Source organism: Dermochelys coriacea, chromosome 1 (assembly GCF_009764565.3).
Source record: "Dermochelys coriacea isolate rDerCor1 chromosome 1, rDerCor1.pri.v4, whole genome shotgun sequence".
NCBI lineage: Eukaryota > Metazoa > Chordata > Testudines > Dermochelyidae > Dermochelys > Dermochelys coriacea.
Window position 1 is genome coordinate 219,422,009 of NC_050068.2, and position 144,179 is coordinate 219,566,187.

Consider the following 144,179-nt stretch of genomic DNA (forward strand, 5'->3'; position numbering starts at 1 on the left):
CGTGGTCTCTGAGAAGGGGCAGGGCAAGGGTCTTTGGGTTTGTGCAATTAGACAGTTGGTAGCCCTACCAGGCAGGCATGTGGCAGCCCTGGCTGTGCCAGAAGAGCGCGCCCAGCAGTGCAGCTGGCAGCTCGCTGGGCACCAGCCAGTGCAGGTGCAGCACTGCCCAAATGTCAGGCTTGTGCATGAGGGAGGCCCATTGACTGTTCTGCCCTGAGGTCCAGAATTGCTGTCGGCGGGCCTGCACCTACAGAAAGGGTGTGATTTTTCAAGTGTTGTGACCCCAGCAGCTCTGAGTAAAGTTAAAGGGAGTTGCTGGCTGCTCAGCACTGTTAAAAATCAGGGCATTTATTTAGGTGCATAGTGAGGATTTTTGTAAAAGCACCTAAGGAATTTAGGAGCATAAATCCCCTTGAATTTCAATGAGGTCTGTGCTCCTAAGTCCCTGGGATGCTTTTTGAAAATTTCTCCAAACACATTGGTTTAACTTTAGTCAGACAGCTTCAAAAATTTTGGCCCTGGACTATCTTATGCTAAACCTTCTGTGATGGAGCCTTGTGAGAGGGAGGAGTTGTGTCAGCCATAAGTCTGATACAACAGCCTCCTGCCAATGACATCTAAGAGCCTGGCTTGCTGTATAGGCCATTTGTAAAACCCACACTGGCATTGGTGAAAACCTATTTGTATGAATAGTCCCACAGGAATCACTGAGTCATGTAAAGGCACCTCAGCATGAGTTATGGGCCCACAATGAGGCTCCATGTGCAAACAGTGTCACAAGTAATAAACATACTAGAGATGTATAGTGTGAATGAGTTAATGTTACTCTGAGAATCCTGAGCATTTCTTTCCTTCACTCTTGTATATTGACACTGAAAACCTTAACACAGAGTTTTACATTTAGTTGTTTGTGCTTAAAATTTAAATAATAATAATTTAAAAAAAACCCAAACCAGACACAACTAGAGAAGATCAACATGGAACCAAGATTTGAGGCTACAAGATTAGGGATCCAGTCCTACAAACGCTAACCTTATATGAGCGATTCCACTGAAGCCAACTGGACTACTCAAAAGGTAAGGGATACTCAAGTAAGAGTTTCAGAGTAGCAGCCGTGTTAGTCTGTATTCGCAAAAAGAACAGGAGTACTTGTGGCACCTTAGAGACTAACAAATTTATTTGAGCATAAGCTTTCGTGAGCTACAGCTCACTTCATCGGATGCTTATGCTCAAATAAATTTGTTAATCTCTAAGGTGCCACAAGTACTCCTTTTCTTTTTTCAAGTAAGAGTGTCTATGATCAGGTCCTATGAGAATTAGCTTCCTATTCTAAGTAGATTCCTTATTCTTATTGGTATTGCAGTAGCATCTAGGATCATGGATCATGGTATTGCAGTAGCGTCTAGGATCATGGCCCTACGGTAGTCATGGATCAGGGCCCCATGGTACTAAGTGATATAGAAACACATAACAAAAAGATGGCCCCTGCCTTTACAATCTAAGTAATCCTAAGGCCTTCATCTTTGCAAAGAGTGAGAAGTGAGTGTGCACTAGGTTCTTAAAGGTTTTCTGTTGCTACATTCACAACGTAGCATAAGACATATTTTGAACATAAGGCAGATGTGATGATGCACTGTAGTGTGATATAAGATGTCTGATTGTGGTCTAAATGTACCCTAGTCTTCTACAGTCTGGTACAACAAGACTTTTTCTTTGAGTCTTGCAGCAGCTGAACGGTCTTTTCTTTCACTTTATCTTCTTGTTCCTTTAAAATCCTAGGAAAGATGCAAAAAGAAAGTATGCTCAAAAAAAGGCAATAATACCTACAAGGAAAAAAACCCCCACAGCATCACAGTCAGACATGGCTAATTTGCACTGATGACTGGGAGATTAATTGAAAACAACAGAGTTTTGTGAGTTAATAAACGAGCACACTGCATAAAACAAAAATCAAGGCTGCTGTATTGCAAAATCTATTTTGTTCATTTACTTGGAAAACTGCAGTTAGCACTGATCATTTGCAACTTGTGAATATTTTTGTGAATCAAAGCAGCGAGTCCATTGCTGATATTTGGAGGGTTTGTATTATTTGTTGTTTGCAGCCACTTGTCAAAAAGTTCAACAAATCCCCAAAGTTTAACAAACTTCAGCAGGAATGATGATTCGCCTGAAGGTTCCTGCCAGGAAGTACAGTCTCCAATATCAGCCATTCATTATTAGTTTCCCTCCTGTTCAAAGTGTATTGGGGAAGCTTTACAAAAATGCCCATAGGATTTAGGAGCACAAGTCCCATTTAATTTCAGTCGGATTTCTGCTCCTGAATCCCTGAGGTACTTTTGAAAATATCCTCCTCAGTCTTTCAATCAGGTAGTAGAACTGAACTGGCATGGGGGGAGAAGCACACCCTGCACCCTGTTAAAGAGCATAGCAATGTCTATGGCTGTGTGCATTTCCTCAGCACTCCCATTGTCTGCCTTTGGGAGCCATCACTGTGTGTTGTGCCTCCACACACGTTCCTCCCCTTGGAAGCCTTTATTTTGCAACTGACTCTGCATAGACGGACCTTCTTGCCTATGCAGAGCCTCACTGACCTCAGTGGAGCTCCATGTGGGCACAGAGGTCTGTTCACTTGGAGCTTCTTGCAGGATCAGCACTATTGACTATAACTTAAAAGGCACAAGATAGTATTCAGACAGCAGAAGGTTGGTTCTTATCAGAGACAATTAGTTTAACAAATAGAATCCATTCAGTCCTCCGTGATAGGGATCCATTAAGTTCACTTACAAATCTTCTTGAACTGAATTTTCTTCTTATAGTGTCCTTTGCAGACTTCATTTCACCTAGTTTGATTTTTTCCCGTACAATAGTCCATGTTTTAAAAAAGCAAAAGATGTTTTCCTTACCTAGCTAAGCGAAGCACTGACTCTTGGGTATTATGACCGGAACAGGCACTGCATTCGTAGAAAATTAAATTGTAATCCTAGATCAGACAGAAAGACCATTTCAGTCAATTTTGCATAACGTGCCAGTCTAGCTTTACAAGGCACCGTGGAAACATTGGGATATACAAGGAAAAAAGGAATACAAATTGGTCATTTGGGTCTCTCTGATTATGGGAAAAATTGGGAACCTATGTTCTGGGGTAAACCTTAGACAATAAACAAAGATGTCACCAGAACAACAACACAACCAATATACATTTCTTGTCAGTCCATGGAGTCCTTTGCAGTTTACACAGTGGTTTTCTTTGAGCCCTTAGAGGTGTGTTTTTTCAGTGTTTAATTTTCTACATTTTGATGAATATCATGATTTTAATTTATTATACTGTGCATAGCGAGTCCGGATAAGAAAGGAAGATAGATTAGTAATATTGATTTAAATTTGTATTTTATTGATAGCTGAAAAGTATGTCTCTTATTGTCTCTTAAAAGTATGTGAAATTTCCAGCTTAATAGTTACACAAATACAAATTTGACATCAAATATAAGCTCAGAGCAACATCCTTTGTTCTTCTATATAAGAATGCAATTAGACCCGTAAAAGGAAATCTAGCCAGCATGTGGATGATGCACATGAGCCTGACTGTGAGTGGCCTTCCCTTGCTCTCCTATGGCACATCAGTATCTTGTCTGAGGAGAAATCACACATGGGATACTGGCATGAATCAGAACTGATTTCTCAGCAAATGCCATGTGGCAGAGTAATTCTGAATGTGAGATAATGACATAACATATAACATACGTGATCTCTCTCCTGCCATCCATCTCCACTTTCTGACAAATAGAGGCTAGGGACACCATTCCTTACCCATTCTGGCTAATAGCCATTATTAGACTTAACTTCCATGAATGTATCTAGTTCTCTTTTAAACCCTGTTATAGCCCTAGCCTTCAGAACCTCCTCAGGCAAGGAGTTCCACAGGTTGACTGTGTGCTGTGTGAAGAAGAACTTCCTTTTATCTGTTTTAAACCTGCTGCCCATTAACTTCATTTGATGCCCCCTAGTTCTTATATTATGGGAACAAGTAAATAACTTTTCCTTATTCACTTTCTCCACACCAATCATGATTTTATATATCGCTATCATATCCCCCCTTAGTCTCCTCTTATCCAAGCTGAAAAGTCCTAGCCTCTTTAATCAGTCCTCATATGAGACCTGTTCCAAACCCCTAATCATTTTAGTTGCCCTTTTCTGAACCTTTTCTAATGCCAGTATATCTTTTTTGAGATGAGGAGACCACATCTGTATGCAGTATTCAGGATGTGGGCATACCATGATTTTATATAAGGGCAATAAGATATTCTCCGTCTTCTTCTCTATCCCTTTTAAAATGATTCCTAACATCCTGTTTGCTTTTTTGACTGCTGCTGGACACTGTGTGGACGTCTTCAGAGAACTACCCACGATCACTCCAAGATCTCTTTCCTGATTAGTTGTAGCTAAATTAGCCCCCATCATATTGTATGTCTAGTTGGGGTTATTTTTTCCAATGTGCGTTACTTTACATTTATCCACATTACATTTCATTTGCCATTTTGTTGCCCAATCATTTAGTTTTGTGAGATCTTTTTGAAGTTCTTCATAGTCTGCTTTGGTCTTAACTATCTTGAGCAGTTTAGTATCATCTGTAAACTTTGCCACCTCACTGTTTACCCCTTTCTCCAGATCCTTTATGAATAAGTTGAATAGGATTGGTCCTAGGACTGACCCTTGGGGAACACCACTAGTTACCCCTCTCCATTCGGAAAACTTACCATTTATTCCTACCCTTTGTTCCATGTCTTTTAACCAGTTCTCAATCCATGAAAGGATCTTCCCTCTTATCCCATGACAACTTAATTTACATAAGAGCCTTTGGTGAGGGACCTTGTCAAAGGCTTTCTGGAAATCTAAGTACACTATGTCCACTGGACCCCCTTGTCCACATGTTTTTTGACCCCTTCAAAGAACTCTAATAGATTAGTAAGACATGATCTCCCTTTACAGAAACCATGTTGACTTTTGCCCAACAATTTATATTCTTCTATGTGCCTGACAATTTTATTCTTTACTATTGTTTCAACTAATTTGCCTGGTATTGGCGTTAGACTTACCGGTCTGTAATTGCTGGGATCACCTCTAAAGCCCTTTTTAAATATTGGCGTTACATTAGCTATCTTCCAGTGATTGGGTACAGAAGCTGATTTAAAGGACAGATTACATAGTTCCACAGTTTCACATTTGAGTTCTTTCAGAACTCTTGGGTGAATGCCATCTGGTCCCCGTGACTTGTTACTGTTAAGTTTAACAATTAATTCCAAAACCTCCTCTAATGACACTTCAATCTGTGACAATTCCTCAGATTTGTCACTTACAAAGGATGGCTCAGGTTTGGGAATCTCCCTAACATCCTCAGCGATGAAGACTGAAGCAAAGAATACATTTAGTTTCTCTGCAATGACTTTATCGTCTTTAAGTGCTCCTGTTTTATCTCGATCGTCCAGGGGCCCCACTGGTTGTTTAGCAGGCTTCCTGCTTCTGAGTTACACCTAACTGATGCTAATTATTCATCTTCATCACTTTGACAAACAGATCCTTCTCTTGATGATGCAGTCAGTCCTGCAGCAGAAGGAGCCATGCCTTTGAACTTTGAAGGGAAAATTCACTGACAGCATGTACAGTGGAAACCCTCCGTAGCAGAAGGTAAATTATGTCTAATTAATCATCTGAGATACATCCTACACTATCAAGGGAATTGGCTAATGAACGCATCATGCCACTCACAATTATTTTTGAAAAATCATGGACAAAGGAGGAGGCACCTAAAGAATGGGGAAAAAACAATCAACAAACAAGGACAGAAGAGGAATGATCTTGGTGGTTACTGTCCTGTAAGTCTAGTTGTGGAATAGCCTCCTGAACTAATGAAGGCAGCAAAGCTTTGTTTGTCTGAACTGTTTACTGATTAGGAGATCATGCTACAGTGAAACTCAGTGTGTGGAGATTTCTTTGTAAATCTACTAGAAGAGGCAAATGGACTTGTCTTTTCTCTATTTTGCTGATAGTAGCAGTGACACATATGGCAATTTCCCACAATGTGCTCGGGAGACCCTACTGAATTGAGTTCACATATCTTTGGGGTCCATTGTATTAAAGGAAAGGTTTATGTATTATTGTGGGCTGGGGTGGTCAAAGGACTATATTGAACAATGTGTCAGACACGAATAGATTTATGAGACAATACGTGTGAAATGGATTTCCTGGGAAATATCTAGGGGAAGGTGAATGCAAATCCCCACCTCCTTTGCCTCCGGTTATGCAAAACACACACACACAAAAACAAAAACCCAAGAACAAAAACAATCCCTGCCTTTTGAAGCAACATCCTGAGGAAAAGATCTTTGGCTGCTGATTACCTGTTCTTGGAGGCTAAAGATCAAAGGCCTAAGCTGTATAAAGGAAAGACTAACTGATTCATGGGTGAGCTTGTTTTGAGCCAAGGTTGTTATGAACTTGTAACCACAGGAAAAATTGTTCACTGGGGTTTGAAGGACTGACTCCTGCCAGAGCCCTTGTTGGAGTTGGGTGATCTCTGGTAAGCTTATTAATGTTCAGGTAAGTTCTTCTATTATTTTTAATATGTTTTTGTCATCAAGATAGGTGATGGCCGGGAGCTGGAAGCCTGACTAGAAAAGGTTCAGAGAAGGGCAACAGACATGATTAATGTTATTGCTTCCATATGAGGAGAGACTAAAAACATTAGGGCTATTCATCTTAGAAAAGGAATGATCAAAGGTGGATATAATAGAGGTCAATAAAATCATGAATGGTGTGGAAAACAGTTAATAGAGAAGTGTTATTTACCCTTTCCCACATTACTAAAACCCAGGGTCACCTCATGAAATTAATAGGCAGCAGCTTTAATGCAAACAAGAGGAATTACTTTTTCCACACAACAGACAGTCAACCTGTGGCACTCATTGCAACAGGATGTTGTGATGGCCAAAAGTATAACTGGGTTCAAAAAAGGATTAGAGAAGTTAATGGAGGTTAGGTCTATTCATGGCTATTAGCCAAGATGGTCAGGGATGTATCCCCATGCTTGGGATGACCCTAAACCTCTAATTCTGCTTCTGTCAGAGACAGGATACTAGGCTAGAAGCATCACTGGTCTGACACAGTATGACTGTTCTTATGTTTCAGAGTAGCAGCCGTGTTAGTCTGTATTCGCAAAAAGAAAAGGAGTACTTGTGGCACCTTAGAGACTAACAAATTTATTAGAGCATAAGCTTTCGTGAGCTACAGCTCACTTCATCGGATGCATTTCCGATGCGATTTCCTTTTCTTTTTGTTCTTATGTTCTTAATGTTTTCACTTTATGAATAAAAGTGCTTGCCTAGAAAGAGCTGTGTGGTGACTTGTAACTGGCCACAATTACAACTCTTCATAGCCTCTGAAGAGAAAGCAAAGTGCAGACGGTGGCCTTTTTAGGCAGTCTGGCTTGCTGGGCAGATCACAATGTAGGCAGGGAACTATGCAGTCTGGAAAAACCCCTTCCACAAGTGAGTGAGACTTATCTCTGGCCAAGAGAGGGAATGGCTGGAAGCTTGAGCATGGGAGCCCCTGGAGGAGGAATACAGGTGCAGTTGCCCTGATCTGTGACAGTAACTCTACTGCCTTCTTAGAGAGAGCATTTTGAACACTATCAGATTTATGTTAAACATGAGTACTTTTGCTTTGAGGTGATCGCTCCCATTCTGCAATGTCAAGTCTGCACACCAGACAGCGTTGATTAATATTGAGGTGCTTGTTCTTTCATGTTGCTGATTATGGAGCAGCTAACTCAAGGTCTAGCTACCCCCCCGCCTCCCCATCATTCCCACCACGGCCTTCCCTATCCTTGTTGGAAGTGCCTAGCTCACTTTATCTATTCCCTGAGGTATTGCACTGCATCCTACAATTCTTTCATGTGATGAGGATTTGATAGGACTTTCTTTGGTGTGCCAACATTGCAATGTTAGGCATCCTTAGGCATGCTAGAGGGGTTGCAGGAAGGCTGCCCTACAGCAGGAATCCCCAGGAAGACTTCTGGCTGATTTCTACACCACATTATCTAGCTAGTAAGGCTCCAGGCTGCTAATTACCAAAGTTTCATGAAGCAATGAGAGCTGCAATATGTGACCTACAGTACTTTAAATGTGATCCATCAACGTTCCTGAAAACCTACTGACAATGAGCCAGATCCTCTGTTGGTATAAATAGGCTTAGCTCCTTTGACGTTAATGAAGCCGTGCAGATTTACCCAGATGAGGATCTGACCCAATGCAGTCTGAGTGCCCTACAAGAAATTCATGTAAGTAAGCAACTCAAGTGGATTCGTTAATGGAGATGTCATATGTGGTTTCCTAGGAATTACATTGCCATTTAACAGTAATTAATATCCATTAAAATAAATTATTATAAACTCAACAAGCAAATTGCTATAATTTAATTAAATCTCTGCAGCTTTTCGGATGACAAATTGTTACTGATCACTTCTTACTTTTGCTCCATGAAGCAATGTATTCTAATGAGTATTCAATCATTTGAATGTTATCATTTTTTCATTTGACATTGTTCTATGTTACTTTTGTAAAACATTTTATTTCCTTACATGCCATGTTATAGCTAATGACCTGGTGGGCTGCAAGTTCTGCATCTCAGCGCGATTCATCTTTGCTTTACTAGTTGCCCATTTTTAAAAAGAGCTAAATGACAAATAGCCACCCATTCCCTCCATTTACCTTTCATATGTCACTTGCTTTTTGCATAAGGCACAGTAATAATACCTTGAAGTTTTTCCTAGAAAGTAACCTGCAGGGCCTGAAAGTATACCTGCATTTTGGATTCTTACACAAAAATCAAACAGATTTGCTAAATACAGAAACTTTTAGGTACTGAGTAAGGGGCTGAAAATATGGGAATTGAAGTCAATGGGAATTTTGTAACTCACTACAATGGGAGTAAGATCAGGCCCTAAATAAGAAAGCACCCTTCTTCATCTTATCAACACAAAATAAGAGCAATATAACAACACAAGACCTATATATGGCAATGTATTATTATCAGTTTGTGTATAGGTCAAAAGTAGCACATAGCCCTAACTCTTTAAATTATATTCACAGGGCCAAGTATTGCTCTGTTATATTGGTGCAGATACAGAATAATGCCATTGACTTCATTGCATTTTGGACAAACTAGTAAATCCATTACGAATAAGTAATGAATAATGGGAAAATGTATTTACAGACATATTTGTGGAATCAGATATCTGATTTGATTCAGTCATATTTCTGCCACTTTAAGTTCATTTTCTCATGAAGATTTGGACAACTGATTTCTATGTAGATAATTTTTGGAGGTGTTGTTATTCATATGAATTCATATTCACTACACATCTGAATGCAAAAATGGAATTCAAGAATATTTGAATAATGATATCTGTGTGTAAGCAAGTGCTCTTGTTATTTGCTAGTCCATCTAGGGTGACCAGATAGGAAGTGTGAAAAATCAGGACAGGGGATGGGGGGCAATAGGTGCTTCTATAAGAAAAAGCCCTGAATATCAGGACTGTTCCTATAAAATTGGACATCTGGTCATCCTAAATCCTCTGGTTCTCAAACTATGGCTCATGGATCATGGGTGGTTTGAAGAGCACTTGTGGGTACTCCACAGAGTGCTGCTGCTTCTTCTTGTTTCCAGCTACTAAATCACAGTAAAAGAAGCTAAGAAGACATAATTTTCTATCATGACTTTCCAGGGAAGTATCTGCTATAGGTGTCACAGGGATGTTATGGGACTGTAAATGGAGGAAGGTGTTCACAAGACAATCTATTAAGTAATTGTCTACACTATGGTGGGAGGGAAAGAGAATCCCTGAGGAGATATCCCGTCATTCACTATTCATCATTCATTATTCTCTTGTTTAAAAGTTCATCATCCAGTCATGGATCAGAAACACCACCATGTGAATTAGGTGACTAACCACACATTAATAATTATCAGTAGTTACAATTCACAGGAAAACCATAGGCTATAAGTTGTTCTGATAAATAATTTGACAAACAATTATAAATAATAAAAAATGCAGGACATTTTTCATTTTTCAGGTAGTTCATTAAGGAACAAAATTAATCAAATAATTGCTCACTAGAAATGGTTAACCAGGATCTACTAATAAGTATTAAGGTTTTTTTCCCCCTTCTAAAAGCAATTGCCCTCTTAAAAATAATAACTTATATTTCTGAGTTTCTAGATATAATCTAACACCCATTAAACACATTCATCTTTTAGCTTTATTATGGATTCCCTTCTCCATACTGTACCTTGGCCAGATGTTCTCCTAGTCCATAAGGGACTTCTCGTTCTTTTTCATTGTCGATTTTATTACCCAGTAAAAGCACAGGTATATTCTCTCCAGTTACCTCCTGCAGAGCAAAGAACACTACATCATACTGCACACAATATGTCAACATCATTAAAATATTTTAAAAAATGATTACCCATGAAGCAGAGCCGAGACCCACCAGGTGCCAACATAAAAATGAAAATACTGAAGACGAATCAAGCAAGTAAAATGTTATTTTATGAAGAACTATATCAGGCATCAGAACTGGACAAAAGGAATAAAGGAGACATTCCGTGCTAAAAAAGCATTACCATCCTTCACATCCCTTGAATAACAGAACAGCTCAGAAATCATTCAGACTTAAACAAATTTTAAAAAAAAGAAAAGAAAAAGAAAAGAAAATCTGTGCTACATTAAACCACAGGTATCTGGCCCTACTTTTCCAATTAAATAGGCATGAACACAACTGCATTTGGATCCAATCATACCAATCAAAGTACATAATGTAAATGGAGATAATATATTTGATCACATGTAATTCTGAAAAGTGGTAATATACATTACCAAGTAAAACACTATCTGAATGAGTATATTACCAAACGTACACCAAGGATTAAGTATGCACATTGCCTGAGTTAAAGGCAATGGATTTGGCTCTATGTCTTGAACTCAGTGCTAGTTAACATCCCTCAAAATTAGTCAGTCAAGATGAATCAAATATGTAAAATATTGGAATGGAAAAGAAGACCATGTTTCCTTATGAAAACTAAAATTCTCTTCCAAAGCTATTTTTTAATGTGCTGAATTGTTATATATGTTGAATTGTTCAGAAAACATGTTAAATAAGGGCCTGATCTTCCAAATACTTAATACTGGGTTTACTTCAATGGGGCTACTCACAGTTGTCAGGGCTATTGACAGTGGTAAGTATTTAAACAATTGGGGCCTAACAAGGCCAGATTAATGCAGGGCTTTAGGGGCTGCAGCCCAGGGCCTCAGGCTAAGGGGGGGCCATGCAAAAATAAATCCATAACTATACACAATTCAGTGGTCACCAACCCATTGATCACGATCTACTGGTTGATCCTGCAATCTGCCAGTCGATTGCAATCTCTGGGCCGCTAAAAGTCCAGCGGTGCAGCAGGGCTCAGGCAAGCTGCCTGCGTGCTGTGGACCCACGCTGCTCCCCGAAGTGGCCGGCTGCTGGCACATCTCTGTGGCCCCTGGTGGGGGGTGAGGAGGTTCCATGTGCTGCCCCCACCCCCGGCACCATCCCCGCAGCTCCCATTGGCCGGGAACCAGCCAATGGTAACTGCAGGGGTGGCGCTTGCTGGCACGGGCAGCGCATGGAGACACACTGTCCCCCTCCCTTCAGGAGCATGCAGAGACATGCCAGCAGCCAGCCACTTCTGGGAGCGGCGTGGGGCTATCGCAGGCAGGCAGCCTGCCTGAGCCCTGCTGCGCCACTGGCCGGGAGCCACCTGTGGTAAGCGCATCCCGGCTAGATCCTGCACCTCGTACCCTATGCTCCACCCATATCCCAGGTCAGAATCCCCTCCTGCACCAAACTCCCCCCCAGAGCCCACACCCCTCACTCTCTCCTCCACTCCAACACTCTGCCCCAGCCTGGAGCCTCCTCCTGCACCCAAAATCCCTCCCAGAAAGAAACTAATATAACAGCTGTTCTAAGGTAAGAAGTAGTCTATTTTGAATTAACTCAACTATATTCTACATGTTTTAAGACTGAAATGTAACCACAGAGTGGCTTTATGTTAATTAAAAGGCAAGTTTAGTATAGTGTTAATAGCCTCGATGACATAATTGTGATCATTTTGTTTGAAATCAAGAAAAAGACTTGTATACAGGAGCCCCACAAAATCTAAAAGCCCCGGGCCCACAGGAGAGTTAATTTGGCCCTGGGGCCTAACTCCAAAGTACAGAGGCCACCTAGTAGCCAGTACAGATAACAGTGTTTCATATGTTAGGATACTGTGCCTGTTGCCATAAGATTTGAATAGACAATAGCATTTTTAAGTCACAAAAAGCTCTCTGGGGCAGGGACTATGATTGGGTGTGGGCAGGGGGAGAAAAACAAGATATTCCTCAGAATTTTTTCCAGGAAGCTGAATCCTATAAAATAAACCAGTTTTACAGCACTTACTATGGATACCGTTGATTTACATGAGCAACCTATTTAAAATCTCCTAGCTTAAAGATGTAGCAGTTGCAAAACTATCTCTTATGAATTACATCACTGCACTGACGCATCTTTCAACTCCAATGACAACCAAGGAGAACCTCAGTTGAATGACCATTAATAAAATGTGTCCTGATACAGAAAGCAGAGGAGTGCATGCTCGGAATTCTTTTCCTCAGATTAAGCCAGGTACCAGGAAAGATAGACATACATCCAATCAATGGCCACTGATGAGATTTACTCCTTGAAATTTTAGAATGACTATTTTTTCCCTATAAAATGAAAGTAAGGCTTCCGCAAAGAGCTGGCTTGGCAACTCTGTGAACTAAAGTCCTATATATAACAGAGTAATTGCTACAGCACAAGAAGTGGTAGGACCTTACTTCCTCCTTTTTGACCTGCCCATAACCCCCATCTGGAGGTAGCACCTCAAGAAGTTATAGCATGTGGCCAGAATAGTTTAGATTGAAAGCTATGTCCTCTTACCTCAATGCTCACCAACCACTGTTTGACAGCTGTGAATGTGTCTTTTGCTGTTATATCATACATGACAATGACACCATCAGCTTTTCTGAAAAACTGCTTGGAAATACTGCGGTACCTGCAAACAAGAATCTGTTTATAGCCCTTTGCCTTAGAGCAGTAGCAATGTGACAATATGATTAAAGTATAGTAGTCAGAAGTTGTACACCAACTGTTGAGTCCTGCAGCATTGAAGATTTATACACTGGGATCTAGATAGAAATTTGTATTCTTATAAGCTCAGTTTGGGCCACAGATATATGGGCATGTGGAGCCAAATATCCTCTTAGATCAGGGCCCAGTTCTGCAATCCTTACTCACATGTGTAATTCCTACTCACTCAGGTAGTCCTATTGAAGTCAACGGGATTATATACATGAGCTGTAAGACCAATACATCTATATCTCCTTTCATCGATAGATCTTGCAGTAATTTACAAAGGTGGTTAAGCTTATTACACTCATTTACAAATGAGTAGTAACTGGAGGCAGAGAAAGGTTTAAGTGGCAAGTCAATGGCAGAGATGGAAAAAGAACTCACCATGTTGCCATACTAAGGTTTATTCACATGAGTAAGAGCTGGAGGACCAAAGCTTCATTTACTTAGCTAACATATGAATTTACAGTCAGGGGACACATTTCTGCTCTCTGACGAGCAGAGTGGATTTTCTTCCTACTTATTTTACACATGAAACCTCCATTGTTATCACTGACAATCCCACTTACTAGATGAGTGCAAAATTTGCAATAGAGTGCAGTGTAGATCTGAAGGTAAAATTGAGCTATTCCGTGAAATATGGCAAGGGAGCAAGTTCAGTGCTTTCTGGTTTTATCAGTCTCCTTTTTCTCTACCCCTAAATAGTTCATTCTTTTTCTCATTCAGTGGCAATCCCATGTATGGAACTCACAGTGTCAATGACTAAAAGATAAAGTAAACAAAAATATGCAGTAAGTGTTTTGAAAAATCCTGCTGCTGACCCTTTCGCTTGTCTTCCTGTTCTTGTACTACCGATGGTAGCACGTACACTCTGGCCCATGCCTCACATCCTCCTAACCTCACCTTGTGTGTCATTTCAGGAATTCCTCACTCCTGTATGTGAAAAATTATTCAGGCTTCAATTGAAAAACACCAAACTTTTCAAATTTCAGCAACTGAAAATTGCAATTGTTTTTTTCCAATCAAAATTAATGGTTTCTGGTTTTTTGGTCTTTCAATGAAAACATGAAACAGTTAAATGGAAAAAGGTACTTTGTATGTGAATATCTCCATTTTTGTTAATTTTCTGTTGAAAAAACCTTTCTGACAGAACATTTTCAACCAGCTCCGCTCCTTAATAGTAGCTTATGGGACTATTTCTTTAAGAGGCTCTACAACAGGCTGGCAGTGTTTGCCTGAAACACCCCACCCTGTTAGCCAATATTGATCCTGCTGGGAAAGGATCAAAGGCCTGCTCTCACTTTCACTGAACTAAATGATAACTCGCCCATTTCCCCCACTTCTGGGTAGCAGGATTGAGCCCAAGGCTGCTATTTTCTAAATGCACAGAGTAGGAGAGTAGAAAATTAAGACATTTTCTCACCGTTCCTGCCCAGCAGTGTCCCAGAGTTGCAGGGCTACCTGGCTGTTATCCACTGTCACTGTTTTCACACTGTAATCTATACCTATAAACATAGCACATGTTGTCTCAGGTTCATTCTGATAGTCTAATCAGGTTCATGGTAGTTTAAGGTAACAGTGTTATGTTCAAACAAGCCACAAATATTTCTAACCTGTGTTCATTGGTTCAGAAGGCATGCAATAAATTCTGGCCCTTAACAACAGGCTGATCATAAGAACAGGCAGAAGCTTTTATTTGCCATAGTTTTAAAGTAATAATATAAACATATTACGTGTTAACAAATACATTTAATTCACAAAAAGTCAGGATGAGTCAAATTTTCAAAACAGCCCAAGTGATTTAGGATCCTAAGTCCCATTGATAGTCAAGGTGACTTAGGCTGCTAAGCCATATAGGCACTTTTGAAAAATGTTGCCTTGTATGCTTAAATAAGTCCTCTCTAGCTTTGGTTTATACACTTTTTGGATATTTATAATGATACTTGCTCTAGCCATTAGGTTACACTGCCTCCTTCTGCAACACTCTACTGCAACATTCTTCTAACATTGGGTCCTGCTTGACTGAGGTCAGTGGGAGTGTTGCCATTGACTTTAATGGATGTAGCATCTGGTCCTATTGCCTTCAGTGAGTAATCAGAACATTCAGAGGGATTGTGGAGGATGTTTCCACCACCAGAATCTAGTTTAATGGAAGTGGGTTTGAGTTGCATCTGGGTTTGTCAAGGTTTTGAATGACCAGCTGTTCTGCACAGTCTGCTCTGTCAGTCTTATCAGCAGTTCTTATTTTTATAATAAGAAAAGGAGTACTTGTGGCACCTCAGAGACTAACAAATTTATTAGAGCATAAGCTTTCGTGAGCTACAGCTCACTTCATCGGATGCATCCGATGAAGTGAGCTGTAGCTCACGAAAGCTTATGCTCTAATAAATTTGTTAGTCTCTAAGGTGCCACAAGTACTCCTTTTCCGAATACAGACTAACACGGCTGCTACTCTGAAACCTATTTTTATAATGTTACTTTTGGCTTATCTGTATGTGCAGGCCAGCCAAATAACCCACATCCTGGTGTGACTCACACAGATAGTGAGTTATTGTTGCACTTTAGAGGTTACCTTTAAAAACCTGCCATCTAAGCTGCAGCCCCCAAAATTGGCGCCTTCCTTCTGGAAGCCCCAGGAAATTATGAATATAGTCTGAAGGTCTGACTTGTAAGTGCAACAGTTGCAAGCACAAGCTATGTTGGCACCAGTTAAGCACACAGCTTTGTAAATGTATCACTAACATCTTTCTCTTTTGCTCCATACAAAGCTTTTTTTCCTGGAAAAATAGGCAATCATGATTTCAGTGATGGTCACGAGGGCATTTGACGTTTGCCAAATCTTATTTATCTTTTGGGATGAAGTGTGATCTAGTGCCTCGGTTACTAGATGAGAAGCAAAGAGATCTGAGGAAAAATCCTGGCTCCACTGAAATCAATGGGAGTTTTGCCAATGACTTCAATGAGCCAAGTGTTCCACCACTGGGTTCTAATTTCAATTCTGCCACTAATCTGCTCTGTGACCTCAGGTAACACATCACTTCTCTGTCCCTTTGCTTCTCCTTTTTGGGACAAGGACTTTCTCTCACTATGCATTTGTACAGCACCTAGCACAACAGGGCCACAGTCTTGGTTGGAGCCTCTAGGTATTACTGTAATAATCATCATAATGTTTCTTAAACTTACCTACAGTAGCAGATGTGTCTGGGGAAAAATGGTCTTCGCAGAATCGCTTTAAAAATGAAGTCTTTCCCACATTTGAATTGCCCACAAAAACAATCTTGAATAAGCGATCAGGGGCAGAGTATATTCTCTCCTCCTTCAAACAAGCACAAAAGTTAGTTGACAATTTTAACTCTAACTCTGAACTCTGTTGCCTTTTCTGATTTGCAAAGACTTAAAGATGACCTGCAAAGGGGAAAAAAATTGAGTCTGTACCCTTCCTTCTTGGTGACTTATGAAATAACCTTAAGAGTTTTTTTGTCTGGTTGGTTGGGGTTTTTTAAAGAGTTTTGTTTGTTTTTTACCTTAATGATATTAGGAATGTCCAGTCTGGCCTCTCTTGGCTTTAGTGGGAGACTCTGTAGAGTTCTTAGCTGTGAACTGGGAGCCTCTTTGTCACATAACAGAAAGGGTGAAGTATTGAATTTTTATCAAAGTTGTATTTTTTCCCCAAGAATTTCTAGCATCTTTGAGCTCAATTTTTTGTGTCAATGTAATTTTCTTTTTAGTCCAAAACAGAAAAAATACAGCTGTCACGCTGATTTTATAATTCCATGGATTTAGCAGTTGTATCTGATTCCCAGCCAAATTTTGGGATGCAAGCCCCATGTGAGCTGAAACAAAAAGGTTTGCATTTACCCCTGCAAGTCCAAACCAACAAGCTCTGCACAGCTCTGTTCAGATCCACCCACACTACACTTTATGCATATCATAGACCGTGTGTTTTTACCTAGCGAACACAAGCAAATTTATAAGCTGTATTATGCTTTATATGGCCTGATTGTGCTCTCAGTTGCTACTGGTGTAGATCCAGGAGCTTCCTGATTTACACCAGTGTAAAATTGGTATAAGTGAGAGGAGAACCAGGCCCAGTTAATTCAGCTGTTAATCTTTGGTAGGGTGAAGGTGATAACCTCTTAGCTTCTCAAGTATGAGGGAATTTCCCATGTTTTGTAGATTAAATTGAGTGGGGTGCTGGAGAAGACTATTTCTGCTCTATTTTAGGTATATCATTATTCCAAAATCCCTTCCCTTGTATTTTCAGCTGCAGTGGTTTCGGGAAAAATGGAGCATCACCAGTGAGTTTGCAGTGGGGGCCAGAACCATCCTGCTGCTGTAGGACGGAGAGGCTGAAGGGGGAAGGCAAGGTGGGGAGCACAATACTAATTCTGTAGAAAAAGCAGCAGGGTGATTCCCCCTATAATGCAAAGTGAGCACTCCAACATATGCACAAGGATGCTGGGGGCTGGCCCAGATTTTCCAGCAGGCAGCCTGCCTGGTGTTCCCTTCAATGCAAGGTTGAAATCCAGCCCACCCACTATTCTGTACTGCTGTGAAGAAAATACTGAATTATCCTGGGAAAAATAGTTGTATTTGTACTAGAGAAAAAAAAACCTCCACTCTGTCCCTTAACTGTAAGAAATCCATTCACCGGGGTCAACATTTGGAGCAAATATCTATCTCGCTATCTATCTTCATGTATTAGAATAACAGCCATTGTTATAACTGTACTGAGATCTCTTATTGCATCACTACCTTATCCTTTTAAATTAAAAACTCAAACTGCATTGCACCTTTAGGCTTTCAGCAATAAGCACACAGAGGCTCGTTCACCTGCGCATCTACCAATGTGATATATGCCATCATGTGCCAGCAATGCCCCTCTGCCATGTACATTGGCCAAACTGGACAGTCTCTACGTAAAAGAATGAATGGACACAAATCAGACGTCAAGAATTATAACATTCAAAAACCAATTGGAGAACACTTCAATCTCTCTGGTCACTCGATCACAGACCTAAGAGTGGCTATACTTCAACAAAAAAGCTTCAAAAACAGACTCCAACGAGAGACTGCTGAATTGGAATTAATTTGCAAACTGGATACAATTAACTTAGGCTTGAATAGAGACTGGGAATGGATGAGTCATTACACAAAGTAAAACTATTTCCCCATGGTATTTCTCCCCCCCCACCCCACCCCCCACTGTTCCTCTGATATTCTTGTTAACTGCTGGAATTAGCCTACCTGCTTGTCACCATGGAAGGTTTTCCTCCTTTCCCCCCCCTGCTGTGGGTGATGGCTTATCTTAAGTGATCACTCTCCTTACAGTGTGTATGATAAACCCATTGTTTCATGTTCTCTGTGCGTGTGTATATAAATCTCTCCTCTGTTTTTTCCATCAAATGCATCCGATGAAGTGAGCTGTAGCTCACGAAAGCTTATGCTCTAATATATTTGTTAGTCTCTAAGGTGCCACAAGTACTCCTTTTCTTTTTGCGAATACAGACTAACACGGCTGCTACTCTGAAACTTCTATCTATATAAAGCACTTTCTCAAATCTGCTGAAAATCACCTATCCTATTTCCAACAGCCATCATCATGGTGTGTGTGTAATCTGGGTGCTGGGAAATAACATTAATACACACATACACACAGACAGTCGTCCACTCCAGCATGGACTGAAAGGCCCTAAACTGCAACTCTCTTAGCTCATAGCAATAGCTCAGTTAGCAGTTAGCCATCAGAAAAAAAATCTCATCCTCAGTGGCTACACACAAGTTGGCAGGTTAACAGCCTGAGGGCACCATTGGGTCTTGGCTCAACCCACAGATTGCCCAGACAGCCATTTGCCTATGACATGCATCCGGCCCACTCATGAGGGAAACCTACCTTTGTAATCAAACATATGGCTCCAATGCCACTTCTAAACTGAGCATAAAGATGAGCCTCTTCATCCCCTGCTGAATACTTATGACAGGACTAAGCCATCCAATAGCTATTGCTAGTGATTCCAGCCATGCAAGCTGCAAAGGAGATGCAGCTGCTAACGCCTCAATCTGTCTCAAGCTGATTTTTGTGAAACTCTTGGCTTCAGATGACTCCCTGCTGGATGCACCCGAAGTCTAACTTGAAGCCCTAAAAGGACTGACCAATCTGTCCTATGGGCAAAATGTCCTTCCCCATCCCAATGTGGGAATCAGCCACTGTTTGGAAACCTACGATCTGCAGAAACAAGTTACAAACTCTCCCCAGATTATTAAATCTTGAACTGGAAAGGTACTTTGCCATATTCTATTGGAATATCAATTTCTCTTAGTTTATAATATGGTCTAAGATTTTTATCTCAATGTCACGTGCTGTTAATGAACTTCTTACACACAGCGCACAACCAACATAACATATGTCAGTTTTTGGCAGATTTAATAGAAATGGGTGGGGCGGAAGGCACACACTCAATGGACCTGATTCCATCTTGTTGGAGCAGAACTGTACCTAACTGTGCCTGCCTGGCTTGCAGATTCTTAGCTGATTCACCAGAGAGAGTGCAGACAATGGATTTTGGATTGGGAGCATAGTTTTCATCTCTAACAGGGTCCCCACAAAAGATTGCCTCAGCACATCCTTGGGCACCCTAGCTACAATATCCCAGCCAGTGCCACCAGCTTTGAAGATGGAGGTTGCTGGCATATTGCACTGCTTCAGTGCCCTCTCTGAGAAACTTTCCATCTGTGCTCAGGACATGAAAACTTGGGAACAAAAAAGACTCATTCATTTCTAGAAGAGGACTGATTTACACAAGTTCTATCCCCCCACACCCTTCTGATAAGGGGCTCTCAGAGTTGATTTAGAATGTCAGATGATTAGGGAAGCTTACTACCAGTGACCTGGAGCTCCTTGAACTCAGTGCAGAAAGGGCTGGGACCACAGAATGTATCGACACAAGGGTGTTAAGACTTCAGGAAAGCAAACTCTAGGGACTTAAAAACATCTAGGTCTCGATGCTTCCCTCCCCAAGGCAGAGTGGAGAACAGAAGGGCTTCATTGTTGGGAACAGAGCGTGGGTGGCCTTATAGGAGGGCTATATGACTACATGGTGTAATTCTGCCCCCCATAACATAGCCGTCTCTAGACCTTGCATGGCATTTACACTGAAGATCCACTGTGTAGCATGATATGGGATGAGATTGACTGGAGAATGAGTGGGACCACCGCTCTTCAAGACATGTCCCCCAGGGGACTCCTTGCAACTTACGATGCAGTGGCAGGAGCCACTCCTCCTCTGCAGCTTTAACAGACTCCAGAGGGAGTCTCCATGCATGGGCAGCAGGCTGTAGGGGGGCCCTCACTGATGGAACAATGCCCCCAGCCCTGCCACCAGTGCTGGTGGGAAAAGCCAGAAGGGAAAGGGAGGCAGAGTCCTAGCATCCGATGAAGTGAGCTGTAGCTCACGAAAGCTTATGCTCTAATAAATTTGTTAGTCTCTAAGGTGCCACAAGCACTCCTTTTCTTTTTGTGAATACAGACTAACACGGCTGCTACTCTGAAAAGAGTCCTAGCAGTGGATAGCAAGAGATCAGAGTGGCTGGCCCACTGCAGTTTAAATGGCTTGATTGTGCTATCTCTTAGGCTATGGAGAGGTCTCCCCAGGGAAGAACTGCAAGTTCCATTGCTTGGGAAATTTAAAGCTAAACTAGAAAAACAAACTGAAATAGACTTCAGGGCCAGATTGTGGCTGCTCTGAGTGGGGGCACAAAGGGACAGGGGAAAGCACTAAGAGCATTTAACCTGCCCCCCTCACTTATGCCTCACAGGTTGGCATTGGTCACACTCGCGACCTCTAGGCTCCACTCAATACAGGGACTGCTCACTGCTAGCGCCCCACCTGGGGTGGTAATCACCTCAAAGGGAGCAGGAAGAAGTGTCCTGGGCCCCCACCCTCCAAACTTGTCAGTGGGCTTGTTTGACCATACAGGGAAAAACGTGTTCCAGCCTCTCATGAGATATAGCAGAAGGCATGCTCCCTGCCCTCAACTAGGCTTCCCAGGGAGCCTGCTGGATAAGGAGGCTCTGCATGACCTCCAGTACTGGGGTTGTAGGGCTATAATGGGACAGTTCTTTAGTGGAAGTGAGCTGGGTTAGATGACCCTGTTGGACTTTTCCCTCTCTGATTTTGGTGATATACTCTAGGGAGGCCTAAACTCCGGGAAACAAGGTTATACAAAATTTTCTGGGCAGTGTATAAAAAGCACCCATGGAGCCAAATTCATCCCTTGGGTGCACGTGAATAGCTGTCATTGATACCAGTGGATGTCAATGTACCCATGTGAGGACAAAATTTTGGCACAGATATTGATTATTGTTATTAATTTGTATTACAGTAGATCCTAGAACCCCTAGCTGAGGTTGGGGTCCCATTGGACTAGGAGCTGTACAAACACACACAGCATGAGGCAGTGCCTACCCCAAAGATCTTACACTCTAAATAGACAGGACCAACAAAGCTGTGGGAGGGAAAACAGAATCACAAAGAGGGAAAGTGACTTGCCCTAGAACAGTGGTTCTCAACCTGCAGCCCATGGGCCACTTACAGCCCAATCAGCACACAGCTGCAGCCCATCCTCAGAGCTATACAGGTAGTTGGATGCAGCCCACATAACACATTGTGGGCCACAATGGTAAATTGGTTGGGAATCACTGCCCTAGAATTAACCACTAGGTCAGTCACACAGCTGGGAATAGAACCCTGATCCCCTGAGTCCTACCCATGTGGCTGAGCTGCTACACTATGCTACTTCTTGAGTAAAATTACTGCCTTTCTCTTCTAAGATAAAAAGGACTTGAGAGAAATCCTGAGCAATCTCAATAGTTTAAGATCCTGGCATCAATTTGTTTAAGAAACCAGCTAATAGATTTTCCAATTGTTATTTAATGTCACCAATAAGCTAATTCTCTGATTTAAGTCTTTAATATACAACAGCATGATAATAATACACTTTCTGACAGCTAACTAGTGCTAGGACATCTTATTATTAATTAAGTAGCTAGTGAGCTCAGTAGCTTTCTTCTGAGAAAGGTCCACTTGATCATAAGTGAAGGAAAGATCCAGCTGTCCAGAGTAAGAAATATCCAGTAATTGAGGATACTTCTATTCTGAGAACACTACAAAGTATGTTGTGGCTATATCACATTAATGATCTAAGTAGTTTTGATCAGCTTTCCTTTTTTTAATGGAAAGGCATTTCTCTATCTAGAAAGAAGAAAAGGAGGACTTGTGGCACCTTAGAGACTAACACATTTATTTGAGCATAAGCTTTCATGAGCTACAGCTCACTTCATCGGATGTGTAGCTCACGAAAGCTTATGCTCAAATAAATGTGTTAGTCTCTAAGGTGCCATAAGTACTCCTTTTCTTTTTGCAAATACAGACTAACACGGCTGCTACTCTGAAACCTGTCTATCTAGAGTATACTTTGTAACAAAGTGCACCAATTATAACAGTTATTATGTAATCATGGCATCATTTTATGATCATTTTAAAGATGTGCATAGTACCTGTTTCTTTTAGAAGAGCAAACTATGTAATTAAGACTGATCATACTTATTTCTCCATACCTTAATCTTTTTAAATATATACTTCAGGAATCAAACAATGGATCACACTTAATAGCTATACTAAAATTAGCTTGTAAGCTACAAGGGAGTAAGAATGTGAGTAAGGTTTTTGACTGCAGAGTTGCCCTTTCCTGGATATTATTTTATAAAGTCTGGGCTGCGCACACAATTCAGTTTTCTGATATGAACATTAATGTGAGAGTAGAGCTAGAAGAAATTTTCTGAATTTTGATTTTTCAGTGAAAAAAAATTGTTTGCATTTTGTCCCAAAAAGCAGGGTAAATTTTTCTCAAAGTTTTGCAAAAAACCCCCCCAAAAAACAAAAAACCTCATCCCATTTTCCCATCAGCTATAAAAACTTGTTCCAAATTTAATCAAAATTTCAAATTTTGACCCCCCCAAAAGGACAAATTTTCCAGGTACATGGTCACAAAAAGCTTCCCTTTTTTTAATCCAGTTCTACCCTTTATTGGATCCTCTAGTCCCATTTCCCAGTATCATCATTAGGTCTGATTTCAGTGTTTCTAAACAGTCCCTTATATTTGGCTGTCTCATCTCCACTTTGAACATATCCAGTGAGATTTTTCCATAACCACCTTTAGTACCTTGATTTGATGCTGATCTGATTTTGATCTTATAAAGATTGTAAGAAATGGTCTCATGCAAGTATACAAAATGTATAATTTAATTCACACAATTGTTCAATTCCTCATTATCATAATTCTTGGGTATATTTTCAGCTGATGCCTGGCTTCCCTGTTTTGTACCTTCAAAACGAATTTTAGGCACAAATCTGCATTTAGGTACCTTATGCAATCAAGTAGCCAGAGGCCTAAGTAATCAGATTTGCATGAACAAATCAATTAAAAGGTGGCAAAATGTGCATCCAAATTGTATAGGTGGAACTTGTGTCTACAAAAGGGAAGCCAAATGATTTTGGCTTGTGAAAGTAATTTATTACATGATACCCTCCACCTCCATTTAAGGTAAGTTGTCCCCTTACATTTGATTGTGTTTCTTTCCCTACTGGCTGCTCTCTGAGAGACAATGGTGTGTGGTCTATCGATGTCACAATTTGCTTCTCATCCATTTCCTTTTCTGGGGAGACATTGTCATTTTCTTCTGTCCACTTGCTGTATTGCTTCTCAGCTGGCATCTCAAGAAGCTGGGGTAGGGGATCTTCTTCAATGGAAATTATTCTCTGCAGTTGTTTTGTTTGAGTCATGCCCCCATTAGTAGCATGGTCAGACTCTGAAGCAAGATACCCATTCAAACCAATAGAATTCCTCCTTCTTGTTAAGTTATTGAAAGCATCATCTTCTTCAGAGAATTGGCTAGATAAAGATCAGATATAAGTTGGTTACAAAACAACATTAGGCCTAATTCTTATCTCATTTACATTGGTGTAATTCCATCCAGTGGAGTTACTCCTGACTTAATGTAACACGATGCACAATCAGGTCCATTACATTATCTATTATGTAGATCAGAGTTAGACTGTACAATCAATTGACTATTGAAAAGTAAGTTAAACATTATGTGAGTGTGTGTATAAAATCAGCATAATATATATGTAACCCATACAGAAGGTAATATAACAAATATTAATATTTTGGCTGAAAATTCAGAGATGAACAATAGGGGATTTAGGCTCATCCTAAAATGGTGAGAGTGGAACGAACAAAACTTTCCATCTGTGACCTAATTCTGGCTACAGCAGTACGGGCCAGATCCTCTACTGGTATAAATTAGCATTGAGAAATCTATGGACCTATGCCCGTTTATACTTCTGCATGTCCGTATTCTTTCAGACTCTTGCTGTGGTCCCTATCCCAAGGTGACATTCTACTGCTCTTCTCAGGTTCTTTCTTTGCCCAAAAGAAGCTTGTTAATATGACATGGAGGCCTTAATCCTGTTCCCATTTATTTCATACTTATGATCACATAATTCAGATTTAAATTCTCCATGTTTTTATGTCTTCTATCTATCCCATGTTCTTATGCATCCCAGCTAGTCAGCTACTATCTGCAGTAAGAGGTGCTGTGGAAGTGCACTCCTCCAGCAAAAGTTCCTGAAGATATCATGCCACCTTAATGCTGATCCAAGTAACACCAGGTACTGGACTGGCTTCTGCTGTTCCCACAAGCTCCCCATGCCAAAGCAGCATGGTCAGTGTATTAGCCGTAGCTGAAGATCTGACCCTAGATTTCTAATTTTTTAAAAGATCACTGTAACTGGGTTGTCTAGGCAGCCTGTCAGGGAACGACTCCGCTACTGCAGGTCCCTGATGATTGTGTCACCCCTCTCAGATCTGGTGCCATGGTGCCTTAAATCCCGCACAACTAAGGCACACTGGAGTCTGACCACTTCCAGTGTGTTAGACAACAAAAAAAGGAAAACAGTGAACTAAAAATCAGGTGCATCTGAAGATTTGTTGGCAGGATGCTACTATTCTGCTCCAGGCTTGTCTTTGCATGTCCCTAGTCCCTTCTTGTCCATCTTCCTGGGCCCAGTCATCCCATCCACCAAATGGTTTATCCACTTAGCAAGCTGCCTTATACTCTTGGCTATAGCCAGACTTGCCTTGTCGAGCGCAGAAGCAGAGAGCTCTGTTCTCCTTCCTGGTCAACTCTCTACTGAGCTAGATGTCCTCCTTTTAACTCCCCTCTCCACACCTGACATTGGCCACAGGTGTAGGAGGGCGGGTTCAGCTGGATCACAGGTTCTCCTTAACCCCTTTGTTGCCAGCGTGTAGTCTATCTGCCTCATTAAGCCGCTTTTTGCCAGTGTGGGGCCTATCTGCTCCCATCACAGATATTCAGATGATATACTAATTGGCATCTCAGAGATCCATGCAAAATCAATATTACACTTACAATTCCAAGTTTTAGTGGTTTCAAGAACAATCATGGTGAAATGAGCATTCTACATCTTTTGTGCACTTTCCCGATAACTATCAAACATATGCCAAATAGCAAAATGAAGTCCTTACCTCTTAAGTGATGCCTTTCCCTCTACATATTTGCCAATGATAGATCCTGATCTTTGTTTCCAGTTGGCTTTTGAAGCATTTGTTTTACTTTTCTGCAGAAATTATATTATTTATCTTACTAGTGTACTCTTGCTATTCACTACAGTTAATAAAACAGTCTATTCATTGCTAGTGTTTAGATAATACAGTGATGGAAGTAACAGAAAGTAATTGATGGATTAGCAGAGAAGCAAATGTTTCAAAATCCTGAGTGATAAATAAAAAGAACATGGAAAATCCAGATTCTACAACAATTAATCTTCCTTATAAACCTAGTGGACCAGATCATAAATCAGTGTAAATCAGCTGAGTTCCGTTGAAATAAATGAAACCAACAGAGCTATGCTGATTTATACCAACGGACAATCTGACCCAGTATCACTCCTTCTTGTAGAGAAGGGAAACACAGACCACCTCTGCAAATGATTACACACCATAATTCTGAATTATCTTTAGTAGAGAAAAGGACGCCATGGTATCTTTCAGGTCCTGGGGAGTCTCCTAATATAGGAGACATAGTGTAGTCTCCTAATGAAGGATACAAAGTCAATGGGATTGATTTGTATCCATTGGCAGGAGGATAGGACTCTTAGAATGCAATTATCTTTGTTCAATACTCAGATACTGCACTGATGTATAAATGTTTAAAGAGATTACTCTTGATTGGAGAGATAAACACTTGCATTTTAATTGTTCCATTTGAAGATTATTTTATTCCCTCTTGATTGTCTCCTTAGCTTCTTATAAACTAGGTTCATTAGTATTCATTCCCTTCCCCTAAAATAGCTTGAGTTTTAGTAACCTAAATATTTGGCTTCCAGGGGCTTTTAGTTTTATTTAATAAATACTTTGTGTTGCCATAAATCTTGCTTTTAACTGGGAAGGTGGCGAGTGCGGGAGGGGAGAGGAATGACACAAGAATCTCTACCCCCCTACATAGGGGCTGCAAGTTATATGGGCCTGTGGTGCCTGTGCTCCAGGAATATTCAGGGCCCAGGTGCCCAGCTCCACCAATGTTTGGGGCTGGGTCTCTCCCTTGGCCCGACCTGCCGCCCCCACACGCCTCTCCCAGAGTATCCACCGGTCTTGCCTGCTGCCCCCGGACAATTTAAAAGAGCCCAGGGGCCACCAGCAGCACAGCGGAGCTAAAGTAGGCTTCCTGTCCAGCCTCACTCCATGCCACTCCCAGAAGCGGGCTGGCACATCCTGGCGGCCCCAGGGAGTATGGGTGGTCTCTGTGTGCTGCCCCCACCCAGAGTGCTGACTCTGCAGCTCCCATTGGTCAGGAAGTGTGGCCAATGGGAGCTCCGGGAGCAGTGCCTGCGGGCACCAGCACGCGGAGACTCCCACCCCCCTACCTAGGAGCCTTACCAGAGGGGTGTGCCAGTCATTTTTGGGAGCCACCTGAGGTAAACGCCGCACCCCTCACCCTCTCCTGCACCCCAACCATGCCCTGCCCCAGCCCAGAGCCTGCACCCAAACTCCCTCCCACAGCCCGACCCCTGTCCCACACCCAAACTCCCTCCCAGAGCCTGCACCCTGCAGCCCCTCCCACACCCAAACTCCCTCCCAGAGCCCGACACCCATCCCACACCCAAACTTCCTCCCAGAGCCTGCACCCCACAGCCGCTCCCGCACCCAAACTCCCTCCCAGAGCCCGACACCCATCCCACACCCAAACTTCCTCCCAGAGCCTGCACCCCACAGCCGCTCCCACACCCAAACTCCCTCCCAGAGCCTGCACCCTGCAGCCCCTCCCACACCCAAACTCCCTCCCAGAGACTGCACCCCCTCCCGCACCCAAACTCCCTCCCAGAACCTGCACCCTGCAGCCCCTCCCGCACCCAAACTCCCTCCCAGAACCTGCACCCTGCAGCCCCTCCCGCACCCAAACTCCCTCCCAGAACCTGCACCCTGCAGCCCCTCCCGCACCCAAACTCCCTCCCAGAGCCCGACACCCATCCCACACCCAAACTTCCTCCCAGAGCCTGCACCCCACAGCCGCTCCCACACCCAAACTCCCTCCCAGAGACTGCACCCCCTCCCACACCCAAACTCCCTCCCAGAGCCTGCACCCTGCAGCCCCTCCCACACCCAAACTCCCTCCCAGAGCCCGACACCCATCCCACACCCAAACTTCCTCCCAGAGCCTGCACCCCACAGCCGCTCCCACACCCAAACTCCCTCCCAGAGACTGCATCCCATCCCGCACCCAAACTTCCTCCCAGAGCCTGCACCCCACAGCCGCTCCCACACCCAAACTCCCTCCCAGAGACTGCACCCCCTCCCGCACCCAAACTCCATCCCAGAGCCTGCCCCCGCACCTCCTCCTACACCCCAACCCCCTGCCCCAGCCAAGAGCCTGCATCCAAACTCCCTCCTAGAACCTGCACCCCAATTCCCTCCCAGAGCCTTAGGCAGGTGTGTGTGTGGTGGGGGGTAGGAATTGGACCCATTCTGGGCACCACCAAAAATTAAAGAAACCTGTCGCCCCTGCCTCTACAACATTCTAGTCCCCATTTTTTAGACCATTCTGATCTCTGTTTGATAACTACAGAGTTATAAAATGGTATTTGTGTACCTGTAAAAACATGTCTCGTTCATCTCGGAGATGTTTGTTCCTTTCTCTGTAAGGAAAGGAAACAAGTAAAAGAACCAGCAAACTGCAGTAGAAATTTAGTATCAAATCCAGATCTTTGGGTCTTTACTTTAATATGTCTTTAATATATTTTTACTTTGGTATTTCTCCAAAGAATCATAGAAATGATAAATCAACTAGTCTGGTACCTGGCACTCAGGCAAGATTAAGATTATCTAGACCAGGGGTCAGCAACCTTTTAGAAGTGGTGTGCCAAGTGAGCGGCTCAGCCTGCTGTCGCTCAGCCCACTGCCGGTCTGGGGTGCTGGCCCTGTCCACATAGAGTAGGTGCCTACTTTCTCCCTGGTTCTAGCCCATTCTCTTCCTCTCTCTCTGCACTGAGCTGAGGGTGGGAGTGTGCTGAGAACAGGGCTGGGGGTGAAGGAGCAGGCTGGGGGTTGGGGTGCAGGGTCTGGCCAGGAGCTAGAATGAGGGAGGGGGCTTAGGGTTGGGGCAGAAGGTTTGGGTGTGGAGTGCTTACTTGCGCAGCTCCCATTTGGTGCGAGGGGTGCAGGTGGGAATGTGGGGGGAGGGCATGCAGGAGCTCCCATTTTGTGATCAGGGTGGGGGTGGGGATGTGGGGGTGCAAGAATCAGGGCATGGGGTGGGGGGGGCTGGGGATGTGTGGGAGGTGCAGGAGTCAGGGCAGGGGGCTGGGTATGTGTGGAGGGAGCCGGAGTCAGGGCTGGGGTTGTGTGGGGGAACAGGGCACAAGGCTGGGGTGTGTGTGAGGAGGGGTCAGGGCAGAGGGCCTGAGCAGCTCATGGCAGGGGGCTGGAGGGAATATGCCCTGATTTCACCCCCTTCCCCAAGGTCCCCCAGAGCAGAGAGCGCACTTTTCCCTCTCCCTCTCTGTAGCAAAGGCCATCAGCTGATTGGCCACAGGGAGGGAGAGGAGGAGGGGCAGGAACCCAGCATGGGGGGAGGGGGAACTTTGCCTGCCCTGCAAGGAGAGAGCGGTGGACGGGGGACAGAGAAGAGCGGGCTGCGCAGGATTTTTAATGGCATGCTGCTGTCTGCCAGGATCCCTGGCAGACAGCAGCGTGCCATTAAAAATTGGCTCGCGTGCCATATGTTGCTGACCCCTGATCTAGACCATCCTTGTTTATCTAACCTGTTCTTAAAAAACCTCTAATGCTGGAGATTCCACAACCCCCACTCTCCTGAATTCTTTTTTCCCTTAGACTTGCTTCCCACTAGATCTTACCTACCAATTCTCTGCATCTGATAAAATCTGCCTTCTTGAAGTACATTGTCTTTATTCTGCTGTTTTCCATCTTTGACTTTAACTCATCTATATTATCACAGGGCCAGATCCCCAGCTGGTGTAATTCTTCAGTGGTGACTACACTAAATTTAGACCATCTGGCTCTCAATCTATAAATGTCAAAGCAAAAGCTTCTAACACATGGAAACAAACCATGAACAATATTTCTTCATTTACTCTGAATCAAGGGATTTCAAACTTTTCCATAGTTAAGATCATATCTTAATAGCGAGATTGTTTGGTGCACACCCTCCCAACCATAGCTGCATAGACCTGTCACAACCATGTAACATCCCTGTTACAACTACTGTGATTGCTGATGTCGAAGAGCAGCTTTAAGAAAATACCAAATGCGTTTAGCTTCTCTTCATGCGATTTAGCTGCTGGAAATAATGGAGGAGAGATGCTCCATGTGACAAGCCAGCTCTCTGCAGATCTAAGCTACACCCACTCTGGATGGTACTCTGTCACTTTCTCATGGCGGCTGGGTGACATAAAGAGGTTAATGGGTCTACTATTGCATGGGCTCATAGGAAGACCCAGGTCAGCTAGACAAAGCTCTAGCAGGCTCATCAACCTCTCTCTGTGAACCAGCCACCAATGGAGGGGGACAGAATGCCATACATTGTGTGGCAAATTGCCGGTACGATTATGATGGGTCCCATGCTTCCTCTTCTGGGGGGTGGGGGGAGGGTTCAGGGCACAGTTTCCTGCCCCTGAACTAGAGTATCTACTGTCCCACTAGTAACCCAGAGAAGGGTAGTGGAGAGGGAGGGACCCAGGCTCACCCTCTACTCTGGGTCCAGCCCAGAGGTCCTAGGGCTAGTGGTAAGCCACTTGAACTCATGCTTCCTTCCCCTATGCTACTTCCCTTTCCTGCTCTTCAGCTTGTGGGGCTTCCTGCCCTCTCTCTCTGCACAAGCCAGATGTCTCTTTACTTAGGGTCTTTGTCTTCTAGCCAGCCACAGCACATCTCTAAACTCTCCTCTACTTCAACTCTTTCAAACTACTCTCTACTCCAAATCCTTTCCCTGGCTGATTGAAGCAGGGGGGTTTTATCAGGTGACTAGCTTCAGGTGCTCTAATTGGCTTCAGGTGCTTTTAATTAATCTATAGCAACCTTTCTTCCCTCTACAGGGAATAAGGCTTCTCCTCATCCTGGGGCTTACATATCTCTCCTATATCACTCTCCTGCTGCCTTCTGGCCATGCTGTATCACAATTGGCAAATGCACTGCAAACCAACAGCGGGTCTCAGGCTACAATTTGGGAGACTCTGATGTAATTGTACATGAGTCCATCTGAAATATTTTTAAATGCACACTAGGTGAAAGACTACTGCTCAAACACACATATAATTAGCTCATATACATTGAATAATCTAGTAACAAAAGTGAGGCAATAATATTTGTTAGATACTATTTCACATTACAAAGGACATTAAACAGTGCCCAGAACTAGCTTCAAATGCTGTCGTTATACTAATGTAAAACCGTTAGGCAGAAAATCAGCCATATATATATATATATTTAAACTAACAGTCTCTATTCTGAATGAACTACGCTTGGTGCAGCAATGAAAGGCAAAAGGAGCTTTACACCGCTTTTGAATCTCCTGTATCCAAGGCCTGCCCCAGTACATAAATCAAAGCAGCCTCACAGCTGTTTTGACTTGCACTGGCTGAAACAGCCTCCTAGACATTATTCCACAACACAGAATAGCCACAGTGAAGCATGTCCTGAGAAAACCCCCGTCTTTCCCCAACAGGCCCCCTATGGTGGGGGGTAGGGAGCTCTGAAGGGACAGATGATGTAAGGATATTCCACTCTCTCTAGCCCCTGACAGGTTTCAGAGTAGCAGCCACGTTAGTCTATATTCGCAAAAAGAAAAGGAGTACTTGTGGCACCTTAGAGACTAACAAATTTATTTGAGCATAAGCTTTCGTGAGCTATTTGTTAGTCTCTAAGGTGCCACAAGTACTCCTTTTCTTTCTAGGCCTCTGAGGAATTTCCATATGCTGGGGTTAGTCCCAAAATGGCATTTCTGCTAGGGTTGGGGTCATAGTTTACGAGCTTTAAAATAAAAACATAGTTTTATAATGATAATGCAAGAAATCCTGCAAATGATTGTGTGTGTTACCTTAAGAAATCCAGCTGCTTAAGGAGTCCTGACTTCTCTCGCTGTAATGTTTCTGTCACCCTGTATACCTCCCTACAACAGAGGGAAACAAAGAAATCTATCTGTCATGGACATTTTAACATAGTAGTTATAGGCTGCTTCCTACAACCCTTAGAGAACGCCACTTGATGCTCCGCTAAACCATCAATGATGTCAAGGGAGCTCAGCCACAGTAAGGACTGCATGATCAGGTTATACTTTTTTTTTGGGGGAGGGGGGTAGGTTGGATTCTACCAGTAGTAATTGGCAACCAAGGAGTTAGAAGATTTGCCTTTTTAAGATTTTCATCCAGTCAATTTACTACACTGTGATGCTGGAGCTTGTGTCTTTCAGATAAAACTTAAAATTAAGGACCTAATCACTTGTGATCATTAAAGATCCCATGAAACTTTTCACAAGGCTAGAGGAGTTAACCTTCCTTTGCTGGCTAAGTTTCAGTACAGGTAATGACATTTGGCTAACCCAGTTTTCCCTTATTGGATATATTATTCCTCTCCCCTTTTCCTAACCTAAACTGTTGTGCAGCATTAAACACAGGGAGTCAGATCCTCGGATGATGTAAATTAGTATAATCCCACCGATTTCAATGGGGCTGCATGGATTTACTCCAGTTGAGGATTTGGTCCATGTTGTTTTCTGCATTTTAATGGTGTGTGAAGTGCTATCTGTGTGTGGTCTGAAGGGTGGATCAGCTTTTAACAGCTCAGTTGTGCCTTATAGTCTCTGGCCTGCCCTGGGGGCAGTGCTGAGCCACACCATTGCAGGGAGAGCTGAACATAATCCACTGCTAATTTCATAAAGTACTTTGGAATAAAAAGTGCTTTACAAATGTAAAATTATCATCATCATTCAGCAGTTTGACCACAAGAATGGAGAGCAGCTGAGATACCACCAGACCCATTTCCTGCTGGTTTCCTCACTTCCTTTGGAATCAGCCTGCAACTGATTGCAACACTGCCTTTTCTCTGTAGCTCATAAGTGAGGCCCCCTCAAAGAGGAAATGGTCTGGGGGGGAGGGGGAAGGGGAGAAATACTGCCACTGTTCATTTCAAAACTGTAAATGAAACATACAAATGTAAAAATGAGGCAGCATTCAAAACTCAGAGCTAGATCCTCAGCTGACGAAAATCAGCTGAGGATCTGGCCCTTGTGTTTGAAATGGGCTCAGCTCTGGGTGGCTATAGTCAAAGGAATACTCCTCATATGTTCAAGATAGATTAAATTAGCAATAGCTATGTAGAGTTTGGTCCAATGGCCTTCTGAAGAGAGGAAACATTATTTAGTCCAAGATGATGCCCCACCCTGAGAGGTGCTGAGTTCCCACAATTCCCTGCACTGAGTTACATTATCTGCAGCTGAAATGATTGGATTTCTGGGAGAAATAGTCATGAAACTTTTGCTAATTCTGAATCCAATTCAGGTTAGCAATGTGCACACTTTCTCAGATTGTTTTTCATGAATATTAGTGGGAGGTAAGACTCATTAGGAATAAATGCTCATGGAAAGAAAATTTGAGGCCTGTAGCAGGCCTTCATTTAGGGCCAGATTTTCAAGTGCTTAGAACCTGCAGCTGGGACCAGACTTTCAAAAAAGTATTCAGCACCCAGCTGCTCCTACTGTGACATTTAGGGTGTTTTTAGGTACCCAGATGGGAGCTAAACTCTTGAAAATCTGGCCCTAGTGGTAAAAATCTGAACCCTTCTGAAAATTCCAGCATTAAGGTATAATTACTCCACTGCAGAGGGACAACACAAGACTTGTGTTTCACTTCAGTCCAATTTCCATCCTCTAAATATTAGACCTGGCTGGAAAATATTTTTCCCTGTAGAAAATTTTTGAGTTTTATGCAAAAAATTGAAATCCAAAATATTTCAGCTGAAAACAGAAATTCTGAAATGCTGCCACAATATCTCCTGAGAACTGTAGTTCGAATGCCTCATGCTTTCATTTTCCTCTATAGACTGAGCTCATTGGTTGGACTAAATTTTGCCTGTTGCACCATGGTCTCCTCTCTTGATTAGGGAAGGCGGTGCATCATGGCAGTCCTATAGTCATGATGAATCATGGGAAATGTAGTATGACCAAAAATCCAACCGATAGAGGAGAATGGGAACTTGAGGCAGCCAAACTACAATTCCCATGGGGAACCAAGAGGCATTTCTCAATCAAATTTCAGCAGAAATATTTTGGTTTTCAGCTAAAAAAATACTTTTTGGCTTGCAGGTGTTCTGGTTTGTTTTAATGAAAAATTGAAATTTTCTTCAGAAAGCAGACACTTTTCATGAAAATTCTGCTTAATTGAAAAAGCCATTTTTTGGTTGAAAAATAGTTTCATCGGAAATTTTTTCACTGGCTCTACTAAATATTCCTTTAAATGGACTTAAGTGTTGCACAGGCCTTGTTCTGCTCCTCTGGAGTCAAGAAAATCAAGAAACAAATGACAGTTTTGCCCACCTCTTCTTGTGCAGCTGGCACAGCTCAAGATCTGGTCCACTATGTTGTGGTGTGCAATAATATTAATGTTGTCCATTTTAGTACATAGCACTAAGAATTTGCTTCTTTAAGGCAAAATAATAATATTTAAACAAAACATGGTACAAAAAGTGGGAATGATTCTCTACCACCTTGAACCTTCTGTAGTCACTATATGTAGCTTGTGAAAAGAGTGAGTGCAAAACAGGTGTAAAACTTGTCCACTTTTGTGAGTTTAAAGTTGTGTTTGGGTAGTGCTTTTACAGTTCTCAATCACTGTTGGATGTCTGGCACTCAAAGCATACTCATAAAAGCTAAACTGAATTGGTCTGGGCATCTCATACATATGATCAACTTAAGAATAGGCAAAGCCATAATTTATGGTTAGCTAAAATCAAGCTCTTTCTTATGATAGCTAATACAAACGATATCAAAACACACTGAAGTCAAACTTAACAGCATGTCAGGTTGACCCCCAGCAACAGCGCAAGGTGGCAGCAGATTTGTCATGTTGCATTAACCACTTTGAAGCAAGGTACATTAACACCTTATGTGAAAAATGTAAACAGGGTAAAGCAGGGATACAACAGCCTGCAATGATTCTTGCATTGGTCTGACCTTGCATATTACTCCATCAGCATCACATGCATTTTGGACAGATATTAAAGTCCCTCCAGAAGATGCTGTGCATGTGGAGAATCAAGCTTGCTGTCACTTCAAGCAAGCATACTGGTGCCACAGGCAGCTGTCACTTACATTTCTTTTTCTTCATGTAGTTTTGAAGCCTCCTCCTGGAGCATCTGTAATTGTTGCTGGGCGACTATTAACTCCTGAGACGTTCGCTCCAGTTCCTTTAGCAGCTCTTGGTTTGTTAGCTTCAGCTTGGTGTTCTCCACTTTGGTCTCCTGTTTGTCGTTGTGGAGTTCCTTACACTGCCCCTCCAGCTAGGGGTAGTGGGAGGGGGAAGAAAAGGAAAAGAGAAAATACCTCTAACTCACAGAGCTATCTTAGCTTGGCATTAAGAAGATTTTAAAATTTAAAACTGAAATGAACCCATTTAAAATTATACTCATTCTCCAAAGTGGAGGCAAGAAAAGAATGCACAGAATTTGATAAGAAGGTAACAGTAGCCCTTAGTGTGTATAAAAGAGTAGCACGTGGTTCAACCTGCTACTGCCTGGATGAAACAGCAATGATAAAGTAGGTTCAGAGAGCCAGGGTAGCAACTTTGTTTGGATCATGGTTTTTTGAATGCAGCATGTAGTTATTTTATGTTGGGAGATGGGACCTGTTACTTAATACATATAATAACTATTTAGCAATCTTGAGGGCTAGATTATCAGCTGTACTCAGTAAACTCTGGCTGCAGCTGATGGGGTTGGGGAGGGTTTAAAGAGGGTGGTTGCGGGACTAGTTCTATGCTGACCTGGGCCCTGCCTTAGTTTTTAGAACCACCTCAGAGGTGCTCTAAACCTGTTACTGCTTTTCTTCACCCCCTACAATGGGGCTTGAGGGGTTAGAATTACATCTGACTACACCAGCTCTTCACCAATGGGGACTCCCACACACCAGGAGAATTCCTATCTGGGTAGATCTGGTCAGTTTACCGCCCTTTGTGCTGGTCCAGTGGTGCAAAAGGGCCGTAGTGTGGGAGAGCATCTAACTGTGGTAGCAGGGGAGGAGAAAGATGTGGGGGAAAAGGGCCTATGAACTAAAATCATAGACATCAAATACCATCCAGAAATACATAAATGCTCTTCTTGTGTTTTGTGTTTTTAGCAAACAAGTTTTTTAAAGGATGTCAAGTACGTTGCGAGCTTTAAAGTAACACTAAATCAATCTTTGAGACAGACACACAGAGAATGAAAGGATTGGGACACAAATTCTGTATGTCTCTGAATTTTTGTGCTCTTGGAAGGCAGAGACCAACAGCTCCTGGGACACAGTGGGCAGCTTTACCGAGAGAGCTTTGCCAATTAGAGCTAAATGAATAATTGATTTTTCAATTCAGTGACTAAACCAAAAAAATCCAGAAAAATGTGTTTCTATAGAATGAAACAATTTGACTTTCTGGATTCCCCCCCCCCCCCAGCTGAAATTGTTTGCTGAATTTGACTCAAATTTAAGAATAGTTTTAGTTGACCTAAAACTGTATTTTTCAGCAAATAGACTATTTGTCCAGAAAATTTTGCCCAGTTCCTCTACCAACTTGTACCTCAGCCTTGAACACTTCTATTGTTCCAATCCTGGGTCCCTGCTGAGTGTAAACAACTAGGCCAGGGTTTCTTCAGATGGCTCACAAACAATTCACCAGGAGTATCTATTACCGGACCATTGAAAGGTGAGCTACATTGTTTAGTTTTGATCACATAAGTTACAAGGCATTGTTTTCTTTCCCTGCATGAATAAGGGAAACTTTTATAACTAAGAGAAAGCTTGAAGCTTTTGATACATTGGTACAGTAAATATTGACATATTTTATAAATGCTTGTATACATATGTTAAAAGTCTAAATACTAAGATGGGTGAACTTGAGTGCCTGGTGTTAAATGAGGATATTGATATAATAGGCATTACAGAAATTTGGTGGAATGCTGATAATCGGTGGGACATGGTAATACCAGGGTACTATATATATATAATAAAAAAGAAAAGGAGTACTTGTGGCACCTTAGAGACTAAAATTTATTAGAGCATAAGCTTTCGTGAGCTACAGCTCACTTGGTCGGATGCATTCGACGAAGTGAGCTGTAGCTCACGAAAGCTTATGCTCTAATAAATTTGTTAGTCTCTAAGGTGCCACAAGTACTCCTTTTCTTTTTGCGAATACAGACTAACACGGCTGCTACTCTGAAACCTATATATATAAGAATGACAGAGTAAGTTGCACTGGTCGAGAAGTGGCACTATATGTGAAAGAAAGAATCTAGTCAAATATAGTAAAAAACTTAAATGAACCAAACTGTACCATAGACTCTCTATGGATAGAAGTTCCATGCTTAGATAAAAAGAGTATAGCAGTAGGAATAAAATACTGACCACCTGACCAGGATGGTGACTGTGAAATGCTCAGGGAGATTAGAGTGGCTACTAAAACAGAAAACCCAGTAATAATGGGGGATTTCAACTACCCACATATTGAATGGGTACATGTTACTTCAGGACAGTATGCAGAGATAAATTTCTAGACGCTATTAATGACTGCTTCTTGGAGCAGCTAACTTGGAACCCCCAAGGGGAGAGGCAAGTCTTGATTTAGTCCTAAGTGGTGCAAAAGATCTGGTCTAAAAGGTGAATATTGCTGAACTTCTTAGTAATAGCAGCTATAATATCATTAAATTTAACATTCTTGTTGGGGAGAAATGTCAGAGAAACCCATCACAGGAGCATCTAACTTCAAAAAGGGGAACTACACAAAGTGATGAAACTAGTTAAATGGACGTTAAAAGGAATAGTCACAAGAGTGAAATGCCGGCAGCCTGCATGGAAACTATTTTTAAACATCATAATACAGGATCAAGCTAAATATATGAACTGCTCCCTGGACCCCCCAAAAAGTAAGAAGACCAAAAAAAATGCCCCCATGGCTAAACAACAGAGTAAAAGAGTAGGTTAGAGATAAAAAGACATCCTTTAAATAGTAGATGTCAAATTCTACTGAGGAAAATAGAAAGGAGCATAAACTCTGGCAAAGTCAAGTGTAAAAGTATAATTAGGCAGGCCAAAAAAGAATTTGAAGAGCCACTAGCAAAAGACACAAAAACTAAAGAGCAAAAATTTTTGAAGTACATCAGAAGAAGGAAACAATCAGCAGGCCACTGGACAACTGAAGTGTTAAAGAAGCACTGAAGGAAGACAAGCCTATGACAGAAAAGCTAAATGAATTCTTTGGATCGGTCTTCACCACAGAGTATGTGAAGGAGATTCTCACACCATTTTTTTAGGTGACAAATCTGAGGAACTGTCCCAGATTGAGGTGTTAATAGAAGATGTTTTGGAATAAATTGAGAAATTAAACAGTACTAAGTCACCATGACCAGATGGTATTCAACCAAGAGTTCTGAAGGAACTCAAATATGAAACTGCAGAACTACTAATTGTAGTCTGTAACGTATCACTTAAATTAGCCTGTGCACCAGATGACTGGAGGATAGCTTATATAGCGTCGATTTTTTACAAAAGGCTCCAGATGCTATCCTGGCAACTACAGGCCGGTAAGACTAACTTCAGTACCAGTTGAATCTACAGTAAGGAACAGAATGACCACACACAGAGATGAACACGATATGTTGGGGAAGAGCCAGCACAGCTTCTGTATAGGAAAATATGCCCCACCAATCTGTTAGAATTCTCAGGGGGGTCAACAAATATGTGGACAAAAGTGATCTGTTTGATGCAGTGTACTTAGACTTTCAGAAAGCCTTTGACAAGGTCCCGCACCAAAGGCTCTTAAGCAAAGTAAGCAGTCATAGGATAAAAGGGAAGGTCCTCTCATGGATCAGTAACTGGTTAAAAGATAGGAAACAAAGGGTAGGAATAAATGACAGTTTCACAATGGAAAGAGATAAATAGTGGGGTACCCCTAGGATCTTTACTGGGATTAGTGCTGTTCAACATATTCATAAAGGATCTGGAAAGGGGGGTAAATAGTGAGGTGGCAAAGTTTGCAGACAATACTAAATTATTCAAAATAGCTAAGTCTAAAGCTGACTGTGAAGAGTTGCAAGGGGATTTCTCTAAACTGAATGGGCAACAAAATGGCAGATGATATTCAATGTTAATAAGTGCAAAATATTGCACATTGGAAAAAAATAATCCCAAATATACATATCAAACAATGAGTTCTAAATTAGCCGTTACCACTCAAGAAAGAGATCTTGGAGTCATTGTGGATAGCTCTCTGAAAACATCTGCTCATTATGCAGTGCCAGTGAGAAATAGCTAATAGAATGTTAGGAACCATGAGTAAAGAGGTATATAATAAAACAGAAAATATCATAATGCCACTACATAAATACAAGGTAAATCCACAGTTTGAATACTGCTTGCAGTTCTTGTCACCCCACCTCAAAAAGGATGTATTAAAATTGGAAAAGGCAACAAAAGTGATTAGGGGTATGGAACGGCTTCCATATGAGGAGAGATTAAAAAGACTTGGACTCTTGAGTTTAGAAAAGAGATGACTAAGGGGGTTATGACAGAGGTTTATAAAATAATGAATAGTGTGGAGAAAGTGAATAGAGAAGTGTTATTTATCCCTTCATATAACACAGGAACCAAGGATCACCCAATGAATCATACAAACATAGGACAGGAAGGGACCTCAAAAGGTCATCTAGTCCAGCCCCTGCATTGAGGCAGGACTAAGTATTATCTAGACCAGGGTGGGCAAACTATGGCCCATGGGCTGGATCCAGCCCATCAGGGCTTTGGATTCGGCCCACAGAATTGCCACCCCTGTGGCGCCGTGGGCAATGTGCCACTCCCAAAAGTGGCTGGAACCATGTCCCTGTGCCCTGGGGGAGGGGTGGGCTGAGGGCTTTGTGCGCTGCCCTCGCCTGCAGGCACCTCACCTCATTGGCGGGGAACGGGGAACCGGAGCCAATGGGAGCTTCGGGGGAGGTACCCACAGGCGAGGGCAGTGCACAGTGCACAGTGCACAATTAATTCCAATTCCGCAGATTCTCGTTGGAGTCTGTTTTTGAAAAGAGACTGCGGAATTGGAATTGGAATTAATTTGCAAACTGGATACAATTAACTTAGGCTTGAATAGAGACTGGGAATGGATGAGTCATTACACAAAGTAAAACTATTTCCCCATGTTATTTCTCCCCCCCCACCCCACCGTTCCTCAGATGTTCTTGTTAACTGCTGGAAATAACCTACCTTGCTTGTCACCATGAAAGGTTTTCCTCCCTCCCCCCTGCTGCTGGTGATGGCTCATCTTAAGTGATCACTCTCCTTACAGTGTGTATGATAAAACCCATTGTTTCATGTTCTCTGTGTGTGTATATAAATCTCCCCTCTGTATTTTCCACCAAATGCATCTGATGAAGTGAGCTGTAGCTCACGAAAGCTTATGCTCAAATAAATTTGTTAGTCTCTAAGGTGCCACAAGTACTCCTTTTCTTTTTGCGAATACAGACTAACACAGCTGCTACTCTGAAATCTGACTCAGTATAGTCAGTCTTATGTTCTCTCAGGGAGAAGAGCCATTTTGGCAGAGTTAGCAGATACCATGACAAGGGAATTTTAGAAATGCTCATACCCTTTCTTTCCTGGCACAGGTCCATTTCCACCTAGAAAAATTAGGCTTGTGTAAAAGGTATTGTCTGGGTGAAGAGCTAAATTTAATTGCCCCTCTTCATAGTCACACCAAGTAATTGCACATGCAGTCCTATTTGTGGATGGTGCAGACAGATCCTTGCCTCAATTAATTTCTTTTGTACCAGAGCTCTGGTGAGAAGTTAAAGGAACACCATTCCCTTTCTGTGGTGCATAGTGCCCTGTCCCATTCAAAATGCATAAAGAGCCTGGATTTTCAGGAGTACTGAGCACTCACAACTCCCACTGAAGTCAATGGCAACTTAGTTACTGTGTAAAATCAGGACCAAATACATTTCATTTGCTGGTCTATCTTTTTCTGTTAGGGATACATAACAGTGGTATCTCTGCACTATCATCTTTGTGGTCAGTAGTAAAGTAATTGCATTTGCCTCTGAGCTTGCAGTCCTGGTTGCGGAGTGTCTAGTTAGATGCTTGTCGGATTGCATTATTGGCTCTCTGCCAGGTGCTCAGGTATTACAAGGATGGGGACCAGGCAGGTATATAAATAGAATAGTTAGAGTTTTGGCATATGGTTTTGGGAAGCCTGGCCCACAGCAATGTCCTGTCCCACGTAAAATGTACCATTTCCTGTGCACATGCACAAGAATGCAAGTTTCAGATTTGCTTTCCATGAGATTCTTGCAAGTATAGCAAGACTGTGTGACTGTTCGCATCCCTGCACAGAGGACAAGCACCACTTCAGTGAGGGGTGGCTTTACCAAGGGTACATAGATTCAATTGCACCCACAGAAATGATGAAACCCAGGGGCCAAACCCAAGTGGTGCTATGACCCCAGGTCACAATGCCTGGAGTGGGGAGCCGGGCCCAGCCCTGCAAGACAGGATCCACTGTTGTGGAGTGAAAGTGGAGTAGGCAGCAGGTGGGGAGAAAGCTCACTCTCTATCCCTTCTTCCTCCCCACCTCAGCATTCCTGCCACACTGGGCCAGGATTAGGAATGCAGTGCCAGGGCAAACAGTACTGATGAGAGTGATCGGTGCTCTGCTTGATTACAGTAGAGTGCACCCTCTGAACTGGTAGGTTGCATCTGTCCCTGGCTGAAATCCCATTTAAGTGATGAAAGTGGGACTGGGATGAATTTCACCCAAAGAGCAAACAGGAAAGGGACAGGAGCACAGCCCAAGCAAACTCACTGTCACATTTGCGTGAATACTCACAGACAATGCTTTGCCATATTCACCCAGCTCTGCTTGTGAATTGAATCACAATCGAAATTGGCTCTAGTCTCAGCAGAGGAAAGGCTACACGCAGTGGTTCTCAACCTATTTACCATTATGGGCTGCATATGCAGCTCTCTATGTGTTATGTGGGTTGCATCTACACAATTTATATACTACCTGTATGACCCTGAGGATCTTACACAAGCTGCAGCTGTGTGCTGATTGGGCCTCAAGTTGCCCACGGACTGTGAGTTGAGAACCACTGGGCTGTGGCATTAATCACTGTGCCTCCCACCAAACAACACAACACAATAGAAGGATGTGTATTAACTTGATGTGTAGATTTGGTTTTGATAAAGAATGACATTACTGGATTACAGGCAAAAATGTAGTCAGGGAAAATCAAGATTGCAAAAAAGTGAGATTCCAACAGCAATGATAACTCACATTGCTAACATTAATTTGGCTGCACTAAGCATCTTGCATACTTTTTTACATTTTATCATATAACCATGGTGATATGACAACTAGGAAGCAGGAATAGATAATACTGAATGCCAGTGTTACAGGCAGCACAGGTAGCTCAAAACTTTCTTTTATAAGACCCTGTTTTCAGTTGCTTATAACTTTGCCAAACTTAAATATGGAACAAAGATCAGTTAAGATTACTATTGGAACTTTAACTTTTGCATTGCCTAAAATTTTGTGATTTTAATTATACAATCATAACATTGGACTAAAGTAAGGGCTTGGTTTTGTTTGGGGTTGGGTTTATTTGTTTGTTTGTTTGGGTGTTTTTAATATAAATTCATGTTTGAAGCAAATAAAGAGAGGGAGAACATTTTTCCTGTAGTTAACAGTTTGAGTATTTGAATGTTCAAAATTGAGCTTTAACATTCACAACCCATTGAAATGAATGTAATAGAGCTTATTGTTTATCAGTTATATTGATTGTGCTGTATTTTTGGAATGAGAAAAGACAGAGGCCCTGGAATACTCTAAGCCGGGGTGCTGGAACTGGCCGGGCCATAGGGCCATGGCCCTCCCATTTTTTACTGGCCACAAGGGTGAGTGATGAAGGGGAGGGGGCAGAGAGGGGTGAGCAGGGTAGGGCCTTGTGGGGAAGAGGTGGTGCAGGAGGAAGGTCTTGGGGGAAGAGGCATTGTGAAGGCGGGATCTTAGGAGAATGGGGGGCCTCAGGGAGAAGGGGCAGCATGAGGGAGGGGCCTCTGGGGAATGGGCAGCATGAGGGCGGGGGCTAGGATAAAGGAGTGGGGTGGGGATGGGGCGTATGGGGAAGAGGCGGTGCGGGGGCAGTGTCTTGAGGGGAAGGAGTGGCATGGGGGAAGGGCCTCAGTTTGGGGTCCGGTAGCCCCCCACACTTTTAGGAAGCTTCAGCTGCTCCTGACTCTAAATATATAAGAGCTACCATACTGGTCTGACCATGGTCCACTTTACCCAGTATCCTGTCTCAAAAAGTGGCCTGTACTGGAGCTTCAGGGAGAGCATACAGAACTGGCCAATTATGGAGGCAAACACCTGTCAGGGTTGGTCTAGGTTTACTTGTTCCTGCCTCGGTGCAAGGGGCTGGTCCACATGAGCTCTTGAGGCCCCTTTCAGCCCTATGTTTTTATGATTGTGTGTTTTAATGAGACAATTTTTTCATGCAAATTGTCTCCATACCAAAAACTTGAGAATAGCAAAAGCTTCAACAGAGCTCAAGCACAGAGAATCTTGGTACCAAAAGGTGAATATGTGAAGAAGTTATGACCATCTGAAAACAAAAGTTTACAATGGTAATTGGTTTGGAAACTTAATTATGGCAGGTGCTATGGAACACCCATTATAATACTGTAGTAACACAGGTACTAATCTTGGACATGATTACTAGCGGGCATGGCACAACTGTGAGTATAGAGTGATGCAGTTCAAATTTTGCATGGTAGTAAATGGATCAATTGGACATGATCAGACTGAGAAGTGAGTATGTCACAGAAATGTGTAGCTTTATGCTAACACAGAAACACAAATTATTTACATGATCCCAGGGGTATCTGCTAAGTGTTTGCCAGACATTGGACTAGAAACTTCTAATTAGGCAAGTTTTCCATTTGGTGGAAGGACTTTTTGGGTCAGAGTCTCAGCTGTTGTAAATCAGACTAGGTCCAATGAAGTCAGGGTTCACTGGAGCTGAGAATCTGGTCCACCATAAATCCTGCTGTTACCCCAGCTAAGACTTAACTGAAAGGTATCCTCAAGCCAAAATGAGACCTAGCTTCATCAAATGTTGGAACCCTACCCCACAAACAGTTCTCCTGTAATTGCCTCCCAAACACACACAGTGGCTGACATTTCCCTCCTTCTGAACTCAGAATCCTCTTCATTTCCTTCTCCTTCCCTAACCACAACCTCCTCTTCTTCCATATCCAGCCCAAACTTACCCTCCTGTATACCTAACCAGATCCACACATGCCTTCCCCTTCCCGGCCTAGACCTCCACCTGACCATGCGTCCAACCTCCTCACAGGGAAGAAACTCAGCTACCCTTTATCCCAAGCACAGATCCTAGCTACCTTCTTCTCCCAGTGCAAGACTTCTGCTGGGCCATGGTACAGTACCATGCTGCCGCCCGTATGAACACACATTAGCCAGGCAGGTCCAGCTGTCTCTGTGCTGAGCCCCGCTGCCTACTCTTTGAAATGCCAGCCTGCTATGGATTTGGGGATATTACAGATAACACCCCTGTAATATGAAGGATGGGAGCATGCTGACAATTCAAGAAGGTGGCAGCTGGCAGAAGGGACTGAGCCAAAGAATCTATTGGCTTCCAGTGGCTCACTGTCCCTGAAGCATGATCTTGGACCTACATTTGCAAGGAGATAGGCCCCTCTGTATTTGCAGAGCCGCACTCTGTTGGCCTCTGGGTTCCCTGTCAGCACAAGTTTGGATCAGCATTTAATCCACCCTTGTCCACAGATAGAAGCTCTGCCAGATGATCCCTAAGGGAGCTTCCATCTGGCTGAGTCAGTAGGAGCAGCCCTGAGCATTTCTTGGCTGGCAGTTTCTCTTCACATATTTTACAATCCCTCACACTACAGGGAAAAAAAAAAAAAAAGGTAAGAACAACTTTGCCTAATTAATGCAGTTTGGAAAAAGGAATTTGTATTATTCTCAAGAACTTCTTTCATAATCCAGCAAGGATGTTGTAATTAAATGAAGTTACCATCATTCATTTAAAGAATAAATGTAATTGGCAAAAAAAGTGCATTTCAATTTAAGAGGAAGAGAGAAGGAATTGACTAAGGCACAAATTAGACACTGAGGGCTTGATTCGAATTACACCGATGCTGGTGTAAATCAGGAGTAACTCCACAAAATCATGGAGGTTATTCCATTATAAAAACAGGTGTAAGAAAGAAGGAGAGTTGGGCCCCAAATGCTGGACATGAGGAAAGAGATAAATGTGAACATTAAACTCTGCACTGAATTATGCTGTTGGGTGGAAAAATCAGAGTGGCCTACCCAACTGGAGAGCAGTCACAGATTATAATTTACGCTGGCGAAGGGCACCACTCAGCTGTTAAAATGACAAAAGTTTCAAGTGCAATTTATTATCTGACGCAATATACCTTTCAGTGACAATCAAAATAAAAGAAGAAAATCCAGTCTATCCAGGGCTTGCTACTTTTCAACAGCATGCCCATAAAAATAAAAGGGGCGTTTGGATTTTATAGTAGTGAATAAATCCTATCCTTCCACAGCCTGGTTCTTGGACTGGTATGTGTGTGTATACAACTGTCATTTCAGGTTCCTGAGTTAGTTGTTGTTCGGCACAGGAGCTAGCAAACAGAGCTCTAAACAGGGGAGTTTGAGTGGGAGTTGGCAAGGGGAGTTTGTATTGTGGTGCTTGTTTGGGGTTTGCTTTTGCTGGGGGGGGGGTGGTCTTTTTGGTGTGGCTTGTGTTTCCCAGATTAACAGGATTTAGGTGGGAAGGCGATGACAGATACGGAGGCAGCTGTGGGAGTGACTCCTGTAGTGGAAGACACATTGAGGATGACTGGATGTGGAAGTTGTGGTATGTACATAATCCTGGAGGGGGGAACCGGTAAGAGTTTTTTCTGCATGAAATGCCATCTGATAGAGCTGATGGAGGAAAAGATCCGAGGTTTGGAGATGCAGGTGGAAAGTCTCGTTGAGTTTAGGAAGGGGTTTGAGCAGATTATGGAGCAAAGATGTGAGGTATCTGAAGGGAATAGCTCAGACTCACAGATGGAAGCAGGGCTGGGGAATTTTGAGGGGAGATTGGGTGAGGAAAGTGGTCAGTGGAAGCATGTGACTAAAAGAACCAGGCAGAGGAAAAGACGGGCTAGTGAAGGAGAAATAGAGCTTAGGAATAGGTTTGCAGAGTTGGAAAATGAAGAAGGGGCTCAGCAGGTACTTGTTGAAGGTGGAAGGGTAAGGAAGAAGAGAAGAGAGGCTAGTCCTATAGGAAAAGGGGAAGAGTCAAGGGAGACTACACCAAATATGAGCCCCAGGAGGATACAGGATGGGTTGAAGAGAATTGTAAGGGAAAATAGGAATGGAAAGAACTTGCATCCAGAGGGAACAGGGGAGAGACTGGAGAATAGCACCGTCACCAGGAAAAGGCAGGTCTATGTGATAGGGGACTCTTTATTGAGAAGAATAGACAGGCCTGTAACTAGAGCTGATCCAGAGAATAGAAGGGTGTGCTGTCTTCCGGGTGCTAAGATACGGGATGTAGACCTGAGGTTGAAAAGGATCCTAAAGGGAGCGGGAAAGAATCCCCTAGTTATCCTTCATGTGGGAACAAATGATACGGCTAGATTCTCGCTGGAAAGTATTAGGGGAGACTATGCTAGGCTGCGGATGACGCTTAAGGAAATTGAGGCTCAGGTGATCTTTAGTGGGATCCTTCCTGTTCCTAGAGAAGGGCAACAAAGGTGTGACAAGATTATGACTGTCAACAGATGGTTTAGGCAGTGGGGCTATAAGGAGGGCTTTGGGATGTATGGCCACTGGGAGGCATTCACGGACAGAGGACAGTTCTCTCGGGATGGACTTCATCTGAGTAGGGAAGGAAATAGACTTCTAGGATCAAGGCTGGCACAACTGATAAAGAGAGCTTTAAACTAGGAATTAGGGGGAGATGGTTGGGAGATGTCCAGGAAATCTCCATGCCAGATTTTAGCATTGAGAGGGAAGAAGACAAAGTAAGAAAGGATACGGCCGTGGGTAGGAGAATGTATATAAGGAGCGAGGGCAGTGTGGATACTAGTCTAATAGGTTATACTGGCTGTAGAATGACTGTGCCTAATAGGGTACAAAATGTGAGCGAGGCCAAACAGCAAAAATTAAGATATTTGTACACCAATGCGAGGAGCCTAGGTAACAAAATGGAGGAACTAGAGCTACTGGTGCAGGAAGTGAAACCAGATATTATAGGGATAACAGAAACATGGTGGAATAGTAGTCATGACTGGACTACAGGTATTGAAGGGTATGTGCTGTTTAGGAAAGACAGAAACAAAGGTAAAAGTGGTAGAGTAGCATTGTATATCAATGATGAGGTAGAATGTAAAGAAATAAGAAGCGATGCAATGGATAAGACAGAGTCCGTCTGGGCAAAAATTACATTGGGGAAGAAAACTAGTAAAGCCTCTCCTAGGATAGTGCTTGGGGTGTGCTATAGACCTCCGGGATCTAATCTGGATATGGATAGAGCCCTTTTTAATGTCTTTAATAAAGTAAATACTAATGGAAACTGCGTGATCATGGGAGACTTTAACTTCCCAGATATAGATTGGAGGACCAGTGCTAGTAATAATAATAGGGCTCAGATTTTCCTAGATGCGATAGCTGATGGATTCCTTCATCAAGTAGTTGCTGAAACGACTAGAGGGGATGCCATTTTAGATTTAATTTTGGTGAGTAGCGAGGACCTCATAGGAGAAATGGTTGTAGGGGACAATCTTGGTTCAAGTGATCATGAGCTAATTCAGTTCAAACTAAATGGAAGGATTAACAAAAATAAATCTGCAACTAGAGTTTTTGATTTCAAAAGGGCTGACTTTCAAAAATTAAGGAAATTAGTTAGGGAAGTGGATTGGACTGAAGAATTTATGGATCTAAAGGTAGACGAGGCCTGGGATTACTTTAAATCAAAGCTGCAGAAGCTATCGGAAGCCTGTATCCCAAGAAAGGGGAAAAATTTTATAGGAAGGAGTTGTAGACCAAGCTGGATGAGCAAGCATTTTAGAGAGGTGATTAAGAAGAAGCAGAAAGCATACAGGGAGTGGAAGATGGGAGGGATCAGCAAGGAAAGCTACCTAATTGAGGTCAGAACATGTAGGGATAAAGTGAGACAGGCTAAAAGTCGAGCAGAGTTGGACCTTGCAAAGGGAATTAAAACCAATAGTAAAAGGTTCTATAGCCATATAAATAAGAAGAAAACTAAGAAAGAAGAAGTGGGGCCGCTAAACACTGAGGATGGAGTGGAGGTTAAAGATAATCTAGGCATGGCCCAATATCTAAACAAATACTTTGCCTCAGTCTTTAATAAGGCTAAAGAGGATCTTGGGGATAATGGTAGCATGACAAATGGGAATGAGGATATGGAGGTAGATATTACCATATCTGAGGTAGAAGCGAAACTGAAACAGCTTAATGGGACTAAATCGGGGGGCCCAGATAATCTTCATCCAAGAATATTAAAGGAATTGGCACCTGAAATTGCAAGCCCATTAGCAAGAATTTTTAATGAATCTGTAAACTCAGGAGTAGTACCGAATGATTGGAGAATTGGTAATATAGTCCCTATTTTTAAGAAAGGAAAAAAAAGTGATCCGGGTAACTACAGGCCAGTTAGTTTGACATCTGTAGTATGCAAGGTCCTGGAAAAAATTTTGAAGGAGAAATTAGTTAAGGACATTGAAGTCAATGGTAAATGGGACAAAATACAACATGGTTTTACAAAAGGTAGATCGTGCCAAACCAACCTAATCTCCTTTTTTGAAAAGGTAACAGATTTTTTTGATAAAGGAAATGCAGTGGATCTAATTTACCTAGATTTCAGTAAGGCATTTGATACCGTGCCACATGGGGAATTATTAGTTAAGTTGGAGAAGATGGGGATCAATATGAACATCAAAAGGTGGATAAGGAATTGGTTAAAGGGGAAACTGCAACGGGTCCTACTGAAAGGCGAACTGTCAGGTTGGAGGGAGGTTACCAGTGGAGTTCCTCAGGGATCGGTTTGGGGACCAATCTTATTTAATCTTTTTATTACTGACCTTGGCACAAAAAGTGGGAGTGTGCTAATAAAGTTTGCAGATGATACAAAGCTGGGAGGTATTGCCAATTCGGAGAAGGATCGGGATATTACACAGGAGGATCTGGATGACCTTGTAAACTGGAGTAATACTAATAGGATGAAATTTAATAGTGAGAAGTGTAAGGTTATGCATTTAGGGATTAATAACAAGAATTTTATTTATAAATTGGGGACGCATCAATTAGAAGTAATGGAAGAGGAGAAGGACCTTGGAGTATTGGTTGATCATAGGATGACTATGAGCTGCCAATGTGATATGGCTGTGAAAAAATTTAATGCGGTTTTGGGATGCATCAGGAGAGGCATTTCCAGTAGGGATAAAGAGGTTTTAGTACCGTTACACAAGGCACTGGTGAGACCTCACCTAGAATACTGTGTGCAGTTCTGGTCTCCCATGTTTAAAAAGGATGAATTCAAACTGGAGCAGGTACAGAGAAGGGCTACTAGGATGATCCGAGGAATGGAAAACTTGTCTTATGAAAGGAGACTTAAGGAGCTGGGCTTGTTTAGCCTAACTAAAAGAAGGTTGAGGGGAGATATGATTGCTCTCTATAAATATATCAGAGGGATAAATATAGGAGAGGGAGAGGAATTATTTAAGCTCAGCACCAATGTGGACACAAGAACAAATGGGTATAAACTGGCCACCAGGAAGTTTAGACTTGAAATCAGACGAAGGTTTTTAACCATCAGAGGAGTGAAGTTTTGGAATAGCCTTCCAAGGGAAGCAGGGGGGGCAAAAGATCTATCTGGTTTTAAGATTCTACTTGATAAATTTTTTGGGATTTTTGTAAGTAATTGATCTTTAAATATTCAGGGTAAATAGGCCAAATCCCCTGAGATGGGATATTAGATGGATGGGATCTGAGTTACCCAGGAAAGAATTTTCTGTAGTATCTGGCTGGTGAATCTTGCCCATATGATCAGGGTTTAGCTGATTGCCATATTTGGGGTCGGGAAGGAATTTTCCTCCAGGGCAGATTGGAGAGGCTCTGGAGGTTTTTCGCCTTCCTCTGTAGCATGGGGCATGGTTGACTTGAGGGAGGCTTCTCTGCTCCTTGAAGTCTTTAAACCATGATTTAAGGACTTCAATAGCTCAGACATGGGTAAGGTTTTTCATAGGAGTGGGTGGGTGAGATTCTGTGGCCTGCGCTGTGCAGGAGGTCGGACTAGATGATCAGAATGGTCCCTTCTGACCTTAGTATCTATGAATCTATAAGATCATGAGATCCTTACTCAGACAAAACTTCCACTGAAGTCACTGCAAATTTTGTCTCAATAAGCAAGGATTAAAATCCAAGTATAAAGATTTCAAGTTTGCTCCGGCTCTTACACCAAACAGTTTAGAAGAAAAATATATAGAAGAAGACACAGCCAAAGGCTTTCAATGAACAACCTTTGTGTAACTCATTGATAATAGATGTCTAAATCTACTTGGAAAGCAACAGATAGCGAAGATTAAAATAAAACCATTATAAAATGATGAGTAATAATATCTTACATATATAGATATATAGTCAGTTGCATACTGAAAGAACCCGAAATGCTTTATAAGCCTACAGAGAGAGAGAGGGAGAAAGACAGAGAAACAGTTCATTTAATCCACTGCTGAAATACAATTACCTCTTAAGTGGAACGTGGCAGATATTTAGCATGCAGCACTGCACAACAGGCTGCAACAGGCAATGGAGAAAAATACTACAATTTGGATCAATAGGGTATGTTTACATTGCAAAGAAAACCCTATGGCACAAGTCTCAAAGCCCAGGTCAATTGACTCGGGTCCAACAGGCTGCGGAGCTAAAAATAGCAGTGTAGACATTCCAGGTCAGGAACTGAGCCTAGTTTTGGATCCTGGGCTCCATCCTGAGTTGGAATATCTACACTCCTGTTTATAATGCTGCAGCCCAAGCCCCATGAGAGTCAATTGACCCAGGCTCTGAGACTTGGTGTTGTGGGTTTTTCTTTGCAGTGGAGACTTATCCAAAGGCAATTACCATCAGTTGGCTGTTTGGTGACATATGAAATAAAATGATTGTCTTAGTTCAGTTCCCTAGGGGGCAGGTCTCCACACCACACATAAAAATGTGCTATCACAACTAGCAAACTAAAAACCCAGTTATCTCTCTGGTACCCAGGTGCAAATCCCATTGACTTCAGTGGGAGTTGGATCAACTCCTTAGAGAAGAATCCAAACATTGCATAACCAGTGGAGACTGAACTTCTCTTGCTCCTCACTAGAATGGACCTTCAGGTCAGCACTGCCAGAGAGAGACGGTTATATTTACTCTGTAATTAAATAGAGGAGATTTATCTTCAGAGCTGTCAGTCTCAGGTCTTTCATCAGCAGTGAAGTCACTTTTTAAATTGTATTAAATCCGCCCCCCTGGATATATTTTGCAGAGATTTATGGCAATTTTACAGAATGAAAGTACCGTGCTTCCCCAGACTGTGGAACAAATTACAGCAGGCACCTGATATGGAAACATGACAGGCTGACGAGAACTGTGAGCATCATTGCATTCTCACATACATGCCTGTAAATCGGGGCTCTCCAGTGGAGATACACTGCCATAAAACTGACATGACTGAAAAGAATCAGGTCCAGTGGGTTTAGAATAGACTATTTAAAATTTATGGCACTGATTCTCCAGTACAACCCAGAAGGAATCTGGAGTGGAGGTGTGCACTAATAGCTTTAAGATACCATAGCAGTCTCCAGATCCCATGCTATCCAGGCACTAGGGTAGTCCCTGGTATAAATTAAAGTGGCAAGAATCTGTTACATCTGCATAGAACCCACCTAACACAGTGGAAAATCAGGCCTATTGTTTTTATGATGCCTTGTGAGAGAAATCACTGACTTTAGAAAGGAAAGGACAATGGGTAAAATTTTCAAAAGCATGCACATAAGTGATCTAGGAGCCTAAATCCTATTTTCAAAAGTGATTTAGGGGCCTACCTCCATCAGACTTAGGCTGCTAAGGGACAGATTTTAAAAAGTATTTAGACAGCTAGGTGGCATTTTTGAAAATTCTATTAAGTGCCTATCTGCCTAGGTCACTTTTGAAATTGAGAGATGGATGCTTTTGAAAGTTTTACCCTGTATGTTTATATAACATAGCACATATTAATATTGTATTATCTCTTTATAAGGAGATGTATGTGCTGTTCAATAAAAAATCAGTAAAGGGATTATATAAATTATGACATGATACAGTGGTTGGAAGTTGAAGATAGACAAACTCAGATTGGAAATAAGGTGTACATTTCTAACAGTGAGCATAATTAACCATTGGAATAATTTACCAAGGTCACGGTGGATTCTCCATCACTGACAATTTTTACATCAAGATCGGATGTCTTTCTAAAATATACGCTCTAGGAATTACTTTGGGGAAGTTCTATGACCTGTGTTATACAGGAAGTCAGATTAGTTTTTCACAATGATGCCTTGGAATCTATGAACCTCTATGAATTTAAAAAGGACTTCAGTGTGGAACTGCAGCTTTCATGGTGACCAATCACTTCAAATGGCTTTTATTTAAAAAAAAATTCTCTGAGTTGAAATATTGCTAAATATGTGAAAGAAAGAAGAGAAACTATGAAGGAAAATCACAGGGGCAAATCAGAGTTATCTACAGTTCTTTCTCTGTATAATGCTGTTAAGTACCCTTTTCTGTTTTTGAACCAGTTGTTCCAGCTCTTGTTCTTTTGAAACGAGTTTATGTTCCAGCGCTTGACTGCGGGACTGAAACCTCTCTGTGTCCTGCAAAATCAAAAGACATGAACATTAAGCAAAAAGGCAAGGTCTTCATCATCAGGGCAGTATGGTCCAGAGGACAGGGCATAGGACTAGAAGTCAGATCTGGAAATAAGGGGTAGATTTTTGACAGTGAGTGTTACTAACAAATGGAACAGGTTACCTAAGGATGTGGTGAATTCTCCATCACTTAGGAGGCTAGATCTTCCGCTGGGGTAAATTGGCATAGCTCCATTGACCTCAATGACTGAAGTTAGTGCATCTATGCTGAGTTACACTAGCTCAGTTTCTCACCCACATAAGAGGTAAAATTTTCAAAAGTGCCTAAGGGACTTATGTTAAACCCCATTTTCAAAAGTGATTTAGGCACATCTGAACCTATGTCTGTGAGACTTAGAAATCTGTCTCACTTTTGAAAATGGTTCTGAAACTGCTAAATTGCTTCCATGTGTTTGAAAATTTTACCTTGGATGTCTTTCTAAAGGATTTCCTGTAGTTCAGCCACAAGTTACTGGGCTCAATACAGGTATTACTGGGTGAAATTCTATGGCCTTTCTTATGAGGTTATCATAAATGGTGCCTTCTAGCTTTAAAATCTACCACTTGCAATTGTGTGAATCAGGAGCAACTCCACAGAAGTTAGCAGAAGTGGTATAAAATTGATATAAGTGAGAAGAGAGTTGGCCCTGGTATTTACAGACCTCCCAGATATTCTAGAACAGCATTTGAATAAATGAGAACTACTCCTTCTCTCATTTGGAATTACTCCTTGGCACAGATTCTCAAATGGTGTAAACAGTGGCGGATATGGGGTTTGTGGGGCCCTGGGCCAAAGCAATTGGGGGCCTCTCCCTACCCCTTCCACCTGCAATCCTCTCCCCCAACCCTGCAGTAGTGCCGGGAAGGGGTGCGGGGGGAATGGGGCAGCCTACAGGCTGAAAGGGTGGGGAGGGGCCCCCACTTGCTTTGGCCCAGGGCCCAACAAACACCATATCTGCCACTGCCTGCACTCCAGCACTCCTGTGGGGAGCAGGGTTGGAGCACGGGGATTTCCCCTGTTCCCCGTGAGGAGCGCTGGGTGGGTGGGGAAGTGGGGCAAGCCCCCATGCCCTGACCCTGCTCCTTGGCAACAGTACCAGGTGGGTTGGCGGAGTAGGTCTGGGCATGGGGGTGCCCATTTTTTGGGGGCCTCCCAATTGGCCAGGGCCCCTGGGCACAAGCCCCGTTGGACCAGTGGCTAATCCACCACTGGGTGTAAATTATCAGAGCTCCATCAATCTAGCCTTGACAATTCACACTGGCTGAGAATCTGCTCCTTTAGTTCTTCAGGAAAATAGATCTAAAGATCAAACCTCCCTCAAAGGGGTGGGTGCAGAAACACTGAAATGTTCCCCCACTATTCCTCTCACTCCTAACAATATATTTAATGAGGCAATTTAATGTACATTAACTGGCTTCTTATTCCAAAAAATATATATCCAAATGAATAAGACATAATAACCATTCCTCTAACACAGTCCTTAATCGGCAGGGTACCAAGTATCTTAAATAGCAACAGCTTGTACTTATTTGCCTTCTTAACAATTTCTTTTTATGTATTTTTCAAATGCTATGCTTTTCCAGAAACAGGCAATCATTTTCTTTTTCGTATGACATCTGTACACCTCTGCATTCTCTGGAGCCTTTGTGAACTTTTGCTTTAGGGAAAGATTTTTAAACTCCAAACACCAACAAATAAATTAGTCACACCAAGAAATAACACTTCTTGAGTGTCTGACAAGCATTAGTGTGGCTGCTGACTAACTTTTAAAGAGCTAAATTGAGGTTTACCTGGCAACCTACAAAGGCCTGTGATAGGGGTTAATAATGGAATTGATTATGCTACCTTAATGATAAAGTTAATTACCAGTTACTGCTATAGTTTCTTATAGGTAAGAATATTTATGTCTTATTTTTGGATTTACAGTATAATTTAAATAGTGCACGCTTTTTATTAGAGCATACAAACCAATCTCTTCCATATCAACCTTCATTATGAAAGATAATGCATTTTACAACTTTCAAGTGCTCTTCAACTCTATACAAGGAGATCATTTGACCCTGCATTGAAATTCACCTAGCTCTGGAATCGAACACAGCTGCTGTGTGAGGGTCTAATCCAATGCCCAATGAAGTCAATGGAAAGATTCCCACTGTCTGTAGTGGAACCTAACTGTGCAAAATACACACTACACAACAGTTTAGGGCAGGAAGTAAAGAAAAATGTATCCAGTTGAAACTACAGGGTAACTCTTTAGACAATGTGTGACATACATGGTGTTGTGCTGTATTTCTGAATACTGTGTTTGCCAGATTATTGGGATGTTTATTGTATTGGTTTAATCCAACAGGGATCTGTATGGAAAAAACAAGCAGGACGTGAAACAATGGCGCAAGATAAAATACTAGGGAGTTAGGAGACAATGCTGGATAGGAAAAGCCTGGACACCAGAACATCAGAAGGACTATGGCAATTTAAAAAGAGACTCTCTCTGCAAAGGTGGGAGTGGGGTGTTGTTTAATAGTTGTTGAGGAGCTCTTCATGGAGGAACCAGGCTGTGACAGCAGCACCCACTGGGGTGTCTGAAGAAACTACACCTGCACAGGTTATCATCAGGGATGGTCAGCCTCTAGGTACAATAGATGTGTGTGTAGACTTTTTGTTGCTTTAAAATCCTTTTTGTCTTATGCTTTGTTCCTATTGGGGTAAATACTTTGGTTTGAGACGGCTGTCTGGTCACTCTATTCACCTCTGGCCACAGAGTCCCAAACAGAAGGTTGGCAGGTACTGAACCCAGTGGGACTTGCTGGGTGAGCACAGTAGATACACAGGGCACAGTAGGGCCCAGTCTAAGAGTACGAGAATGGTGGAATTCCACCCCAGGATAGGTAAAGTCATGAGACCTGTCACTTGAAGAGGTTCACTCAGAAAGACCAGGAAGGGGACAGGGGTACTCTGTAAGAAGGAATTTGGCCAGAACATTGAGACTAGTGCTGCTGTGAAAAGTTTCAGGGGATCTTTTATGATCACAAGGAGTCAGGACCTTGATTTTAAAACCCATGTAAAAGATGGCACCTTCACCAGCAAAGTGGGCTATTGGTTCGGTAGTTATTCTGAAGGAATAATACGACCTCCTGAATATCACCAACACCACTTAGTATAGTTTGTGGGTACACCTTGGTCTCCCATCCAAGTAGTCACCCAGCCTGAGCCTGCAATCTGATGAGATCACAGGATGAGGTAGTAAGTGAAATTATGCTTTATCTTATATTTCTCCATAGATTGTCATTTTGGGGGCTTTCTTTTGCTCTCATACTGGCTGAAATCAACGGAGTTATACTGGTGTAAAAACTAGTGTGAGAGCAGAATTAGGCCTTCCATAACTATAATAAAGAGACACAGTCACCTTCAAGAGAAACTGCTCTTTCTCATTTTTGATTTGCTGCTCCATTTCCTCATAGAGATGTTGAATTTCTTCATCATAAGCAGCAATTTTCCTAATAAGAGATAAAAGCACACTGAGTGGGTCTTTGTAGCATTATTTCAAGTAAAAAGCTCACAATTTACCAGCTTAGCATCACATTTCTGTTTTAGCACAAGACTCAAGGGAATGATCCTAAGAGCAGAAAATAGTATTTACATACAGCAGGGTCACAGATAAAAGCCAAATTGTTTCCTATGGGGGAGAGCCGTAACTGCACTAAAGCTAATTAGGCTGTTTATTTGATGTTTTAAAATTGTCAGCGCAATATATGATGGCTGTTTATCAGGCACTCTTAATGACTGTGGAACCTAAAGCCTAAGGAAGGGAGAGCCTAGACATGACACTAATAACAACAATGAAAATACTAGAAACAGAGTTTCTCAATTAGAGCTGGTCAAATAGGAATGAAAGTGATTTGTGAGTATTTTCAAGTTGTAGCTTTACTTTACTGTTATTTATAAAACTTATTCATGAGTATTCCTACGACTGATGATTTATTTGTGAAACCATTAATGCATCCCAAAAGTTTCAGCACAAAGAATGACTTGTCTGAAAATTCATATGTTACTGTGTCTTTGTGTCTTTCTCTAGTTTGACACTTGTTACACACTTTTTTGAAGTTTTAGTCACCCAGTCAGGTAGCAGATTAAGAGCATTTTGCACAAGTGCACACAATTACACAAAGAACAAGGGATTGAATAATCAAGCCAACTTTTTTTTGAAACAAAACTCCTTAGGGCTGATTCTCCACTGTCTTGCACTTTGCATGGTCATTTACATCTATGCAAAATGAGCTCAAGCTGTGTGTGAAATGCAGCCTCCCCATGGAGGCTGCTAATCCCCATCCTCCCTCATGATGCAAGTAGATAGTGAAGGAAAATAAAAGGACATTTTATGCTTCCTTACTCCTCTTCATAGGTGCACAGTCAGGTTTACATTTTGGCCCAAAATATCTAAGACACTCTATTCTAAGAAACAATAATCCATAGAGCAAATTCAGAGCTCCCTTGAGTGGGTGGAATTCCATAAAACCATACAAGACTTGATAATCATTTAACAACATAGCACATGAATGCCAAGATCACATCTGTAAACCTTATATTTGCCCAATAATATGTCACACTGAGCAGGGTTAGGCTGGTTATATAATGAAAGACTCTATTGCGATGTATATAAAGAACACAATAGTCAATGTTGCCATGAGAACCATAAATGAATTTTCTTGCTTGTGCGGGTTAAAAGGAGCAACCTGAATGTTGAATTCATACACTATTGTTTTTGGCACTGGATTTTCTCTAACTTGTGTTTGCAAGGGCAGAACAGGGCTATAATCTGAACATGACATTTGAGAGACATTTTAATATCATGTTTGTTTGTTGTTCGCTTTAGCATACTACCAGGGGGATGACATCTGCAGGCTAAACACACTCGAAGTTTTAATTATTGGTATAGTCTCCATTCTTAAAGCTGGTCAAATAAAATAATAATAATAACTAATAAGATAATTTATCATTATTATTTAAAATATAACATAATCATGAATAATTTATCCTACAAGTAGTGGGAAAAATTCATAAGATAAATTATTTGCTAGATATTTGTCAACCATCTGCAGAGTTGGTAGAATAATGGAAAGAAATTATTACCAAGTGATTTATTTCGTAAAAAAAAAAAGCCAACATGTATTTTCAAACAAACAACAACAAAAACTCCTATACATCCGATGAAGTGAGCTGTAGCTCACGAAAGTTTATGCTCAAATAAATTTGTTAGTCTCTAAGGTGCCACCAGTCCTCCTTTTCTTTTTGTGGATACAAACTAACAAGGCTGCTACTCTGAAACCTATTCACCCTGAATAATTTGACCAGCTTTAACTGTTATATAATTCCAACACTATGCTGTAGTGCTGATTTCTCTTTACAATAATCCTGTGGATAAATGTTTTTGTTTTGTTTTTTTGTTATAAAACATTAACCAAACTAGACCATAACTCTGGTTAGGATAGCTAAGGTGACATTGTGACACTGTACCTCAGGGGAACACCCTACACCCCCATGTTCATCTTTATAAAATGATTGTGTGGTAGTCAATGCAAAGTTTGTCAGGTTGGGTGTCTTTGAAAGGCTCATAATGCACTGAGCATGGTTTTTAGAGTGATGTCATAGTAATTCTTACAGTAATGTTATAATAAGGTTACAGGTTATAATTTCATGTATATAGTTATAAGGCTGAAAATGTATCCTCATGCCTTAAAGCAAGCCCATGCAAAAAATCTCCAAGAACAGAGAGGCAGTTCACACCTCATCAGGGAATGGATGGGACAAACCCAGCCCAGCTTCACAGGAACAATGGATGCTGCCTTAGGCAGCAACAAAAGAATCCGTTAGACCTTGGAGGGAGTCGCTCCCCTTCCTTTGGGCAATTTGGGACTGCGATGAGGTAATGCTCACCTGACTCTGAAGGTGGGGGGGGGGAATCCAAGAGGAAAGAAAGGACATGATAAAAGGGAGAGAGATTTTGCCATGCTCTCTCTCTTTTCCACCTACATCTACAGACTCCACCAGTACCAAGCAACTGAAACTCTGATCTAAGGGGAGAGCCTGACTGAAAAGTAACCAGCCAGCCTGTGGTGAGAAGCATCTAAGTTTTTAAGGACATCAAAAGTGTTAAGATCAGCTTGAAATGCATTTTGCTTTTATTTCATTTGACCAAATCTGACATGTTATGCTTTAACTTATAATCACTTAAAATCTATCTTTATCGCTAATAAATCTGTTTGTTTATTCTACCTGAAGCAGTGTGTTTGGTTTGAAGTGTGTCAGAGGCACCCTTGGGATAACAAGCCTGGTACATATCAATTTCTTTGTTAAACTGACAAACTTATATTAGCTTGCAGCATCCAGCGGGCATAACTGGACACTGCAAGACGGAGGTTCCTAAGGTTGTTTCTGGGATCGGAGATATTGGCTAGTGTCATTTGGTTGCATGTAGCTGAGAACAGCTTATATGCCAGAGGCTGTGTGAGCCCAGGAGTGGGGGTTCTCACAGCAGAGCAGGGTAAGGCTGGCTCCCAGAGTCAAGGATTGGAGAGGCCTAGCAGATCACTAGTCCGGATAACACCGGAGGGGAACGTCCAGACACGTTCTTGTTATTATGTTCCGGTAGCAAGGTTAATGCATACATGGGATGGTTTCACTTCTGCCTATTATTTTAGATGCAGTATTTGAATTTTGTCCATCATTATTCACACAGACACTTGGTCAGAACACCCGTTACTTCAAATGAAAATTGGTTAGTGTGTCGGGTACTCTATGGGCTGATCCTACAAGGTACCAAATGTCCTCAACCTTCTTTGAAGTCAGGCTCTGCTACTGACTTGCTTTTGTAACCTTGGGAAAAATCACTTCACTTCTCTGGGTGGCATTCATAAGATGACTATGTCCAACATTTAGGAACCATTGGCATTCACAGAATCCCCCCTCATCTAATCTGGTAGGTGCCTACATTTCCAAATGTAAAGTCCCCCAAGGTGCTTAAATTTCAGCAGTTGGGCACATGCACAGTCCTAAGTAGAGGGGTGTGCCTATATCCTAACACCACCTCCCTATAGGGTGTTCTGGGGAAGGTCTGTCTTAATGTCTCCTGTTGAAGTGGTGGCGCTGTGTATAAATAATTAGATATTCCTCGGGCCAGAGAAAGAGTGACTCTCTTGCTCAGTGAGTAGGGCACTCTCATGGGAAGCGAGAGAACCAAAATTGGAGATCCCAGCTTCACGTCAGGCAAATGGGGGAACTGAACCTGGGTCTCCCACACTGAACCCTAACCACTGGGTTAAAGGTTATAATTGGGGGGAAGGAGGGACTACATTTTCTTTTGCCTCCTCCTCAGTTTTTCCTTTAACAACTGCTGACTTGACTTAGACAGTTAACTCCTCGAGAGGGTTCAAGCTGTGAATCCCAAGTGGAGGGAGGTGCCTCCCTTTGGGCTGAAGTTAGATGCAGGAAAGCTGGAACAATTTGTATAGTGGGCGTGCTGAGAGCCATTGAACAAAACTATAAATCCTGTATATGATGGAAACCACTTCAAGACAGGGGGTGCTGTAGCACTCCCAGCATTCTGAGTTCCAGCACCTAGGATTAGATGCCTAACTCCTTTTGTGGGGGTGAGATCTAGGTCAATTCCCTGTACTCAGCATTTCTGTTGGCTAGCATAGGCATTAGGCAGCTCAGCATGCTAGCTTTTCTGAACCTCTCTTTTAGTTGCCTATTGCTCTGGGCATCTAACTCGGGGTTGTGAATTCCATTAAGCAGCAGAGCACCTAAATCTCTTCTGTGAATCCTACCCTGAATGCTCATGTTTCTCCTCCAGCCCTTTGTCTGTCTGTCTTGTCTGTCTAGACTGCAAGCTCTTTGGAAAAGCGAATGGTCCAAACACTATGTGTTTGCATGCATTCACAAGCACAACGGGGGAAGGAGGGGCAGACTCAGCTGAGGTGCTATTGCCCAATCTAGGTGCTACTGTAATACAAATAAATAATATAAAATGTTGATATTTGTGTTAAAGCACAGTACCAACTTTGTGCGCAACTCTATGGAGGCTGTGAAAGCCTGGACTTCAGTCAAGCTTATAAACCCTGAAGGAACTCCTGAAGAGATTATAAAAGGCACCAAAAATTCCACAGAGATTATGAACTCTTCAAGGACCTATGTGGCATTCCATAACACAAATATATTATGTCTTTTCAAACCAGCAAGATATAAGTACATCAATAGCTAAAGGGATAACCCCCCCCCCAAAATCACTGTATTGTCCAAAACATTACTGTATGATTTAAAAATAATTACCACCAAGTATTCGGAAGCCAGAAATTCTAAATTAAGATAACATTTAAGAAAAAACATTGGAAAGTAAGTGAATTAACAAACACTGGGAATATAGAACATCAAATACTGTGTAAAATGCCAAAAGCATAAGTTTTGGATTTGACCGGCTTGTTTCATGTGTTAGGCTATTACTACAGGTGGCTATCCCATTTGTTTGGCTACCAGCCCAGCTATCTCTTTGAATCGAGAAGACATACATACAATATTTGGTTTAATATATTCTTGTGGGGTAAATAATTTCTAGTATTGTATAAATCCAAAAAAAAAAAAAAGAAAGAAAAATTACATAAAGAGCAGGAGGTCAGACTAGATGATTTAAATGGTCTCCTTTGATCTTAAAAAATTTTGAAATGCACATCACACATTCATTAGGGAGAAACCCCAATAGAAGAAACATTTTGTGTTACAATGTTATCAATCTGATTTATTTTCTTTACGGTAATTCAGTTTTATGTAGGCTTACATGTATTATTTTGGTTGTTGTTTTACTGAGCTAAAACTCTGGAGCAGCCAGGAAAAGCAAGACATCTGTTTTCAGACTGTGATGGTATTTAGTTTGGAAAGACTAACAGGACTTGCTCTGTGTGTGCTCATCTGAAAATTCAGTCCAAAACAGTTTACTTTCTCTTCAGAAACCTTTCATGGAGTTGTCTGATTAAGTGATAACACTAATAGAATGTGAGTTTGTGCTCCAGTAATGATCTAGAAGTGGTGACAGAAAAATATTGAGGCAAACCATTATCATTTATGTAAAACCAACAGCTATCAAATACAGAAAGGTTCAATTTAGATGAAACTATAGACATTTAGCAGAGAAAAATCTCTCATTCTGGTTATATTATGGCTAGTGTAACCTACAGCAAGAAAATTTTGGCATGATTGCTTGAAAAACAGACATGATAAATCTGTATGTTTCTATGGTTCATTTCTTCAGAGAATAACAATACTAAAATCTGGAACTATGTCAATATTAGCCAATTAGATCACATATGCAAATCTCTTCTTCTTAATTTGCTCCTCAGAGACCAGTAATAGTGTTTTTCACCAGGACCACAAACTTTGTTTACTCTTTAAAGGGTTAGAGGTGGTTTTTTTGTTTGTTTGTTGTTGTTTTTTTTAAAACATGCTCTGTATAAGAAATTCATGATTAGATCAGATTTACTTTTGGGCCAAAAAGAAAAGGAGTACTTGTGGCACCTTAGAGAATAACAAATTTATTAGAGCATAAGCTTTCGTGAGCTACAGCTCACTTCATCGGATGCTGTAGCTCACAAAAGCTTATGCTCTAATAAATTTGTTAGTCTCTAAGGTGCCACAAGTACTCCTTTTCTTTTTGCGAATGCAGACTGAACTCAGCATTGCTGAGCATTGCTGAACTCTGACACTTGGGAGTACCTCTATTGATCATTTTCCAGAATAAAACTTTAACCATGTTTAATGAACTCGAGTGCCAAGAAGTGCTGAGCTGCTATAAATGTATTACAGACTTCTGTATCAGACAAGAAAATGCAAACTATATCTTAGATAAAGTTAAAAGATATTGAGTGATGAGGACTGGATATTTTAGGAACTGGTACTAGGATATGCAGCCTTTCACCACAAGGTTATTCATTTGAATATGGTCCAGATGGGTAGTGAATTAATATTGTTACCATCTGATAGATGTTGTTGCCCTTGGGCAGTTTGGGGGGCCTTGCTGGGTTGTTTCTATTATGAGGGGAAATTGATAATGAGTCAAGTCTTTCTTGGGTGAAATCCCGCTTACTTACAAAGATGTACAGAAAAGTCTTGTTTCCCCTAAACATAATAGAAACAAACAGGAGGTAGTTTCTTTGTTTCAAAGTCCAAGGCTGCATTCCAGCCAGTCTTATGCACCAAAAGAAGCTCTTTCTTTTGGCTTCCAGGGCTACAGTCACCCAGTACTTCTCTTTCTTTTTCCTGGCTTTCTGGTCACTTCCCCTTTCTGACACACACAGATACACCAATCAATGCCCTAGCCCTTGCATTTGCAATCAGTCTCAGGGAAACCTCTCTTATTCTCCCTGAGCTAGTTCTTGCCTGGACCTTCCCAAATGTCCCAGTGCCTTGGGTGGCTTCTATTACTTCAGCTATTTTATTCCATAAAGGAGCTTAATTGCTTCTTCCATTTAGCCTGAATGAAAGTGGATAGCATGCTTGACAACAAGATCTGTGATTGTCCATTGATCAAAATACATCCTTGCTAGTAGCCACCTACACCGGGCAGCACAATATTCAGTGGCAGCTGCAATCTGAATTAGGGTTTAGATTGAGTGATTGAGTGTTTCTTAACTACTTACAGCTAGAAGACCCAGTCCATTTCCTAGTGGTCAGGAGTCAACATCACACTAGAAAGCCACCACCCCATGATATTAACCCTGCTATCAGCCTCTTCAGAGACAAGGGTCCAGGTTTTCAGAATTGGTCGGCTCCCATTAAGCCACTGAGCTTAAGTTACCAGCTTTTCAAAAGTGCATGGCAACAAATTCATTGTTCTCAGTATTCAGAGTAGCAGCCATGTTAGTCTGTATTCGCAAAAAGAAAAGGAGTACTTGTGGCACCTTAGAGACTAACAAATTTATTAGAGCATAAGTTTTCGTGAGCTACAGCTCACTTTCAAGTTGTAAGTCAAGTACTTTCAAAGCTGTAGCTCACGAAAGCTTATGCTCTAATAAATTTGTTAGTCTCTAAGGTGCCACAAGTACTCCTTTTCTTTTTGCGAATACAGACTAACACGGCTGCTACTCTGAAACTTTTGGGCCAATAAATATTAACATGCATCTCAACACAAGCCATATGGATGAATGCAATTCTCAGTGAAATCAATGAGGTTGCACAGGTGCACAAGTAGAATTTGTGCCAATATGGGCTTATTACACTAAATGAACATAAAAATCACATAGAAAAAACTACATTAAAAAAGATAAATTGGAAAAGTGAGGGAATGCTAAAGCTAACATTGCCTGTGCATCCTTAACTGCCCGTTGGTACATATACAGTATGATACAGTCTTTAACTACATGCCCACACGGTACTTTTTCTTCAGGATCCCTGCCCCATTCCGTGTATAGATGGGATGGTGCTTAGCAAATGAGGCAGGTGTTCAAAAGTTATATTTATCCTTATTATCCAGAGTGTGGCCTCATGCCTTATACTCTGCATACCATCCAGCACCAGCACTGAATGAAGCAGGTCCCCCAGATTAAAAAGCATATGATTGTGTAATTAAAAAGACTGTATCATAATGTATTCACACCCAGAGTAGGGGAAAGAAGCTGTTAGAGTAAAAGTTTTATGGGGTACTTGGACATTTCCTGAATTTTGTGTGCTTCATTTTGCAACCTTAAGGTTATTTTAGTATAGTTTTTTTATGGAATTTCCTGGGAGTTGATTTTTAAGAGAAAATAAAACAAAGAATTTCCATCATATGCAACTATTTGCTAGATAGCAGCAGAATGATCTTTTCTGTCCTATACAATATATGCATTTTTAGATATCACATGAAATGAAGCAGGGCTCTTTTGGAGCTCTGTGTCCTTCTTACACACCATCACAGATGATAATCCGCAGCAGGGACTTGACCAGAATTGTTCTAAGGAGGGGGCCCACAGCTCTCCCTCCCCTGCCTCCATCAAGCTCCGCACTCTCCCACTGCACCGAAACCTGGATACTCCCCTACTACTACCCACCCCACACTCTTCCCCCCACACAGCCCTGCACCAAGCTTCAAACTCTGCTCCCTCTACCTAGCTCTTAGCTCTCCCTACCCAACACCCAGCCCCAAGCTCTTTCCCAGAGAGGTGGTCAGGCTGAAGAGCATCATCCCCACCATGGGTCAGGCAGTTCTGGGAGTCCTAGACCTCATCCTTCCTCCTGTGTCTCCACTTCCCCGAAAACACCAAAAGCTGGATCCAGTCCTCTCACCCTCCTGCAGACTAGGGAGCTCCTGGTGCCCATGCTCTGCTTCTCCTGGAGTGTCTGGCACCATGGCCGCTGGAAGGACTGCAAAGATGGGGGTTTAAGGAGATGCATGGGGTCATAGTGCCACTCAAATTTGGACCTTACCAAATTTGGACCTGTTGCCCCTCCATCGTGAGGGCGTGTGTGTGACTGGGCCAAATTTTAGTGTGTTGCATTGTGACCCAGCACATGGGGTTGTAACACCATGCAAATTTCACATGGCCTCCTCTCCATCCTGATGTGGGAGTGGCTGAGCCAAATTTGAGTAAGTGGCATTGTGACCTGGTGTGTGAAGTTGGAGTGCCATTTAAATTTGGTGTGACCTCCCCTCTATCATGATAGAGGGGCATCTGGGCCAAATTTCCAGCTCTCATCAGTGGCCAAGGGGCAGGGAGTGGGCCTGGATCCCCTGCCTGCACACCTTGTGGTACCCTTGATCCAGATACACCTTTATATAAAAAATGATATTCCACTCAACTTACTTACATAGTCACAATTCCAAAACACTGTTAAAAGATTACCTACTCAATGAAAATTTCCATTCAGGTTACATACCATGCAGGCATAGTTTCAATGGAATGTACATAGCAATTCATTGACACCAGGGTGCAAGCTTACAATATGCTCTTTAAGCCATCATCTCTTGACCAAAGGGCAACTGATTTTCATCAAAATACACAAAGACACTCCTGGAAATGGGGAATATGTGCCTGACAAATTTCAGGTTCACACCATGGGATGGAGTGTTTAACCCCCGCCCCCACACACACTCCCCTGGAAAAGGTTAATGCAGAGTGAGAAGAGGGGCTAATTAGCCCAACAAGTCATAGCTCAGGGGAATCAGGTGGCCAGGCAATCCCCTGATTGAGTGAGGGAACCCAGCTGAGGAAGAAGGAGCTGGGCTGGGATTGTAAAGACAGGAAATTGGAAGCAGAAGGGGGCTGCTGGGAAAGGATGCAGTTACTCTTTGGAAGACGGAAGGAGTGTTTGGAGGCTATAAGGACAGGAAGCCCATAGTTACTCCCTGGGAGAGGGCAGTAAGGAGGGTGGGAAACCCAGAGAGGATGGAGTGCCAGATGGTAGGAGAAGGCTCAGGGAAAGCCAGTAAGGTCCAGGGGGGAACCTTGACTGGCTAGAGGGTCCCTGAGCCAGAACCTGAAGTGGATGGTGGTCCTCGGTTCCCCTGCCAGCCACTGAGGGAGTGGCACCCTGGAGCAGTGAAGGAGAAGACTGTCTGAGACTGCTGGTACGGAGAGACACTTTGAAAGACTTTGGTATCCTGGAAGGGGGAAGCACATACAATGACCTGGCTGGAGGGCTAAGTCATGAAGAGGCAGCAGCAGCATGTGGAGCGAGAGAGGAGCCTCTGACCCAGAGAGAGAGGCAGAGAGATGGTGCACAACTGTGGGAAGAGGCATTGACCTGGCTAGCTATTCCCCAGTGTGACCAGGAGAAGGTGCCATCCTAGCGGTGAGTGGAACATCCCGTCACACACCACATTCCACTAAGGTGCTAGAGCTGCCATTTTTAAGAAAAGTGTCTCTTATTTCACTCTCTTTGGTCTCAAAAATGACTACATCATTTCTGCTCAAACTTTCCAGGAAAACACACTTCTAGGCTGGGAATAAATTTGTTAAATTTCAGCCTGAAAGGTAAAAGCTTGCCAAAGTTATAAGCATCTGAAAATTACATTTTATAATGAAAACTTATGTGGAGCTTTAACTATAAGCATCACTATGTGCTCCACTTGTTTTATGTATGACATTACTCTTCCAGAATTTTAACTGAGTATAAAGGTTGGTCTGTGTTTTCATCATACAGGGCCAGATTCACTGGAACTTTGTGATTGCTTTGTGCTGCTCCATCATCATAAAGCAGCTGTAAATCCAATTTAACCAGCAAGCTGAACTGGGTTTACAGCTGTTTTACATGGTGTGCTGCAAAGCAGCCAGAGTGTACTGGTGAATCTGATACATTATGCTTTTGTAATCATACTTTTTTATGATGGTTGTCTGGGAATGGTCACCATAATTGTAGCTGTAGTTTGTTAAAACCAGAATGAAATAATAGACATTTGCGAAAGGATTTCAGACAAGACAATTAGTGAATAGGAAAGGAAGAGTTAAATTCAGCCAATTAGTTCTGCTACGAATAATTTGACCAGCTCTAGTGATGACTGGCTAATGTTTGCTTTAAAATACTTCTGATCAGTAGATAATCTTCAATTCCCCAGCAAGCTGACTGGTTGATGAAACCCCTGTTGGATTTTGATGGCAAGTAGCACGTAATACATCTGAAGCACTACAGAAAGAACACAACAAACAGATGTACAAACTTTTTCAGGGCACACTCCAATTCATTCTTTTCATTATCGGCTTCTTGGAGCTGGGAGAAAACTCTGACCAGGAACTCTTCAAAACTGGAAAGTAAATGAGGTTCATCTTTTCTCAGCTGCGACCAAAGTTGTCTTATGTTGCTCTCGCTGAGGGATGAAAAGAAAAGAGAATAAAGCATTTGTTAGGAGATACGATTTTTCAGGCTGGAGTAAATGTTTGCAGCAGCCTAGTAACACAAAGAAAATTTCAGCAGCTCATTCTTAGTTATTAGGTCTTCTCTAAATACATGCGTCATTCTGAGCATTACTGAAATCCCTAGACTGTGATATAAAATCTCTTAGACTGTTTCCACAAGGAGGGGTCAGAGCTTCCTTTTATAATGGATACCACAGAAACTATATCTAATTAGTGGTTGCAAGAGATTTATCATTAGGTTAGAGAAGAGATACATGTTTTATTACTGCTGATGCAGGCCCTGATCCAGCTCTGATTGCAGTCAGCGGAGAGACTCCCACTGCTTCCAATGGGAGTTGGACAGAGGGCAAACTCACTTAAAGCCTTTTTCATTGAAAGTCAATGAGACGTAAGCTCTGAAGTGTCAACTTGAGCTCCTAAGTCACTTACGCTCTTGAAAATTTTATCCGTGGTCTTCCACTTCACCAATTATGTTTGATCAGCTTACTTCCAGGGTGGGACTATTTCAAAATTGAAGCATTTCATTTTCAGAAATCTCCCATTTCAAAACCAAAACATGTTTTATTTAAAAACATTTGCCAAAAATGAAACATTGAATCATTGCAAAACACAAAAGAATAGAAGGCACTTTCAGATTTGCCAAAATTCCTGAATCTCGTATTCCATTTTTCTGACCTGCTCTATTTTGCATGCACATTAAAGGCTCCATCCTGGACAGTGCAGGGATGGAGTGTTGCTTGTATAAATTCAAGGTAAAAAGTGGTGAGTATGACAGGAAAAGCAGGGGAATCTGATCCTGCAGTAATGAAAGCTCTGCTGCACAGCTGCCAACCTACTCCTGCCTATTACAGGGAGTAGGATTTAGAGAGGATAGTTAAGAATGTCTGTAGTACGAAGAGGATCACTTAAGGCCACATCCTGTAAGACTTGCCCATTCTCCACCCACACCCTCTCTTTTCTCCTGTGCTCACTCAAATCAGACCATGAGCATGCAGAGTGCATTTGTTGCTCTTCACTGTAATGTAATTAATTACGCTTAGTGCTCAACCATACATGTGCACTTGCATAGCCTCCATTCCCACTTGAACTAGAATATAAGCTTGTTTACCACTTCTGCACACTATGAGAGGACATGTAGGATCAAGGCTCTTGAGGAGCAGAGACAACCACATTGTAAATTAATATTCTGAACTCTACCTTAGAATCAAGTATCTAGGGACTGAGTGAAAGCCCACTGAACTCAACAGAAAGACTCCCATTACCAACTTTAGTGGACTTTGGCCCACACACCATGCTGCCCACTGATCACAACGAGGGAGGCTCTTGCATGTCCAGCATATTTTTGCAGTCAATTTTCTGCATGTCATTCCATTAGCTTATAAATATATCTTGTAGATGACCTTGTTTCAATTGTATACAGCATAGAACTGGGCAGTATGAAACACAAAACACTTCACAATTATTCTAACTCTTAAAAATGAAAGTAAGGCACAGCCTAGCTGTGTAAGCTTGGATAGGAAACTTCTCTTTCAGTGAATAAACAAGTCAAAGCTAAGGTCTGTTTTCTTGCCCTCTGCATAATTTCTTTACATCTTGTTTTCCCCACAAATAGGAGCTTTCAGAAATCACTAAACTCACAGTTTGTGTGTGAAATGCCCCACAGGAAAATGTAAGACCTGATGGCTATTCTAACAATCAGCATGTTCCTGAATTATCCTTACTGAACAGTATGTATCTAGTATTTACTGGATAATGCCTGGTAAGCTTCAGTGGAGGAAAGACAAACAGACTAATTCAAAATCATTTGGAGAGATCAGAATTAAAATTGTTAAATGTAAAAAGAAAAAATATCTCAGCATTCTGACAACTTCATATTTTAGAGCAGTAATTTTATTTAATTGACAAATGTCACACAAACAGACTGAAAGCTCCTGGGGGGGCAGTCATCTTCTTTTTGTTCTATGTTTGTACAGCACCTTGCACAATGAGGTCCTAGTCCATCACTGGAGCTCGTAGATGCTACCGCAATGTAAATGATTAATGATTATTATTAATAACTATACCGGTCTGAAAGAGAACTCATGATTTTTGTTATTCTTAATTGATACAAAGGCAATTTAAGCAGTCTTTGCCAAGGGATTGCTCTCCAAGGATTCTTTATTTGCAAATTATGTCATTTTTGGATACACAGATAGCATATCAATATTACGTACTTTCAGAACATGTGCCACATCAGTGCTTCATTTGTGTTGCTCCCACATGGCACAAATGCATGTGACTATGAGAGTTTAACTGTGTTATCCTCATGGGGCACAACTGCATGGCTCTCAGGGGTTTTTTCTGACCTGCTCTATTTTGCATGCAGGGTTTTTTTAATTTCATCACTTGCAGCAGCCAAGGAATGAATATGAGATCAGTACATAACAAGGGGCCCTAATTCTGGATCTCTCATTGCAGTTAGTCATATGCATCTCCACTGAAGTCAAGGTTGACACACCAGTGCACAGTGGGTGTAAATGAGAGGAGAATCAGGCCCAGGGTTTTCTAACAAATATAGAGCTAAATCATAAAAGATAATGAATTGTACATTGTCGATACTGCAGCTGGTATGACTTACTCTTCTAAGATCTTGTTAGTTCCAAGCCGGTCCATCAGATCTGAGAACTGCCTGTCCTCGTCGTCCTCCTGATCAGCTTTAGCATAGTTTTCTTCCCACTTAGACTGATAGACATTTTCATTGTCAGACTCACACATTTCATTCACAGAGGCCATCTGCCCAGACAAAAACTGACCTAAAATTTAAAGATTATATCATTTTAAAAATCCGTTTATAGAGTAACTAGAAGTCATTAAAAGAAACAGTGACATTTATTAACAGGTTCTCCCAAGCTGTCTCTACACTCAGAGCTGGGGGTGTGATTTCTAGCTCATGTAGACGTACTCATGCTAGTGGTCATTGAATTAGAGCACTAACAATAATAGTGTAGCTGGGGCAGCATGAGTAGTGGCACGGTGCTGCATGGGCTAGCAGCACCAAGTATGTACCCACCAGGTTTGGGCAGGTTTGTTCTCTGTATGGCTAGCCCATGCCACCTCTTATCACTGCTACATTACTACTTTTAATGCCAGCTCAATGAGAGTAGCCAGGGCTTAATTTGTGCCAGGACTTGCCAGAGCTAAGCCTCATTTCTGCTTGGCAGTTCATAGCCCCAGCACCTCTGGGCTTGCTGTGTCAGTTATGAAAGTAAAAAAATTGTTAGAGCCTCAGCACCTCTTTCATGACAAATCAAGCACTGGAGCTAGCACAACTATGTCTAAATGAGCTGGCCATCACACTCTCAGCTCCAATTGCAGACATTCCCCAAAATTGAACTTCACAATAAACAGAGTTTGGGTGGGAAGGAAAACGTTAGTTTTCTCATTTTGAAGAGGGAATGTGGCCTATCAACTAGAGCAAGCGATCTGGAGTCAGGGCTTCTGGGTTTTACTCCTGGGTTTGCCCTTAACTCACCATTTAACCCTCAATAAGCCACACAGGCCAAAAATTTCAAATGTACATGCCTAGATTAATACCAGTCAGCTCTGTGTTCTTGGGAAACCAGGGTGCAATATCCAGCCTGTCTGACTCATGAAAGACACCCCTTCCCCAATGCCAGCCTCTGTTTAAACCAAAACCCATCAGAGAAAAAAACTTGCAGAGAGCAGTGAAGGGCGTTGGGAGACACACCTAGACCCCTCCAGACAAGGGTGACAAGATTAAGACATCTCCATTAGCATACAGAATGAAGAACAGAGACAACTCCCCTAGATGAGGCATGAAAGATGGGACAGGGATTAGCATAAAGAATGAGGAACAGAGAACCACACTAAACTCTGGACCAGAAAAGCAGGGAATCCCTGCTCCAGATGGGAATGAACCTACGCTTGCACACACCCAGCTCAGCAATTATCAGACCAATTCTAGTAATAAATCCTTGACTGATATCCAAAATACTGAAGCAGCCTAGTTGCATTGTGAGCTCCCTGGAAGAAAACATCACCCAGAGCCAAGAGTGATCAGATCCTATTGTCTAGCCTAAAGAAAACCCTTGAGTCATCAGTTTACCTATAAAAACATCTAGTGTTCTCTCTTGAACCATTGTATTTTATCTACAAAAATCCTTACTCACCCTCCAGTCAGTGTTCTGATGCTTAGATCCAAGCAATGCATCAGTTCCACTGGGACTCCATCTTCTCCTGACTGATCATGCTGGGGGCTCTGCCTGTCTCCTGCCCTCAGGACCCTGAGCTACCACCATCACCTGGGAACCCCGACCAGTTCAACCTTCCTGGAGTGGATGAGATCCCCCTCTGTCTCTCGCTCTTTATTTTCCTTTCTACCTCAGGTATTAACCTTTAATAATGTATGTTATGTTGGTTTAGCCCTCCTTGTGTAGTTATCACTATTATTCAATAAATAACTTTTATGGTTAAGCTCGTTGCTTCTCTCTCTCTCTCTCTCTCTCTCTCTCTCTGAACTCTACTCTTTTGTGTTTTTAGCTTCTCCCATTTACTCTGCAGCAGCGCTTCTTTTACCTAAGCTAAAGATCCCTGTAGTGCCCAAAAATACTGTGGGGTTTGTTCATCAAGTGGGTTACTACCAGTACAAGTGTAACGTGAAAGAGGGATAGGGATGTGTTAAACCTGTGGCACATAAGGGGCGAGCAGCTGAAAGTGATGCTCAGCCCAGCCTATTGAGACCAGGGACGTATAAGGGTACCAGCTTGAAAGTGCTGCTTAACCCAGCCCATTGAGTACAGGGACACATGAGGAGATCAGCTGGATGGTGCTGATTGACCCAGTCCACTCAGACTTGTTCTGTTAGTACGTGTGTGTGTGTGTGTGTGTGTGCATATGTTCATCTAATTATAGGGCTGGAGGAACCCAGCCCTGGGGAATCTAGGTCCTGCAGTGTAGCTCCATTGGGAAGGGGACTTGCAGAAGGGAAAAGTAGAGTTCCATATGAACACACAAGTGACATAAGCAGTACATTAATAGAATTACAGAGCCCCCCTCCCCCAGAAGAGCATACCCCAAAGTAACAGGCACATCTGGTAACTAGATTCAGGCACTCAAACTCATAAATAAGTGTGCATAATTGGAGCATCATGATGGCCAAACGATTATCAAAATATTCACAGTGGATCAGATTGTTAGCTGTAAGTTGATACTGGTTTATGCCAGCTAAGAATCTGGCCCAGTGCATGTGTTTACAAACAGCAGGCCACATTCTGGCCTTGGATTCAGGACCATTGGAGTAAATGGGAGCCATGTACATCTGAGAAGAAAATTTGACCCTGAAACTGTTTGCAAAATACATAGTATCTACAGTATTTTCATCACAGAACTGGATAGCTTCCCTTGTCTCTCCCTCCAGTCTATCCAAACCACTGCCCTGAAGATCTTTCTCCTCTCTGGCTGCTCTATCGATAGCTCCTCATTCTTCAAATCTCTTTCAGCAGCTTCCTCTTCCATTTGACATCAAGTTAAAGCTTCTCATCTTCATCTTCACAGCCCTTCAGAACTCTGCCCCTTCACTCTCTCTCACTCCAACTGGCCCTTTGACTCCCTGCACTCTTCCCAAACCTCCCTCCTTCCAGCCCTTTTTTGTGTATTTCTCCTACTCTTGGCTTCCTGTCTTTTTCCATGCCAGTCCTGAATGCTTGGAACCCTATCCTCCTTCTCACAAATCAGTCACCCTCCCTCTTGTCTTCAATGGTATTTTTCCATTGATTTTGGTGGGAGCCTGAGCAAGCCTCTGGCCTGTCCTGTAAACACACTCCTTCCCCAAAGTATTTCAGTACTCATCTCCTAAAAGTAGAGTTGGTTGAAAAATTGGGATGTTTTCAGCTGAAAATTTTGATTTTTTTACCCCTGGAAATACAAAAACCAAAATATTTTGATTCAGAAATGTTGCCGTTCTATCTCATGGGACTTTGTAATACATCATTCCAAAGTCATGCTCCCATTATCAGCTACAGGCCAGGCTCCCATTATCGGCTACAGGCCAGGCTCCCTGTGCTATGATGATATCAGGATATACCTTCTTCGAGGGTGAGGCAGTGGTTGGCCATGATGCAACATTAGAGATGCAGTCCAGCCAGGGAGCCCAAGCCACGGAGGAGAATGGGAACATGAGGCATCCAAACTACAGCTCCTTGAAGCACTGTGGCAATCTTCCCTAATCAAAATATTTTGGGTTTTGGCCATTCATTTTTGGGGGGTGGGGGGTGAAAAATCAAAATTGTCCATGGAAAGCAGACCCTTCTTGTGAAAAATGTTGTTTAGTGGAAAACCTAATTTTCCCTTGAAAAACAGTTTAGATGGAAACATTTTGACCAGACCTACTGACAAGGCATCCCCTAGAACTCCTTTTTGGTGCCATGAAACCTCTCTGAAGCAACTAATCAAGAGCCTGACAAAAATTAATTGCATAATGGAGGTCTTCTAATAAAGGTGGAACAGAACTGTGCTCATGTATGTCAGAGGAGCCTTTTGTGCAGGGTTGACTGGATGCATCAGAACTACACTGCAGGTTCCTTAGGGAACCATGTCTCCTTACATGTCTGTGAAGTACTGAACATGGATGGAGGTATACACAGATTTACATTCCAAAACTCACTTAATCCTGTTGTGAACTCCTCTGGCGTAAGTGAACCGTTGCCATCCGCATCCAGAGTATCAAAAACTTTCTCCAGCTCCTCCAGGCTAAGAGGTAGCTCACCATGCAGTCTCTGAAATGACAAACCATGCCTCCATTACACTATTTATTATAAAAAGAAAAGGAGTACTTGTGGCACCTTAGAGACTAACAAATTTATTAGAGCATAAGCTTTCGTGAGCTGTAGTTCACGAAGGCTTATGCTCTAATAAATTTGTTAGTCTCTAAGGTGCCACAAGTACTCCTTTTCTTTTTGCGAATACAGACTAACACGGCTGCTACTCTGAAAACTATTTATTATAAAAGTGTTTAGTGGAAGAGAAAAATCTGAAGAGCAAGACAAGAACAACAGTAATTTAGAATGAGAGAACTCTTAAGTTTCCTACAAAACGGAAATTCCTCTCGCCCCTCCCCCCAAAAAAATCCATTTTGAAAAGTTTGAAATGAAACTTTTCAGATTTTTCTAAATAAAACATTTTGGTGTTGACAATTCTATTAATTTTTATGTTATTATTTTATTTTTTAATTTAATTTACCTCTCTATTTTATTATTTTAAATTTTATTTTTATTTTATTATTGAAATTTATTTAAATATATATTTTATATTTGTACATTATTTGCTAGGGCAATTTAATTTTTATTATAATAACATAAAACTATTTTATATTATATTTTCTTTTTCATAGTGTCTCCTCTTTTATTTGGAAACTGAGCAAATCTGATATGGAATCAGTGAGACAAAAATGGATCAGAACAATATGAAAGTTATTTAAAAATTAGAGTGACATAATGGGATATAAATTAATCTGCAGTATATGTAGTACTGCAAGATATCACAGACATAGAGTTGTGTTCAGGGATGAATAGATTATGGGATTCAAAAAAGAAGTTGTAGTTAAAGAACTAACAAGAGCAAGGCTCCCCTCATCTGCATGGGCGTGGTGGTTACCTAGCTTTAAAGGATAAACAGGGCAAGACCTGCTCTGTATATTTGGATGGGATATTGAGAAGATTCCCATTGACTTCAGCGGAGCAACATGTGGGCTGAGGACAAGCCAGTGCCTTAAAAGTCCCACTGCCATACCCAGAGTCTCTTTCCAGGCAGTTTTATTTCCCAGACGTAAGTTTAAAAACCACAACCCATGAAAACAATTCCTCAGCACACCCAGGGCTACAGCTCCCAGGGGATTTTCCCTTTGCCTCTCTCAGTCTTTCCTGCTTCAGGGCCAACTGAAAGATTCTCCTATGTTCTTTTAACTGAGCACCAGCTCTCTGGGCTTTCTCCCTGGAGATCCTTTTCGCCCAGATCCATGTGCTGCCCCTGCCTCCTAACTGGCCAAGCTGGGAGCACTTGTTCTACCACAGGGGAACTGGACCTGCCTCATTTAAAGGGGACAGCCACATCTGAGATAACACTAATGGAGAAACTGTAACTTCACAATTTGCTGGACTCTGTATTTTTTTAATTCTCAACTTTTAACCTCAGGTACAATATAAAGTAAAAGGGAGAGACTTGATCCCACCTCAATTTTACACCAGTGAAACTGCATTGATTTCAGTGACATTACTCTAGATTTACATAATGGTTTAGTGAGAGGAGAATCAGGCCCGGTGTTTTCAAAAAGGATGATTCTGTAATTTCATCTTTAATCTGCTTAGCTAGAAACAAAAATAAGCATAATGCAATGCCATTTCAAGTGGTTTCATGTCACTGAGTCCTAGTGCCCTTTATATCTATTTTTAAATGAATGGGAGATTTACTCATATATAAAGCTCATCATGCATGCATGCTAAACAGCTCCTGAAAGAGCTGTTTCATGTTGTGAAATCAAAGACAAAATTACGTTCTTCTCTTTGCAACTCAAACAAGTTCTCTAACACCCTTTTCAGAAGCTCACAGCAAATAGAATTACATTTCCTCTGTAAAAAGAAAAGGAGTACTTGTGGCACCTTAGAGACGAACAAATTTATTTGAGCATAAGCTTTCGTGAGCTACACTCACTTCATCGGATGCATCCGATGAAGTGAGCTGTAGCTCACGAAAGCTTATGCTCTAATAAATTTGTTAGTCTCTAAGGTGCCACAAGTACTCCTTTTCTTTTTGCGAATACAGACTAACACGGCTGCTACTCTGAAACATTTCCTCTGTAAGTGTAGAACTCAGACCTGAATGGGAATAAATATCTTTTACCCTCTTTGTAGCAACAGACATTAAAGTTCAAAAATATGTGAGGGTTCTCTTGTATTAAAAATTAAATCCTATTTTCTTTTTACCATTTTAATCCATATACATAAATAAAACAAAATGGTGATCCAGGAAGATGCCTAATGGTCCAAACATTCAAACATTTACTACCAGGAATAACACACTTACTACTGTGATTTCAATTACTTCAGTGGGACTACACAATGTAGTAAGCACTGCAACCAACAGTAAATGTTTATTCTAACATTTTTTTTAAACACGTAACTTGAAAAAATCCACAAACACACACAACAGAAAACTTGCAACTGGCAATAATCTGAGCATTGATTTGTTTGGTTTTTCAGAATGGGTAATTCTCAATGTGTTGGCCACTTTTGACTATTACACTAAACAGCTTTGTATGTGAAGGTATTAAATCCTCCAAAAATTGTATTTAAGACATTTCCACCGTCACTACTTTGTTACTGCTCCTAAATTCTATTTAATCCATTAGCACTGAAGTAAAAAATTAATGAATACACCCAAGGAATGCTCTGCATGTAAAACATGACTAGCTCAGAGTGGGTTGTTGTTGTTTTCCACAACATACATGATAGAATATCCCTCTGCACATTTTCACAGCATGGGCCTGATCCTGTTCTCCGTGGCATCAATGGCATTTTGCCATTGAATTCAATGGGATCAGAATTAGGCCTCTTAACTTTTAAAATTATTTCCACAAAACATTGATTTAATAAGCACAATGTGAACATATCAAAATAACATAGAGTACTCTTTTGTTTGTATAAGTGTATTTAGAAATATGTTCCGACTGAGTTTTTGTACCATTTTATTGGTTGGGGAAAGAGGATGAATGGCTTGGAATGGCATTTGTTGACAAAATCTGTAAGAGAAAATAGATGAACTAAACACATTTCTGATTCTGCTGTAAATCAGGAGTAACCCCAGTGAAGTCAGTGGAGTTACTCCAGTTAAAGTGAAAAGGAAAATCAATTGCTTTGTGTTTTATAAATTTTACATTTGCTTTGAGCTTCCTTTTTACGTGTTGGTTTGTATATTGTAAAACTATTGTATTGCATCATTTCACCAATTTTGCTTTACCTGCATGTCACGCCGAGTGATGAAGCCTTTGCCCTCCACATCACAGATCTGAAAGAACTCATGTGCTTTCCCCAACATGGCTAGTTGTTGCCGAGGGTCCTGTTCTGTCCTGCTCCACTCTGTATCTCCTAGTGGCCCAGGACTGGCACATTCCCCTTTTATTCTGTCCGGTGTCACAGGTCTGGTCACAGAAGTATTTTGGGACGCTGCCATCCCATTTACTCCCAACCTCTGGTCCAAAACCTGTATGCTGAAGGTAAGAAAGAGAGCACATCAGAGCCTCTCAATGATGCTTTCCATCATCTCTTAGCAACGACCTCTTTAATTAGCCACTGAAGCCTAGGAGAAGAAAAAAGCTTTTTGAAAATGCCTACCATGATCTATTCCATTAATAGACCGCACTAGAGCACACGGAAAATGGTGAACGAGGAAGGGAAAAAGATCTATGACTGAAAGGAATCTCAACACAAAATCAGCCCGTTTAATGAGCAATATAGACAACTAATTAATGTGAACAACAAGAAAATACAAAGTATGGGCAAATTAAAAAAAAAGAAAAGAACAATTTATAGTCATTACAAGTACTCACTTGGCATTCTTTCTGCTTAATTATCTACTGCCAAGACTCATAGTTTGTGTGTAGTCCCTTAAGCTTTTGGAATATGGCATATTCTTATGCAAAGTAATGAAGACTGATGGAAATCGACGAACCAGTTTTTTTAAAGGAAATAAATGGAGCTGAGAGAGAACAAGAAAATGGACATATGGAATTTTGAAATGTCTGTTTAGGCTGCCCCTTACAGCATGTGTTTTTGAATATTCACTGGAACCATAAGAACAATTATACAGTCAATTTTCTTGACATGTTTTGAGTTGATATTTTGAATAGTACCCAAGCCCTTTTCCCAGCAGTGTTTGGAAAAGTATATTTTATGCTACCCATAAGAAAATATTCTTAATCAAAAGTTTGGAGACATATTCTTTTTATCTTAATTTATTCTGAGTGGTCTGATATAAACAATATTGGATTTTCTTTTTCTTTTTCTATCTAAACCAATTTAAATTATGCTACACAGAGCATCAGTGCAAAGAGAAGGGGATTTGCAAAAGACAAGATTTTTTTAAAAAACTTTATGTCTATGAGCTCAGACATAGTTTGATTTCCTTCATGTGAAGTTTCTTTCCATATTTTGGTCTGTTAAAGAGAATAGGTCTGATCACACACTGGTATAAATCAGCAGTAACTTCACTGAATTCAATGCAATTACTCCAATGTAAAACTAGCGTGAATGAGAGGGGCATCAGTCCCCTTCTTCTATTACAGTGAAGTATAACAGTGGGCTGTACTTGGGATTGAAAGTGAAATCCAAGAAAAACTGGTTTCAGAGTAGCAGCCGTGTTAGTGTGTATTCGCAAAAAAATTTTTTTCCACCAAATGCATCCGATGAAGTGAGCTGTAGCTCACGAAAGCTTATGCTCTAATAAATTTGTTAGTCTCTAAGGTGCCACAAGTACTCCTTTCCAAGAAAAACTGCAGCTTCTCCATTCCACAGTGCCTGACTCCTAAGGCTATGTCTACACTGGCAATTGAGTGACAAAACTTTTGTCTTTCAGAGGTGTTAAATTCCCCCCCCTCCCCAAAAGACAAAAGTTTGGCTAATGACAAGCGCCATTGTGAACAGCGCTTTGTTGGCAGCAAACACCGCTCGTTGGGGGTGGAAGTTTTTTGTCGGCAGGAGAGCCGACAAACGGCGGCTGCACAGTGCGATTTTTAGTGGCACCGCTGTAGCAACACAGCCATGTCAGTAAAAGCTGTGTAATGTAGATATAGCCTTAGTGGAACAGGTCAAAGAGAGCATGTAACATATATGCTTGTTAGCCTGCACTGGCTGCCCATTTAGTTCCAGTTTTGGAATATTTGTCCTGATCACTAAGGGCCAGATTTACCAAGGTATTTAGGCACCTAAAATTGCAGATAGGATCCTAATGGGATTTTCAAATGTGTCTAAGCAGATTGAGTGCCTAACTCACACTGATTTCAATCTGGCCTAGGACTTAAGTGCCTAACCTATTCAGGTGTGTTTTAAAAAATTTAGGCACTTGAGTACCCTTGAAAAATCTAGTTTCTAAGGCCCTTAATGGCCTACGCTGGCACAATCTTGGAAACAACTTCTCTGTTACCTGCTCGGGCAGCTTCAATCCCTCCAGGACATTAAAGCTGATAGAACCCTGCCTCAAACTCTCAGCAGCCAAAATCAATGTTTTCTTCACACAAGGCTCCAGGCTATGACCACCCTACCAAGAGAGACAGAATGAGTCTGAGTTATACCACATTCAGGACACTTCCCAAAACTAAACTTTTTCCTGAGACAGTCCCCAAGGGACAGAATGGAAGAAGACCCAGCAAGGTTCTTCTGCAAGACAGTAACTGGTGGCTAAAACAGGGTCTGAGAGGAAGAGTTTCGTCTCACTTTGGAGAGAACTTGTTCAGTGTTCAAGCATAAAAAGAGAGAAAGCTGAGACAGTGTAACATCCAGACTGTGTCGTCTCTCCACAGGGAAGGTCCTCTCCCATCAAGCACTTCCTGGGAGCAGAGCTGTCTAATTTTCTAGATGTAATCACATGATAATGTCCCCTATTGGGAAACTATTTATCATAACAGAGCTCACTTTGAGTTCTAAGAATGTAACAAAGCCTAGATAATACAGTAATAGGAGCTTTACAAATGCAGAGATCAATTCCTGAGAATGCATATAGCCCAGGGGTGGGCAAACTTTTTGGCCCGAAATCCCCATCTGGGTGGGGAAACTGCATGCAGGGCTATGAATGTAGGGCTGGGGCAGGGGGTTGGGGTGCAGGAGGGAGTGCGAGGTGTGGGAGGGGGTGCGGTGTGCAAGAAGGGGCTCAGGGCAAGGGGTTGGGGTGCAGGAGGGGTGCAGTGTGCAGGAAGGGGCTCAGGGCAAGGGGTTGGGGTGCAGGAGGAGTGTAGGGTGTGGCAGGAAGCTCAAGGCAGGGGGTTGGGGTGCGGGGTGCAGGCTCCAGGCCACTGCTGCTTACCTCGAGCAGCTCCAGGGTGGCAGCAGCACGCAGTGGGGCTAAGGCAGGCTCCCTGCCTGCCCTGGCCCTATGCTGCTCCCAGAAGGGGCCAGCATGTCCAACAGTGGCTCCTGGGTGTGGGGTGGGGCAGGCGGCTCTGCCATGTGCTGCCCTTGCCTGTGGGTACCACCCCCAAAGCTCCCATTGACCACGGTTCCCTGTTCCCGGCCAATGGGAGCTGTTGCGGGGCGATGCCTGCAGGCGAGAGCAGTACATGGAGCCCTCTGCCCCCGCCTTTCCCCAGAGGCTGTAGGGATGTGGTGCCAGCCGCTTCTGGGAGTGGCGTGGGCCAAGGGCAGGCAGGGAGTCTGCCTTAGCCCCGCTGCACCACGGGACTGGCAATCCCGTGGGCTGGATTGAAAGCTTGAAGGGCCGGATCCAGCCCATGGGCCATAGTTTGCCCTCCCCTGACATAGCCTGTAAAAATGAGGTGGTATTCCTGTCAATAGTTTGTGAGCCTTCTAGCGGTGCTAACTGTCTTCTATGTTTCAGAAGTACATTAGAACCTCAGAGTTAAAACACCAGAGTTACGAACTGACCAGACAACTACTCACCTTGTTTGGAACCTGAAGTACGCAATCAGGCAGCAGAAAAAAGCAAATATAGTACTGTGTTAAACATAAACTACTAAAAAAAAAATAAAGGGAAAGTTTTAAAAAAAGATTTGACAAGGTAAGGAAACTTTCTGTGCTTGTTTCATTTTTAAAAGCAGCATCCTTCTGAATACTAAAGTTTCAAAGATGTATTAAATCAATGTTCAGTTGTAAACTTTTGAAAGAACAACCATAACACTTTGTTCAGAGTTACAAACATTTCCGTGTTACAAGCAACCTCCATCCCTGAGGTGTTCTTAATTCTGAGGTTCTACTGTAACCAGAACCCTGCCAAAGCAGCACTGTGTGTAAGTTACTAAGTCACACCTATTGTATTTGGTTAGTAAACATGTTTATTTGGACTCCATTGTACCCGTGTGTTGTTTCTTTAAAAAGCAGAAGACACAACAACACAACACATAAAGGTAAAAGCTGCAGAAGACAGGGATCTTGCACCAGTAAGGCCTTTGGTCTTTTTGTTCTATGTTCATACAGTGCCTAGCACAATGGGGCTCTAGCCCATGACTGGGCATTATGGTATTACTGGTACTACACTAATACTGGCACTACGTTGCCATTTTTGGCATTATGGTAATACAAATAATAAATAATAATAATACCGAGAGGCAAGATTACACAAAGGACCACTGATAAATGAGCAGAGGGAGTGGGGAGGGGAGTAGAGAAAACCAAGGCTCATAGGATATATTGTAGAAGTCCATGGAGGGGTTTTTTTTAACTTGATCCTGAAATGGACTGGTAGAATTGTTGGAAGAGTGATGCGGTTCTGTTTCCTTCTGTGAGAAGGAGGGCAGCAGAATTTTGCACATGCTGAAGTCTGAAGACCTAGGATTTGGAGAGGTGATAGTGAAGGGAGCTGCAATAGCCAAGAAATGAAAATGTAATAGTATATCATGTATAGAATCTGGCCCTGATTGGCCTCTCACACTGATTTTACACTGCTGAAACTCCATGGGCTTTAATAGAGCTATTCTGGATTTATGCCAGTGTAAGAGAGATCAAATTTAGTTCCGCTGGGTTCAAATTCTGCTCTCGGTAACCTTGATGTAGATTGGATGTAACTCCACAAAAGTAAGTAGAGCTACACCTGTGTAAAACTGGTCTAAATGAGATCCCAGTCAGGCCCATGGGATATAGATCTAATCAAACTGTCCTTTACTATGAACCGTAATGATTTCTCAGAGCCACAATTGCAGAAATAGTCCAAGCTGAGCAACACAGCAAAAAGCTTCAATTCCTGTGGTTTTTATAATGTTCTTTCGACTCATTCTAAAAGGAGAGTACTTTAATAAAGCTTAATAGTCAACGGTATGTGAAGCAATAGAAATATGGGAACAGGTAAAGCATTGATGCAACAAAAAGATGCCATTCATTCTTTAATAATAATATTTACCTTTTGGCACAGAAGAACTGATGATTTAAAAACACTCCACCTTACTTTCAAAATATGCCTGCACCATAAAACAAAATGATTTGCATCACTGGAGCCCCACCTTCCACAACTATCATGTACACTAGCTATGTAGCAAGCGAAAGTCACGTGGCTTCTCCAAGCCAGCCAGCAGAAAATGAAATTAAAAGCTGCATTAAATCCCTTGATATATAGAGCTGCCTTCACATCTGGTCCTGTTCATCTGAATTCCTATAGTCTGCTGATACATTGCAAACACCGATAATAGCCAAGATGAAAAATTGTAGTTTGCTGCATGTTATTGGATGGATAATTTAATTAGTCCAAAGTCACTTCTAAATAATAAAAATGGGTCCATCCAAGCATCCATCCGTTAAAGAAAACTAATTGTCTGCTTACAAATTCAGGTTGTCTCCCTCCCTGACTTTAATAGTTCAGCACAGACCTGATTTTCTACTCCAATCCTGCAGCAAATGTTGAGCTACACATAAATGGGTATAACATGAACTGGTGTAAATATCATCTGCTGGCTTAGCTCCATTGAATGCAGTGGAAGTGGATCTACACTGACTGAGGTTTCTCACAAGCTGCTTAATCCTGAGACATTTGGGGACTAGTTTTCAAAAGTGCTGAACACCCAGAGCTGAAATCCATAGTGTTTAAGGCCAGAAGGGGCCATTGGGATCATTTAGTTTGACCTCGTGCATAATGCAGGCCCAAGAATTTCACAGTATTCCTAAATCTAAGCATTCAAAAATCACGAGACTGCCTCAAAAATCATGGGATTTTTAAAAATAATAAATGCAGAGTTCTTTTTACTTATTTGCCTTCTGGTTTCTGAGTCTTTATGGTTCACACGGGTCACATTTTAAAGTTTTTTCTCTAAAACCAGAAGGGCTAAACCCCACTTTTTTTTTTAAATGAAAGCTGAGTTTCTCATGTAATCTCTTCATTACAGCAGGTGGTGCTCTAATAAAACCTTCCCAATATCGCAAGACTTGTGATAAAATTGTAAGAGCTGGCAATGCTGTCTTCATTCACGTAACAAGCTGATAACTCCTGTTTGAGTTTGAGTGTATCTTTTAGAACAATATCCAATCTTAATTTAGTTTTCACTGATCTAACTGCAATTCATGGGAGTTGTGGGTGCACAGTATCTCTGAACAAATAAGGCCAGGAACTCTAAAGCTGTGATGCTCAGACCTCAGCGGTTCAGGAGCCAAATTAGTGATCATTACCCAAAAAAAGCCACACTAGTATGAATTCATTGTTTCATTTACTACAGTACTATATATTCATATTTAAACAGTAAGACAGGAGAAATATTTAGTGTGTATATATATATATATATATTATTCTCACAGCAAAATGACTGACCAAGAATTATTATTTTATCAGTTACAATTAGCTAATAACACAGTAAAAACATCCAAATTGGTTAATAACTTAGATTGGTTAATAATTAAATCACACAGTGTTTTAATGCCATGTGCTCCAAAGAACCTCATGAGACACATTAAAGAGCCACTTGTGTGAGCCTCAGTCTGTATCACTGATCTAAAGGATTCACTTAGAAAATAAACAACCTGAATAGCAAAAAAACAGATTTTTTCTTTATTTCCCTTTCTCAATACTATGCCTCTATTACAGAGATTAAGCAACATATCCCCCTTATATCGTAACATATAAAGTGTTGAATATGCCAGATCAGCAGACGAGGAGACCAATATCTTCCATTTATGCACGGGATATGTATGGCATGGGCAGCATCAGTGATAGTTTCTGATACTGCTCATCAATATGCTTCATCCCTGACATGGAGGGTAACCATCTCTAGGGCTGTCAAGGTTCCTTCCCCATTCTGAATTCTAGGGTACAGATGTGGGGACCCGCATGAAAGACCCCCTAAGCTTATTTCTACCAGCTTAGGTTAAAACTTCCCCAAGGCACAAAGTTTTTGCCCTTGGATTAGGTAAAACGCTGCCACCACCAAGTGTTTTAGACAAAGAACAGGGAAAGGACCACTTGGAGTTCCTATTTCCCCAAAATATTCCCCCCAACCCCCTTTCCTGGGGAGGCTTTAGAATAAACAAGATGAGCACAAACCCCTTGGATTTTTAAGACCCAAAAAACCCAATCAGATTCTTAAAAATCAGAACTTTATTAGAAGAAAAAAAAAAGATAAGAGAACTCTGTAAAATCAGACTGGAAGATAACCTTACAGGCAGTCAGATTCAAAGCATAAAGAATCCCTCTAGGCAAAACCATAAGTTACAAAAAGACACAAAACAGGAATACACATTCCCTCCAGCACAGTGAATTTACAAGCCAAAACAAAGAAAATCTAACTCATTTTCTAGCTAGATTACTTACTAACTTTACAGGAGTTGAAGGGCTTGCATCCTTGATCTGTTCCCAGAGACAAAGATATCACACAGACAGACAAAAACCTTTCTCCCGCCCCTCCAGATTTGAAAGTGTCTTGTCCCCTCATTGGTCATTTTGGGTCGGGTGCCAGCAAGGTTACCTTAGCTTCTTAACCCTTTACAGGTGAAAGGATTTTGCCTCTGGCCAGGAGGGATTTTATAGCACTGTATACAGAAAGGTGGTTACCCTTCCCTTTATATTTATGACAAGGACTATGTGTGCATTGAAATCACAGGGTGTGATTGAATCTTAAGTATATGTATCCGAGATAGCCAGGATGCTGTAGCACAGAAGTTGTGGCAATGCATACTTCAGCGCCCATGAGTAAATACCCAGGACTCTGGATGGTTTGTACAGGAGTATAGGAATGAAAGGGTAGTTCAGTCTCCATGGCCCTTTTAATGCATGGCTTTTCCATTGAGAGAGCTAACAAGTGTGCTAGCCAGGGTGGTAGTTTATGGTTTGTGATTATATGCCCACGGAGAGCACAACCAAGAACCATCCAACTCATTTCAAACATGCCACCAAAGAGCCATCAGATGGAAATGACTGTCAGCCACTACTTGCAACTAGGTTTGTATTTATAAATGCTGGTGCACTAACAGTGGTGACATTATCAGGTACAGCATTATTCCTTTCATTAACATCTTTTCAAAACAGAAAATGTTCTTTCAAAGACATAAAGCCAGTGATCACAAGGAATACCATGCAAATAGGGCCAGAAGATCAAGACAACAGCAGAGCCAACTTCCAAGCAAAGTGAAGCCAACATCCAGCTATATTAATTTAATTTCAGAATGTGTTTATGTTTCACTGTGCTAAACTGTGAAGGTGAATGTGAATCCTCAGAATGTGGTGTCACATTAGTGAAAGATATAACATTCAGTTTATCCCTTGACTGGAATAGACTAGATCACATTGATCAGTACGGTATGTTACTGAAACTTTGCTTTAGTAATAGATTATCTCTGATTTAAACAGTTATTAGCAAAGATTTAGATAAAGTAGAAGACTTTAAAAAACAACTTTTAAATCATTTCCATACTGATTTCAGAATGATTTGACACACTGGGTGATCTTCAGCTGATGAAAATTGGCATAGCTCCATTGACTAGACCTGGATGAATGAAATGCCAATTATTTTTCAAGAAAAATTTTGAACACTTGTTTTTTTCCCAAAGGTTTCCACAGATTTTTTGAAATTTTTAACGAAATCCAGGAACCAACAAATTTTAGGTGTTTGAAAATTAAAAAATTATGTTTCAGTTTTTTGAAATTCAAAATGGTTTTGGTTTTTATTTTTTCATTGAAAAAACTGAAAAAATTCCACCGAAAGGAAAATTTTCACAAAAATTGATTTTTCATTTTGGTCAAAATCCATTTTAATAATAAAAATTTTCAATGAAATATATCCGCCTGCCCTATCATAGACTTCAGTAGAGCTATGCCAATTTACTACATCTGTGGCGCTGATCCGTGGACATTAATTGTTTCAGTCTGTGACCTGTTACAAGTATTTCTCAGGTGATTTGGTACTTCAACTGTAGGTACTGAGATATTTCACTCTTCAGTTTTCTTATGTTTGGAGTAGCTGCAATTAAGAGCCTGATTCACCACACTTTTGCTCGTGGAAGTGATCTTTCTCATGCAAGTCACCCCACTGAAATAAGTAGAACAGATTATACGAGAAAGGACTACATGGGTGAAGATTAGGCCTCTAAGGGTATGTCTACAATGAAATGTAAGCCCAGGGTTAGTAGAACTTGAGATATCAGACCCTGGGTTTGTTAACCTAGGGCTTGAATGTCTACACTTATGTATAAGCCCATGTTAAGAATTTTTGAAACCTGTGTCCCAACTGGGGCTCCAGTATCTGTACTGCATTATACAGACCCAGGTCCAAACCCTCCATAACCCAGACTTCCTAGCGCCCTCCCAAAATGTGACTGCTCTAGCCCTTTGTTTGTGGCGCACTGTGGGAAAACTTGACTGTCCACCAAACTTGACTGTCCAGAGGACAAAGAAAGTCCACCCATGGGGCTGTGGAATACTTTTGGCAGACTCCCAGAGCGTAACTGTGGTAGGACTGTGTCTATACTGCAAAGCAATAGGGCTTGTAACCTTGGGTCCCTAGCTTGACTCAGGCTTGGACCCTCTAACCCTGTGAAGACCCTGGGACCCTGAGTCCAAGCCCTGGGTTAGAGCAACTCTTGTCTAGACAGAAGAGGGGTTAGGATTGAGCCTGAGTTTTAACCCTGGGTTTACACTGCAGTGTATACATACCCTGGGATACGTTTACAATGCTGCCGGGAATGCACTTCCCAGCACAGAAAGACAGACAGACACTGCTAGCTTTGCTCAAGCTACTGTGCTAAAAATATCAATGCAGCTGGGGGTAGCACAAGCTGTAGCACAGGTACTGGCCTGAGTACGTACCTGTGGTCTAGATGGGTTTGTACTCAGGTGGTCAGTCTGAGCCGCCACCCTTGCTACCCACCTGCTATGCTGCTACTTTTAAGGACTAGCTTAAATACAGCTAGTGTGTGTGTGCGTGTGTGTGTGTGCTTAAACTGGGAAGCATGCGCCCAGCTGAGTGTAGATTAGGGTTGCCAACCCTCCAGGATCGTCCTTGAGTCTCCAGAAATTAAAGATTAATTAAAGATTATGTCATGTGATGAAACCTCAAGGAATAGGACCAACCAAAATTGGCAACCCTAGGGTAGATTATATCCTCCATTTCTTATAGTTGTTTTCTTTTTAGACAATACACCATGTATCTTTACTGTTATCTTCATGCAGGAATATGAGGTATAAAAAAACCCTCAACACAGTTTGTTCTGTGTGGCTTGGCTATTCCGAACAAGCATGGGAAATGTATACACACAGATCCACTTATCTGTATTTGATTAGCAGGTTGTGTATGCTTCTGGTTCCTGGTCATACCTGCAGAAACATATCCTGGTAACACAAGGAACTAGTAATGTATCGCTATGGATTCTGAATGGGTGGTTAATTCATCATTATTTCTAGTGGAAATATAATTCTAAATTCCCTCTCCATGAGATTACTGGTCAAAGGTCATAAAAACTAGTTCTGAAGGAGGGGCTGCAAAATGCCCTCCGCTATTCCCCTCTATGCTCCACAGGTTCCATAGCAGGCTGACCTGTGAATGAAGAGAATGGGACAAGGCCCAGTTCACCTCACTGCTACTTCTGGGGACCAGAATTTAATACATCTTCCTACCCTGGGAAAGGAGGAGGGGGATTATTTACATGCTCTAGGGAAGAGGCACATTTGCTCTGGCCTGAGCATGTGTTAAAGTGTATTGGTTTATATGCCTGGAGCTTATCCATTCTCACACTGGATTAGATAGAGTTGCAATCATGACTAGCTGCAAAGGGGAACACTTGCTGACGCTTCTGCAGTGTGCGACACTGGGGTAAGATCCACTACAGCAATGCAGCCTCACACCAGATTTACCCAGTGTGGTGGCTTGATGGAATAACCTGGGCCTATATAATGAAATAAAATACATGCCCACTCTGTAATGATGACTGCATATTTACTCCCCGTGCCTGGAAAGACTCTGAACAAGTCACTGATGTGCAGGAAAACATTAATTTCAGCCTAACCACAGTGTGGGCTCTCTTGCTAAATGATTTCAGTGTTTGCAAAACTGAAAGACAGTATAAAATGAGTTAAGAAACCAAAATATAAGTTTTTTTTTAAAAAAGTACTGGTAGGGAAAGACTGAAATATAAGGATACAATATAGATATTGCTCTGCTGAATGTCCCTTTTTAAATGCAGTTCCATAAAGTAGTTTGATTTTCCTATAACATTAGTTTTATACCTGTATAATTCCATTGACTTCACTGCAGTTAGTCCTTATTTGCATGAGCATAAGCAACAGTAGAATCAGGCTCAATATTAATATATTTTACAACAGAACTTTTTGCCATTCTCTGTTTCCTTTAAATACATGGGGAAGAATCCTTTCCCTCACCCCCATCAAAGTCCTATTGACTTCAGTGGGGCCAGGATTTCAGTCTGACATAGTCATGGCCGTGACAAGGTGGAAAATACCTTAAGTCTTTTGGTTCATCTCCCTCCACTTAGTGCAGGATCACTTAAGATGGCTCATCTTAAGTGATCACTCCTTACAGTGTGTATGATAAAACCCATTGTTTCATGTTCTCAGTGTGTGTATATAAATCTCCCCACTGTATTTTCCACTAAATGCATCTGATGAAGTGAGCTGTAGCTCACAAAAGCTTATGCTCAAATAAATTTGTTAGTCTCTAAGGTGCCACAAGTACTCCTTTTCTTTTTCCGAATACAGACTAACACAGCTGCTACTCTGAAACCTGTCATAGAACTGACAAGTAAATATCACTCCACCTTTTGGTCAGACAAATCAAGACAACTACTTAAATTAACTCTTATCAGAGCTTTTGCCATATTCTCTTTTACATTCTATTAGGTCTATTATCATAATTAAGATCTAACTTATTTTTACCAGAGCTTTATAAAAAAAAAAAAAAGAGAGAGAGAGAGAGAATAAAGTGAATTTAGTCCTAAAGATGCTACCAGACTGACAGCCCGGGAGACTAACTGCTTCTGTTTGTCAAAGGAACAAGTATAGCATGTGCAACAGCAGGATTAACATGTCCTCTTTCCTAATATGATTCATCCCTGAGCTGAAGAGATGTCCTCTCGGACTGAAAAGGGAGTTTGTTTACAACAAACCATTAAAGCCTTATATCCAGATTTTCACAAGAGCTCAGTACCCATTTAGGTACCAAGCTTAATTGGCCAGCTGTTTAAATGTGTTCAGCTCCTACTGAGAACAATAAGAAAAGGAGTACTTGTGGCACCTTAGAGACTAACAAATTTATTAGAGCATAAGCTTTCGTGAGCTACAGCTTTGAAAGTACTTGACTTACAACTTGAAAGTGAGCTGTAGCTCACGAAAACTTATGCTCTAATAAATTTGTTAGTCTCTAAGGTGCCACAAGTACTCCTTTTCTTTTTGCGAATACAGACTAACATGGCTGCTACTCTGAATACTGAGAACAATGAATTTGTTGCCATGCACTTTTGAAAAGCTGGTAACTTAAGCTCAGTGGCTTAATGGGAGCCGACCAATTCTGAAAACCTGGACCCTTGTCTCTGAAGAGGCTGATAGCAGGGTTAATATCATGGGGTGGTGGCTTTCTAGTGTGATGTTGACTCCTGACCACTAGGAAATGGACTGGGTCTTCTAGCTGTAAGTAGTTAAGAAACACTCAATCACTCAATCTAAACCCTAATTCAGATTGCAGCTGCCACTGAATATTGTGCTGCCCGGTGTAGGTGGCTACTAGCAAGGATGTATTTTGATCAATGGACAATCACAGATCTTGTTGTCAAGCATGCTATCCACTTTCATTCAGGCTAAATGGAAGAAGCAATTAAGCTCCTTTATGGAATAAAATAGCTGAAGTAATAGAAGCCACCCAAGGCACTGGGACATTTGGGAAGGTCCAGGCAAGAACTAGCTCAGGGAGAATAAGAGAGGTTTCCCTGAGACTGATTGCAAATGCAAGGGCTAGGGCATTGATTGGTGTATCTGTGTGTGTCAGAAAGGGGAAGTGACCAGAAAGCCAGGAAAAAGAAAGAGAAGTACTGGGTGACTGTAGCCCTGGAAGCCAAAAGAAAGAGCTTCTTTTGGTGCATAAGACTGGCTGGAATGCAGCCTTGGACTTTGAAACAAAGAAACTACCTCCTGTTTGTTTCTATTATGTTTAGGGGAAACAAGACTTTTCTGTACATCTTTGTAAGTAAGTGGGATTTCACCCAAGAAAGACTTGACTCATTATCAATTTCCCCTCATAATAGAAACAACCCAGCAAGGCCCCCCAAACTGCCCAAGGGCAACAACATCTATCAGATGGTAACAATATTAATTCACTACCCATCTGGACCATATTCAAATGAATAACCTTGTGGTGAAAGGCTGCATATCCTAGTACCAGTTCCTAAAATATCCAGTCCTCATCACTCAATATCTTTTAACTTTATCTAAGATATAGTTTGCATTTTCTTGTCTGATACAGAAGTCTGTAATACATTTATAGCAGCTCAGCACTTCTTGGCACTCGAGTTCATTAAACATGGTTAAAGTTTTATTCTGGAAAATGATCAATAGAGGTACTCCCAAGTGTCAGAGTTCAGCAATGCGTGCATCTTCACATCTTTCCCTGAGGAAGTGCTAATGATCAAGATGTTTCTAAAAAAAAATCAAAAAATTTTGCTTACTGTATATAATTCTTCACTTCATTTTCAGGCCTCTGTCTCTGACCTTGTTTATCAACATTGCCTTGTTTGGGTGTTTAAATATGATGAAAGAATTTTTGGTCACAATTTTCCATTAAAAATGACATTGGAGACAGGCAGAAAATGAAAAATTATTCATACCTGGAAAAAAACCTTATAATGAGAATAAAAAACATTAATTTATCTGACTAGTTACTGAAATGGGGAAGTTGCGTCTCATATGTCCATGTGCCATCAGATACACATGGGAGGGCAAATCATTTACTTCTTTATAAAACTGAGTGAAATGAAGAAAGATTCCAAATAATAGCCCATGAGGATTTCAGATAGTGGGCCATGAATAAGTATCTGGGATTGCAGGTGTGGGATTCTGTGAGGGTAGAGAAGTGAAGTTGCCTGATTAGGAGGATGGCAAAAATGAAGGAAGAAAGAATGATTTACAGTGGAGAAACTCTGTGAAGATATGGGATTTTCTCCAGAGGTGCCCAACACCACATGAAGGGAAGTTAGGGTAGGTGGGACAGACTTTATGGTGGGACACAGAGCTGAAGAAAATTCTGATAGTGGAAAGAGTGGAGTGGAGTGAACTTACAACCAGGTCTATGGAGTAGACAGCAGGACAAAGAGCGGTGGGATGACAGATAAGTCGTGGACATTGATCTGAGATTGTAGGAGCACTCGGTGGAGGGCCAGAGGGCAGTTGGGTGATGGTGAAGGAGAGGTACTGGTGGCCAAAAAGGGTACTCAGTTGAGAGATCAGAGAGGAAGCAGTGTTTAATGATGAAGAGGACAAGTGAGAGGTCATTTTAGCAAGTGGGAAAATTGAATTTCAAACAAGGCAGTGACAGGGAGGTGATGGGAGCCTGAAAGATTAGGCAAGATAGCAATGTGGCATCTGAGACCACACTGAAAATGATGGAGAGTGGTTCTGAGTAGAGCAACGGGGCAGATAGGTGTCAAAACCAAAAAGGAAGGTGGATGAAGGGGAATCAGAAAAGTGGTGGTTAATGGCTACCTGATTCGGAAGAGAGGAATAGAGTTGGATGGAGAAGCAATGAGGGAAGAGAGTAATGGAAAGAGAGTAATTGGAATCAGCATGAGCAAGAGAAGATAGCTTACAAAAACCTGGGGCATGGCTATCATGGAAGTAAAGTAGTGTTTTCAAAATGTCATCCAGGGGGATTGTTCTGGGTGATGTACAATCTGGCCAGGATTGGCTGCGGTTGCCTGGAAACATAGTCAAATATTAATCACTGTGATGAGTTTTCTATCTTCTTTGTGGATAAAATTAATCAGATTTGTCCTGGAATGGCTGTTTCCAAGGGGGCAGATCTGTGTCTAGAGACAGCCTCATCATCTCTAGCTGAGTTTCAACCAGATTTTCCTCACATGGGACCTATGTACTGAGGGACCTTCCAGTTGCTACCCATGAGTGAGACTCATACCCTTCATAGTTGTTAAATCAAGCAGTATGGCACTGGTTCTGTTGTTGGATGAAACCATTAGCAACTTCAAAGGGCAGGGCAGGATGTTAGCTTCCCTAGTGACTTGTAGACCCTTCTTCTTAAGGTGGTGCGAGGCCCTTTGAGGAGAATTCCGCATTCATTCATCCTGCCAACTTTTTTTTGCCACACCTACATGCCAATCCTGATGAGGTCCTTCTCCATTAACATGATGTAAAAAGGTCCCTAGGGCTTTGCAAGGAATTGACTGAAGCCCTTAAGAAGTACACCCATATCTTGTCCCCTTTTCACACCAACACACTAGGTTGTGTTGTCTCCAACAGAACCTTGTCTGACCGCATGCTCTACTGCAACCACCTGGCACGCATGCAAATTGGAGGGCACATTAAGTTCTTGAGATTCTGGAGCCAGCCTCTGATATATTTCAGTTCATGAAGCAGCCACATGGCATCCTCTGCTTCTCTTTACAAGGCATTATAAGATGAATTCTTCCTGAAAACAGGACCTAAGAGTTTAGCCTATTATTGGTATTATGAAATTGGATGTCCCTGATTATGTTTGTAATTCAGGTTTAACTAGGCTGTTTTTATAGTCAAAACAAAATTTTAAAAAAGGTCAGACATCCCCAACCACTGTGCAGTGCCAGGGAAAAAGCTACACTGGGACCACATGGAGGGGAAGACTGGCTAAGCGGCATGTTCTTCACTCCTCTATGTAGCTACCATTCCTACACTCAGCAAAATGTAAGAGAAAATGTCAGTGGGGCCAGAGTGGGAGGGCGAAGAGCCAGAGAAAAGCCTCAGCAAGTTGCTCGCTCACCTTGCAAACTGAAAATAAGCCACAAGAAAAATCTGCAGATAGTGCTGCATTGTGCATTAAGTCCTGCTATTTCCTACAATTCTCCACCCCAGAGCCACAAAAGGAGTGGACTCTGCCCAAGACCAGTACACTTCTTTCATTGGTGACTAAAGTCAGTAGTGAACCCAGACATGAAAGACTAGTGACTGACCATTATTCCATCACCAACGAATATCACTACCTATTCAGTTACCAGCAATTTGCATATATTATTACCAAGATTGTAAGCTCTTTCAGGCAGGGCTGCTTTGTATGATGCCTTGCTCTTAAAATATTGATATAATGGTGATTTTTTTTTATTTGCTTAGTTTTTTGCTTTGATCCTAAGCTGTTTTCGGAAGGTAGACATTTAATTTACACCCTTTAAATAGCCTGCAGTTAAAAAATAGCAAGGCAAGTCCCCAATAACCCAAACCTCCCATTATCTGAGGTTTTGGACATCTCCTGAGACCTTTGAATAGCTGGAGTTTACCTGTATTGTAGAACACAATAATTTAATCTACTTCAAATGGGACAAGCCCCATTATTAAAGCAAAAGTAATGCGCGGTCTACTGATATAGATGATAACATTGTTAACCACAAAAAAACTATGTTAAACTAATCAAAAAGATGAAAGTATGTCTTTAGATGAAAGACCCATTGAAGATTAAAAATACTGACAAGGACAGTTACAGAGGGGTCAGATCATTGAACTGATGATTGGACTGAGAAATTATATAAACTTCATTTTAAGAAGCCAAAATCCTATTGATGTTGCAGTGAGAAACATCTCATATTTTGATGGTAAATGCTGTCTTACTGTATCATGACTGTACAGTCAGAAAAACGTTCAAAATTACTATCTGCTCCATTCAAAAGACTGAGGCAACCAGAAGGAAAGCTTACTTTAGGACAGTATCATACCAGCGATACAGGAGTGCAACTCTGGCACCAAAATGTTAAGGGGACTAGACAAATACCTTTTGCAAGCATCAGTGTTAGCACTGCTGTTGGTTACATTGGGTACACTGGTCAGCCACTGTACTGATCACAATAAATAGCCTGTAATCTAAGTTAATGTCTCATCCATTAGTAGAAGTGCACAGAGAAAAATAGCTACACAATCCTAAAACTAAATCAGCAAAGAAAGGCACAGAATAGTGATTTCACTAGGACCATATTTATCTGGATCTTAGCATGACAGAAACATTTGGCTCATAAATAAAACCAATTAAATAACAATATTAGTTACAGTGCTATTGATACAGACACTTGTAAAATATCCTTTATCCAGAAAGCGCCAAAAAGCATTTTGCAGACCATTATAATACTATTTTGCTCTTACATGGAGTTTTCCATCCAAGTATCTCACATAACTTTTCAACAGTATTAGTATCACTGTTTTACAGCTGGGAAAGTGGAGCACAGACAGGCTAATTGAGTCGCCCACATGCATCCGATGAAGTGAGCTGTAGCTCACGAAAGCTTGTGCTCAAATAAATTTGTTAGTCTCTAAGGTGCCACAAGTCTTCCTTTTCTTTTTGCACATTTTTATGATGAATCAGAGGCAAAGCCAAGAACAGAATGAAGTCTGCCAGTTCTCCTCTAAACACTAGATAGTATTGCCTCATAATATGAAAGTCAGACAGCACTGTCTAGTGATTAGAGTCCTGACTAGGAAATATATGTGTATGCACATACACACATAGAGAGAGATATGTGCACACACACACACACAGAGTGAAATTGATGGACACACACACACACACACAAAACACACACACAGAGTGGTTAAGTAGATTGAAACAGCATGCTGAACTCTCATCACAACAGCTAAGGAACAGGGAGTTTGGGAGAAACATTTTCGCCTCCTGTCAGGGGGTGAACAGGAAACTCTTCCCCTACTTCTAGCACCCTCCCTTCCCCCCACAACACGCAGACTAGACACACACAATTTAAACCCTGAGCATGTGTTTTATACATGTGTGCACACACACAAACACATACACAGTTCTCCAATATAGTAGTCTCCTGGATGACACACAGCCCCTGTTTAACAGCAGGCAGCAACACCACTCAGCAAATTAGGATAGGAAACCACTTTCTCATCCTTAACCCCTGGCAGAATCTCTTGATGCCAGGCCAGCCTGCTGCCAGGCCCCATTGCAGTGGTGCCATCCTTAGCAGGGCAGTGCCTAAACAACACTGCTGTCTAAAAAGACAGTCCCCGCAGAATTCAGTCACCACCGGAAGCATGCTGGCTGCTGCATTGCAACACACTGAGAAGAGAGGAAGAGGAGCTACTTATTGAGACACTGCACCCTTCCTTGAACACTTGTTTAAGTTGTTACCTGGTATTTATTTCTGAAAACAACTTTGTTCCAGGGGATGTTTCCTCTGCTGTCCCCCTGGCTACTTTCACCCAGCAGCTGGTCCGCTGTTACTTCTCCCCGGCCTCTGTCCGCAGATGCCCATGCAAAGAGGCCATGCAGGTCCCAAATGGCCTTTCCCAGCCAGTTGTGGCTGAAGAGAGAGGAAGAGAGTGGACAGCTCAACACATCTCAGACTTTGCTGAGGCATCTGTGGCATAATCAGGTGGAAAGGAGAATGCAGTGAAGTCAGAGGGCGGGACTGGAGCAAGTCTAACCCGTTCTACCTCTTCTTCCCCACGGCACCCACACCCAGACCTCCCTTTAGCATGTGTGTGGTTTTGCAGCAGAGTTGGTTTCATTTTATGTGCTGCTCTTCAGCGCTCCAGCGTGAGACAGCTCTGTCAAGCCATGACAGCTTGAAGGAGGGAGCAAAATCCCCCATCCTAAGGGGGAGCCACCAAAAGAAACCCTCAAGCCAATATTCATTGCCTTCCCTCTCAAACCCTTCCCTGAGGGGATTCCCTTCAGGTATTTTTAGGTCTTGGGGGGCGGGGGAGGCAGTGTTTTATTAGACTATTATATTACCCTTGTAGTTATTTTATTGTCCAGCCCTCAGGCCCTATGGCAGGGTGAGGTGGGGTTTAGACAATTAAAATCAGTATTTAGTTATTCAGGTTTAATCCAACACTGGCAGTATCCCCAGTGCTGTCTGCAGGTGCTGTCTGCAAGGCGCGAGAGCATCCGCACTTATGAAGGGAGCACAGCCATTTCTGAGGGTCTCAGCCGAGCAAGAAGAAAACAATGCAGACTGGAAAGGGTGAATCTAAGGTTAATGGAAGCTGGGCTGTGTGAACGCGGGGGGGGTGGTGGCAGGGGGGTGTCAAATAATTCCTGGGAAGCCGGGCCCAGGCTTGTCAGAGGCCCATAAAGAGCCTCTCCTGTCTTTTTTCCCCCACTCTCTCACTCTTTGCTTCTGTGGTGGGGCTCTAGCCTTCTCTCTTTAGTGCACCAAATGGTATATTTGGGGGTCTGGTGTGTTGGGGGCCCTATTCAGAGCCCCGGACGACATACTCTGGGCTTAGTGCCCCAAATGTTGTATTTGGTGCCCTGTTTAGGGTCCCAAATGGACGATTCAGGGCCCCATTTAGTTCTCCAAAAGGTGTATGCAGGGGCCCCTTTAATGCCCCAGCTGTACTATTTAGTGGCCTGCTTAGTGCTGAAGGGTGTATTCAGGGCCCTGCTTACTGCTTTGTAGATGTCACTGTAACCCTTCTGCCAGGTGGGGCCAGCAGCAACCAGGGCCAGGTTAAATATCTAGGGGTTCTTTTTCAGCAATATAACAAAGAACCGGCTCAAGCCCCCACCCAGTAATCTGGGAAAATTACACACCACCCTGGGGTGCCTCTGAGAGGCAATACTTCCCCACTCGCAAGCACAGAGGCTGAGTGAGAAAAGAAACTTTTAATGAATGGTGGGAAGTCACCCAGCATTAATTAGGGAAAATGCCACAAGCAGGATTCATAATCATAAAACTGTGAGCAGGGCACCCACCCCAGAGTGCGAGGGGCAGTGCCTTCCATCTCATCTTCTTGAGTTTTACAACCAAAGGTTCCTTTTCTGTGCCTCTCTCTGCTGACTCACCACACCTCACTTACAGTGATTGTCCTTGGTCAGTGAGGACCCAGGGTTCAGAGGTGCATCTATGTGAGTTCACCTCCCACCTGGGAAGAAGGCACCTGGCTTGCGTTTGCTCTGCCTGGCCGCCCTGCCCGCCACTGCTCCTCGTCGCCTGGCCATCCCGCCAGCCGCAGTTCCTCTCCACTGGCTGCTCTGCCAGCTGTGGTTCCTCACCACCTTGCCAGCCACTCATTGTGTCACCAGCTGCTCGTTCTGCTCACTGCCTCGCTAGCCACTCATTCGCCGGCTGACTGTCAATCACCTTCTGCTGTCACCTGCCTCTCTGCTGTGACCGCTGCACATCAGTCTCTATGTCTACACTGGCAAATTTACAGCATCAGCAGTTACAGGACTTCTCAGAGAGCACTGAAGGGAAACCTCTGTTGTGTTTTCACACTGTTAGCTGCCTGCGCAATACCATATTCACACTTGTGACACTTGCAGTGGTATTCAGAGCGGTGCACTCTGGGCAGCTATCCCACAGAGCATCTCTTCCTCTTCTGTCACTAAGAGTTGTGGGAAGGTGGAGGAGGTCGCGGGTCATCGTGGGTCCTGTCCCAATGCCCCATGATGCATTGCTTCACATCCCAGCAATCCCTGTGCTTCCATCTGCATTTGGCACCATTTTCAACGGTTTGTGTACTGTGCGCGTGCCTCTTTAATCTGCAGGAATGGACCCCAAACTTTTGACCAGTATGCTGCTCGCTCTGACTAACACATCACGAGTGGCAGTGGAGTTATTCCTTAAACTACAAAGGCAAGAGGAGCATGACATTGATTTCACCTCTTGTAGTAGCTATGACACAAAAATGCTTGTGGAACTCACAGAGGTGCTGACCACAGTGGAACACCACTTTTGAGCTTGGGAAACAAGCACTGAATGATGGGCTCACATCATGATGCATGTTCCGGATGACAAGCAGTGACTGCGGAACTTTTGGATGAAGAAGCCACATTCATGGGACTGTGTGATGAGCTCGCCCCAGCCCTGTGGCACAAGGACACGAAAATGAGAGCTGCCCTGCCATTGGAGAAGCGTGAGCCGATTGCACTGTGGAACCTGGCTACTCCAGACTGCTAACAATCGGTCGCTAACCAGTTCAGAGTGGGAAAGACAACAGTTGGACTCATGTTGATGGAAATGTGCAGGGCCATCAGTCACATCCTGCTCTGAAAGACCGTGACTCTGGGCAAAGTGCGTGACATTGTGGATGGCTTTGCACAAATGGGCTTCCCTAACTGTGGAGGGGTGATAGATGGCACACATATTCCAATTCTGGCACTAGACCACCTAGCTACAGAGTACATTAATTGCAAGAGGTATTTCTCAATGTTTCTCCAGGCACTTGTGGATCACTGTAGGTGTTTCACAGACATTTACACAGGCTGGTCTGGAAAGGTGCATGACGCATGCATGTTTCAGAACACTGGCCTGTTCAGGAAGCTGCAAGCAAACACTTTCTTTCCTGACCAGAAGATCACTGTAGGGGAAGTCAAAATGCCTATTGTGATCCTCGGAGATCCCGCCTACCCCTTAATGCCATGGCTTATGAAGCCATATATGGGGCAACTTGACAGCAGCAAGGAGAAGTTCAACAACAGGCTGAGCAAGTGCAGAATGACTGTTGAGTGTGCTTTTGGCAATTTAAAGGGCCGCTGGCGCTGCCACTATGGGAAGCTGGACCTGGCCAATGACAATATTCCTATGCTTATAGCCACGTGCTGTACGCTCCATAATGTTTGTGAAGGGAAGGGTGAAAGCATCACTCAGGGCTGGACTGCAGAGGCTCGGCACTTGGAGACTGAGTTTGAACAGCCAGAGACCAGGGCTATTAGAGGGGCACATAAGGATCAGGGATGCCTTGAGGCAGCAATTTGAAGCTGAGAGCCACTAATATTTGTTGCTATGCTCGGGAGTGCAGTGCTTGTAATGATAGGAGGTGATTGTGACTGGTGCAGATGATGCAATGTCAAGGTTTAACATAATTGTCTGTTGCTTTGTAGGGCTCTGTTTGCTTTCAATTAATAGAATAAAGATTGCTGTCAAACCAACACAATTCTTTTATTAAAAAACAACAACCAGAGGAGAGAGTCAAACAAAAAAAACATATTAGCAACTCCAGCTGCTGTGACTGGCTAGCCTTCTCCGGAGTAGAAAAGAGCTCCTGGCTGCATGCATCTCTGATCTCTGAGTCATCCTCTGCCTCGGGTCCCCCTCCCCCTTCATATCCTCATTCAAGATTTCCTCCTCCTGGCTCAGTCCACTCTCAATTGGCCCGCGAGCCACCGAAGTATCCACAGTAGTCTTCGCAGTCGAGGTGAGGTTGCCACTGAGTATCACGTCCAGCTCTTTGTAGAACTGGCAGCTTGTGGGTGCAACACTGGAGCGGCTGTTTGTCTCCCGCTCCTTGTGGTAGGCATTCCACAGCTCCTTCACTTTGACCCTGCACTGCAATGTGTCCTGGTCATGGCCCCTTTCTGTCATGCATCATGAAATCTGTCTGTAGGTATCATAATTCCTATGGCTGGAGCGCAGCTAGTACTGGACAGCTTCCTCTCCCCAAATGCTGATGAGGTCCAGCAGCTCAGCATTGCTCCACGCGGGAGATCACCTGGCATGGGAGCAGGCATGGCCACCTGGAAAGATACACTGAGACCACTGCATGCATCACCAAGCAAACAGGAAGGGGACTTTCAAAATTCCAAAGGAACTTACGGGGTGGGGATGATGGTTGGTCACCTGAGAATAGGGCAGTAGAGTTCAAACTGATGACCAGAGAGGTGAGAACAGGCATTGTGGGACACCTCCCGGAGGCCAATTGCGGCACTATAATCGACCATGGTGTCTACAGTGGCACCGCAGCACTGTACCCCAGCGCAGAAAGCTCTATGCCTCTCGTCTGGGTGTTTTTTTTTGCAGCACTGCAACTGTGCAGTTTCTGCACACTAAGTTGCTTGGCAGTGTGTACACCTCGGGAGTTATAACGCAGAAAGCTGCTCTACTGTGCAGAAAATTGCCAGTGTAGACAGGGCATTAGTAATTTTCAGTTCTTTGCAGGCTGGGCAGAAACACTGCCCCATCCTAAGTGATTTCAGCTCTCATTTGAGCATTTTAACATAACAAAGAAGCTCTTAATGAAGCCTATTGAGCTCTTTCTTTGAACAGTGGGGAAGAACAGGTTAATCCAAGTCCCTTAGAGAGAGAGTCCATTTCTCCTGGCTGGAACACCTGTTCCCTCCCTTACTTTCACAGGGCTCTGGCATTCAAGCCCCTGGCTTAACGAGGTCCTTTTATCTGAGGGTGACCCCCTCATTTGGGACAGGTTAAGCACAGTCCTGCTGCTGCGTCCCTGTTTTCATACAATAATGACAACATTGGTAACAGCATTTCACTAACTCTGCATTCAGTACTTCAGTGATTTGTAACCCAACACCATCCAAAGTTGATTATTTTGAGCAACACCGCTCTATCTGCTATATGTCTAGGCAGAATAGGTGTGTTCATGTAAATACAGTTTGCTCCTGAAGTCTCCCACCTCCCAGCTAGCTGTCAGGGAAGAATTCATTCAAACCCTGCTTACATCATTGATATCCAAACCAAACAGGAGAGGGTCTCTTTGGAGCTGGGAGAGCAGTGACCATGGGGATGGTTTTCTGAGTCCCTGGGACCCATGCCAGGGCTGCTGCCTCTGCCCTTCTGTCCCTGCTGTTCCCTGCCCTGCCCCGCCCCATTGCTCCCTGCTTGCTCAGCTCTGAGCCTGTCCCTGGGTGGCCAGTGAAGGAGGAACCATGCTTCCTGTGGCTTCTCCTGGCCCCTCCCTAGCTTCTAGGCTGTGCTCCCCCTCCCCCGCAGCTGTTACATTTGCCACTCCCTGTGCTGCTACTGCATCTCTCAATCCTGGGCTCTGCTCCATTCCTCCATGGACACAGGCACCATCCACTTCCTGTACACTGATGGGCAGGTCTATGAAAGGACAGTGCTTGCACATGGGGGAATAGAGTGGACCCTGAGAAGCTGTATGAGGAAGCAGCAGGAACCCTGGGTGCGGTTCAAAGCAGCAGTTGTATAAAAAGTTCTGTGCAGATCCTTCTTGATCTTCAAAAAGAATTGGGGGGAGGGTCTGTGACACATCCCCCCACATACACTTTGACCACTGGCTATAGCCCTGAGTTTCACAGAGATATTATGACCTTTCATCTGATTTCTCTCAGTTTCATAGAGATATTAGTTAGCACTTTCACCCACGAGAGCAATCATTCCAAATCTAGCAATTCATGTATGAAGAACTTGGTGGGTGAATTCTTATGGTCAACCATGATTTCTGTCATGACAACCTTCAAGCACAAGAGTGATGCTCAAAAGCACACACTGCAGCAGGCCCATGAAAAAAGATCAGAAAAGTGCAAGTGGTCTACAAAGTTTCCTGAAACATGAAAAGTTCAACCGTGTTCCTGTTGCACAATCCATGGACGATTCTGCTATTCACACTTCTGAGCCTTCCTTAGCTGGAAAGGACATTGATTTGGGTTTACCAAGCTTGTTGAGTGCCAGAGTATGATTCTGGTACAGAGCTCAGCTTGGTGTTGAATTGCTGTGTGCTGGAATCTCTGAATCTAGGACAGAAGATTGCCTGTTGGTTGCTAGTGCAATTGTTATGGACATGGATGCTGAAAGTGGTTCAGTTATTAAAAGCATGGGGAAGAATTTTGACTTTGACAAGACAGATCCAGTTACTAGGCCACAAGAGCCAGATTATGTTGACTGTTTGTGGATGGAATATGGTCCAACTGTTAATTTAAAACAAGATATTTCACTTAATGAATGCAAAGGAAAACAAGTATTAAATCATGATTCTTCATCCAAACTCCTAATGGGGAATTATACCAGTGAACTTGGTTGATGTACAGTTTGATTCTTGCTTCCTTGTTATGTTTCATTTCTTTTTCAGTGAAATGCCTCATCTTCCTTTGCAAAGCGTAAAACTGAATTTCACAAAGGTTTTGTACTTTAGCACATGAATATACCAATACGAATGTTCAAAGGAAAACATGGAGGCAATCACTTGCTGGATGGAACTTGCAGAATGATTGAAAAAGAGTTGCACAATGAATAAAGGTATACAGACCTGCTATCAGATGCAGAAGGATGTGTGGCATAATATTTTGTGTCATCTAGGCTATTTTGCTGTACTTAGATGACAAGTGTTTAGCTTTGAGAGGTTCAGACAAGAAATTAGATAGCCCTTGTGTCACAGGGTGGCACAGGTTTCCTTCCCCTTGTCCCTGTGCTCAGTGCTTGGGTTGGCCAAAGAAAGGGTCTCAGACACCCCTTGCAGTGTTTCACTCGTGTTCTTTTATTTACAGTGGCTGTACAGTCCCACTTCCCCCATCATCTGTCCCCACTCCGACCCCTCACTGGGTCCTCTGGCCTTTGAGGCTTGTGTCAGATCGCAGAGACAGAGCCTCAACCCTCCTATCTTCCTGCCTGGCTTGCCCCCTTCCTGAGCTCTTCCCTGGGTTTATATGCCTTCCCAGCCATCAACCCAGCTGGTTCCACTAGGCTCAGCAGATCACACTGAGGGTCTGCAGCTGGGCTCCCTGCTAAGGGTCCTGGCCCATACACCCAGCCACCCTACAGCAAAGCAGGCTCTTTAGCAGGGCACCCAAAGGTTTTATACCTCTGCCCTGTGAGACCTTGTAATAATAAATGTTAGGACTCACTTGACTTGCTTGCAAGGTATGATAATAGTTTCTACATGATATCATGGTGCACTAAGGCCTGTACCACAAAGCTACTTATCAAACCAAATTTAAAATGAATTTATCAGTAAGATCATAATAAAAGTACAGCAGAGTATTTTTTGTAAAAGTCTGAAAGCTAAATACTTCTCTATTATGTTTGATTGCACTCCAGACCTCTATCAAGTGGGACAAATGTCTCAGGTGTTAAGGTAGGTTGAGGTTTTGAAAGACAATGTAACCCTGCCTGCAGTGACTCCAGAGACTCAGGGCAGACTGTTAGGAAGCAGGGCACAAACCCCCCATTGCTTGTAAGTTCTATACTTAGATTTCACTAACCAAGTATCAAGTGTAAACTCCTCAGGCACTATAATAGCTTAACAATGGAGTCACAGACTGTCCCCTTGGGTACTCCTATCTTGCCACCCAGGTGAGCATACCTTTGTGATAGATGGTCCCTTACACCAAGAACCACAGCAATATTCAGGTTACTCATAGTCCCCAAAATCAGTCACTTACCCCAGGTCACATAAAGACAGCATTTATAGCCAGTCTGATAATAAAATACATGAAGATTCATTACATTACATTACAAGATAAACATAGATACACAAATGAGTTACAATCTTAATTTTCAAGAGGTAATTCAGCAAGTTCTATATGTCCATTAGGGCTAACTCAGGCTAAGCAGCTGGGGAATCTCTTGCTTATACCTAGAAATCTTCCCTTCCAGAATCCAACCTGCATAGAGACCCTTAGTTCTTTTTCTTTGGGGTTTTTATCCCTCTGTTGCCAGGTGCTCTGAGCTGCAAGCTCAGCTGATGGGAGGAATCCATTTGCCTGGCTCATCTTCATGAGACGGGGCAGGGAGAGCAGAATAACAGATGTATTTTGTCCTCTTTAATGATCCACAATGGTTCATCTGGTATTGATGGACCTTTTTATTCAGGCAGGACATAACAACATCTGTTGCAGATCAGCACTTAACAATAATTAATGTCTCTCTCCTGTCTGGTGATTTACATAGTCACAGAGGCTCACAATATAACTGCTCAAATATTACCTTATACTATGGAATACAGGCATAACCTTAATCCATAGTAGTACTTAATCCCTTGTAGTAGCATAGTAATCTCTAGTTTCTTTTTTGGGGGAGAAAGGGTGTTATCCCCTTGCTGCTGTTATCCCCCTGCTGCAAGCTCAGCTGACCAAAGGAATCTGCTTGCCTGGCTCATCTGCTCTCCCCGTCTCTCCCTTGAAGAAAAACAAATATCTTTTGTCCTTTTTAATGTCCCACAATAGTCCATCTAGTGTCAGAGAACCTTTCCTGCTGGGGATGACATAACACCTTCTGTTACAGATCAGCATTTCATGCTAATTAAGGCCTCTTTCCTGTCTGGTGCTTTACATAGTCACAGCGGCTCACAAGACAACTGCTCAAATATTACCTTACACTATAGGACATAGATGTTACAAGTGAGATTAATGCATGCAGTAACTCACAAAGCACTCAGCAAGGTTTAAACGCATCTTTATCATTCTAATACCTGTTTTAACAATACTAACACACAGTAGAGCCAGACTAATTCCAGCTCTGTATTTGTCAGTGTTCAGTTGCAACATGGGGACTTCAACATGAGCTAACATCTGGGCTGCCAACATCACAGATGGCGCAAAGGTTGTTGAATGCTTTGTAGAAGAGTTCATTGATATCCACACCAAACCAGGGCAGGGAATTATGAAAGCTATTTAGAGAAGCTGAAAAAGGACAGGTTAGATGTGGCTGATTGCAGGGGACAGAGATATGACAACAGTGCTAACATAGCTGCAGCATACAAAGGTACTCAAAATTAAATTCAGCAGGTGAATTAATATGCATCTGTCATCCCATGTGCTGCCCACTCACTGAATCTTGTTGGAGAAGCTGCTGCAATGGTTGTTCCACAAGTTGTTCTATTTTTTTGAATTGTTCAGAGATTGTATACCCTGTTTTCCACTTCCACTAGTTGGTGGGATGTGTTGTAGCAAATCAGTATTATATTAAAATACCAAAGCACGAGAAGATGGTCAGCCATGGTAGAGACAATCTGTCCACCACAAAATCAGGTTGAACATGTTTTTGATGCTTTAAGTGAGATTAAAGGCATCACACAAGCTTCTACCATTGCCTAATTTGAAAGATGATAGCTTGGCAAACAGCCTTTCGGAGTTTTTCTTTTTTCCCCTTGTTTTGCTGAGATGTGGTTTACTATCTTATCAAAAATTAACATGAGCAAAAAATTCCAGAGTCTTCATCTTGACATTCAAACAGCTTGTGGTTAACTTGATGGTCTTCTAAACGCTTTATTGGAATTAGTCTTCTGGGTTTTTTACGTGTAAGGAAGCTGCTGCTTCAAAGGCTGAAACATTTGGAATATCCATGCAGTTCAAAAAAAAATGATCTTGGAGGAGGAAAGAAATGCCAGGCAAACTTGCAAGGGACAAAAGGACATCAGATCCTGAATGCACTGTCTTAGACACAGTGTTAACACACTTGGATGTTAGGATATGTAAATACAATGGAGTCAAAGAAAGGTTTGTGATGAGTGGGTGTTCTGATCCACAGGTCTTGAACCCAGATCCACAGAAGCAGCCATACTTCAACACTTTCTGCTTGGCAGCCTGCTAACAACTGATGACCCAGGAAGCCCACCCCAGTCTGAGGCTGCCCCCTGACATCCTATTGGTGGAGTCCCAGAGCAGTCAACTGGAGCCACTGGCCCTACTTAAGCCAGCAGAAAGAACAGGGCGCTACCTGAACAACTGGGGTCCATCCTACTCTGGACTGTGAGACTTGTGCTTCCTGCTCCTGCAGTTACTAGAAAGCCAGTGACAAGAACTTCCATGTCCTTACAGTATTCACAGAGAGGAGGACACAGAGGAACTAGAAACAGTATCTACCACCCTCCCACTCTCCCCATATGAGATCTGTTTGTGGCTAGCTGCCAGGGTCAAGGCACAGCAAACCCCAAGGGAGACACAGAGGGGAGTCACTGAAAAAAGCAATTTTCCCACCTTTCATGTATAGTTTAAGGCTGGGATTTTCAAAGGAAGCTATGGGAGTCAGACATCCAATCCCATTGAAGTTCAGTGGGAGAAGAGCATTTAACTTCCTTCACCTCCTTTGAATATCCCAGCCTGAAAGACTGAATAAAGAGGTTAATGTTTAAAAAATAGTTCTGCTCTGAAAATTGAATCCTTAATGGGCATCGAGAGGCTCAGTATTTATTCTCTCAGCAACTCCTGATCGTGTGCTCCTGAGCTATGCTCATTTTTCAAGGAAAACTAACTACCAAGCCTGTAAACCCTTTGAGATCTGAGAGTCAAGTTGGTGATGCCTGAGCCAGGAAGAACTTGACATTAAAGATTCTGCAGTCACAACTCTGTTAATGACACAAAAGCCAGAAAGAGCCCAAATCCCTTTCCCCTACTGCACTGGCTAACAGGAATGAGTAGCAGTAAAAATTTCTCTTAATCGGTGAAGTCAGAGGCTATGAATCTAACTGCAAAAAGGAGGAAGGGGTCTGCTGAATGAGAAGGGGCCATTTTTACATAAGCACTTTTGAAAATAGTCTCACATTTTCATATTAAATACAAAGGGTGGGATTTTCAAAAGCGCTCTGTATTAGCCTAACTCTGCTCCCACTGAAGTCAAGGGTCAAAAACTCCATTGTCTTCTCTGAGGTTTTTTGAAAATCCCACCCTGAAAAGCTGAACCTGCTGCTTAAACACTGGAGCTTGCTTCTGATTGTTGCACTAATATTAATGCAAGTTGGAAGCTGGCTGACTGTCTCTTCCGCTGGGTAATGACAATGCCAGAGCCAAAAACAGTAGCAGGTTTTAAGAAAGAGAGTGGCCTGCAGCACTCCGCTCAAGAATGCCAAGTGCAATAAAAAAAATTCTTTAAATAAAGACTCACCACATTCACAGTTTATTCATTGTGACTGCTGCTTATCTTAATCTTGAGAACCATCATACTGCCGGGCTGCAAGAGTGCAGCTTCTTCTTTAAGCACTAGGTTGTTAAGTAACCCCTCTGCTTTTGCTTCCCATCCTGATGCACCTCTTTTAATTGCCTATGAAAGCACACATGCTGGGGGAATTGGACAGCAAGGCCAAGTCTTGGATTACCATGATAATTCCTTTCACACCATTATAAACATTGATATCTTATCACTCTGAAGCCTGCTCTGGACAAATAGAACTTTGTTTTGTTTCTTTAATTACAAGCTAGGGAGGAGCACAATACAAAACCCTGGGTCTTAGCATCCTCATTGGACTTTGGGATAGGTTTATTGATTTGCAATCCAGACCTAAATACAAGCGACCTCCTCTCTTTATTAAGCACCTGATCCAAAGCTCCTTGAATGCAATAGGTGTCTTTGCATTTACTCCAGTGGGTTTGGATCATGCCGTAGTCCATGGGTGGGCAAACTTTTTGGCCCAAAGGCCACATTGGGGTGCAAAACTGTGCCTCCCCAAACAGCCTGGCCCCTGCCCCATCCACCCCTTCCCACTTCCTGTCCCCTGACTGCCCCCCTCAGAACTCCCTACCCATCCAACCCCCCCTGCTCCTTGACCCCTGACTGCCTCCTCCCGGGACCCCCTGCCCCTAACTGCCCCCCTGGGACCCCACCCCTTACCCAACCCCCCCTGCTCCCTGTCCCCTGACCACCTCCTGGGACCTCCTGCCCCTTATCTAGCCCCCTCTGCTCCCCGCCACCTTACAATGCCGCTCAGAGTGGCAGGACTGGGTTATTGGAAAGTGTGGGAGGTGGGCGGGCGCAAGCCGTGCTCCCTGCACAGTGGAGTGGCTGCGGGGGAGGAGGAACAGCAGGGGAGGGGCCGGGGGCTAGCTTCCCCAGCCAGGAGCTCAAGAGCTGGGCAGGACGGTCCCGCACGCTGGATGTGGCCCACGGGCCACAGTTTGCCCCGCTCTGCCTAGTCCCTCCCCAACCTCAAATAGAGGGAAGAGCTATAAAGAAAATGTAATAAAGGACTCCTGCAAAACTTCCTCAACATAGCCTGCAATGTACTCAGTGATGCATAAGGTTATAGAGAGCTGGGGGTGTGACTGAGAAAATGGTTTTGTTTGCATAAAAATAACCACGTAGGGAGGCAACACATCTGGGAAAACAAATGTTTCCTGCAATTGTTTATGAAAACTATGCTGAAAACTATGTTTGGCCCAATGCCCTAGGAGTGTGCCTGGAACTGGAGATGGGAGGGATGAAGACTTTGTAAGGAATATTTTTGCAGGTGATTCTCATCCATTGCAATATCTGAGGGGAGAGAAACAAAATGCCATTTTCATTCAATGCAATAGTTCATTCCAAAGGCAAAAGATTGACTCCTGAGAAGTATTTGTAAGAACCCATGTGAAAAGTAATCTGGTGGGTGTGATGTATTCAGACAGGAGGCAAACTCTTCCATCACAGGCAGATAAATTATCCTGAAGCCTTCCCCTCAATTCAACAGCAACATTTTAACAGAGCACAAGCAAATGCATCCAATGAAGTGAGCTGTAGCTCATGAAAGCTTATGCTCAAATAAATTTGTTAGTCTCTAAGGTGCCACAAGTCCTCCTTTTCTTTTTGCGAATACAGACTAACATGGCTGCTACTCTGAAACCCACTAGTACAGTGGCTCTTAACTTTTCCAGACTACTGTACCCCTTTCAGGAGTCTGATTTGTCTTGTGTACCCACAAGTTTCACCTCACTTAAAGACTACTTGTTTAAAAAATCAGACATAAAAATACAAACGTGTCACTGCACACTATTACTGAAAAATTGCTTACTTTCTCATTTTTACCACATAATTATAAAATACATCAATTGGAATATAAATATTATACTTTCATTTCAGTGTATTGTATATAGAACAAGCCATTGTCTGTATGAAATTTTAGTTTGTACTGACTTCGCTAGTGCTTTTTATGTTGCCTGTTGTAAAACTAGGCAACTATCTAGGTGACTTGATGTAACCCCTGGTTGAGAACCAGTTCTCTAGAACATCACAGCTCTAAAGGTTGTGTTTGCAATCCTGATTGCAATAGTGTGGCTTGGCCTCACCTCATTTCCTCCATCTCTACCTAGAACAAATTATGCTCCAAAATGTGGTTTTAATATTTTAATTTTAATTATGACCTTATTAAGGAAGCATAAGAGCCTATCAATTTTGAGTTGGCTATTAATAGAGATCTATCTTACTAGTTAACACAGGGAAGTCAGAGAAGTATTTTTAGCATTAGGCTTCTTATTACTGTTTCAGTTAATCACCTCTTTGTCATTCATTATGCCCTATTTACAACAATCAATGACTTTCACAGCAAATAACAAAATATCTGATAATAGAAACTTAGCACTTTTCATCTTTGAGATATCAGTGTGCCAGTATCATTATCCTCATTTTACAGGTGAGGAAACCAAAGCACAGGGAGACACGACTTGACCCAGGGCACCCAGCAAAGTCATGGAAGAGCTAGGAATTAAACCCAGGTCACCTAAGTCCTAGTCTAGTGACCATTAACATAACTACCCTGCTGATTTTTGCCATTGCTCTCTCCCTTACTCTCCTATAACAAAAAGAAAAGGAGTACTTGTGGCACCTTAGAGACTAACAAATTTATTAGAGCATAAGCTTTCGTGAGCTACAGCTCACTTCATCGGATGCATTGTAATGCATTGTAATGCATCCGATGAAGTGAGCTGTAGCTCACGAAAGCTTATGCTCTAATAAATTTGTTAGTCTCTAAGGTGCCACAAGTACTCCTTTTCTTTTTGCGAATACAGACTAACACGGCTGCTACTCTGAAACCTCTCCTATAACAGTTTAGAATTGTTCAATAGTTTCCAGAAGGAGTAATAACCTACAATGTACATGTATGGGGCAAAGGCAGATGTCAAGGCTTACCTGCATTCACTAAGGGTAATTCCATATCTAAGAGCTACTAGCTAGGAACTGTTTCCATATAATACCTAAAGAAAACATTTACATTTATTGTAAAAGCAAAGGAAAAATGATCAATTGAACCATATTGTTCCAAGTGTATTAGCAAACAAGGAAAGTTGCCACGTGGTGCAGTAGTTAGATTTTGTAAAGCCAAAGTTGAAATATTAATAGAGGGGTTTTTTTTGCAGATTTGTCTATGATTTTTGTCTACGTCTATGTGGCTTGCATGTGGCCACACTCGTAGTTCAAAGTGCTCCCACGGGAGGGCACAGGTGTAAAGGGAGGAACAGAAAGGTACTGTGAATACCTCCTTATCCTCAGTGGAATTCCAGAGGACAAGGACGCTCAGTCCTACAAGTTAATAGTCAAAGATATTTGTGACACTTTGGGGAGGAGGGGTCTGTCACCACCTGCCCTGTAACCTTGGGTGCTTCAGTGCTGTGCAGCTTTGGATCAGAGCCCTGACACCAGCAGCCTGCTCACAGCACAATGGCCTCACCCTGGCTTCCACCAGCCCAGTCACTCCTTGCAGAGTGACCCCAACAACTCTTCTGGTCCCAAGTCTCCCCAAAACTATCTCCCCTGCTGTGTCCAGTCCCACCTACTGGACACACACAGCAGTAACATCATGTCTGCTGCCTCCAAAGAGCCAGAACACACCACAGCTTGTTAACTAAACTGGGGTTATACACTCCACCTTCATAGAGAGTATTGAAATGGTTTGTAGTAAAACTAGGAATAAAAACATTGATTCCAGTGGTTTCACACAAGAGTGAAAGAAATATGAAAGGGTACAAAAAAAACAAACACTTTCTAGTGTCTAAAACTTAATTCTAGCAAGATGTAGCTTTGCCTAATACAATTTCTTACACCAAGTTGTCAGCATTCTCTGACTAGTTTAGCAGGAGAACCATCTTTCATAAAGACAAAGCACTGGCTTCTTTGTTCTCTCAGGTGATAGATAACCCAAATGGCTTTTTGCTTGTTTCCCCAAAGTTCATTGTCTCTATCTCAAGGACCAGGAAGGCTTCTGGGAGTGCAGATTCTGTCCCCCATCACAACTGTTAAGTGGTCTGGCCTGCCTGTTAGCTTGATGGCTCCTTGTTTACCTTATATAAAAATATACTTGCATTGTTGTTCTCTGCCTGTGATCAAGCTGGTCAGACAAGTAAATACACATTCCTTTGTCTAAGAAAAAACCTGTTTCACATCTTTTGTCTGACACTGTTTGGGATCTGTAAACAGAGAGTAGCCATAATTTCACATAACAATATTGTTACATGCATTTTACAGTGGCAGTAATGACCAGTGTGGTGTTTAGTTTTCATATGATATGACACCTTTTAAATGACGATCCTGACAACAGTGTGTTGGGGCAATAAGTATGTCAGGCCTGATGTGAGTTACAAAATGGTGTGCCCTCTGCCAGTTGTTACAGAGGGACTTGCAGGGTCAGTGTTATTAGTAACATTGAAAGAATTCAATATATGGCATTCTAGAATGACAGTGTCCCCTTATGCTTTCTAAGATGTAATATGAACAATCGGTTTAGTGATCAATTTTCATTCATCACCCCCGACCAAAGTCAAAACCCTGCCATAATTCATTTCTAGTTGTTGGGTAGGTAACAGAGATTATCAGAACTGGCAAATACTTACACTGGCCAAGATTTTCCAAAAGTGACTAGTGCTGAGCACCCACCGTCTGAAAATCAGGCCCCTTTAGGATTGCTCAGGTTGGACGCACCAAATTTGAGGCAGCCAAAATCACTAGTTACTTTTTAAAATCTTGGCCAACATCTTCCACTTGATTTTGATTAATCTCAGTGCACGCAGTACAAAAAGAACAGGTCAAGTTCCTGAATGTGTCATAATGTTTATATATAAACAGAGTAGAGAACACCCTATTGTTGCTCACATTCAGGTGAATAATATTCCTATCATATCCATTTGCATTTTTGCTTTAGATTACTCAGAAGTTAAACAAGCTAGGGCTGGTTTTCAGAAATAGCGAGTGCTATCAGTATCCATCAACTAACTAGAGCTGGGAGTGCTCAGAACTTCTGAAAATGGGATCAGATGTTTCAATGCTACTGAAAACGGTAGGAGCACCAGGATTTAGAAAGATCTATAGGATATGATCACGAGTGGTGCACCAGAACTTAAAGGGCCAAATCTGGAGGTGATATATGAGGATGAGTGTAAGTTACCTATTGGTAACAGCGTGAGAGTCCACAGAAGTAAATCTGAAATAGCCTAAGCAAGCACAACACACTTGGTCCTTTCAGTCCCTGCAATGTGTACATTATATCAAATTGATTCCCTCTAGCCTCACCTGAGAATTTGGCCCATAGTTTTCAATGTTTTGTACAAACAAGATATTCTCCAGTGAGATCATGCCACCTAGTGTTTAAGTACATTTCATCAATTACATAGAACAACTGCAGTTTTCTTAACATCTTAATAGATACTGGCAAACATGGAAGGAAAAGGGGGCAGGCACCCTGCAGTAGAATCATAGAATCATAGAATCATAGAATATCAGGGTTGGAAGGGACCCCAGAAGGTCATCTAGTCCAACCCCCTGCTCAAAGCAGGACCAAGTCCCAGTTAAATCATCCCAGCCAGGGCTTTGTCAAGCCTGACCTTAAAAACCTCTAAGGAAGGAGATTCTACCACCTCCCTAGGTAACGCATTCCAGTGTTTCACCACCCTCTTAGTGAAAAAGTTTTTCCTAATATCCAATCTAAACCTCCCCCATTGCAACTTGAGACCATTACTCCTCGTTCTGTCATCTGCTACCATTGAGAACAGTCTAGAGCCATCCTCTTTGAAACCCCCTTTCAGGTAGTTGAAAGCAGCTATCAAATCCCCCCTCATTCTTCTCTTCTGCAGACTAAACAATCCCAGCTCCCTCAGCCTCTCCTCATAAGTCATGTGCTCTAGACCCCTAATCATTTTCGTTGCCCTTCGTTGTACTCTTTCCAATTTATCCACATCCTTCCTGTAGTGTGGGGCCCAAAACTGGACACAGTACTCCAGATGAGGCCTCACCAGTGTCGAATAGAGGGGAACGATCACGTCCCTCGATCTGCTCGCTATGCCCCTACTTATACATCCCAAAATGCCATTGGCCTTCTTGGCAACAAGGGCACACTGCTGACTCATATCCAGCTTCTCGTCCACTGTCACCCCTAGGTCCTTTTCCGCGGAACTGCTGCCGAGCCATTCGGTCCCTAGTCTGTAGCGGTGCATTGGATTCTTCCATCCTAAGTGCAGGACCCTGCACTTATCCTTATTGAACCTCATTAGATTTCTTTTGGCCCAATCCTCCAATTTGTCTAGGTCCTTCTGTATCCTATCCCTCCCCTCCAGCGTATCTACCACTCCTCCCAGTAAAGTGGTTACACTCTGGGGACCAAACACCTTTCACCACATTTGAGAAGTTGACAGAGGAGCAAGCTGGAACAAGCGGTTCTAAGATATGTACAATTTTGATTCAAAAAGCTGTTGATTAGAAAACAACCCAGATGAAAAGATGGGAGAAGGATTTGGACAAAGAAGTTGATCTGACTGAGTGGGTCTATACATGGGACAAGGGATATACAGCTTCGATTTGTATAGCTCATGAAGAAAACTTTTATAAGTTGCTGTACAGATGGCATTTGACTCGTTAAAAGCTATCGTATTTTTGCTACAAGGGAGTCCCTCTGTTGGAGGGTTTGCAGGGAGAGGGGAACATACTTCCACATATGGTGGTTTTGTCCAAGCATTAGACTGTTTGGAAGAAAATTATTAAAAAGATTAATCTTACCACCTTCCTAGAGATCCCCTCACCAGCTTACTTAATGCTCCAGTAAAGGATCTACATTTTAAATAGGACTGTCATCATCCGAGGCTGCTATAACATGAAATATATGGCAGAATGTGGGTAAAACAGGAAGGGGACATACTATTCTCCCCCATGGAGTTCAGTCACAAATTTAATTAAAACATTTTTTAGCAAGCATCATCAGCATGGATGCATGTCTTCCAGTATGGTGGCCGAAGTATGAAGGGCCATACAAATGATTAGCATATCTGGCATGTAACCTTGCAATGCCGGCTACAAAAAGTGCCATGCAAATGCCTTTTTTCACTTCCTGGTGACATTGTAAATTAGAAGTGGGCAGCATTATCTCCTGTAAATGTCAACAAACTTGTTTGTTTTAGCGATTGGCTGAACAAGAAGTAGGACTGAGTGGACTTGTAGGCTCTAAAGTTTTACATTGTTTTGGTTTGGAGTGGTTATGTAACAAAAAATATGAATTTGTAATTTGCACTTTCTCAACAAAGAGATTGCACTACAGTACTTGTGTGTAGTGAATTGAAAAATACTATTTTGTTTATCATTTTATAGAGCAAATATTTGTAATAAAAATAATATACATTTTTATTTCAATTACAACACAGAATACAATATATATGAAAATGTAGAAAAACATCCAAAATATTTAATAAATTTCAATTGGTATTCTATTAACAGTGCAATGAAAACTGTGATTAATCGCAATTAATTTTTTTGAGTTAATCGCAAGTTAACTGCAATTAATTGACAGCCCTAATTTTAAACAAGACAAATTATTTTTTTTTATTTTTAGCAGCTGCACTTTATATTGCCTATTGGAAAAAATGTGACTTCTATGGAATTATGGTATAATAAAATATGGACTATCCTTGAAATGGAAAACCTTTCACACCAAGTGTATACACAAGAGAAGTGCCAAAAAGATATTCATTTAGAAATTTGATCACTGCTTTTAGCATACTTAGAAGAGGAGGACTCCCTAGCCAGCAAGGCAGAATCTTTAGCCAGATTCTTTGAATATTAACTTGCTCCTGAATAAGTAATGTACAATGCAGTATGTTCGTATTTTATTGTAACTTTACCTTGATAAGGGTTTAAAAAAAAAAAGCTGTGATGTGGGAGATTTTGGGGTATTTATGTGGGTACTAGGCTGCACTGAAACTATTAAATAATACCAGAAATACTCTTAAAATCAATCAGTCTTTAATGTACAAAAAATAAATAATCATGAAAAAGATTCAATACACTGATTTGGATTAGAAAGTGTTATTTTTTTTAAAAAGAACCTTCTATTGTAATTAGTTAAAATGGTACAAGATTGTGCAGTTAATTAGGACTACTGCATAAACTGGCACTTCTTTTCAGAATCATAAAGAACATGGATTAACATACAGTGTAAGTTTGTGCAAATCAACAGCTTAAAAATCAAGACCTTTAAAGTGTGCTTTATCTTGAGTCCCTTCCTGAAGCTATGGCCTTTTGTCTCTCACCATCTAATGCTCAGTGCCCCAAAGTTGTTCAACATGCATTTACACTTCTGGGTGCTCGAAAACACTGCTTGCGCCCACGTGAGTTTTTCAAAGCAAAATGACATTAAACATCGGATCTACTGTAGTTTATTTATTCCCTCTTAATACTAAAAAAAGCTGAATGTTCTCTTTGTATGTCGCTTAGTTTGTTACTCATTTCTCCCATGCTGCTCTGATACCCGTCTCTTTGGGCCCAATCAGACTCCCTCTGAAGTTAATAAAAAGACTCCCACTGGGAGCTGGAAAAGTTTATGTACATTTTCTTATTCATATCCCATCTTGCAACGATACCCCTTCAGATTTATCAAAGTAAACTGGATTAGCATTTGGATAGAATGGATTCTAGGAAAACCTAGCTACAGGAGGCAGTATCAGTCATTCACTAAGTGGTACTCTTCCCTCAAAGCCTCTACTCAGTACTCATATGCAAAGTATGCAGCTGTGTAGGGCACCAGGTGCCCTGCACAGCTGCGTGCTGCTCCAGCCCCTGCTCCGGCTCTTCCCTAGTGCCCCCGCCCCGCTCTGCCCCTTCCCGCCCCCACTCCCCTGAGCTCTGCAGCAGGGCCGGGCCTGCACTCATCAGTGGCAGGAAGTGCTAGGCGGTGGTTCCCCCGGTGAGTGCTGAGGGGGTGGTTCCCCCCTGCCCCCCAAGCCAACGCTGCCCCCCGTAGAGACCTGGGGCCCACTCCCCCCGCAGAGACCTACCCGGGCTGCATAGGACCCCAGAATTGCTAGGGACGGCCCTGCCTGTACTGAACCCCAACTTCATATTATCACACTATGTGCTGCTGTCCTTTTGATAAGACATAAACCCGAGGTCTTGCCAATATATTGTAAATAAGGATCTTGGAAAACTTTTTGTAAGAAAAAAGGTGTCTTGGACAAAATTCAATTCACCTAATTACATATCACCTGTCTACATTCCCCCTGAAGTGTGTATTGAAAACAGCATTTTTGCCTACATCCAGTCAGTCTGCTGTAAAGTACTGCTATGCATAGTTATATAGGTGCTGTATACTATTCCAGAAATGGCAGCATTGCAGAGATAGGCGAAGGTTCTCTCTCTCTTGTATCGGGGTCCTCAAACTGGGGGTTGGGACCCCTCAGGGGTCACAAGGTTATTAGATGAGGGGGTCACGAGCTGTCAGCCTCCACCCCAAACCCTAGTTTGCCTCCAGCATTTATAATGATGTTAAATATGTAAAAAACTGTTTTTAATTTATGGGGTAGGGGGTCGCACACAGAGGCTTGCTGTGTGAAAGAGGTCACCAGTACAACAGTTTGAGAACCACTGCTCTAGTACTTGCCTACCTCATAGGACCTTTAGCAAGGTTGTAGGCAATGTTTGTAAAGTGGTTTGAGACCTTTAAATGTGAAGTGCTATAAGGTATTTCAGGGAGATTTTCTCTACAATGCAGTGTATTTGTTACAGGGCTTACAGGTCAGAGGGAAACAGACAATCTTACAAACTTGTTGGATAGAGACTTTTTCAAAACAGATGGAGGAAGTTCATTATAGTTGGGTCTGTTATTAATTATGTTTATTACATGCGTGCCTAAGGACCAGTCTAGCCCCTTGCACTGTACAACCACAGAAGCTAAATGTTTAAACTCCGAACAATATTTCCTCCAGTGTCATTCACAGGTAAGCAGAACTGGCCCATCTGAAAGCAGAAACATCTCGAACAGTATCATCATAATTGCTCTGACTTCCAGAACATAAAGCAGAACTTTTCTCAGCAGCGTTGATTGGTCAATTATGACAAGGTGATAAAATGGATATTGGAATTTTGTCACAGGCATGTTGCCCAGCATAGAACTCACACCCCAGAGCGAGTAGGGATAAGATGGCGTTCAGGCACAGAGAGAGAGAGAGAGATTGTGTGTGCGCGCGCACACACACTAAGTTATGGCAGCCTAACCCTAGCTGCCTAGGGACACCAGTGCTGCGCAGAAGCTACAGAACACACCTGTCCCCAACACACCTCTTACAGTAGGGCTTGCAAGGTCTATCACTGTCTTCCTCAGTTCCTGGCCTGGGAGAACTCTCTCCTGATCAGATCAAAGGCTTTTAGAGTCTCTTTACACTACTCTGAGCCCTTTACGTGACACAGAGGGGTCACATTAAGCTTTCTGGTTCTCAGTGCAGTGCTCCATCTTCAGTAGAGCTTACTGGGTAGGAGCTGAGCATTCAGGAAACCTGCACAGAAGGTGGGTTTGGAGACACTTTTTTCCCTTTACATGCCCCACCACTATCTTTACTTTAATTTTACATCCACCATTCAAAGCTTTGTTTCTTCAGTTTTTCTTCTGAGTCTTTCCCTCAGTCCTTTCCACACATTTGTTGCTTTGGGTCACGTTTCTTTCACTAAACTTTCTTCTATGTCAAAACTCAATCTGGAGCCACTACTTAAAGAAAAAAAAGTAATTATGTTGACATGCAGACAGCACTTTAGATCTTCAAAGGGCTAAGTATTAATACAACACTGATAATTTTTGTTTTGCATTTTTAAAAATGTAAGGTAGCCACATTACATGACGAAGCTTTTAAAAATCACTCTTAGTGGTTAATAAGTATTCACCTTGACATAAAACATACCCCATGGTCTTGTTCTGGGACATGTCTAGTTGATTCTCAACATTCTGTTGGGGACTTAAGAGTACTTCCTGAGATTATTCCTAGTTGGTGATCAAAAGTAGATTTCTGAAAAATCTGCCAGCTGTTCAACAGCTGCCAAGATCACCCGAAGACTTAAATATCCTTCTCACAATAATGCAGTCTGTACCTGTATTTTTGTTTTGTGTGCTGTGTGTGGTGCTAGGAACTACACATTAGACAATCCTTGCTTCAAAGAGCTTATAAACTAATAGACAAGAGACACAAAAGGTGGAGGGAAACAGACACAGAAATGAAGTGATGTGTCCAAGGTTACACATTACATCAGTGACAGGTACTGGAACAAAGACCTGTCTCCCAGTTCAAATCCAGTTCTCTGCACACGTCATCCTCTATTTATTCTGGCTTGTTTGACTTGTTTAAAATCTGTAATCTTTTTAAAATGAAAAATTTAATACAAAATTAGTCCAAAAGAGTTGTTCATCTGGTGACAGTATTGCTGATAGAGATAAAAGGCGCTCCTCACCATCACCACACACATTTAAGATATGTACTAGCCAGCAAGACCATCTGGCATTTTGAATCTTATTGTTCAACTAACATTTGCTGAATCATCTGACCCCTGCCGCAGCCTGTACTTAAAAATGCAGGCCTTTTTACTTTGTCTTTTAGATGAAGAGTACACAAGTCCTATAACTATCATGTGAAGTGAGTGGAATTTACTCTCTGCTGGAACCTAAAAAAAAAAATCAGGATGCCAAGAACTCATTTTGCTGCTCAAAGAGCAGCCCTGGAATCCCTCCCTGACTTCCAATGTGGTGCCTCTGGAAGGGATGAACAGATGTATCTTTACTATGTCCCAATGGCGAAGATGAAAAGGAATACACCTCCTGCAGGGGTGCAGCTACCCTTCTTGGTGTACTCCAGCATTCCTGCACCCTTTCTACCTATATAGGGGAAGTAGATGACACAGATGTCTCAACAGCTGTACGCGGTACTGTGATTTCAGTGACTGAAGGCCTAGCTCGTACTACTGACATATGAGTAGGCCAGGGGGACACTGGTACTGGGCTCACAGATAGGTCACTTGGTGTCAAATAGGGCAAAGCCACTGAAAGGGACAGTACCAAGGGGCTGGATACCAAGGTGTTTGGTACAAAGATTGCTGAAGAGTCACTGCCAGAGGAAAGGGAGTGAGCAGATTTAACTGGTGCCACAGGCATTCTTTATAGACAGTATCAAGGTGCCACAGGGACCTATCTTAGCCCCACCAGCTGAAAAGCTTGAGATGAGTCTAATAGTTAACTTGCGTCTCTGTTCTGAGGCTCCTCAAAGAAGGAGACCTATGTCTCATCTGGTATCCTTCCTAGCTCTTCCTGAAGTAGTACACTCCGGGGGTTTCAGCCATCTCAGCCCTGGAGCTTGGGGTGGAATTGCAGTTCACTGGGGCACGAACTGAGGAGGAGTGGCAGGAGGACTGAGTCTTATCCCCTTATCTGAGGAGGCTTTCATAGAGAACTCCAGAAAAAAAAAATCTCTTTAGGCAGGCATCCCTAGTCTTCTGAGTCCACTTAGAAAAAGAAGAGAAGATGGATCATTGGTCAGAGATGTGTCTTTTGCCTAAACAGAAATGGCACTTTGAATGCACATCCTTGAGACGTATCACAGGGGAAGCAGGTCTTAAATCCTGGACCTTTAGTGTTGCCAATAACAACTCAAGGCCCAGAGAACCAACGGGAGGAGAGGAGGACACAGATAAGGTCTAAAAAAGGGAAAAAAAAATGTACAAGCCAGAAGGCAAACTAAGAGTTAACTACCTAACAACAGTATTAACTTATCACTAGCAACAGAGTCTCAGAGAAACTGGTGGATACTGCAGGGTTCCCTCTCACTGCCATGGATGGTAAAAAAGGGACTGAGGGAGATACGAGTTCGCTCCACCCTTTGTGCCCTCAGGTGGCGTGACATGAGGACATCTAGGATGCAGTTGCAGCCCCAATGGACACCACTCCCTAAAAGAATCCAATCTTGGCCACATACACATTAAGAGAGGTACCCAGATGGCCAATTACATGAAGACCACCATCAGGTACTGGCAACAATTTTATTCCTTGGGAATAAACTCTGTTCATGGAACCTGATTAAGACCACTTCAGCCTACCTCCTGGCATGTGGTTTACTGATATCTGTTAAAAAGGGACTGCAAGACAGCTTTCCCCAAAATGGAATCTGTCCTGGATTTAAAATAACTAGTTCCAATAAGCACTCAGTAAATGTCTCACCCAGACACATTCTGGAAAGCTGTAGATGCTGCCACAGCACCTACAAAATGGGCTTTAAGGCCACTGTTTACCAGAATGCCTGCTTATAAGCAACAAGTCTGAAAACAAAGGACAACTTGTACAGTCCACCTCTGGAATGAGATAGGTCCAAGGGAGAATTTTTCTCCCATACACAATATTGGTGCCTTTTAGAAGGACTGAGATCTATCTAGGTAATGGAGCACATAGCACTCTCCTGCAAAATGGCTGCTACAGGAGGGTCTGATGTCTGGAGAAGAAAGCCAGCAGCAAGATGGAATGGACCATGATAAAGTCAGATATCTGGGGCAAGAATATCCAAAAAGGCCATAAAATCTCTGGCTGAGTCCTTCAAACCATCCCTTATAAGAGCTTCTCTGCCTTGCTCTGCAACTGAGATATTCAACAGCTTGTATGATCTCTCCTGATAAATCAAAAATTGAGTATCTAGTTATAATACAAGATATTGGGAAGTCAAATGGTGGAGAATCAGCAAATGGTGGTGTCCCTGCTAGAGAGAGATTGAATACCCTCATCTGTTTTTCTCTCTAGACCAACTGACACTATAATCTCCTTTCTTTATCCATCTGGGTTCTAATACGGGTTCCTTTCTCCATAGTAACCGAGTGCCTCCCAAGAATAAGAACCATGATCTTTCTCTCCCTTTATTCCCCTTCTTTATTTTGCCAGAAAGGGGTAAGCTTAGTAGGTATGTTGTTTGTTTGTTTTTTTTAATGTCATTACTACTAAATTTGAAAGAGTGGGAGTGTTGCCGTGAGCAAGGTTGGTGTTTTGCAAAAGCTTGGGAAAAGAGGAGATGGGTTTACATCATAGCTCTGAATGTTATGAGCAGAGTTGCCATTTTTATTTCATCTGGCAGCAGGCCCCACCATCCTCGATAGAGGTTAGATGCAAGGAGTTTCATAGATTCATAGATACTAAGGTCAGAAGGGACCACTCTGATCATCTAGTCCGACCTCCTGCACAGCGCAGGCCACAGAATGTCACCCACCACTCCTATGAAAAACCTCACCCATGTCTGAGCTATTGAAGTCCTCAAATCATGGTTCAAAACTTCAAGGAGCAGAGAAGCCTCCCTCCAGTCAACCATGCCCCATGCTACAGAGGAAGGCAAAAAAACCTCCAGGGCCTCTCCAATCTGCCCTGGAGGAAAACTCCCTCCCGACCCCAAACATGGCAATCAGCCAAACCCTGAGCACATGGGCAAGATTCACCAGCCAGATACCCAGGAAAGAGTTTTCTATAGTAAATCAGATCCCATCCATCTAATATCCCATCTCAGGAGATTTGGCCTATTTACCCTGAATATTTAAAGATCAATTACTTACCAAAATCCCATTATCCCATCATACCATCTCCTCCATAAACTTATCGAGTAGAATCTTAAAACCAGATAGATCTTTTGCCCCCACTGCTTCCCTTGGAAGGTTATTCCAAAACTTCACTCCTCTGATGGTTAAAAACCTTCGTCTGATTTCAAGTCTAAACTTCCTGGTGGCCAGTTTATACCCATTTGTTCTTGTGTCCACATTGGTGCTGAGCTTAAATAATTCCTCTCCCTCTCCTATATTTATCCCTCTGATATATTTATAGAGAGCAATCATATCTCCCCTCAACCTTCTTTTAGTTAGGCTAAACAAGCCAAGCTCCTTAAGTCTCCTTTCATAAGGCAAGTTTTCCATTCCTCGGATCATCCTAGTAGCCCTTCTCTGTACCTGCTCCAGTTTGAATTCATCCTTTTTAAACATGGGAGACCAGAACTGCACACAGTATTCTAGGTGAGGTCTCACCAGTGCCTTGTATAACGGTACTAAAACCTCCTTATCCCTACTGGAAATGCCTCTCCTGATGCATCCCAAAACCGCATTAGCTTTTTTCACAGCCATATCACATTGGCAGCTCATCGTCATCCTATGATCAACCAATACTCCAAGGTCCTTCTCCTCTTCCGTTACTTCTAATTGATGCATCCCCAATTTATAACTAAAATTCTCGTTATTAATCCCTAAATGCATAACCTTACACTTCTCACTATTAAATTTCATCCTATTACTATTACTCCAGTTTACAAAGTCATCCAGATCCTCCTGTATAATATCCCGATCCTTCTCCGAATTGGCAATACCTCCCAGCTTTGTATCATCTGCAAACTTTATTAGCACACTCCCACTTTTTGTGCCAAGGTCAGTAACAAAAAGATTAAATAAGATTGGTCCCAAAACCGATCCCTGAGGAACTCCACTGGTAACCTCCCTCCAACCTGACAGTTCGCCTTTCAGTAGGACCCGTTGCAGTCTCCCCTTTAACCAATTCCTTATCCACCTTCTGATGTTCATATTGATCCCCATCTTCTCCAATTTAACTAATAATTCCCCATGTGGCACGGTATCAAATGCCTTACTGAAATCTAGGTAAATTAGATCCACTGCATTTCCTTTATCTAAAAAATCTGTTACTTTTTCAAAAAAGGAGATTAGGTTGGTTTGGCACGATCTACCTTTTGTAAAACCATGTTGTATTTTGTCCCATTTACCATTGACTTCAATGTCCTTAACTAATTTCTCCTTCAAAATTTTTTCCAGGACCTTGCATACTACAGATGTCAAACTAACTGGCCTGTAGTTACCTGGATCACTTTTTTTTCCTTTCTTAAAAATAGGAACTATATTAGCAATTCTCCAATCATTCGGTACTATTCCTGAGTTTACAGATTCATTACAAATTCTTGCTAATGGGCTTGCAATTTCAGGTGCCAATTCCTTTAATATTCTTGGATGAAGATTATCTGGGCCCCCCGATTTAGTCCCATTAAGCTGTTTCAGTTTCGCTTCTACCTCTGATATGGTAATATCTACCTCTATATCCTCCTTCCCATTTGTCATGCTACCATTATCCCCAAGTTCCTCTTTAGCCTTATTAAAGACTGAGGCAAAGTATTTGTTTAGATATTGGGCCATGCCTAGATTATCTTTAACCTCCGCTCCATCCTCCGTGTTAAGCGGCCCCACTTCTTCCTTCTTAGTTTTCTTCTTATTTATATGGCTATAGAACCTTTTACTATTGGTTTTAATTCCCTTTGCAAGGTCCAACTCTACTCGACTTTTAGCCTCTCCGACTTTATCCCTACATCTTCTGACCTCAATTAGGTAGCTTTCCTTGCTGATCCCTCCCATCTTCCACTCCCTGTATGCTTTCTGCTTCTTCATAATCACCTCTCTAAGATGCTTGCTCATCCAGCTTGGTCTACAACTCCTTCCTATGAATTTTTTCCCCTTTCTTGGGATACAGGCTTCCGATAGCTTCTGCAGTTTTGATTTAAAGTAATCCCAGGCCTCAACTACCTTTAGATCCATAAGTTCTTCAGTCCAATCCACTTCCCTAACTAATTGCCTTACTTTTTGAAAGTCAGCCCTTTTGAAATCAAAAACTCTAGTTGCAGATTTATTTTTGTTAATCCTTCCATTTAGTTTGAACTGAATTAGCTCATGATCACTTGAGCCAAGATTGTCCCCTACAACCATTTCTTCTATGAGGTCCTCGCTACTCACCAAAATTAAATCTAAAATGGCATCCCCTCTAGTCGGTTCAGCAACTACTTGATGAAGGAATCCATCAGCTATCGCATCTAGGAAAATCTGAGCCCTATTATTATTACTAGCACTGGTCCTCCAGTCTATATCTGGGAAGTTAAAGTCTCCCATGATCACGCAGTTTCCATTAGTATTTACTTTATTAAAGACATTAAAAAGGGCTCTATCCATATCCAAATTAGATCCCGGAGGTCTATAGCACACCCCAAGCACTATCATAGGAGAGGCTTTACTAGTTTTCTTCCCCAATGTAATTTAAGCCCAGACAGACTCTGTCTTATCCATTGCATCGCTTCTTATTTCTTTACATTCTAACTCATCGTTGATATACAATGCTACTCCACCCCCTTTACCTTTGTTTCTGTCTTTCCTAAACAGCACATACCCTTCAATACCTGTAGTCCAGTCATGACTACTATTCCACCATGTTTCTGTTATCCCTATAATATCTGGTTTTACTTCCTGCACCAGTAGCTCTAGTTCCTCCATTTTGTTACCTAGACTCCTCGCATTGGTGTACCAACATCTTAATTTTTGCTGTTTGGCCTCGCTCACATTTTGTACCCTATTAGGCACAGTCATTCTACAGCCAGTATAACTTATTAGACTAGTATCCACACCGCCCTCGCTCCTTATATACATTCTCCTACCCATGGCTGTATCCTTTCTTACTTCATCTTCGCGAGCCTCGCGAACCAGCTGAGCGGCAGCGAACCAGCGGAGCAGCGGGGACAGCAGAGCAGCTCACAGCAGGAGTTTGCCTGGGACTGGTAAGTATCCGAGTGTGTGTGTTTGCTTGCTGAGGAAGTATCCGAGCGTGTGTTTGCTGGGAGGGCAGGGAGAGAGCCTGAGTGAGTGTCTGATTGGCTGCTAGCCTGCAGGGGGCGGGCATTAGGGTGTCTGTGTGTTTGCGTCAGGGAAGCCTGGCTGTTTGAAAATAGCCAGAGCCTCGCGAACCAGCGGAGCGGCAGCGAACCAGCTGAGCAGCGGGGACAGCAGAGCAGCTCACAGCAGGAGTTTGCCTGGGAGTTCGCCTGGAGTGAGCCCAGTGAGGCTTACATCTTGCCAACGTCTCTGAGGAAGCTCATAGTAGGTAGGTGATATGGAAGGGGGGGGTTCAGCTATTGTGACCTGCACTGGATGTGCCATGTTTGTCTTTCTTCCACAGGACAGAAGCAACTTTGTCTGTACAAAGTGCAAGCTGGTCTCCATATTGGAAGAGAAGATTGAAGGTCTGGAGCAACAGGTAACGACCCTGCGTTGTATACGAGAGACTGAGGATTTTCTGGACCAAACTCAGGATAGCCTTCTAGGGGCACAAAGCTCTAAAGATATAGAGCAGGTTGCACAGAGGAGCCAAGAGGCCAGTGAAGAAGCTTGGCAACATGTGACCTCCAGAAGAGGTAAGCGGAATGTCCGGGTTCCAGTAACACAGACACAGGTAACTAACCGCTTTCATGTTCTCTCCACAGGTACCATTGCGGAGAGTGGACCAGATGATATGTCTGGGGGGAGAAAGCAGAAGGAGACCCCGCTGGTTGGGAGGCATGAGATGCGATGTCCTGAGGTTGGGGGTTCCACGACCACCACTCCCAAGAGGAGAAGGCGGGTGGTGGTGGTCGGGGACTCTCTCCTCCGGGGGACTGAGTCATCTATCTGCCGCCCTGACCGGGAAAACCGAGAAGTCTGCTGCTTGCCAGGGGCTAAGATTCGTGATGTGACGGAGAGACTGCCGAGACTCATCAAGCCCTCGGATCGCTACCCCTTCCTGCTTCTCCACGTGGGCACCAATGATACTGCCAAGAATGACCTTGAGCGGATCACTGCGGACTACGTGGCTCTGGGAAGAAGGATAAAGGAGTTGGAGGCGCAAGTGGTGTTCTCGTCCATCCTCCCCGTGGAAGGAAAAGGCCTGGGTAGGGACCGTCGAATCGTGGAGGTCAACGAATGGCTACGCAGGTGGTGTCGGAGAGAAGGCTTTGGATTCTTTGACCATGGGATGGTGTTCCATGAAGGAGGAGTGCTGGGCAGAGACGGGCTCCATCTTACGAAGAGAGGGAAGAACATCTTTGCCAGCAGGCTGGCTAACCTAGTGAGGAGGGCTTTAAACTAGGTTCACCGGGGGAAGGAGACCAAAGCCCTGAGGTAAGTGGGAAAGCGGGATACCGGGAGGAAGCACAGGCAGGAATGTCTGAGAGGGGAGGGCTCCTGCCTCATACTGGGAATGAGGGGCGATCAACAGGTTATCTCAAGTGCTTATATACAAATGCACAAAGCCTTGGAAACAAGCAGGGAGAACTGGAGGTCCTGGTGATGTCAAGGAATTATGACGTGATTGGAATAACAGAGACTTGGTGGGATAACTCACATGACTGGAGTACAGACATGGATGGTTATAAACTGTTCAGGAAGGACAGGCAGGGCAGAAAAGGTGGGGGAGTAGCACTGTATGTAAGGGAGCAGTATGACTGCTCAGAGCTCCGGTACGAAACTGTGGAAAAACCTGAGTGTCTCTGGATTAAGTTTAGAAGTGTGTGCAACAAGAGTGATGTCATGGTGGGAGTCTGCTATAGACCACCGGACCAGGGGGATGAGGTGGATGAGGCTTTCTTCCGGCAACTCACGGAAGCTACTAGATCGCATGCCCTGATTCTCATGGGTGACTTTAATTTTCCTGATATCTGCTGGGAGAGCAATACAGCGGTGCATAGACAATCCAGGAAGTTTTTGGAAAGCGTAGGGGACAATTTCCTGGTGCAAGTGCTAGGGGAGCCAACTAGGGGGAGCGCTTTTCTTGACCTGCTGCTCACAAACCGGGTAGAATTAGTGGGGGAAGCAAAAGTGGATGGGAATCTGGGAGGCAGTGACCATGAGTTGGTTGAGTTCAGGATCCTGACGCAGGGAAGAAAGGTAAGCAGCAGGATACGGACCCTGGACTTCAGGAAAGCAGACTTTGACTCCCTCAGGGAACAGATGGCCAGGATCCCCTGGGGGACTAACATGAAAGGGAAGGGAGTCCAGGAGAGCTGGCTGTATTTCAAGGAATCCCTGTTGAGGTTACAGGGACAAACCATCCCGATGAGTCGAAAGAATAGTAAATATGGCAGGCGACCAGCTTGGCTTAATGGTGAAATCCTAGCGGATCTTAAACATAAAAAAGAAGCTTACAAGAAGTGGAAGGTTGGACATATGACCAGGGAAGAGTATAAAAATATTGCTCGGGCATGTAGGAAAGATATCAGGAGGGCCAAATCGCACCTGGAGCTGCAGCTAGCAAGAGATGTCAAGAGTAACAAGAAGGGTTTCTTCAGGTATGTTGGCAACAAGAAGAAAGCCAAGGAAAGTGTGGGCCCCTTACTGAATGAGGGAGGCAAGCTAGTGACAGAGGATGTGGAAAAAGCTAATGTACTCAATGCTTTTTTTGCCTCTGTTTTCACTAACAAGGTCAGCTCCCAGACTGCTGTGCTGGGCAACACAAAATGGGGAAGAGATGGCCAGCCCTCTGTAGAGATAGAGGTGGTTAGGGACTATTTAGAAAAGCTGGACGTGCACAAGTCCATGGGGCCGGACGAATTGCATCCGAGAGTGCTGAAGGAATTGGCGGCTGTGATTGCAGAGCCCTTGGCCATTATCTTTGAAAACTCGTGGCGAACGGGGGAAGTCCCGGATGACTGGAAAAAGGCTAATGTAGTGCCCATCTTTAAAAAAGGGAAGAAGGAGGATCCTGGGAACTACAAGGCCAGTCAGCCTCACCTCAGTCCCTGGAAAAATCATGGAGCAGGTCCTCAAAGAATCAATCCTGAAGCACTTAGAGGAGAGGAAAGTGATCAGGAACAGTCAGCATGGATTCACCAAGGGAAGGTCATGCCTGACTAATCTAATCGCCTTTTATGATGAGATTACTGGTTCTGTGGATGAAGGGAAAGCAGTGGATGTATTGTTTCTTGACTTTAGCAAAGCTTTTGACACGGTCTCCCACAGCATTCTTGTCAGCAAGTTAAGGAAGTATGGGCTGGATGAATGCACTATAAGGTGGGTAGAAAGCTGGCTAGATTGTCGGGCTCAACGGGTAGTGATCAATGGCTCCATGTCTAGTTGGCAGCCGGTGTCAAGTGGAGTGCCCCAGGGGTCGGTCCTGGGGCCCGTTTTGTTCAATATCTTCATAAATGATCTGGAGGATGGTGTGGATTGCACTCTCAGCAAATTTGCGGATGATACTAAACTGGGAGGAGTGGTAGATACGCTGGAGGGGAGGGATAGGATACAGAAGGACCTAGACAAATTGGAGGATTGGGCCAAAAGAAATCTAATGAGGTTCAATAAGGATAAGTGCAGGGTCCTGCACTTAGGATGGAAGAATCCAATGCACCGCTACAGACTAGGGACCGAATGGCTCGGCAGCAGTTCTGCGGAAAAGGACCTAGGGGTGACAGTGGACGAGAAGCTGGATATGAGTCAGCAGTGTGCCCTTGTTGCCAAGAAGGCCAATGGCATTTTGGGATGTATAAGTAGGGGCATAGCGAGCAGATCGAGGGACGTGATCGTTCCCCTCTATTCGACACTGGTGAGGCCTCATCTGGAGTACTGTGTCCAGTTTTGGGCCCCACACTACAGGAAGGATGTGGATAAATTGGAAAGAGTACAACGAAGGGCAACGAAAATGATTAGGGGTCTAGAGCACATGACTTATGAGGAGAGGCTGAGGGAGCTGGGATTGTTTAGTCTGCAGAAGAGAAGAATGAGGGGGGATTTGATAGCTGCTTTCAACTACCTGAAAGGGGGTTTCAAAGAGGATGGCTCTAGACTGTTCTCAATGGTAGCAGATGACAGAACGAGGAGTAATGGTCTCAAGTTGCAATGGGGGAGGTTTAGATTGGATATTAGGAAAAACTTTTTCACTAAGAGGGTGGTGAAACACTGGAATGCGTTACCTAGGGAGGTGGTAGAATCTCCTTCCTTAGAGGTTTTTAAGGTCAGGCTTGACAAAGCCCTGGCTGGGATGATTTAACTGGGACTTGGTCCTGCTCTGAGCAGGGGGTTGGACTAGATGACCTTCTGGGGTCCTTTCCAACCCTGATATTCTATGATTCTATGATTCTATGATCTTCTTCCCTCTCAATGCTAAAATCTGGCGTGGAGATTTTCTGGACATCTCCCATCCATCTCCCCCCAGTTCCTAGTTTAAAGCTCTCTTTATCAGTTGTGCCAGCCTCGATCCTAGAAGTCTATTTCCTTCCCTACTCAGATGAAGTCCATCCCGAGAGAACTGTCCTCTGTCTGTGAATGCCTCCCAGTGGCCATACATCCCAAAGCCTTCCTTATAGCACCACTGCCTAAGCCATCTGTTGACAGTCATAATCTTGTCACACCTTTGTTGCCCTTCTCTAGGAACAGGAAGGATCCCGCTAAAGATCACCTGAGCCTCAATTTCCTTAAGCGTCTTCCCCAGCCTAGCATAGTCTCCCTTGATACTTTCCAGCGAGAATCTGGCTGTATCATTTGTTCCCACATGAAGGATAATTAGGGGATTCTTTCCCGCTCCCTTGAAGATCCTTTTCAACCTCAGGTCTACATCCCGTATCTTAGCACCCGGAAGACAGCACACCCTTCTATTCTCAGGATCAGCTCTAATTACAGGCCTGTCTATTCTTCTCAATAAAGAGTCCCCGATCACATAGACCTGCCTTTTCCTGGTGACAGTGCTATTCTCCAGTCTCTCCCCTGTTCCCTCTGGATGCAAGTTCTTTCCATTCCTATTTTCCCTTACAATTCTCTTCAACCCATCCTGTATCCTCCTGGGGCTCATATTTGGTGTAGTCTCCCTTGACTCTTCCCCTTTTTCTATAGGGCTAGCCTCTCTTCTCTTCTTCCTTACCCTTCCACCTTCAGCGACTACCTGCTGAGCCCCTTCTTCATTTTCCAACTCTGCAAACCTGTTCCTAAGCTCTATTTCTCCTGCACTAGCCTGTCTTTTTCTCTGCCTGGTTCTTTGAGTCACATGTTTCCACTGACCACTTTCCTCATCCAGTCTCCCCTCAAAATTCCCCAGCCCTGCTTCCATCTGCGAGTCTGAGCTTTTCCCTTCAGATACCTCATATCTTTGCTCCATCATCTGCTCAAACCCCTTCCTAAACTCAACCAGACTTTCCACCTGCATCTCCAAACCTCGGATCTTTTCCTCCATCAGCTCTATCAGACGGCATTTCATGCAGACAAAACTCTTACCGGTTCCCCCCTCCAGGATCATGTACATACCACAGCTTCCACATCCAGTCATCCTCAATGTGTCTTTCACTGCAGGAGTCACTCCCACAGCTTCCTCTGTATCTGTCATCTCCTTCCCACCTAAATCCTGTTAATCTGGGAAACAAGCCACACCAAAAAGACCACCCCCCCAGCAAAAGCAAACCCCAAACAAGCACAATCCAAACTCCCCTTGCAAACTCCCACTCAAACTCCCCTGTTTAGAGCTCTGTTTGCTAGCACCTGTGCCGCTGCAGCTGTCTGTGCCGCTGCCTGACTGGCTGGCTACCTTTATAGGGCCCCTAGTCAGAAGCCCCACCCCCTAGACAGGGCTCAGCTGCTCTCTCAGCACAAAGCCCCACCCCCTAATCAGGCTCAGCTGCTCTCCCAGCACAAAACCCCTACACACACACAAATACAAATACAAAAAATACAAAACCAAGTTCAACTACCTTCTCCTCCAACAGAACTCCCACTCAAACTCCCGTTTAGAGCTCTGTTTGCTAGCTCCTGTGCCGCTGCAGCTGTCTGAGTTATCCATTGTCGTTGATCTTTTCCTCACCCCTTATAGGTGAGGGGAAGAACCCAAAAGAGACAGAAGCTGAGAAGGAAACCTGGCAAATGGAAAGGGTGAATATTTTCCCAACACCAAACAGCCACTCAGGCAGGCATGTGACAACCAGGAAAGGAGACATGCTGAACCAGTTGCCTCAATGCCATAGTGTTGGTTGTTAAGGAAAGAGTCTAGGTACAAGAGTACCTTGCCAGAGGAGATACAGTATAAATCTCTAGATGTCACCTCTGAACACTGATGGCTGGAACTGGACATGGTAAGTCTGGATCTGAAGGACACTATGAAAAACCACAAATTCTATCAAATGACAAATTACAATAAGAAAATCAGTGTATTTATCTGATTTAGAACTAAGAACTACCATTCAACTTTTCTAAAGCTTGAGATGTTACATAGTAGCGGTCTACATGGTGTAAACAGCCTCAGTGTCAAGATTTATCAATACAGATGAAGAAGATTGTACCAGGAAAGCTGATAGAGTTGGCACTGGATGAAAAGCTGAAACCATCTTCAATGGCACTCTGGACTGGTGAGATTAAGGTTTTTCCACTCAATTCCCTTGAGTCTAAATAGAAAATAAGGCACAGAGTGGACAAGCTATACAGCCATAAGTAAACACAAGCAGGGTAAACATAAATCATATTGATCTTTTGAAGATATTATATGCATGCCAATCAAACGCCTTTTAAAAACCAGATGTGTTGGTTACTTTTAGTCACAACAGTCCAGTAAGACTTGAGGAAAATGGATGATTGAGGAAAATGATGGATTTTGGAAATTAGTGAGTGAACAAACAAAAGGGTACAACGTTTTTTATTTTGACTTCTTATAATTTCATAATGTCCAAGTACATGTATTGTAGAATATTTTATAAAAATAAAAAGGACTTAGTCTGCGGACACCCTACTGCATTTGCTAGTAAATCTCTGATGAGAAGTGGGGAGCGATTACTACAAGATAGGGGTGATCCCTTTGCTTGTGTACACACACTCACACTGGCATGGCTTAGCCATTCCTCCACTGCTGCTACCCATGCTACCACAGCTACACTGCTATTTATACTCATGCCAGCTCAAGTACGTGTACATAAGCAGGGGACACACACCCTTAGCTCATAGTGTAGATGTCGCCTTAATGTGTGCGCATGCACGTGTATTACAAGGCTTGTGGATTAGTGAAGGTTTACTGTTCTATAGCATCAGTCGTTGGTTATTATTGCAACAACACCCAGAAATGCCACTCAGGAGGCCCATTGTACTAGGCACTGTACAAGCACAAAGGAAGACACAGTCCTTGCCCTGAACAGCTGAAGAAGATAAGTGGAGGAAAAGTTTCCAAGAAATTTCAAAGAACACAAATAACCAGCATATGGTGTGACTGCAAGAGTCCATGAACAGACACAGATAAAGGACTTAAGGAGGAGGGGATGCATGTCTATTAGATGGGTCACAGTGCCAGGCTGTGTGTGTGCAGTAGTATGCTCCCTCCCATGCCAGAAAGCTAACACAACTTTGAGTATATCTAAGGTCTGTGTGACAGGGCAAGAATCCAATAGCAGGGATCCAAAGAGGCAATTCTCATGAGGGAGGGCCAATGTGTTTTCACTCATTTAACACCTTAGTCCCCCTTCTTCAGGAGTTTGGGTCTCTCTGATCTTTCTTCTGGTCCCTCTTCTCCTCCCCAGTGAGATTCTACCTGGCAAAAACAGTCCATACTCTGCATCTACGCAAATGGAAAGAAAACTTGGTTTACATAAAATCAGCACATACAAGTATTACTAAAACCATTCATGAAACATAGGGAAAAATTAAGGGATGGAATTTTTAGAGGCGCTCCATTTTGGTTTAATTCTTGTTTCCATTGAATTCAATAGAGTATTACCATCAACTTCAATGGAATTAGAGTCACGTCAACACTGAGTGCATCTTAAAATTCCAGACAAGCTAGAGATTACTACAAGATAGGGGGAGGGGGAAGAGAGAACAAAACACACATTTTACTATTATACAACAACTATATAGATCACATAAGAGTTCCTAGCACAGGATTCTAGGGCTAAATACCTACCTAATTACTGACCACAACAGCTGTCAGGTATATTATTCTGTCACAACCAGACTTCAACTTATAGGTTGTGCAGCATTATTGCAAGGTTGCTTGAAGCAGTATGAGATACCTAGATTTAGTCCTAGCAGCTGGTTCAGCTTGATTCCAGACCTTTGCCTTCCCTAGACGGATTGTTCTGTAGATTTAAACTCCAATCTACAAGTAATACATACTTCAATATACCAATAACTATTAAGCCCCCTACATTTTGTAAAATGATAAATAAAATCTTTATAAAAGATTATTCACCTGTACACATACTGTATCATATGCATAAATTTATATTTTACACATGGATAAATATATATGTATTATTTTTTAAAATGTATAGCAGTAAGAATTCTTTGAAGACATTAAAATGTCCAATTTAACTAAGGCTCAACTAAGCCATATTAAAATTGGTTATAAACCCTAAATGTGAAAAGCATCAACGTTTATTTACAGGAGCAACAGATGGACAACCAACCTTAAGCCAAAAGGATTTTACAGATGTAAGCCAGATTTTCCTTCACATCTCCATCTCTGTTCACCACCATGTATTTAAAAATTTTGTAAGTTATATTTCCTTCGCAAAGACATATTGACCATCCATCACAACCAACCCAATATTCAGTTTGGCTCCTTGTAAAACTTAGCAGAACTCTATTAAATATTCAGGGTAGATTTGGTTGGTATCAAAGATAACAAAGATCTTTGGATTCCAAGTACTATCCACGCAGCTGTCGAATAAGTTCACAAAGCTCCCATCTTTTGAAGGAGGCCTCATGTATTTGGAATCTCCAATGATATAGTCTCCAGTTAAAACACGAGCAAGAAACATAACTTTATATGTTCTGAACACATGATGTTGCAGATTGACACCATGGATTTGAAAAGTGTCTCCATGCTTCATATCGTCTTTGCAGAAACGACTGGAATACGATGCATCTCTTGCAAAATAGGTCCCTTAAAAAACAAACAGCAAAAATTATAGCTGATGACAACAGTCTCATTATGAAATCTAGAGGGCCTGATTCTGATCCCTTTTTAAATCAAAATGGTGTAAGATTTGAATCAGGCCCTCTCCCTCAGTTTTATTCATAATCAATCCAACAAAATTTGTAAGAATTATATAGTGCTGTGCTTCTCAAGCTTTTTCAGTATGAACCACATTTTAGTAGGGATATTGCCCCACAAACCATTTACCCTTCTGCCACTGGACCATCATTTTCCCCCACCCCACTGCATAACATCCAACTATGGCAACTATAGGAATTGCTTACTTAATATATTTTAAGTGTCTTTTTAATCACATTTAGCAGGAAGAAGAAAACCAGATTAAACAATTCTCCACAGACCACCAGCAAATGCCCTACAGACCACAGTATGGTAAATGCATTTGTGGGACACATAATTATATGTTTAGAGAGTGAAGAGCAAAATAAGTGTATTACTCATAAATTACATGGAGTGGTATTAAAGAAGTCATTACTACTTACCTTTTCCATACACTGCAGCATGCATACCATTTATTCTCCAGTCAAAGTTATGAATGCATATTGCTTCTACAAATTCACTGCTGGTACCATGAAATAACATGTGTTCATTAATGGTAGGGACACCTCTTCTCTTCTTTAGTTGAGCTTTTTTCCTACAAAAAAACCCCATAGCATTACAAAAGCTTCTGTTATCAAACTGGAATTGCACAGAAACAGAGGGGAAATGATACTGGAACGGCTGAATTTGAGAGAAGTGACCAAATTTGATTCTGCTCTTTAAATACAGCTCAAAGTTCTACCATCTAAGGTGGCCTTAAAGGGAAGCAGTCAGCTTTAAAAAAACTGAAACAAAACCCACCCCCACATAAAACACACTTCTTTCTAACATACCATTCTTGCAAGGAAAGCCTAACATTTACTGTAAATGAATAACGAGAAAAAAAAAATCAATTGTTTCCACTTTGTTCATTTGAGAGTACTTTCAGCAGAAACAGTTTCCCTACATGTCTTTCACACAGTAACAGGAAGGAAAAGCTTTAAAAAAAAAAAAATAGGAAAATAAGGTTGTAAAAACTACAAAAATTGCCAGTGTGACTCAAAGGAATACATAGCATCAAGAGCTGTCAATCACAGTTAATTTATATGAAACAAATTAACCAGATTTTAAAAAAGTCAAGATAATCATAGTTTTAATTGCGCTGTTAAACAATAGAATAATCATTTACATTTATTAAAAATATTTTTATGTTTCTACATTTTCAAATATATTGATTTCAATTACAACAGAATACAAAGTGTGCAGTACTCACTTTTTATTTTTTTATTACAAATATTTGCACTGTAAAAAACAAACAAAAGAAACACTGTTTTTCAATTTACCTCATACAAGTCCACTCAGTCCTACTTCTTGTTCAGCCACTCGCTAAGACAAACAAGTTTGTTTACATTTAAAGGTGACAATACTTGCTGCTTCTTACTTACAGTGTCACTGAAAGTGAGAACATGCACTGTTGCAGCCGGCATATGTGTCAGATATGTAAACATATGTATGCACCTTCATGCTTCGACTTGTAATCTCTAAAGTTTTACATTGCTTTGTTTTTGAGTGAATTTATGTAAAAATAAATAAATAAAATCTACATTTGTGAGTTGCACTTTCATGATAAAGAGATTGCACTACAGAACTTGTATGAGGTGAACTGAAAAATACTCTTTGGTTTTATTTTTTTTACAGTGTAAATATCTGTAATAAAATAATAATATAAAGTGAGCACTGTACACTTGGTATTCTATGTTGTAATTGAAATCCATATATTTGAAAATGTAGGAAAACATCCAAAAATATTTATAATAAATTTAAACTGGTATTCTATTATTGTTTAACAGTGCGATTTCAAACTGTGACTAATTGCAACTATTTCTTTCAATCGTTTGACAGTCCTAGTAGCACCCAAAACTCCTTTTGATTTTTTTTAATTGACTAGATTTTACACTGACAATGTCCCATTGAAAGAAAAAGGCAAAGATCAAGATTACTTGGATCAATGTGTTGCTTTCTGAATGCTGAGGACTATATATAGCCTATTTTTTAAAATTGCAGTTTAATACTCAGTAACAAGCTACTTTACTTTAAAAATTAAACAGTTACACAGGTCAGGAGGCAAGTTACAATTTATGAAAGTTTACATTAAAACATTAAAATACAGTATCTAAAATACAATTTTGAAAACTGTATTAAAATGCACACCTTGGATTTGACCATGTAAAAAGATGATTTTTCAAGTAATTTTTCATCTACAATACAAATGAATGAGAATGGAAGAGGGAGACTAGTAGCTCTTATTGTACTTAAAACACCCAAACTAATTTAGGCCAGTAATTCTAAACTATTAGATCACTCCATACAATAATTTGTTTCTTAGGCCTGATCTACACTACAGATGGAGCCTCCCAGAGCCTGAGATGAAGTGTGAAACAACATACACCTTCTCTGTATATATATCTACATATCTTCTTACTATATGTTCCCTTTTATGCATCCGATGAAGTGGGCTGTAGCCCACAAAAGTTTATGCTCTAATAAATTTGTTAGTCTCTAAGATGCCACAAGTACGCCTGTTTTGTTGTTTTTTTTTTTTTTTTTTTTTTTTTAAAAACAGCAGCAGTGAAACTGACAATATCAATTTCACTGCTGGTAGGCTCCCTTCTGTGAAACTGAGTGCTGCTCTGGGCTCACATCTCACTGTCAGCCCCAGGGCAAGGGGAGAAGGGATTCCAGCTGTGAGCCCCGTGTGGCTGTCAGTGCCCCCTTTAGTCAATGCAAACGCTCCTGCTGAGGATGTGCGCCACCGGCAGAAGGAGGGTAGTGTGGACACCAACCGCCAATTTAATTGCTGTAGGTCAACTAACTTAAGTCAACCTAATTTTGTAGTGTAGACAAGCCCTTAGACTGATTCTTCATGTCAAAAGGAGTTCTGTGCAGAAGAACTAACGGCTAGATCCTTCATGGTACAGATCAGGCATTAAATGAGCAGAAAGAGGAAAAAGGTGGACAGCCATTACAAAAGCTTAGGGGAAGAAGAAACTACTATAGCGATGTGCTATTTAGCAGGACAGTAGCTTAGCAATTAACTGAACTTCTTTTGGGGATTTAATGTATAGATGCAAAGCATTCAAGACCAAAATGCAGGTTGTCAGGCAGGCTTTTAAAAATAAAGCACTTGTTGTTTCAAGTGCTTTGTATGGGATATTCAAACAATGCTTTTAAAAAGTTTGAGAGTCATAATTCATAATAAGAATTACTGCCACTCAGACATACAAAACCCAAAGTAATTCACCTAGGTAGGAAGTTTTCAGTACATAGGATAGCTTCAAAAAAGGATTTGAGGTTGTTTTTTTTTTTTTTTTTTTTTAAAGCATGCAGGCTACAGGCCAAACCATGCCATCAGAGCCACAGTGCCTGTCTTAAAAATATGTTTGATAGGTGGTCAAGCAGACACCTTCACTTAAGGGACAGATGTCCCCTCCCCTAATTCTCCCAATCTATCTGCATTATCCACTGTCTTCTCTGGATTGAGTTTCAGCCTGCTTAACTTTCATTGAAGACCCCCTCTCAGCTGGACACTGGGAAAGCCAGTCATTCATACGAATTGGATCTCATAAAACAGATACAGAACTGAGATTCATCAGCATGTTGATGACACTACATCCCAACCCACTGTATCACCACAATGGATTTAAGTACATTTACCCGAAGAATGACAGAACAGAATCTTGCAGCATATGACCTGAAAGACATATTTTATTAGTTTATTTCAAATTGCACAAAGTTTTAAAATGATCAATCACTCTACCCACTCTCAGGAAAGGGCAGAATGAAGTTACTGCAATATACACAGTAAATAATCTATGCTCTAAAAAGATTCTCGATATAGTGCTCAACAAGTTTTTAATCAATAGTCTCCACAAATATAAAGTTAATAGCCAACAACCAAAACAGGAGTTATGATGAAGAGGGTAATATTATGCAGGCCAAAATATATAACTACCCAATTATATCCTCTCAAGAACATGAGGTTCATATTAAAATACTTATCTTCTCAGTGAAACAATATAGCTTGAAAAAGGAAAAAGAAAATAAGTTCTAATTCTTGTTCTCAAATGACACAGTATGTGCAGCAAGACCAGGGAGGTGGTGCCATCGAGTCCCACAGCCAGTTTTTTGGTTGAATTAACCCATCCAAGAGCATGTGCTTAGTGGGCTTCTAATGACTCAAAAGATACCCATGTCCTCAAGTCACGTTTCCCACCACCAATCACAAACTAATACATTTTTTAAAAATAGAAGTGCAGTCCGTACCCTTATATTTATAATAAGAGCAGGTTCTTATTTTAGAGCCAGTCTTCTTAGGTAGATAAGAGACCAGTCATTTGCATACCTATTAAAAAAGGAACATTTAAGGTTGCTGCCACTTCTTAATTCCACAACAATGCCTTCTACTTGCTCAATCTCTATGGAATGTGAACCTTCATAACCCCAACCTCAAACACTGGAAAGAACATCACTCATCCTCCAAGATAAATCTTCCCACACAAGATGGCCACTGTGCATTGGAATGCCACAAGGAATTTGAAATGTCAGAGTTTCTTCTCTCTCCATTACAGACATCACTGGTAATAATCCCTTATTTGCAGTGATGAATAAGGCTAACATTATGTCACTGAGGTTGCGGAAGTCACAGAATCTATGACTTCCAGTTAACCTCTGTGACATTGGGGACCCCGCAGCAGGCCAGCCTCCGCAGGTGGTGGGGGACCCTCCTGCAGCTGCGGGATCCCTGCAATTGACTGGCTGCTGTTGCCACTGCTGGCTACCCCTGACTGGGGGGCCCCCCGCAGCTGCTCAGCTGCCCTCTTCCCCCCCCCCCCCCCCCCGAGTAGCTCACAGATGCAGCCATGGCAGCAGAGGACCCCAGAGCTGCTCAGCAGCTGCAGAGCCTCCCCCCGAGTTCCCATGCCACTGAGGGCAGCGGGGAACCCCTCCCAGCCACTGGGCAATGGAATCCCTGCAGCTCCCAGCTGCTGCAGGGAGGTGGTGGGTAGCAGGGTGCTGGACCTTCCTCCCTCCCCATTTTGTCAAGAGATGATTTTAGTAAAAGTCAGGGACAGGTCACGGTTTTCATGACCGTTTGTTTATTGTCCATGACTTTTACTAAAAATATCCATGACAAAATCATAGCCTTAGTGATGAGGTTCGCCTGCTCCAAATAACTGGGTCAGACACATTATTTCACCCCAGAAAGCAGCTGAGCCTTTGAGACAAATCTTTAGGTTTTCCTTAAATGGAAAAATAAGGGCAAGCAGTTTCTGGACTGAGATGATTCCCCTCATGCTTTTATACTCCACTGAGCACAAAATTTTAATACTGTATACTACTTTGCAATTAACACACAGTAATATTGCAATACTGTAAAAATCATACTGCACACAATAACAGATTCCCATTCCTGAGTTCACGTTTCCAAAAACAGTGCAGTGGATACTCCATAGCTTTGGAGTTTTTAAAGCACACACTTTATTGTGCAGTGGTCCCTGCTGCCCATCAATTCCCTTTTTCAGCAAAAGGTAGAAAATCGAAGAGAAAACAAATCTGCATTGCGAATTCCGAAGTCAGTGGGGATCTAATATCATTTCCTGATATTCTTATTCATAGAAATATGCCTCAAATTGAAAAGCTTCAGGGATACCTCTATAGAAATCCACTTTAAAGCAATACATTGTTACAACAGGGACACTTAGATATATCAAAGTAGCAAGACTGGTACAAAAGCACCAATCAAAGCAAATAAAATTTGTAATTGTATATGTATTTATATACTTAAATACATTCCATACCAATACATTAAGAGAAGGCTAAAGTTGCAAAAAATCAATCACTAAAAAGCCAGGAAATGAGAAATAAAGACTCAATATGCAATCTTAAGACACCTCTCTCTGTAAATATTCACTAGAAGCGTGCAATTACAAGATCAGAAGGTATTTCTCAAATACAATATACCATACAATTTCATCTACAGCATAGCACCTTTTAAGCCCATGTAGCAACTTAATATTTTTTCATTGATTTTATTGTCAAAATGGTCCAATATATCTTCATGTTGACTTTTTATAAGTTCCCTTTCTAGAAAAGTATATATTGACATTTCCAAGGGCAACCATGTTATACATGATGATTGTGAAGTGCAAATATTAAATAAAAGACTGATTAGAGAAGAAGTGGGAACAAAACTCAAGAACTCCTAACTCACCCTGCCCCGTACAATATCTAGCAGGAAAGAAAGCAGGAACGTTCAAGCCAGCAATGGCTTCTGCAATACTGACAGACTAAACTTGGATTTGCTGCATTGAGCTGAGAGACTTCACCCTACACTAAAATTCATAAAGAGAAAATGGTAAGGTGAGAAACTTGACAAATCGGGAATATTTGTTTTGAATCACTAGACATGTAACGAATACAACCCTATGAAGGCTCATTTTACAAGGAGTCTGTTGTGACACGTTCACTTCATCATAACAAAAATCTTGGGGTCCACCACATATACTTTCCGAGAACAATGACTGTAGTCACCTCTACCAGTGAGCTAACAGAGAGGATTAGAAGAGAACTAATGTCATCCTTCATGACAAGGTAGCTGTGCTTGTGCTCTTCCTTTCCATTTGTTGATGAGGGAGCTTGCTGATGTTGCCACACATTCTTTACCAGTTGGATAACTATTTATTGTTCAAAGATTTGATATATTAAAAGAGATCATGAAACTGTGGTAAGGTTTGGTACCTTATTGTCCATCAAGAAAAATTATCTTTCTAGCAACACGGGCTAGGGACATTCAGCTATTTAATTCCTTTAATAACCAAGGAGGAATTCACATCAAACCATTCATACAACCATTCAAAATTAGAAACATTTTTCAATGTAAATTTCTCCAAGAGACTAACAACTGCAGATAAACTGTTTCCCTGTTTCAGAAAAATTCAACTTTTGATAAAGCCTTTCAAAATCTTTTTTTTTTTTTTTTTAAATAATTGAACAATGGCTGCAAAGTTAAATTAAGATTTGGACGTGAACTTCTTCAAAGTTCAAAGGCATTTGAACCCATCTTTAGAAAAACCAGATATATTCTAGGAATGTTGAGACTACAACAGTAAATGGCAAAGGCTGTGAATGCAAATCTACAATTTGTGTGGTTACGCTTTTCCCTCTACATCAAATATAGTGTATTTTTCACAACTGTTAAATCAGGAAATTAAAACACTGCTTAATCAATTTAAAGTGCAGTTCTAATCTGAAAAGGGATTTTATAAAAATGGTACCTTTTTACCCCACAAATCTGTTCCATGTGCATGTTGAGTCGTACCTGCTGACTTTAGTGACCAAAATACAAATTAGATCTGAAATGGATTGCTTTGCATGCCTTTTTTAAAAAAATATTTTTTCTTTAGTTTAAAATTTGAGCCTTTGAAATTGCATATCAAATTTCAGCCCAAATGAAAATTTTATTGCAACAGTGCTTTTCAATTTTCTCATTGCTTAAAACTTGAAAAGCAGTTTGTGATCTTTAGCTTATGGTTGTTATAGAAGTATCATTAAATTCCAAATCCATAAAAAAATCAGGATCTTTAATAGGAATGCTGATATATGACTATAAACACACGAGCAGGACCAATTAGGAAAAAGAAAAAAGACAGCAGATGCAGAAAGGGTGCAGACACACAATAAGTATTTCAACAGTTTTATAATTAGATGCATTTTAACTATTTCTGCTGCATGACTTTAAAAGAGATTTATTCTATTAGCAGACCTAGTACGTTTGTTTTAGAAATAATCTCACCTGCAAAAAAACTCCCACAAGTCTAGATTTTGAATTCTCTGAATTCTTTTAATTCGGTTGCTATCCATTGTTTTCCCAAAGAGACTAGAAACTTCATTATATTCATTTGTTTGTTTTTGCAAAGGAATAAGCTGGAAAAAGAGAGGTTAGTATAGTTTCACTGAAGTCCATTGTTCTTTCATCATATGTATGTTCAATGTCATAATAGCTCTTACCTGATATGGTTCCTCTGTATTTACGTTCTCCCAGTGTGAAGGCATTGGGATAGCCTCATTTTCACAGATATAACTTCAAACACAAGAATACAAGTTAAAACAATCACACCCAAGGGTTGAAGCTTTTCTCTTTCCCCAATAGGATTCCTATGCTGTACAGAATTTTTTACTAATCTATAATTTGACACAGCGCTTGGGTCCTGAATGGGGATTCAAACTGTGGATAGTTATTTTTAATGGGCAAGGAGAGATTTCCTCCTGCTTCGCTTTCCTGCTCCAATCTGTGTCCCCAGATTTAATTTGAGGGAAGATAAAAAATAATGAAGAAATTTTAAAATGTTTCTAGTTCATCTTACTCGAGAAATGATGAATTAAACCAACAATGCATCACCTTTAGTTCTTACCTGAAAGCACTGATGGAAAAGGGAGCTCGCTTTATTGGACGCTGTTTTCCAGTAGTCAGATTGGTTTGTTTCATCACTGTATATAAAATGAAAATTAAGTGAGTATCAGAAACAGTCAGTCAATCTACAGAAATGTAAAGCATTTGGATATAGCACATCACCCAGAAAATGACATTTTTAGAGTTGCCGAGTAGGAATTATTGTTTCAAGTGTTGAGAGAAGCATTTCAAAATATTATTCTCCAACACTACTAATACTAGAATGCACAAAACATTAGCAGAGCTCCCACATACCGTGGGAATTAGTACTAAATAAGTACTTAAAACAGACAGTGCATATTCACTAGTGGTGAAATCCTGGCACATTTAAGCCAATGGCAAAACTCAAACAGATTTTTATAAGGCCAGGATTACACTCTAGACTTCTGCATCTAAATGCTAATTTTAATGCAGTGCAGAAGCTAACATCTTTGTACCACATTTAAATATAAAAGTGATATTATATTAACGGTATGATGAAAATTATGTTATGCTTAACAGCTGCCTTTAGCATTTTAAGCAAAGATTCAAGATTTTAAATACAGTTTACAAAATCTGTTTTTAAAAGTAAACTAAAGAAGCTATTACAAAAAGTATTTAACAAAATACAAAATTCTGCATGAATGTACAAGTTTTCATACAGTCCACCACTGAATTACCCTACAACTGTAGACTAAGATATACAGAGACTCCTATCCACAAAACAGAACACTCACATCACCTGAGCGTGACAGGCCTTTGGACAGTTTAATATGAAAATGCAGATGAAACTATACATGCAATATCTGAAATATTCAGAATGAGAAACTATTACATCGCAACTTTCTACATAAGTAAATGTATTCAAAATTAACTACATAGTAACTACACTGGAAACCATTAATAACCTGTGATAAAG

General features: G+C 42.1%; 2 protein-coding genes across 15 annotated transcripts in view; both read right to left on the reverse strand.

The window, feature by feature from the left end:
• Window positions 1-1,282: 1,282 nt before the first annotated feature.
• Window positions 1,283-98,392, reverse strand: CRACR2A (calcium release activated channel regulator 2A). The gene is made up of 19 exons (XM_038419807.2): window positions 98,241-98,392; window positions 96,506-96,677; window positions 77,989-78,238; window positions 74,642-74,753; window positions 70,598-70,772; window positions 67,785-67,931; window positions 56,511-56,601; window positions 52,975-53,070; window positions 35,200-35,387; window positions 31,933-32,004; window positions 28,471-28,516; window positions 25,851-25,942; window positions 23,861-24,191; window positions 16,425-16,557; window positions 14,665-14,746; window positions 13,050-13,164; window positions 10,344-10,445; window positions 2,904-2,980; window positions 1,283-1,775 (listed from the first exon to the last, which is right to left on the reverse strand). The coding sequence occupies exons 3-19, from the start codon at window positions 78,199-78,201 to the stop codon at window positions 1,685-1,687; spliced, it is 2,163 nt and encodes a 720-aa protein (XP_038275735.1). The 5' UTR covers window positions 78,202-78,238; window positions 96,506-96,677; window positions 98,241-98,392; the 3' UTR covers window positions 1,283-1,684.
• Window positions 98,393-115,965: 17,573 nt separating this feature from the next.
• The window catches only part of PARP11 (poly(ADP-ribose) polymerase family member 11), a 36,744-nt gene continuing 8,530 nt past the window's right edge, over window positions 115,966-144,179 (reverse strand). For 7 of the 14 annotated variants that reach the window (XR_006281361.1, XR_006281388.1, XR_006281383.1 and 4 more), the window contains 6 exons: window positions 143,244-143,319; window positions 142,840-142,912; window positions 142,625-142,755; window positions 135,237-135,388; window positions 134,225-134,703; window positions 132,450-133,374 (listed from right to left, as the gene is read on the reverse strand). Coding sequence is in view for 2 of the 14 variants with exons in the window: in XM_043514615.1 (XP_043370550.1) it covers window positions 134,390-134,703; window positions 135,237-135,388; window positions 142,625-142,755; window positions 142,840-142,912; window positions 143,244-143,319 (746 nt within the window). In the remaining 12 variants the exon portion in view is untranslated. Of the gene's footprint in view, window positions 118,717-132,449; window positions 134,704-135,236; window positions 135,389-142,624; window positions 142,756-142,839; window positions 142,913-143,243; window positions 143,320-144,179 lie in introns of those variants that run through there. The other 7 variants (XM_043514615.1, XM_043514625.1, XR_006281369.1 and 4 more) reach the window with 6 other exon arrangements.

Excerpts from the sequence above, each read along its gene's own strand:
- CRACR2A (XM_038419807.2), bottom strand. The coding sequence starts at position 78,201 with ATGGCAGCGTCCCAAAATACTTCTGTGACCAGACCTGTGACACCGGAC. Across the intron at positions 70,773-74,641 it reads GGAGTTCACAACAGGATTAA|GTCAGTTTTTGTCTGGGCAG; the intron begins GTGAGTTTTGGA and ends TTTAAATTTTAG. Across the intron at positions 1,776-2,903 it reads TCAGTGCTTCGCTTAGCTAG|GATTTTAAAGGAACAAGAAG; the intron begins GTAAGGAAAACA and ends CATCTTTCCTAG.